This window comes from Schistocerca cancellata, chromosome 3, assembly GCF_023864275.1.
Source record: "Schistocerca cancellata isolate TAMUIC-IGC-003103 chromosome 3, iqSchCanc2.1, whole genome shotgun sequence".
Classification (NCBI taxonomy): domain Eukaryota; kingdom Metazoa; phylum Arthropoda; class Insecta; order Orthoptera; family Acrididae; genus Schistocerca; species Schistocerca cancellata.
Window position 1 is genome coordinate 585,736,698 of NC_064628.1, and position 144,179 is coordinate 585,880,876.

Sequence of the window (144,179 nt, forward strand, 5' to 3'; positions counted from 1 at the left end):
TGATATGAAACTTCCTGGCAGATTAAAACTGTGTATCGGACAGAGACTCGAACTCGGGACCCTTGATTTTCGCGGGAAAATGCTCTACCATTCTTCGCAGAAGAGCTTCTGTGAAGTTTGGAAGGTAGGAGACGAGGTACTGGCAGAAGTAAAGCTGTGACGACGAGTCATGAGTCGTGCTTGGATAGCTCAGATGGTCGAACACTTGCCCGCGAAAGGCACAGATCCCGAGTTCGAGTCTCGGTCCGGCGCACAGTTTTTAATCTGCCAGGAAGTTTCAATGTTTACATTAATTATGGATACATATCCTCTAAACTGACTCGATCCACACACTTCTTGTGCAAAATGTTTGCAAGACTGTGAGCTATAAACCGTACGGTGTTTATTTTTTGCTTTTATGATTCTTTTGTGTGAATTTTAAGCCTGGAGGCTGTCATATCTTTACAGGGATAACATAAATCATAAAGACGTCCAGTGCGCATCATGCAGAAAATTATATTGTTGTATTATTTAACATCAATGGTTTACATCTCTTGCAAAGAAAGTGCGATCGCAATATTATGTGAATTGAAATGTATCCTTTCCGTTTTTCTCTGGCTTATATACCAATATTGTGAATTCTTATGTTGCCAATGCTACTGCTTAGTGCCTAACCAGGAGCTGTTCCTTTCTTCTGTGAACGGACGGTACCCAACAAATTACTAATGTGTGATGGAAGAACATTAATTATATCGACAGCATATTACCTCGGATGTCAGGTGCCCAATTTACATATCTGCTGTCGTTAATTCACCAGTCACAGCAGTGACGAGGGTTCTATTCTTCTGTGCGCTCCCTGCTGACAGGTTTAAATGACAGAGGCTGTATCACGTACAATGTTAGATCATTTGGAGGTGAGATAGGTGCCAGCATTAGTCAGGCGAGTGTCACTTCAGATTTTTATGACAGCGCTTTACAAATTATGCGATGGAACGAGCATAGGTTTTTAAATTAGTATTTTCTCGTGCGCTTAGTGCACGTATTGCATGCTTCATATTTTCTGTTACAAGTTATACCTTGCAACGCCAAAATAGTAAGAAAAATATCTGTCGCGTAAGAAAGTAGCTAAACTAATCTTGCACTACATTGAATTCACAAAGCGAAAAAAGTGGTACAACTAAAACATTCATATTTCTTTACGTACTACACGAATATGTAATAAGAAATTGGGTTCCTATTAAAAAAATGCAGTTGTTATCCGTTTGACAAATGGCAGCGACATCTAGCTGGCCAACCATAGCGCCATCTGGCTTCCCCCTTCAAGCTAGACAAGTTTCGTTCTTTGTAGTTTTTTCGTTTGACGCTTATTTCGTGAGATATTTGGCCCGGTCACGATCAATGGACCACCCTGTATACATACATACACACATGACAGCTCCGCCAATGCACTGCCCTTTTTCACAGATCAAAAAAAGTTTTGCATCTCCCCGGTTCCCAGAATCCTGAAGATATACGTTGACTGTGGATATTGTATCACAGACACAGTCCCTTTGACTGATCAGAGGTGTCACTAAACCCTCCCAAAGATGTAGCAGCGCCTATTAGACGAAGGGGATCCGACATCCGATCAGTTCCAATCATTCCACCAGCCAGGAGGTACACGACACGTGTTGTCTGTAGTTCAACCATGCGTAGACGGTCAATGCCGCGGTTCGATCGCGTCCGCATTGTTACTTTGTGCGAGGAAGGGCTCTCAGCAATGGACGTGTCCAGGCGTCTCGCAGTGAACCAAAGCGATGTCTGATACAGAGAGACAGGAACTGTCGATGACATGCCTCGCTCACGGCGCCCAAGGGCTACTACTGCATTGGATGACCGCTACCCACGAATTATGGCTCGGAGGAATCCTGGCAGCAACCCACCATGTTGAATAATGTTTTTCGTGCAGCCACAGGACGTCGTGTTACGACTCAAACTGTGCATGATGCGCAACTTCACTTCCGACGTCCATGGCGAGGTCCATATTTGCAATCGCGACACATTCAACGCTATACAGATGGGCCCAATAACATGCCGAATGGACCGCTCAGGATTGGCATCGCATTCTCTTAACCGATGAGTGTCGCATATGCTTTCAACCAGACGAACGTCGGAGATTTGTATGGAGTCAACCGGGTCAGGCTGAACGCCTTAGACACACTGTCCAGCGAGTGCGGCAATGTGGAGTTTCCGTGCTGTTTTGGGGTGGCATTATGTGGGGCCGACGCACGCCGCTGGTGGTCATAGAAGGCGCCGTAAAGGCTGGACGATACGTGAATGCCACACTCTGACCGACGTGCAACCATATCGGCAGCATATTGGCGAGGCATTCGTCTTCATGGACGACAATTCGCACTCCCATCGTGCACATCTTGCGAATGATTTCCTTCAGGATAACGGCATTGCTCGACTAGAGTGGCCATCATGTTCTCCAGACATGAATCTTATCGAACATGCCTGGGATAGATTGAAAAGGGCTGTTTATGAACCTACCAACCACTCTGAGGAATCTACGCCGAATCACCGTTGAAGAGTGGGACAATCTGGACCCACAGTGTCTTGATGAACTTGTTGATAGTGTGGCATGACGAATAAAGACATGCCTCAATGCAAGAGGTCGTGCTACTGGGAATTAGGTGTGGACAGCAATCTGGACCATCACCTATGAAGGTCTCGGAGTATGGTGGTACTATATGCATTGTGTGGTTTTCATGAGCAATAAAAAAGGATGTTATGTTGATCTCTATTCCTATTTTCTGTACAGGTTCCAGATCTCTCGGAACCGAGGTGATGCAAAACTTTTTTTTTATGTGTGTATATCTTGGGGTACGCGGTATTACCGCTATCCTTGTATGTGCATATTGTTATTCCATGACTTTTGTCACATACATTTAGGAACTTCAAGGGTTATCCTCTAATTCAGTGGATGTCGTTTCAAGATTGCTTTGCCGATCTTCAAGCGCTCGCGCATAGAAAGATGGCGGTAATAACGCCTATTCCAACATATAAAAGGGCAGTGCATTGGCGGAGCTGTCTTTTGCATTGAGGTGATTCAGGTGAAAAGGTTTTCGACGTGATTATGGCCCCACAACGGGAATCAACAGACTTTGAATGCGGAATGGTAGTTGGAGGTAGACGAATTTCGGAAATTTTAAGGGTATTCAATATAGAGGAGAAGAGAGTTTCGTCGTCACGACGAATATTTTCCGGCGTGTCCTTCTACGACGTCGTGACGTGGCTGGGGCGCCTGTGGGCTGCCGTTCGCTGGCAGGTGGTCCCGCAGTGCGCTGTCCGGCCGCAGATGCCGGCGCCGCCGGCGGCCATCGCCCGCTCCACTAACCGGGTATTTATGCCCGGAAACATTAATTCGTCGCCATATACGAGCGCGCCGCCGCTGCGCCTCGCCTCGCGCTGGTTCCGGCGGTCGGACCTGCTGGTTTCTCCGCAGCTGGCCGCTGCAGCCCGCCGACATCTGCCGCCCTCGTAAGAGCGCACTCGTAACTCGCCTTCTCCTAGCCTTGTTAAAATGTGTCAGTCAATAACACCACTTAAGGCTACCATTTGTGCAATTACATCTATATACATACTCTGTAAACCACCGTACAGTCCATCGCGGAGGCTATCACGTTCCACCATTAATGATTTCCTTTCCTGTTCCACTCGCAAACAGAGCGTGGGAAAACGGCGCTCTACATGCCCCCGTACGACAAAAAATGGCTCTGAGCACTATGGGACTCAACTGCTGTGGTCATACGTCCCCTAGAACTTAGAACTACTTAAACCTAACGAACCTAAGGACATCACACACATCCATGCCCGAGGCAGGATTCGAACCTGTGACCGTAGCGGTCGTGCGGTTCCAGACTGTAACGCCTTTAACCGCTCGGCCACTCCGGCCGGCCCCCCGTACGAGCCCTAGTTTCTCTTGTCTTACGTTCGTGGTCCATAGGTGACATGTGTGCTGGCGGCAATAAGATCGCTCTGCAGTCGGCCTCAAATGCCGATTCTCTAAATTCCGCAGTAGTTCTGCTCGGAAAGAGCATCTTCTTCTCTTCAGTGATACCCATTTGAGTTCCCGAAGCATCTACGTAATAAGTGCGTGTTGTTCGAACACAACGGTAACAAATTTGGCAGCACACCTCTGAATTTCTTAGCAGCCTTTCTTTAATCCGACCTGGTGACGATCCGAAACAGTCGAACAGTTCTCAAAAATGGGTCGCACTGGTATTCTACGTACCGTCTCCTTTGTGAATGAGCTACACTTTCCCAAAATACTCTCAATGAAACGAAGTCGAGCGTTTGCCTTGCCTACTACCAACCTAACGTACTCATTCCATTTCATATCGCTTTCCAACGTTACGCCTAGACACTTAATCGATCTGACAGTGTCAAGCAGCATCTTGCTAATGGAGTATTCGAACGTTCCTACTCAGCTGCATTAACTTATATTTTTATTCCTTTAGAGCAAACTGTTATTCATTACGCAAATTAGAAGCTTTGTCATCTTGTAGACTCCTACAGTCACTCAGCGGCGACACCTTCCCGCACACCATAACGTCATCAGCAAGTAGTAGTAAATTGGTGCTCACCCTGTCCATCATATCGTTGACGTATGTGCAGAAAAGAGCGGTCCCATCACATTTCGCTTTTGGCCCTCCTGACGATACCATTGTCGCTAATGAACACTCGTTGTCTAGGAGAACGCACTGGATTCTATTACATTAGAAGCCTTCGAGGCACTCACATTTCTGGGAATCTAGACCTTACGCTCGGACCTGCGTCAGCAGTCTACCGTCAGGCGCTTTGCGAAGTTTAGGCATATGGACTCTGTTTGCTGTCACGTCTTCGTATGAAGCATTTGTATAACGATTGGAATTCGCCATATCCAGTGTTTATGGCTCTATGCGATAAGTTCATTTATTTGGGTAAAAGCATATGGCGCCTGAAACTGGCAAAATGATTGGTCGAAACTGGTTGATTTCAGATTAAAGTAAAGTATCTTAAAGTATACGGCTGTAGGTGAAGTGCAGTGACGTTGAAAAGTACTTACCAGCCGTTGTCTCCTGGCCATGATGGATCAACAGACAAACTTTCATATGTCGTCAACCATATGTCTGGAACCTGTCCATGCATGCATGTCCGAAGGAGCTCTGCATCGTAATTGGGAAAATGTCTCGTGAGTAAGAGAATACAAATAATGCGTGTAGGAGTACAGGCTCTAGACACATAGACGACGATACGTGGAAGTCTGGATTTGGCTGTGAGTTGTGCACGAATAGCGAAATGGTAAGGCGACCGCTAGCGATAAGCTGGAAATTTGGGTTCGAGTCCCGATCCGGCACAAATTTTCATTGTCGTCATGCAGCTGATGGTTGTCCATATTCGCAACTGCGAATACATTTCATATATTTCGTAACGCATCGTAATTCCGAGTAACATACGAGTAGGCACTGCAATAACGAAACCATTATTTGTGAACAGACTATTCAACTCAGAGGAAAACTAAAAACCGCTCTAGAAAGCTGAGGAAATTTAAAATTAAATTTGCAGTTTTAAGTATGTTTCAGAAGTAGGAAGTGTGTGAGTTTGAGTCATATGAATGCGAGGGTTTAAGTAACAGCGGCCATTTTTGGCAAGGCTCTTTGGTTTTTCCCATTCGTCTGGCAGTCACAGCTGAGATCTAGAGCAGACAATAAGTATGTACGGCAGTAGGTCACCTCGCGAGCGAATCGGAGTATTTGGTGGTAGACTTGTGACATTCACGTGTGTCGATAGTCAACACTTCAAAATCTTTCCAGCTAGGGGACTTAGAAGATTTCGTGTGAGGCAAACTGATTGTGTGTCGCTGGTGAATGCTCTAAAACATTTTTAACGTTTGGATTTCGAATATTTCACCTTAGACGATTTAGTCTCAAGTTTAAAAACTTTCTGCGGTTAATTCTGAGAGCGATCTGCATTCGCAACTTAGTTAGTTCGCAAATGTGGAACTTTAACTTTAGATTTGCTTTTTCGTACGCTTACGCAAGCTTGGAAACTGTTCTATTTCATTTGAGTTCTCACTCAGGCCGTCATTATTGCTGTGGAGAGCAGTTGGACTCGAACTACATGAATGACGAAAATTGAAACGTGCAACTGTATTGTTATCCAACGTCGTTTATTTATAACAAACTACCCGTTTCGACGCCAAAAAGCATTGTCTTCAGGCCCCAAGCGTAATCTACCATCAGCGTACGAACCACAAACACAAAGACCAACGGAGCTGTCATCTGACCATTGGCGGGCTTGTTACTGCAACGATGATACGGAATCCAGTTGGCTTCGACCTCTCTGCACTCGACTTCGTTGGTTGCACATGCTGGCGTAACATGCTTGATAACTTGTACTGTTTCCAGATTTGAAGACTCCGTTGGTATTTGTCTTTGTGGTTTGTACGTTGATGGCAGATTACGCTTGAGGCCTGAAGACGACGCTCTTTTGGCGTAGAAACTGGTAGCTGTTTTGAATAAACGACGTTGGTTTACAAGACAGCTGTTGGTTTCAGATCATTATTTCGATGATGAACGATTATTAACTGTGCTAACTGTTGCTGTACTCGAAATAAACACAGTTTTATAAAATTTAAAACACTTTACTACCGTAAATTCATGCCTACGTTTATTTGAACTTGTGGTTGAATTTTCTTAGGGTTAGTATGAGAGTTGCGTTGGTTAACCCCTAGACTGTAGTTTAACCCACACTGAAGAATGCAGCCACGCGTTTCGGCGGCCGTATAAACTTCTTTACTTACAAGATATACAGTTTATTATTCATGCAGGTGCAGATGGAGCTCACGAATTACTGAATGAACAGTGCTTTGGTGGAAGCAACAAATTTTAGCTCCTCCATTCGTTAACTATTTATTCGTTAAGTCGCATGTTTTGGTCTCGTCCGGGAACAACAACAGTTAACAAAGAAGACAATTTTTTATCCATATATTCCAAAATGAGCTTTGCTTGAATGACGTTTCTGATTCTATTTGTAACTGATTAGCCCCGTAGCCAAGGGAGGCGTTTCGTGTAGTGTACAGCTTCATAATTTTCTACGTTAAGAGTTAGTTGCCAGTCTCTGCTCCAGGTTGATATTTTTGTGGCTATCTAACCACACTTCACTACTATTTTTGTCGGATAACACTTCGCATTATCTCCGAAAACTATCGGAGGTTAAGTAAATGAAACGGAAATGAACAATAATGGTTTCATTACACTTCCTTGAGGTGTACGAGACGTCACTTGCATGTCTGTAGCTGACACCCATCAAAGACAACGTATTACGTCAACCTTTGGAATAGCGATTGTGCGTGACATGATTTCCGCGAGGCCTTGGTGGTTTCCCGGAGGTATGTGACGCCAGATGTCTGCGCACAACTCATGCAATTCCCCTAAGTTACGGGCCGGTACTGTGTCATTGCCGGGCTGGCGCCAGGTAGTTTCCTACCGGGTTCAGTTCAAGCGAATCTGGCCTGCAATACATCACCCACTGCAGCACGACTCTAGTCTTGTAACATGTGTAGTTATCCCATCTACATCTACATCTACATCCATACTCCGCAAGCCACCTGACGGTGTGTGGCGGAGGGTACCTTCAGTACCTCTATCGGTTCTCCCTTCTATTCCAGTCTCGTATTGTTCGTGGAAAGAAGGATTGTCGGTATGCCTCTGTGTGGGCTCTAATGTCTCTGATTTTATCCTCATGGTCTCTTCGCGAGATATACGTAGGAGGGAGCAATATACTGTTTGACTCTTCGGTGAAGGTATGTTCTCGAAACTTTGACAAAAGCCCGTACCGAGCTACTGAGCGTCTCTCCTGCAGAGTCTTCCACTGGAGTTTATCTATCATCTCCGTAACGCTTTCGCGATTACTAAATGATCCTGTAACGAAGCGCGCTGCTCTCCGTTGGATCTTCTCTATGTCTTGTATCAACCCTATCTGGTACGGATCCCACACTGCTGAGCAGTATTCAAGCAGTGGGCGAACAAGCGTACTGTACCCTACTTCCTTCGTTTTCGGATTGCATTTCCTTAGGATTCTTCCAATGAATCTCAGTCTGGCATCTGCTTTACCGACGATCAACATTATATGATCATTCCATTTTAAATCACTCCTAATGCGTACTCCCAGATAATTTATGGTATTAACTGCTTCCAGTTGCTGACCTGCTATTTTGTAGCTAAATGATAAAGGATCTATCTTTCTGTGTATTCGCAGCACATTACGCTTGTCTACATTGAGATTCAATTGCCATTCCCTGCACCATGCGTCAATTCGCTGCAGATCCTCCTGCATTTCAGTACAATTTTCCATTGTTACAACCTCTCGATACACCACAGCATCATCTGCAAAAAGCCTCAGTGAACTTCCCATTGGAAGATGACTTCGTCATTGGCGAAGACATCAAACATGTAGGGATATAGGTCATCGGCAATAATGTTCATGTAGTCCTTAGACGTCATGGTGGCTTCGATTACCGTCAAAGGTGTCATCATGAAAGCAGAGGCAAATGCACTCCGTGGAATAACACAGCTCCCACCGGAGCCTGTGTCAGTGGCGCTGTGATTGTTTCGAGCAGAAGTTCACCTGGATGTTGACATACCCGACAGAACGTCGACTTAGTGTAGCAAGAAATGTGATTCAACCATCCAGGTGACACTTTTCCACCGATCGATGGTCAAATCTCAATGATCCGTTGCCCACTGATGTCGTAACTGACAACGTTTTTGAGTGAACACAGGAACGTGAAGGGGGTCATGTGCTACAACGGCCCATGTCACACAATGTATGCTAAGTGGTCAGTTACGAAACACTTACGGCTTTAGCAGCATTATAAGTACTTTGTAATCCGATCTGCCATGGACCGCCGACCATCCTGCTTCATACAGCAGACAAGCGTCCTACCTGCACGTTTTATAAGCGCGTGTGGATGTCCAACTCCTTGTTGGCCTTTTAGTGGATTCGCCGTCCTTTAACCACTTTGCACAGATGCTTACGACAGTAGCACGCAAATAGCCGATTCCGAGTTGCGTTTCCCCGGTGCAGGGCGATAGCAGTCTTCCATTTTTCAAAGTCGCTTATATCAGTGTATTATCTTTTTGGGGCCTTGTATATTAGCTAGGATGGCAGACAATGTTTTAAGATCTCTGAGGCCGTTTGCAGACGATGCTGGTGTAGACAGGTATTGTTACGAAATGCTGGAGCACGTGTAGATGATAAGCGCTTTGTCTAAAGGCTGGCACGTAAACAAAGAGACTCGATATCGCCTTACTACGCAGTCGGCGCTGCGTTACCAGGAGTGAAGCACTCTGAAGTATGTGTACAGAGCGATTTAAGCTGGAATGCTCACGGAAACTAGCTTTGACAAAGGCAGGGACCTCATTGACACCTGTCAGAATAATACAAAATGGCGTCTAGTAAGTGGGTTACGTAGTGTTTGAAACTATAGAGTAATCGATGGACACACAGTCTATTAAATACATCTAGAGCGATTTCTGGTGCTAACAGGGTACCTGATTTATTTTGATTAGCTCTCTGCTTCTGCAATCACGCGTCTATAGACAGTAGGACAAAGGATCCCAATCTGTTGGGGTGCTATAGTATGCACACACTATTCTCTGTGCTTCACAACAGGAAAAAAGAAAGGAAAGGGTTTTGTTCTTGCCATTCGATCGTACAAAAGCAGCGGAAAATAAATAAAAAAGAAAACGACTAAGAGATGGCACATAAATTTTATACCTAAATAATTGAAGTTAAAAAGCTGCGAACTAATCATCAGTCCTCTACGTCCGCAGCTCGTGGTCACACGGTGGCGTTCCCTCTCCCGAGCACGGGGTCCCGCGTTCGATTCCCGGCGGGGTTAGGGATTTTGACCTGCCTCGAGATGAGTGGGTGTTTGTGCTGTCCTCATCATTTCATCATCATTCATGAAAGTGGCGAGACTGGACTGAGCAAAGGTACTGAATTTGCCCCACAAACCAAATTTCATCATCATCATCATCAGGCCTCTATAATACAAACTTGACAGCTTGGCAGTTCACTAAGTCAGCGTTATCCCGATATCATGTTTCAGCAGGACTGAGGGCCACCCTGCTGGTCTATTTCGAACAATACCTGTAATGGAACCCTTCTAAATTTATTACGTTCTGGCTCTGAGCACTGTGGGACTTAATTTCTGAGGTCATCAGTCCCCTAGAACTTAGAGCTTCTTAAACCTAACTAACCTAAGGACATCACACACATCCATCCCCGAGGCAGGATTCGAACTTGCGACCGTAGCGGTCGCGCGGTTCCAGACTGTAGCGCCTAGAACCGCTCGGCCACACCGGCCAGCTTTTATTACGTTCTGTTCCGCACGCTGACAGAACAGGCTGAACACAGGACGATAAACGTGTGTTTCGTCTGAGAGTTGTTTTAATATTCTGTTTTTCGTGTTGTATATTTTGGTGATTGCATGTTACAGGGTTATTCACTATTGTGAAATTTTTTCGCAGAAATAAAGATAAGAGGGGTAAGAAACAGGATAAATCCTAATCACATTATTAGTCTGGTTCCTTACACTAAAATACTCCAAAAATACCCCTCAAAGAATTCTCACATCTTATCACTGGAGTTGGATTTCACCCTTTGTACCTTACCATCCACCAGAGGTGTGCAGGTGGAGACGTTGTGAATGTGTTGCGCAAAAGTCTCGCTTATCGATCGAGGGCGTGCTGAACAGCAGTGCACCGGGATTTTTTATGTGAAATCTCGTCCATAATTTTTAAATAAAACAAACATACACTCCTGGAAATTGAAATAAGAACACCGTGAATTCATTGTCCCAGGAAGGGGAAACTTTATTGACACATTCCTGGGGTCAGATACATCACATGATCACACTGACAGAACCACAGGCACATAGACACAGGCAACAGAGCATGCACAATGTCGGCACTAGTACAGTGTATATCCACCTTTCGCAGCAATGCAGGCTGCTATTCTCCCATGGAGACGATCGTAGAGATGCTGGATGTAGTCCTGTGGAACGGCTTGCCATGCCATTTCCACCTGGCGCCTCAGTTGGACCAGCGTTCGTGCTGGACGTGCAGACCGCGTGAGACGACGCTTCATCCAGTCCCAAACATGCTCATTGGGGGACAGATCCGGAGATCTTGCTGGCCAGGGTAGTTGACTTACACCTTCTAGAGCACGTTGGGAGGCACGGGATACATGCGGACGTGCACTGTCCTGTTGGAACAGCAAGTTCCCTTGCCGGTCTAGGAATGGTAGAACGATGGGTTCGATGACGGTTTGGATGTACCGTGCACTATTCAGTGTCCCCTCGACGATCACTAGTGGTGTACGGCCAGTGTAGGAGATCGCTCCCCACACCATGATGCCGGGTGTTGGCCCTGTGTGCCTCGGTCGTATGCAGTCCTGATTGTGGCGCTCACCTGCACGGCGCCAAAAACGCATACGACCATCATTGGCACCAAGGCAGAAGCGACTCTCATCTCTGAAGACGACACGTCTCCATTCGTCCCTCCATTCACGCCTGTCGCGACACCACTGGAGGCGGGCTGCACGATGTTGGGGCGTGAGCGGAAGACGGCCTAACGGTGTGCGGGACCGTAGCCCTGCTTCATGGAGACGGTTGCGAATGGTCCTCGCCGATACCCCAGGAGCAACAGTGTCCCTAATTTGCTGGGAAGTGGCGGTGCGGTCCCCTACGGCACTGCGTAGGATCCTACGGTCTTGGCGTGCATCCGTGCGTCGCTGCGGTCCGGTCCCAGGTCGACGGGCACGTGCACCTTCCGCCGACCACTGGCGACAACATCGATGTACTGTGGAGACCTCACGCCCCACGTGTTGAGCAATTCGGCGGTACGTCCACCCGGCCTCCCGCATGCCCACTATACGCCCTCGCTCAAAGTCCGTCAACTGCACATACGGTTCACGTCCACACTGTCGCGGCATGCTACCAGTGTTAAAGACTGCGATGGAGCTCCGTATGCCACGGCAAACTGGCTGACACTGACGGCGGCGGTGCACAAATGCTGCGCAGCTAGCGCCATTCGACGGCCAACACCGCGGTTCCTGGTGTGTCCGCTGTGCCGTGCGTGTGATCATCGCTCGTACAGCCCTCTCGCAGTGTCCGGAGCAAGTATAGTGGGTCTGACACACCGGTGTCAATGTGTTCTTTTTTTCCATTTCCAGGAGTGTATTAACATTTGATATCTTTATTCGTCATGTCTACATGTTTGCAACCCTCGCCCCCTTGAGGGCTTCGAACAGTAGCGTGTAACATAGCAGTGTCGTTGTGTAAGAAACAGCCTGCTGTAAACGAATTTCGAATTAAAAAAGTTCGTTCACACATGGACTACCGTATACTTCTGCATGACAACGCCAGAACACACACATGCCTGGCAACATCTACAACAATCCGTCGCCTTGGGTTCACTATGATCGACCATTCTCCATACAGTCCCGACTTGGTCCCATTCGATTTTCATCTATTTCTGAAACTTAAAGGGCAACTTCGAGCACTTCACTTAGATAGCTATGAAGCGGTGCAAGCACAAATGAGGTTGCGGCTTCGTCAACAAAGTGAAACATTCTACAGTGACTGTATCAACAAACTGGTCTCTCGTCGGGACACATGTGTTCGTCGCCAGGGTGACTACGTTCAGAAAAAAAATATGTAGACATGAAGAATAAAGATGTGGAAAGTTAACAGAGTTTATTTATTTAAAAACTTTTAAGAGTTTTCACATAAAAAATTCGGAGGCATTATTTTTCAGCACGCCCTAGTATATGATTTACCAATGAAATGTCTGTTTTCCCCGTCATTGTTCACATTTTACCGAGAGAGACACTTTTACGCATTATTTGTGGAGAGTCTATATAATAAAGACGGAGAGAGGTAGCGAGGTGGTTAGGACACTGGACTTACGCATTCGAAGGACGGCACTTCAAATCTACGTCCGGCCATCCAAATTTAAATTTTCGGAGGATTTCTTCAAGTCGTTTAAGGAAAATGCCAGGATAGTCCCTTTGAAAGAGAACGGCTGATTTCTTTTCCCATCGTTAAATCAGTGCGAGCTTGTGCTCCATCTCTAACGGCCTCGTTGTCGATAGGACGTAAAACACTAATCTTCCTTTCTTCATTTTTTACGTAAGAAAGAAAGAGTGTTTGTGTTGGGAACGTAGGTCATTTGGTAATAATCCTTGATGTGGTCAGTACTTATATAGTACACTCCATCCCCGTCCTCCGTCCCACTGCCTGTGTGGGAGGGATGGAAGATGACAGTTTGGTTATGATTTGGCGAAACTAGCGAATGTGAAGGTGAAAGACTACCTGAACAGTCCTGGACTATGCAGTAATGTCAAAACATATCCGCATAAATATCACATTTCACAACTGTTACAAACTTTTCTGGGATCATCACTGACGATTACAATATCTATGTTTATGCAGTGACTGTATCTTCACATTACACTGTATAAACAGACATTGTAACCTTCAGTGATGCATCCAAGCCTCTACGGGCTAAAATGACGGTATAATATTTGTCTCTCCTGTGTGCATAATGAATTGTGCGAGCATAACGGATGTGATTACGTGAGATGTGGAAGTTTGGATCGATGCTAGAGGCTTCTTGGGATAGCAGAAGTGGTCAAGGCGACCGCTCGTGTTAAGCGGAAAATCCCAGTTCGACACAAATTTTCATGTGCCACAAACAGCTAACGTCAATGCGCAGTCTCAGAATGCGACTTTATTTCGTAATAATCTGGGATCACTCGCAAGGCTTCTAACATTCTGCGTGGTGTCTGTTTGTTCTAAGTCGTGTCTCCCTACCACATTCGCGCAACGACGCTCTGAGCGTGTTTTTTAGGGAATTGACTAGTTTGAACCTGGGACCTGTTGCTGGTAAGGTGACGCCAGACCACACATGACATGTAGAGTTCAGTGAGACTAGCGATGATATAATCAAATACTTAATGATTTCAGCGTCAGCTCCACTGCACTCCCTGTAAAAGAATCTTAATACTATCTAAATTTAGTGGAAGGGGTTCAAGGCTTTCCTATTTTTAGTTAGCTGGTAAAATAACGTCGAAAAAGCAGTTAAGTTTATTACTGGAAATTTTATTCTACTCACAAAACATTGTTTATAAATTGCACTATTGATAAAAGGAAATACCAACTGCATTCAACAAAAATGTGAACGAATATTCCCTGAATGGGTTTCCAAGTTCTATAATGGATCGAAGGGTGATCTATGCCATATAACATCTATAATCTAGGTTTAAATTAAGTTTCATAAAGGAGAAAACTATCAAAAATGGTCTACAGTGACCCTCAATTATCTTTAATTACTTATTTAACTTGTCATAAATTACAGTGGCTGATGTGGCTTCTCAATAATTATATAGCAGAAGTTTAATTGACGATCGATACTAGTATTACGTAAAAAGGGGGTGTAACAGATGAGACTTCTGCAGTTCTGAGTGAAGCTTTATGTGGCATCGCATGCGTTCATTACCTTGTCGTTGGTTAGGCAGCGTCAGGGGGTGGCGGGCGGCGCAGCTCCAGACACCTCGCCGTCTCGCAAGCAACTCTCTCTAACTTTTCCTTACTACCATTTACCGGAGTTGGTTTAAGAAAAGCTATCTGGCTGTGTTTTCAATTGGCCAATCAGGGTCTCAATGTTAACCTTAAGCTCCGCCTACAAAATTTCTGCCTATCCAATGAGAAACGTTATACTTTTCGTGGTGGGGCAATGTTTTTAATGTTTGCTACGTAACAGAGACGCGTATATTCTCACGCTATAACTTGCAGCTGGTGTGGCACTTTTAGTGTAATCGAAATATCTATACTGTTCTTCTGAAGGGCTCTATCTTTTAACATGGACTGGGGGTGGTCACGGCGCTCGGCTGGCGATGTGGGTGTCCGTCCCTTATCGTAGGGCCTTCTATCTTAACACGGTTCTGCTCTCGGCTTCTGTTCTCGTTTCTCCCCTCGGAACTGCGTCTATTTCACGGTGGGAAGGCATGACATGCATTTAGGCGTTCTTGTGTTAGTCTGTGGTATTCCATTTGCTCACTCGTTGATCTTATTACTGCCGGCCGTAGTGGCCGAGCGGTTAAAGGCGCTACAGTCTGGAACCGCGCGACCGCTACGGTCGCAGGTTCGAATCCTGCCTCGGGCATGGATGTGTGTGATGTCCTTAGGTTAGTTAGGTTTACGTAGTTCTAAGTTCTAGGGGACTTATGACCACAGCAGTTGAGTCCCATAGTGCTCAGAGCCATTTGAACCATTTTTGATCTTATTACTTTGGTTAATTTAATGTCAGGATTTATTTGGAACTATGTGACATACTGTCGGATTTGCTATCATGTCAGGGTTTTCATGGAAGGTGTTGGATTTGCCTGACACCTTACAGGATGACGAGGGAATAGTCGAATCCGACATGTCAAAACCTACACTGAAATTTTTCTGACGGGAAGAGAACACAAAAAGAAATATACTGCCAGAATTTTATTTGCTAAGGTGCATTGCAAATATTTTTGAAAAAATGTTGAAGTCACTCATTTTTCCCGCACGAAGAACCGCTTGCAACAATAGTTTGTAGTGACCTTCCTGCCTGACGTGAGAGGCGGCGAATAAGTAGACGCAGACGTGACAAGAGAACGTACCGCCGCATAGCGCGAAGTCCAACGTGCAAACCCGCAAATTTTAAACTCGTAAACCATACCAAGAAGTCGCAAACCATCGATTTTTTTTAATAATTTGCAGATCACTCGTCAGCTAAGCTGTTGCAGATGTAATTGTCACACAAGTCACAGGTATTGTCTGATGTTCCAATTACAGACGATATCCATCAATCAGGACTGTAATCGGTTGAAATGAAATATTTATACCAGTTCCTATAGTACAGTTCGTAAGATAATTTTTGTGTAACGTATATTTTACTACCTATAAAACAGTTCCTTGTTTGTTCCCTACAGTCGTCACAAAACGCGATGTATCTACTGGGTGACGAAAAAAACATTTTCCTTACATCAGGCACAACTGATAACAGAAAAATTAATGCATTCAGGCACGCCAGTGTAAATATTACTTTTATTTAGGTATAACTGAGATGCAATAAGAAATGCTGATGGCTGTTCTGCGTGTACTGCTGCGTATCAGGCATACTGGTTCAAATCCATAACGCGTATCGATGCACGCTGACAATGCACAAATGACTGAAGTTTAACAGTATTATCGGAAATTATATTTGTCCGACAATTTTATAAAAGAGTTATTTATACTGTGCAAACTATTCTTTACCGACAAGCTGAATTGCAGTACTATTTCCGGGTGGAATCCGAATTATATTTTCAGTCTTATCGTCACCCATGTAAAGACAAAGGTGAAGTTATGCCCAGACCTAGAGTCCAACAAAAGCAAATGAATTAATTTCTACTTCCAGTAAGAAGACGGTTCGACTGTAATACTGCAAATTATGCCATCCCATTTTCCAGAGTTTGCTACGTCGATTACAAACTTCTGCAACTAAACAGCCCTTTTCAAAATTTTTAGTCCTAATGTGCCTTGATTCGTGAAGATAGATATAAAGCTGCGGAAACATTAACCCACTGATACATGTCACTGGTATTGTGGTATACGAATGTGTCATAGCATTCATCGACCGCACGAGCGACTCTGCGTTTTTTTCGATCGAAATATTAAAGTGCGGTTTGCGCGTTGTTTTTGCTCGAAACCTGTCTGATTACCTTTATAGACAAAATTTCAAGAGACAAAAGGAAGCTTTGTCTTCACCCCGACTGCAAATTTCTCTTTAGTGTTACCTATTAATGACATCTCCTCTGCCGGCCGTTGTGGCCGAGCGGTTCTAGGTGCATCAGTCCGGAACCGCACTGCTGCTACGTTCGCAGGTTCGAATCCTGCCTCGGGCATGGATGTGTGTGATGTCCTTAGGTTAGTTAGGTTTACGTAGTTCTAAGTTCTAGGGGACTGATGACCTAAGATGTTAAGTCCCATAGTGCTCAGAGCCATTTTTTGAACATCTTCTCTACCTTAAGTAATTTCAGTAATTTTGCGATTTCCTCTTCCGTATAATTTCCTGCATCTGTGTAAACAGAGGGCACAGCCTCGTAGGTCTCCCTTGGTAGCGGTGCATTGACTGTCACCAGTAGTTCTAAATCATTCTAATACTTCTTCTTTCACGCTTTTGCGAGTTTCATTTTGAGGCATATTTCATACTTCGTATAAATTTTTCTTCAATTTTTACTACTTAAATTTAGATTTTACGGAACGAAACCAGCTTTGCACACTGCTTAACTTTAAGCGCTTTGCCGGCTGGAGTGGTCGAGCGGTTCTAGGCGCTACAGTCTGGAACCGCGCGACCGCTACGGTCGCAGGTTCGAATCCTGCCTCGGGCATGGATGTGTGTGATGTCCTTAGGTTAGTTAGGTTTAAGTAGTTCTAAGTTCTAGGGAACTGATGACCTCAGCAGTAAAGTCCCATAGTGCTCAGAGCCATTTGAACCATTTTAAGCGCTTTCTCTCTCCTCCGTTTAACCAAAAAATTCACAGCATTTTATATTCCGCAGAAAGCTGTTACGCTACGCGTTTTCTTTGGGCTTAGAAGATATATTATTTTTTGTGGACATTAATTAGCACAATAATCGTCGTTCGAACCACAATCCACATTATTGTGCGAGGTATTACTGTTTCTTGTAATGTTTACGTAATTTGTATCGAAATGACGACATCGTTCGAATGAATTTCCAAGAAATTAACTACTAAATAACACATATGTAACTCTTCAGGAGAAATGGTTCAAATGGCTCTGAGCACTATGTGACTTAACATCATCAGTCCCTTAGAACTACTTAAACCTAACGAACCTAAGGACATCACACACATCCATTCCCGAGGCAGGATACGAACCTGCGACCGTAGCGATCGCGTGGTTCCAGATTGAAGCGCCTAGAACCACTCGGCCACACCGGCCGTCTTCTTCAGGAGAAATAGGTGCTTTCGATTGCATACTATGTTCTTCTCATTTCATCTTCGCAAGGTTTAAAAGATTATTAGATTTCACATTACTGTGAAATTCCGGAACCTGCAGAAAGACAGATGCTATCAGCAAGCGTATGCGAAAAATTCACAAAGACAATTAATTCAGTTTCATCTCCATTGTTAAGCTTAGTGAAACCGCAAAGGGAACTGCTAATTATTGTGGATTTGAATGATTTGCGAATTTTGTTGATAGTTGTGACAGAGAAACTATCAACGGAAACTGAAATACGCTTTACGAATTACGATCAGACCGTACCGTGTTATCTGTTGAGCAATGTGCCGACAACCAAGGATATGCGCTTGCAGTGTTGCGCATGCGCTGTCTGCTACAATTATGGTAGGAGTGTACTTTTGTCCAACCGCCTGGTGAACTACGAATTTGGCGATTTTCAATATTAGAAAGAAAGATAAAAAAATACTTGCAGTATGTCTTAGCAGCTAAAATTTTTACGTTGTGTTTCTTTCGGTGTAATCTTCCTGTATAAAAAATTTCAGGGCAGGTTTCGACACCTCGGACTGGACCATTCCCTTGTGAGATATTTTCCTAATCGTAGCTGAGATGGCAAATGTCTCGATCGGCAGGACAGGAATAGCCATCAGCCGCTGAGCCTTTTGTTTTGCAAGTGGATCTCAGTGTCGTCGCTGAAACCGGCAACTGGCTGAGCCAGCCTGATGAAATAGCGACATAAATACCGAATAATATCCGGACGGCGGGCCCGCCCGTAGGCGACTGGTGCGCCCGCCGCATTCCGCCGCCGCCGCCGCCGCCGCATTTCTTCCCCCGGAACGCGCGCCCGCCTCCCGATCGGATAAAACACCCCGCCCAGCCCGCTCCTGCGAGGTTTTATTAGCAGCGGAGGAATTCATTCCATTTGCTCGGATTACGCCTGCTCCTCCCCCTCCCTCGGAAATAGCAGGTATATTGGTTCAAGACGGCCCTTCCTATCACGGACTCATTTAAAATATTCGAGAACGCGGTGTATCTTTCTTATTTATTTTTTTTCTTTCGTATCAAGAAGCGCCTTACAGTTGACTGCCGTTACTGGCCCTATGTCACTGCAGTCAGAATCATCTGTGCCACTACCTGATACAGTTGTTTTCTAGTTTGCATATTGCTCGTTTTCCCTACCCTCCTTTCTTATGTTACTTGAAGCTTTCTCTTTTCTTTTCCTTAAGTGCAATGTCTCGGTAAGAATACACGATCTTATGACTGGCACCAAATTACTATTACCAGTACTGTCTTCTTTAAGATGCGTATTGCCGGCCGAAGTGGCCGTGCGGTTAAAGGCGCTGCAGTCTGGAACCGCAGGACCGCTACGGTCGCAGGTTCGAATCCTGCCTCGGGCATGGATGTTTGTGATGTCCTTAGGTTAGTTAGGTTTAACTAGTTCTAAGTTCTAGGGGACTAATGACCTCAGCAGTTGAGTCCCATAGTGCTCAGAGCCATTTTAAGATGCGTATTCACACAAGTCGCTTCCTCCGCTTTGACAGCAGAGCGGGCGGAATGGAAGAATTATTTAAATAAAAATAAATTTAGACTTCCTTAATGCTTTATAAACAGTTCAAGATACCAAATGAAGTTTTCCGGAAAGTATTCTCTACTTCTCCAATGCTGATTCGTGGCATCGTGGAAAACCTTCTGACTTGAGCGAGGTTCGGCTGTTTGCAGGACATATTTGTGATATTTTCTAGCAGATGGTATGATCGTCTTCCTGTTTCCGAGACAATGAGAGAGGAAAGGGGGCAGAGGGTGGCGCGGGGGTGAGGGGGGGGGGGGTAAGGCCAGTGCCTCGCGCATAGCCTTCTCCTAGCCGAACTTAATACCCCTGCACAAAGAATTGCTCACCATCAACGGCAGTACATGTTTTCACTCACTCTATAATACGCTAAGGAAAAGTTTGCATTTAAGCCAGCCGGCCGTTGTGGCCGAGCGGTTCTAAACGCTTCCGTCTGGAACTGCGCTGCTGCTACTGTCGCAGGTTCGAATCGTGCCTCGGACATGGATATTTGTGATGTCCTTAGGTTAGTTAGGTTTAAGTAGTCGTAAGTCTAGTGGACTGATGATCTCAGATGTTAAGTCCCATAGCGCTTAGAGCCATCTGAACCATTTTCACTTAAGCGAAAACACTGGTGCACTGTCATTTGTGTACCGTCACATCTGGGAAAGGACCTCCAGCCCTAAGGATTCGAACCCGCTACCTCCGGATCGAACGATGACACTCTGGAAAGCGAATATTTGTTTCAATTATACATACGAGACTTTTGAAGACGTAGTGTTGGAAGACGAAAATGGGAGCATTTTACTGTTTAGTTAATAATTTTTTTAATACTGTAAAAGACATAAGAGGCGATTAAAAAGTTTCCGTTCGAAGGCCGTACAGGGGAGAATCGATGCCAATCCGGTAAAATCACCGTGAACACTGACGCAATACCCCACCGGCTCACCAGGTTGAAGATAACCGTTTGGTACAACACTGTGTCCTGCTACGTGAAGAAATCAGTAATTGCCTGCTGCACATTGTCGTCCGACAGGAATCGTCGATCCTTCAAAGCCGTTGTTACGGTACCGAATGCGTGATAAATGGATGGTGAGAGATCAGGAGTATACGGCGGGTCTTCGAGTGCCTCCCATTTGACTTACCGTAACTCCTTCTTTACGACTATGCTATATGGAGACATTCATTATCATGAAAAAACGAAACCACTTGTCGCTATTTTCACGAACGTTTCGCCTTAATAGCACGCCGTAGTTTCTCCAGCGTTACACAGTGCCGTTCCCCAGTGATAAAGATACCAGGATTCTTGAAATCAATAAGGAATGGGTCCTGTAGTCAATGAATAAGGTGAGCATCACCTTGGATCTTGAACCTCTTGGAACGAAGGGACGATGTGTGATACTAGTGCATCATCGACGCTTTCGATTCCGGTTCCGAATGGTGGCACCGGCTTTCGCGATGTGGCTGGCCCCTCAGATCGGTCGGTATCTTGTGGTGAATCGCGACCAGCACGGAAATTTTTGTTCCATTCCACAATGTCACATACATATTCATCATTCGCCGGTGGATGTCTACTGGTGTTAGTCCTTCGGCAACCAAGAAAAGAATAACAGCACATTGGTTCTGTTTGGAAGCGTTTTGTAATAACGTCTCAATAGTTCACATTTCCCCATTTACTGGACGAACGTCGGAACGACTCGAATGCCACACTAACGTCTTGGCTACATGTCGGTGCTTATATATTCCATATACTCTGCAGCATGCCCTCAAACGAAAACTTTTTCATCGCCCTTTATATTAAGCTAACTGGACAAAATTTTAGAGACTCACTCAAAAGAGCACATTAGTCGCATTGGAAAACCTTAGTGAGGGAGTGGGGGGGGGGGGGCTAGACTAGATGGTACCAAGAGGTCATTTTGACCCTCCGTGCCTGATGTAAGTCTTTGTACCGAAGTGATGTCGATATGCCAGTCGGTTGTATAGGATCAACACAGTAAGTTGGAGACGTAACACGGTGTCGGAAAGACGTATCCCGTGTGGAACTGCCCATGACAACACCGAGAATGGAGCTACCCAGTTTGTTGGACTGTCTTAACGTTGCCACAACGAATGGTTTACGATTCGCAGCCATGTAACACAGAACCATGGTCGTAAAAATGTCCTAACCGACAGGGTCAGGATGCGAATATCACTCCTTATCAGCAACAATCTTTTTGAAACACGCAACGAATGGCTGCTGTCAGATTAGATGAGATTAGATGTAGTTTGCAACAGATCCTTTGAGAGGAGATGCTCCAGGATGTAGAACATGTGAGAAAATAAGGATACACAGTAAATATTGACTAAAAAAAGAAACATCCTAATGTACCTTCCACAGATTCCAAGTGAAATGGTCCCCATGGATGTGGAGTAAGTCAAAGAATCTTAAACATATGTGAATTTAGGTCATCTGAACCAGTTTTCAAGTGAACGCTGTGACGGGAATTGCATCAGTGGATGTTTGCGATCGGGTACCTCACAAAAGGCCATTGCACACAGCGGCACATCTTCAGTGGGCCAACGAACACAGAAAGGGGATAGTAGCTGAATTGAGCCGGTGTAGTGACGTCGGATGAGTCGTGGTTTTACGTTTTTTCAAATGACTCAGAGCGTTGAGTCCATGTTGTTGTTGTTGTTGTTGTGGTGTTCAGTCCTGAGACTGGTTTGATGCAGCTCTCCATGCTACCCAATCCTGTGCAAGCTTCTTCATCTCCCAGTACTTACTACAACCTACATCCTTCTGAATCTGCTTAGTGTATTCATCGCTTGGTCTCTCTCTACGATTTTTACCCTCCACGCTGCCCTCCAATGCTAAATTTGTGATGCCGTGATGCCTCAGAACACGTCCTACCAACCGATCCCTTCTTCTTGTCAAGTTGTGCCACAAACTCCTCTTCTCCCCAATTCTATTCAATACCTCCACATTAGTTATGTGATCTACCCATCTAATCTTTAGCATTCTTCTGTAGCAACACATTTCGAAAGCTTCTATTCTCTTCTTGTCTAAAGTATTTATCGTCCATGTTTCACTTCCATACATGGCCACACTCCACACAAACACTTTCAGAAACGTCTTCCTGACACTTAAATCTATACTCGGCGTTAACAAATTTCTCTTCTTCAGGTTGAGTCTATAGACGTCCCAAACATTGTATGGTGGTTCGGGCTGGAGAAGGTTCTGTGATGTGTTTAGAGGCCCATGATTTCGGTCCATACATTCAGATTACAGTTATCATGAGCCCCGTTGTTTTGTGTTTTTTTGTATGTTTTATTTTTATTACATACTGATTCTTTCAATTTTGTTCCCCTTGCCAGTGTACCTTATTTATGTAATTGTACTTTCTACGTCTAATCTCATATTATCGGAACATTCACTTTCCTCCTTCATCAAGTTTCTCATCAGGTTTTTAATAATTTTTAATAATTCCAATTAGCCTTATTTTTAGAAATTTTATAATTATGACATTATTGGTGTTTCAGCAAAATAATTTTACCTTAGCAGTACTTACAATATCTGCAGCAGTTTTATCAATTTACTTTCAACGATTTTGTTGCTATATTACCTCTGCGGTATTTCTTTTAAGTATACATTTCTGTCTACGTAATAAATCCCAAACTTCGCTTTATCAACGTACTGGTCTGACTTGCTCCCACTTTCGCGCCCTCTATCGGCACAGTTCACTACTTTTCATTTGCCTTCTCGCGGCGCATTGCTCAGCATCAAATTTCCTCTACCATTGGTCGTGTCTGTACCTCATCCGACGGTACGACCTTCCTGCCACAGGCCCAGCCGTTGTCACTACATGTGGCTTCTTGCTGTTTCCACCGGTTTTGCAGGACTGGTTAGCTATCACTGCCTTACTTTAACGAAAGTTAGTTTCCCCACATGTTTCGACTGTTTTATGCTGTGTCCTCATTTAGGTCTATAAACGCGACTTGGAGCGTTCAGTGCAAGGCCTGCAACCACGAATTTCTTTCTGGATTACTCTTCACCCATTTTAACTGGCAAATCTAAAGTCAAGTAGCATAAAAATTGGGGGGGGGGGGAGGGAGGCTGTTTTAGTGGCTTAATGCAAAATTAGTTATGTTAGTATTTCATTTCCTCTTTTTAATGTTCGCTTTCCTCACATTTTGGTATTCTCAGTACAGCCCTAATCCACACTGTATGTTTTTGTAGATTTTTTTCACCTGATAATGGGATTACAATATTGCGAAACCGGTCGTGTATGATCTTGGAATTCAGTTTTTTGTACAACTCATGCGGCTTCCAGAAGTTTTTTTTAGAAGATTTTAACAAAATTCTATAAATTACTTCATTCATCATTGTCGGTTCCCAAGACTTGCCCTTTCCTCTACATGCAGTGACGGGGAAAAATCGCAACAGTAAAAAATAGTTAATGTAGACTAATGAAATTTCGCCGGTCGGTGTGGCCGAGCGGTTCTAGGCGCATTAGTCTGGAACCGCGCAACCGCTACGGTCGCAGGTTCGAATCCTGCCTCGGGCATGGATGTGTGTGATGTCCTTAGGTTAATTAGGTTTAAGTAGTTCTAAGTTCTAGGGGACCGATGACCTCATATGTTAAGTCCCATGGTGCTCAGAGCCATTTGAATCAATGAAATTTCGGAATACATTCGTCTAGGTAAGGTGTTTGAGTGATTAACACTGCAAGATCACAGGTTAATGTACGCCCGAGATAAGCCAATGCAAATGTGAAATGCTGGTATATTAATAGTGGTGTAACAGCCAGAATGTTGAATGCAAGCATGCAATCGTGCTTGCTTTGCGTTGTACGGATGATGGATGCCAGCTTGTGGAATGGAGTTGCACCGCTGTTGCAGTACAGGGATGGTTAACCCTGCTTGTGGATGGCGCTGGAGCTGTCGTCCGATGATGTCCCATATGTGCTGGATTGGAGACAGATTTGATGATCGAGCAGACCAAGGGAAAGTGTCGATACTCTATAGAGGATTTTGGTTTTAAAAAGTGGTGGAGAGCGTTGAAACACGCCCCCTGGAATGCTGTCCGTCATTGGCAACCAAACAAGAGGAATCACCACACTGACGTTCAGTGTGTGTGGGGTCACCAGGAGAGTGTTCCTGGTGTCATACGAAATGGTATCCCAGGCCATGACTCCAGGTGTACATCCAGTGTGTCCAGCACGCAGACAGGCCCTCAGCTGGCCTCCTCCTGACGAACACATGCCCATCACCAGCACCGAGGCAGGACCATCTTTCATCATAAAACACAACAGATCTCCACGTGGCCTTGCAGTGGGCTTAACTCCACTGAAGTCACAAATGGCGGTAGTTCGGGGTCAGTGGAATTCACGCTACAGGGCATCTGACTCGGAGCTGCCATTGAATTAACCGATTTCGAACAGCTCCTTGTCTCACTGTGGTGCCAACTGCTGGTCAAATTCCTGCTACAGATGTATTCCAATCCGCTAGAGCCAAACGGCAAACACGATGGTCTTTCCTCTCAGTAGTGCCTCGTGGCCGTCCTGAGCCCAGTTCTTTTGAGACCGTACTACCTCACGACCACCTCCGCCAACAGTGATGTGCAGTGGCTACGTTCTTCCCAAGTCCTTGTGCAATATCGCAGAAGGAACATCGAGCTTTCGTAACTCTTTTCAAACTCAGTGAGGTTCTGGTAATGGCGTGTTTGTGGCTTTAAGGCATTTTTGACTAACATCAGTCCACCACGGCCAGTCTCGAAGCTAACCAACCCAAACGGTCGTTTAAGCGTCTATTTAAAGCAAACTTGATATCCATCCTGATAGCAGCGCTACTAACGCCACTCTTTTGAGGCTGGCGCGAAATTTTAGAAAGGCATCATCTTGCAAATGTGGGTTGACTGCCACTAACTTTCGTTTAATTCGCATTACTCTTTTTGGTGTTGCCACTTTCTTCCCATCAGTGTGTGTATTTATTTCGACAGTCGTGTCTTCCGCGATGACAACTATTGTGTTCACAGGGTGCCCTTTATATGTGTCTATCCCACCTCGACCGGGCCGCTAAACAACGTGATCTTGATCCTACAGAAAATAATATCTAGGACTATTTGGAGTAGCGGTGAAACGTACAGTACTGGCCATTAAAATTGCTACACCAAGAAGAAATGCAGATCAGAAACGGGTATTCATTGGACAAATATATGATACCAGAACTGACGTGTGATTACATTTTCACGCAATTTGGGTGCATAGACCCAGAGCAACCACATCTGGCCGTAATAACGGCCTTGATACGCCTGGGCATTGAGTCAAAAAGAGGTTGGATGCCGTGTACAGGTACAGCTGCCCATGCAGCTTCAACACGATACGACAGTTCATCAAGAGTAGTGACTGGCGTACTGTGACGAGCCACTCGCTCGGCCACCATTGACCAGACTTTTTGTGTGTCCAGAAAGGCCCGTACAGGACCTGCAACATGCGGTCGTGCATTGTCCTGCTGAAATGTAGGGTTTCACAGGGATCGAATGAAGGATAGAACACGGGTCGTTACACATCTGAAATGTAACGTCCACTGTTCAAAGTGCCGTCAATGTGAACTGCGAACAAGAGGTGACCGAGACGTGTAACCAATGGCACCCCATACCATCACGAAGGGTGATACGCCAGTATGGCGATGACGAATACACGCTTCCAATGTGCGTTCACCGTGATGTCGCCAAACACGGATACGACCATCACGATGCTGTAAACAGAACTTGGATTCATCCGAAACAATGACGTTTTGCCATTCGTGCACCCAGGTTCGTCGTTGAGTACACCATCGCAGGCGCTCCTGTCTGTGATGCAGCGTCAAGGGTAACCGCAGCCGTGGTCTCCGAGCTGATAGCCCATGCTGCTGCAAACGTCGTCGAACTGTTCGTGCAGATGGTTGGTGTCTTGCAAACGTCCCCATCTGTTGACTCAGAGATCGAGACGTGGCTGCACGATCCGTTACAGCCATGTGCATAAGATGCATGTCATCTCGACTGCTACTTATACGAGGCCGTTGGGATCCAGCACGTCTTTCCGCTTTACCCTCCTGAACCCCCTGATTCCATATTCCGCTAACAGTCACTGGATCTCAACCAACGCGAGCAGCAATGTCGCGATACGATAAACCCCAAGCGCGATAGGCTACAATCCGACCTTTATCAAAGTCGGAAACGTGATGGTACGCATTTCTATTTCTCCTCCTTACACGAGGCATCACAAAAACGTTTCAGCAAGCAACGCAGGTCAACTGCTGTTTGTGTGTGTGAGATATCGGTTGGAAACTTCCCTCATGTCAGCAGGTTGTAGGTGGCGCCATCGGCGCCAACCTTGTGTGAATGCCCTGAAAAGCTAATCATTTGCATATCACAGCATCTTCTTCCTGTCGGTTAAATTTCGCGTCTGTAGCACGTCATCTTCGTGGTGTAGCAATTTTAATGGCCAGTAGCGTAGCATCCATACGTCACAGCAGTTTGGTACCTTTAAGCGATCTGATGATCAGTGAGTGGGTTGCGTGTGACATATCTGAAAGAAAAGTCTTGCGGGCTCTCATTCCCGCCATTATCAAGGCTAGTGGCGATATTACACGGTGTCGTCATGACGTCTCGCAGGGATGTCCAGTTGTTTTTCAGCCTGGTTGCTTATATGCAGCATTAGGGGGTAATATTTTAACGTTTCTGGTGTTCGGTGTCGCCAGGACGGACGCAGCACGGGCACCGGCGTTGCGCGCGTATTTGCGCAGCCGGCGCGTCGCCGAGTGCGCTCGTCCCCGTAGCGAGCGGGCGGGCGGGCGCGCGGTTCGTGCCGCCGACGTCACTGCCGCTGCCGCTGACGCAGCGATTCCCGCGCGATAACCCTTCGGCTCGGCCGTCGCCCACTCTGCTCTCCGTCAAGCCGCACTCTCTGCACGGCACTCCACATTATGCAGACGAGCCATACCGCCGAGGTCAGAAGTCGTTAAGCCCCCCCGTCATTAAAAATGCAAGATGAGCAGCTCGGCAGCCGCCAGACACATGCTGCCAACAACACCGAATCCATGTCATTCCCAAAAGGGACAGTGAAACATGTTCATTGTGTTAAATTCAGAAAATAAGTATACAAATGGAAACATCTCTTTTACTTCCTGAAAGCAGAGTACTAGGTACTGCAGCTCGCAATTTCTATAAATTGTGGAATCAGGAGTCTCGACTAGTCTGTCCTGACCCATACTCGAAGTTATTACCTTTTCTATGGCTTTTCCGGCATATTTCACCTAAATTAATTTTATGTAAATTGACGTTATCATTCCTCTACGACCCTTATGGATGATGTGAAAAAGCCGATGAACTATTATTGTCACATATCATGGCGTGGGTGGCAACATAGTGAAAGAACTGGAAGCGAGGTGTAGCAAAGCTAATGCAGTGAGCGCTCAGCTACGATCTACTCTCTTCTGCAAGAAGGAAGTCAGTACCAAGACTAAGTTATCTGTGCACCGTTCAATCTTTCGACCAACTTTGTTGTATGGGAGCGAAAGCTGGGTGGATTCAGGTTACCTTATCAACAAGGTTGAGGCTACGGATATGAAAGTAGCTAGGATGATTGCAGGTACTAGTAGATGGGAACAATGGCAGGAGGGTGTCCACAATGAGGAAATCAAAGAAAAACTGGGAAGGAACTCTATAGATGTAGCAGTCAGGGCGAACACGCTTAGATGGTGGGGTCATGTTACACGCATGGGAGAAGCAAGGTTACCCAAGAGACTCATGGATTCAGCAGTAGAGGGTAGGAGGAGTCGGGGCAGACCTAGGAGAAGGTACCTGGGTTCGGTTAAGAATGATTTTGAAGTAATAGGTTTAACATCAGAAGAATCACCAATGTTAGCACTGAATAGGGGATCATGGAGGAACTGTATAAGGGGGGCTATGCTCCAGACTGAACGCTGAAAGGCATAATCAGTCTTAAATGATGATGATGATGATCATGGTGTGGTCGTCTATCTTTAACTTTGTTTTTCTTTTTGTGGCATCAGTCTTCTGATTGGCTTGATACGGGTCGCCATGAATTTCTCTTCTGTGACAACTTGTAAATGTGTGAGAAACACTTGCACTCAGCGTCCCCAATTACTATAGCACTCCGTGTGCAGGCCACAAGTGGCCCATCGGGACCATCCGACCACCGTGTCATCCTCAGATGAGGATGCGCATAGGAGGGGCGTGTGGTCAGCACACTGCTCTCCCGGTCGTTACGATGGTTTTCTTTGACCGGAGCCGCTACTATTCGGTCGAGTAGCTGCTCAATTGGCATCACGAGGCTGAGTGCACCCCGAAAAATGGCAACAGCGCTTGGTGACCCGGATGGTCACCCATCCAAGTGCCGGCCACGCCCGACAGCGCTTATCTTTTCTGATCTGACGGAAACCAGTGTATCCACTGCGGCATTATTATAACCAGCAATAAATAAACCAGCAGCTGTATTTTCGTCTCTGATTTATTCCAGAAGCTGTGTTGGTTTATTTATTGCTGGTTTACATTTATCAAAATCGACTCACACTAGAATCCTCCAGCGAACATGACTGACTTTCTAATCTGCCTTACTTTTAGTCTGTTAATGTCAATAGGTATTGTTCCATTTAAAAAAGTGTATGTTTGTATGTATGCAAAATATACACTTTCTAAGTATTACTGCAATATGTTTATTGGCTAACAGTACGAGCCGTAGACTACCAATCCATTCAGTGAAAACCGCACATCAATGAAAGAGCTATTGAGGTATATGGCGTGGAAGATATTCTTTGATGTATTACTTCTTCCCCTGTCGTTGTATCCCTCCTTCTCATCCTTTTTTTATGTAGTAAGTATGGTAACTTCAGTTGTATCTGTTGGTATTATTTTTCTTGCAACTGATTTCGGTGTTTCACTACATCATATTCAAGCCGCGCCATTGATCTCGGGATTCTAAATGCTCCGGAGAGTGTGTGTGACGGAGAGTAGCTTCTGACCACGGTCGCCTCCCCTTTTTCGTGTTCAAGTTGTGTACAGTACGCGGGGAGAACGATCGCCGGTAAGCCTCCGTGTTGACTCGAATCTTTCTATTATCTCCCTGGGCTTTTCGCAACATACACGTAACAGGAAGCAACATATTTGTTGACTCTACTAGGAATTTACCTCTCGGAACTCTGCGAACAAACGACACCGTGATGTAAAACGCATTGTACATCTTATGGATGTACACTGTACTGAACATAATCTGTCCGATGTGCTGCCGACACACTACAAAGAGGACGCAGGTTCATTATAGCAGGTAATGATTTCTTATACCGTGATACCTTAAACCAGATGATCACTAGGTATATTGCAGCGCCCTGAAGATGGTGCAATGGAACTCCGAAATCGACTACAATCAAAATAATGCCTGTAAATACAGCTGAAGGTGTCATCCTTACTACATAGAAACATAGTAAAAGCTGTCATCTCACGATCCATCGCGAGATGGATGTCAGTGTTTTCCATATGTTCCTCTCCTTGACGATTTTCCTGAAAACCACCTCGTTTCTTATATTGTCAGACCAAGTACTTTGCAAAATCCTTCCATAGCAGCACATCTCAAAGGTTTCGATTCTCTTCTTTTCCGGTTTCCCAGTAGTCCAGTATCCACTTCTCTACAATGCTGTGCTCCAGATGAATATTCTCCGAAATTTCTTCCACAAGTGGTCCCCCGTGTTTGATACTAGTAGACTTCTTTTGAGTAGGAATCCCCTCTTTGCACGTTCTGGTCTGCTTTTCATCCTCCTTGCTTCATCCATGATGTATCATTTTGCTTCCACGGTAGCAGAATTCCTTCACTTCTTCTATTTCGAGGATATTAAATTTATCGCTAAACTAGTTTCCCCTACTCCTCGTTACTGTCCTCTTTCCATGGCAATCTTCCGTTCAACAGGTCTTGTAATTCGTCCTCACTTTCACTGAAGATAGCAATGTTACCAGTGGATCATATCATCGATTAATTTTAATCCTATTCCTGAACCTTCCTTTTATTTCCGTCATTGCTCCCTGGATGTATAGACTGAACAGTAGGGGCGAAAGACCACATCCCTGTCTTACAAGCCGGCCGGCGTGGCCGTGCGGTTCTAGGCGCTCCAGTCTGGAACCGAGCGACCGCTACGGTCACAGGTTCGAATCCTGCCTCGGGCATGGATGTGTGTGATGTCCTTAGGTTAGTTATGTTTAAGTAGTTCTAAGTTATAGGGGACTGGTGACCTCAGATGTTAAGTCCCATAGTGCTCAGAGCCATTTGAACCTGTCTTACACTCTCTTCAATGCGAGGACTTCATGGTCTACCACCGTAAATTGTGGATGTGCATTATGAAGCTGTTGTCGCACGAGAATCCGTATTCACAGCTTAAAGGTTAGCGTGGCTGACTGCTACGCAGAGGAGCTGTGTGTAATCCAGATTACTGTTAGCGATTATTCCTTGGCAGGAGGACTCGAGAGGAGTGCTCTCAGCCTCGTGAGGGCAACTACCAAACTAGTTGAATGGGAAGTAGCGGCTCCAAGGTCTGGAAGCTGTAACGGCCAGAAGAGCGATGTGAGGGCGCCGTGCCCCTCCATACAGCATACAAATGACGCCTTGTGACAGAAGATTGCGCGCCGACCGTCAGGCATTGCACAGGGAACAGTTGTGAGGTTGACTAAAGGAAGTACTTCAGCCTTTCCTTAAATGTGACAGACCGTTGAATTCTGCGCAGAGTGCATTGCAACTTATTCCAGAGGCGAACAACAGCAACAGAGAAGAAGTTGGCAGTCGCTTTTGCTTTACTGACGAGTGCAGCTAGATGAGCGAGACGTTGTGTTGCGATTGGGACGACGTAACGGACAGTTTCTCAGTGATGCAAAGCACTGCGGTGCTTGCGCACTGCTGAGCCGGAGAACTAGACACAACATATAGTAGTAATGTAACTAGCAACAACCCAAGGGAGATGGCGTTATATGTGCCGAACACAAACGTGAGTTGGAAGCTTGTCCTCCATTATGGGGAGTCTTACAAGGGATACTCCGCATCGCACTCCCCTGACATTTAGTGGTAAGGTGTCCCTGTGGGTAGCCTGTCAACAACTAAACGTACATCGCGCATGAAAACAGTAAGAAGATGTACTACTGAACTGTGAAAGAAGAAGCAAAATTTAAACAGTGAACGGCCCAAGCTGAAGATGTGGAACATCGCAACATCGACCGCACCGGAAGAAGCACGGCACAGGATTGCGTGGTCACGGTATTGGAATGCAAATCGGGAGATCCGTATTCAGATGTCTGTCGTCCACAATCATTTTTCACAAAATTATGAATTGTCCGTCCGATCATTGGCGTGTCTGCTCTCCCTCTGTACTCATGGCAATTGTCATACCATAGACTGGATACAGAATATGAGTCATGTCATAAGAATATATTACCGCCGCAAGTAAATGTGATGAATAGTGAGATCTCTCACAGAAATGAAAACAACAAATAAACGGGTGTGAACTGTGTTACGACCAAGGAATTCAGGAATCAAAACTTCCAAAACGGAATGCAAGAGTCATAACATGGGGTACTTATGCAGAACAAGTAGGAGGGACGTACGCTTGTAGGTTCCTTCCTTACACCTCGTTGTTGGAAACGGACGTTACATAGCGACACAGACATAAATTTGAATACAGCGAGCGAACAAACATGTCAATGATCGGACGGACAGTTCATAATTTTGTGAAAAGAAAGGCGCACGAGAGAAATCTATTTTGCTTTTTTGTCACAGTTCATTAAACCTTCTTCCTGTTTTCATGCGCGATCTGTGTTCAGTTTTTGACGGTATACCCGCTGTGCCATCATACCACTAAGTGTGAGGGGGTGCGATGTGGAGTTCCCCTTGTTAGAAGACTGTTTCTTCGTTTCTTGTGTTAAACCTACCGTCTTGGCAATAATGCATTGAACTGATAGTCAATTCTGAGTATGTACTGTTAACAATATATTTTCGTGGATAAATAATTATTAGGCAGTTGAAAACTTTTTTTTCTTTGCGCCAGTTCTCAGTCGTCGAGCATGGTGTACATCGTGGCAAAACAGCCGAACGTTCTGGTGAGATCTAAGAGCACCACTGTAGTACGAACACTTCAAGACTCACAAATATGGCTGGGGTAGGCTTTACTCTTTAGCCGATAGGGCGTCTCCCTATATTCTAACTTCCTTGCAACAACCCCAATCTTTTTCGCTCACGGCAAAAGAATCACGGAGGGATTTGCAATCGCAGCGGTGGTTCTGAACCTTTGCCACATAGGATCCAACGTGGTGGCGGTCTTTCCTCTCTGTCTACAGGATTCAACGTAGCGACGATCTTTCCTCTTTGGCTACTGACACGAGATACGTATGAGCACCCAGTGGATGTTCCTTCGTGTTCTCTTTCCCACGGAGTAAGCAAACGGGAGTTACTTGTTGCGTTACTCTTGTATACAAAGCAAATTATAAACCTAGGAAAATAATCTTACTGCTAAGTACTGTCTGTAGCTTCGTATCAAGTCGTCCTTTTATGGTTGCATCTGCTGACGGCAGACTTCCATAGTCTACCCGGAACACAACGCTGGCGTTTTTTCGTCAAGTGATTCAGCTGTGGTACACCGCTGGCCATGAAAATTGCAACATCAAATAACGAAATTGTAGTTACTGTGCGCAGAAAGTACAATAGAAAAAATGATTAAATTTGTATGTGATGTCAGTACATACAGGGAGCGAAATTTTGTTCTGCCACCTAAGACAACAAAAATGATCGAATGGAGCCTAAGTGACAAATACGACTACGTCATTGCAAGCTGCTTCAACTCTTTACCAGAGATCACCAACCGTAGTGGCTGATGATTGGTGGCGTGCCAGTCTCTTGACATACCATGACCAAATACTTTCAAAGGCTGAAATATCTGGAGAACTGGCTGTCCAGGAGAAAAAGCAGTCTTGCGTTATCTTGTTGAAAGATAACATAACTGAGACATTGAAGATACGGCACAGCCACTGGTGTTAACACGTCATAAATATAAAGGCTGCTGTTGTATAGCCAAATGCACCACGAAACGTCACGTGACAGACCTGTGTGACCAAGATGAATGCAATCTCGAAACGTCCATTTTCCTCGGAGCCCCCACGTATGGTTAAGCCCATCGCGAGACTGTATGCAGAACCAGAACTCACTGTTGTTGAGCGGGCACACCACTGTAGCACCAGCTCTCTTCGCTGCCTCGTCGAAAGAAGACGCAAAAATAGCCGCCAAGCTGTCCGTGAAAAAAAAAAGGCACCTGTTTTCTAATCCAGCGTGAGTGGCGTGCCGGTACGGTCCTGTACTGATGAGCTGACAACGTGTTTGTTCTCTCGGGTGTTGGTCGGGTGGACCTTATCAAATCCTGCGCGTTGTGGGCCGGGTGTGCGAGCCACAGCGTTGATCGGTCCTTCTCGGAGCTACTCGCTACAGAGCGACATTTCATTTACTACTGAGGTAAGGCATTTTTCGGTCAGTACAAATCTCTTCATTTTGGGCAGAATGTGGAAATTTGTGGTAAGATCGTATTGGAGCAAACTGCTGAGGTCATCAATCCCCTAAGCTCACACACTACTTAATCTAACTTAAACTAACTTACGCTAAGGACAACACACACACCCATGGTCGAGGAAGGACTCGAACCTCCGACGGGGGAAGCCGCGCGAACCGTGACAACGCGTCAAAGACCGCCCGGCTACCCCGCGCGGCCTACCCTTCACTGTTTGTTCATCCTGTGAAGGAACTTCACAGATGTAGGGACTGTTTTAAGTGGTAGAAACGATCTAGTGATATACCGTTATAAGCATTTAAAATTAAACAAAAGAGAGGGATGAGAATTCTCAATTCCCATTACGCAGTCGCATGAGCTACAGATAATGAAAATTTGCTATGTAACGGTATTACAGTACTTTGCAGATAATTGACAATGAAAAAGAAAGGATTACAACGAACTCTAGAAGGGTTTCATTGCTCTGCACATCAAGAAGCACTTTGAACTGAATTTTCGGGCGTGAAGCACGCGAAAAATTGGTGATAACGAATAGTAAAATTTCTGAAGTCGTACGTATTACTCCAATGTCAGTTACTACAGTAGTCTATTTATTTGAACGAAGAGTATGGAACTTTATCTGTACCTACTGAGAAACCAAAGAAATTATACACCTGCTAATATCGTGTAGAGCCCCCGCAACCAGGCAGAAGTGCCGCAACACGACGTGGCATGGACTCGATTAATATCTGAAGTAGTGCTGGAGCGAACTGACACCATGAAACCTGCAGAGCTGCCCATAAATCTGTAAGAGTACGACGGGTTGGATATGTCTTCTGACCAGCATGTTGCAAGCCACCCCAGATTTGCTCAGAAAGCTTCATGTGTGGGAAGTTTGGTAGCCAGCGGAAATATTTAAAGTCATAAGAGTGTTCCTAGAGTTAATCTGAAGAAATTCTGGACGTGTTGGGTGTCGCGTTGTCCTGTTGGAATTGCCGACGTCCGTCGGCATGCGCCATGGACATGAATGAATGCATGTGATCAGACAGGATGCTTACGTACGCGTCAACTGTCAGAGTTGAATCTAGACGTATCAGGGATCCCATATCACTCCAACTGCACGCGCTCCATACCATTACAGAGCCTCCACCAGCTTGAACACTTCTCTGTTGACATGCAGGGTCCATGGATTGTCTCCATACCCAATTTGAAACGAGACTCGTCCGACCAGGCAACATGTTTCCATTTATCAACTGTCCAAAGTCGGTGTAGAGACCCCGGGCGAGGCGTAGATCTTTGTGTCGTGCAGTCATCAAAGATTCACAAGTGGGCCTTCGACTCCGAAAGCCCATATCGATAATGTTTCGTTGAATGCTTCGCACACTGACACTTGTTGATGATCCTGAGTTGAAATCTGAAGCAATTTGCGGAAGGGTTGCACTTCTGTCACGTTGAACGATTCTCTTCAGTCGTCGTTGGTCCAGTTCTTGCTTGATCTTTTTCCGGCCGCAGCGATGTCGGAGATTTGATGTTTTATCGTATTCCTGATATTCACGGTACATTCGATATTCACGGTACACTCGTGAAATGGTCATAGGGGAAAATCATCTCTTCATTGCTACCTCGGAGATGGCGTGTCCCATCGCTCGTGCGTGGATTATAACACAACGTGTTCAAATTCACTTAAATACTGTTAACCTGCCATTATAGCAGAATATCCCGATAGAAAAACTGCGGCAGACACTTTTTGTCTTATATAGGTGTTGCCGACCGCAGTGCCGTATTCTACCTGTATACATATCTCCGTATTTGGATACGCATGGCCGCGCGGGATTAGCCGAGCGGTCTAGGGCGCTGCAGTCATGGACTGTGCGGGTAGTCCCGGCGGAGGTTCGAGTCCTCCCTCGGGCATGAGTGTTCAAAAAAAATGGTTCAAATGGCTCTGAGCACTATGGGACATCTAAGGTCATCAGTCCCCTAGAACTTAGAACTACTTAAACCCAACTAACCTAAGGACAGCACACATATCCATGCCCGAGGCAGGATTCGAACCTGCGACCGTAGCGGTCGCGCGGCTCCAGACTGAAGCGCCTAGAAAGGCTCGGCCACCTCGGCCGGCAGTGGGGGAAGTGTGCAGCTAAGCTGAGTGGTATGGCATTCGTACCAGGGCTCGTCCGCAGCTCGTGGTCGTGCGGTAGCGTTCTCGCTTCCCACGCCCGGGTTCCCGGGTTCGATTCCCGGCGGGGTCAGGGATTTTCTCTGCCTCGTGATGACTGGGTGTTGTTTGATGTCCTTAGGTTAGTTAGGTTTAAGTAGTTCTCAGTTCTAGGGGACTGATGACCACAGATGTCAAGTCCCATAGTGCCCAGAGCCATTTGAACCATTTTTGTACCAGGGCTCGGCTCGCGGGCCAAATTTTTGGCCGCCCCTGATGTTGCGTATGGCTCTCCGGAAGCCGTCGAATCCATGTTCTCGTGTCAGTCTAGCATCCGCGCCAACACAAGAGACAGTATCACGGATTGAGATTTTCACTCTGCAGCGGAGTGTGCGCTGATATGAAACTTCCTGGCAGATTAAAACTGTGTGCCCGACCGAGACTCGAACTCGGGACCTGTTGCCTTTCGCGGGCAAGTGCTCTACCAACTGAGCTACCGAAGCACGACTCACGCCCGGTACTCACAGCTTTACTTCTGCCAGTACCTCGTCTCCTACCTTCCAAACTTTACAGAAGCTCTCCTGCGAACCATGCAGAACTAGCACTCCTGAAAGAAAGGATATTGCGGAGACATGGCTTAGCCACAGCCTGGGGGATGTTTCCAGAATTCATTCTGGAAACATCCCCCAGGCTGTGGCTAAGCCATGTCTCCGCAATATCCTTTCTTTCAGGAGTGCTAGTTCTGCATGGTTCGCAGGAGAGCTTCTGTAAAGTTTGGAAGGTAGGAGACGAGGTACTGGCAGAAGTAAAGCTGTGAGTACCGGGCGTGAGTCGTGCTTCGGTAGCTCAGTTGGTAGAGCACTTGCCCGCGAAAGGCAACAGGTCCCGAGTTCGAGTCTCGGTCGGGCACAAAGTTTTAATCTGCCAGGACGTTTCAGTATCACGGATTGATCAACAGCATTCTGGGTACGCCACGATGCTGCCGCTGTCAATTTTCGACAAATGTTGCTAGACGTTTCTATTTATTGCACCAGGAGTGACGTGATCTTGTCACAAACAAAATGCAAATGCGATTTCCGAATGACAAGCACTGTGTAGCAATACTCCTACTTTCTTTGTGCGGCTGCACTGAAATGCTAATCATTTTCGTACTCCATGCTAATTTGTTGCATCGCCCTTCATGGTTTGCAGTTTTAATGGCAGTATTTTCAGAAACAAAGTAGACAATATACACTGTGGCATACTTTTGTTTCTAGCAGGTCGATTCAGCGGAGGCGTTCAAGAACTATAACGACCCGACATCCGAAACACGTCCCACGGTGGGAAGATGCAAGCGGGTGTTGGTCACGCGGTGATTACGGGAGGCGTGTGCTGGTGCACGTGAAGACGTTGATTGGTGGCAGGTCGTAAAGAACAGCAAAGAGACAAAGAGCTGGCTGCCGCTGTCAGGGTGTGGCCTCTTGAAAGCCGTCCAAGTGTCCGGAGGCTCGGCGCTGACCTTGGAGAGCGCCGCCTGCCCACCACTGTCGGCAGAGACACCTGCCGCTGGTGCTCGCCTATGCGGCGCACGTCGTCACCATTCGCGTCACCACACCACACACCGGCCACTCACTTCCAAATCTCCTCCTCTGCTGAGATCATCCTAGGTGACACATCTTCATTTTCCGGTACAACCCTGTTACAATGACGTAGCGACTGACGCTCGTCTCCCCGTTTTGCTCAGCATGTCGGCTGATAAAGTTTACGAAATCTTTTCACTTACGACATGGGAAGCACCCGTGTGGGCCAATCTGAATAGTACCGGCGAGACTGGATTGGATACTTCTATGAAGTGGGTCTCCTATTTTGGGTTACGAGTAGAAAGCCACTGGACTCGCACTTGTGGCGACACTGATTCAGATCCTTTCCGACCACAGAGGTTTTTCTTGTCTTACCTAAATCTCTAAAGATGAATTAACCAGTAGGTCCGTTGAATAAACACAGGACTTATGCAGATGTGGAGGGGCATATAGTCAGCACACCGCTCTCCCGGCCGTATTGTCAGTTTACGAGACCGGAGCCGCTGCTTCTCAATCAAGTAGCTCCTCAGTTTGCCTCACAAGGGCTGAGTGCACCCCGCTTGCCAAAAGCGCGCGGCAGACTGGATGGTCACCCATCCAAGTGCTAGCCCTGTCCGACAGCGCTTAACTCCGGTGATCTCACGCAGACACGAACTCCTCAATTCAGAAACTTCTGAAGAAGGATTCCACATTTTCCTACTTACTTCCAAGTTGTTTATTAGTTGCAGGTGAAGACCGTTGTACCAGGTACAATTTCGTCACATAATGACACAAACAAGATATTTGTCTGATGTGATTACAAAATGTAAAGTACAATTGTAACTTTCCTCTTCTGTGCCAAGCTCTTCATTTCAGAGTGGCAAGTGCACCTAACGCCCTCAATCATTTGTTGTATACAGGGTGGTCCATTGATCGTGACCGGGCCAAATATCTCACGAAATAAGCGTCAAACGAAAAACTACAAAGAACGAAACTTGTCTAGCTTGAAGGGGGAAACCAGATGGCGCTATGGTTGGCCCTCTAGATGGCGCTGCCATAGGTCAAACGGATATCGACTGCGTTTTTTTTAAATAGGAACCCCCATTTTTTATTACATGTTACAATCAATGGACCACCCTGTATATTCACAATCTCTGTCTTCCCCTGTAATTATTATCCTAAAGTTCTCTCTAGTACCCTGAAACTTACTACTTGATCTCTTGAAATATATACTATTAACCTGTCCCTTCTTCTTCTGAATGCTTTCCACGCGTTTCTCTACCCTTAGAATCTGTGAAGACATTCCTTAGCAGTCTGCCTAATTATTCAACATCCTTCCATAGCATCACATCTCAAACGTTCCGATTCTCTGCTTTTCTGGTTTTCCCACAGTCCACGATTCACAACCATATAATGCTGTGCTCCATACCTACATCACCAGAAATTTCTTCTCAAATTAAGGCCAGTGTTTGATACTAATACACTCGTTTTAGCGAGAAATGCCCACTTTACCCGTGCTAGTCTGCTTTCTGTGTCCCCCTTGGTTCTTCCGTCATACGTAAGAAAGTTACTGAAATAACAAGTTACTGTAAAGTGATGAGACTTATGCTCTCTGGATTACTGCCTGTGCGAGGTGCTCGTGTTATGTAGCCAATAGTATCCCATACCACGACGCTACCTTCTGGGCCAGTATCACGATGATGAATGCAGTCCTCTTCTCTCACCCCTTTTTTGTGGCTCCGTACACAAGTAAGTCCAAAATGGTTGAAATGGCTCTGAGCACTATGCGACTTAACTTCTGAGGTCATCAGTCGTCTAGAACTTAGAACTAATTAAACCTAACTAACCTAAGGACACCACACACATCCATGCCCGAGGCAGGATTCGAACCTGCGATCGTAGCGGTCGCTCGGCTCCAGACTGTAGCGCCTAGAACCGCACGTCCACTCCGGCCGGCCAAGTAAGTCCATCGTGATGCTCTGCGCAGAACCGGAACTCGTCTGAAAGAAATACTTGGTGTCGCTCCTGTGCATACTGTTTCCGTTAGTCGCACCGCAGAAGGCGCCCTTGTCTGCCTTTTGCCGCAACAGCGGTATCTGTGCTAATCGTCATGTCACTGACGTCGTCGCACTGTCTGCATGGGTAAATGTCTTCCTGCGAATAAGATCAGTTACGTGCCATGCACGGCTGCGCAAATAATATATCTATCCTCTCGCATGCTAATCGCGGGGGCGCTGAAATCCTACGTGGGGTTGATTAAGACACTTCTGAACAAACATTCAGATGCGATTTCTGAATGAAGAAACACCAGAGTAATCTTTCCTCACATACAGGATTTAGATGCCATCACTTCTACCTATTTCGTGTGGTTACTCTGAAATGCTGATCGTTTGCAAGTCCAGAAATGTACAGGTTGAGCCAGAAGTCACGATCGAAATGTTTAATGTTATGTTATTATTTGACATTCTCAGATAGGGAGAGAGGCGATCTGTTATGTTACAAATGAGGGAAAAAAAACCAGACCCAAGATCTTAAATGTCCTAGTTTTAGCATATTGACAAGTCATCTTCACATAAATAAAATTATTATACAGTAGTATCACCTTCGTGGAAAACAGAACACGATCACTCCGTATTTTATGGAGTGACACCTCCATTGTTGTAACTTGAGTGACCTCTGCCAAAATTCACGGCATGGAACATTATTTTCGATGAACAAACAATACATTACCAGATCCACGTAACCGTGAAACTATATTTTAAGGTACATGAATACGAATTAATGTTTCTTGTATGCCGCCTTCTTGACGCTGAAGTTGTCTTGGCCAGCAGTGAATATTCCATAAGCCACCCCAGCGGAGTATGGCGGAGCCAACTTTCATGTAAAGGTAGCCACTCAATCCTTTTTTCTATGTCTTTTTATTTTTAATTGTTTCAGGAAAGACCCATTTCACGAGATACAATAATGTAACTTAATGATACATACAGCACATTTCTCATAAAACACGGTTAGATGTAATTAATTTGCAAAGTACACTAGTCCGACTAATTTCAGTAACAGGCCACACATTTGTCATATAAAATCCAGTTACTTTTTCCTATTCGATTCGTGAATGGCGTGGGAGGAGCGACTTCGGGAAACACCTCCCTAAGCTCGAATTTGATTTCACGGTTTGGTCTTCAAGGAACGGTAAACCTCTGTGTGGCGGACGGTAGCTCTCTCGAAACGTCAGCTTCTAGAGTTTGGTGAATATGTCCGAGACGCTCTCGTCCTTTCTAAAAGAACTTGTAAAGCAGGTTACGCTTCATTGGGTGTCCTTGCCTCTCCATTAACGCCACCAGGTCCGAGACTGCACGGCATGAAGAATCGGACAAACGAGAGTTTTGTAAGCTACCTGACTCGTGCGTGGATTCAGTTTCTTTTTTTAAATTCTTCCATGTCTCTCATTCGGTATGTGACTTTTCCACAATTAGTTTTATTTGATCGTTTCACTTTAAATACTCCGAACTTGTAGATTTTTGCTGTTGTCGCTGTTTTCAGTGATGGATCACATGTCGGGTAGTTAACAGTAATGGACATTCCAGCCTACTTATGCGCAGTGCGTTTCATTTATTTATGTTGGTATCCATCTGCCATTCCCTGTGCCAAGTGCTGATTCCTTGAAGTTCTCCTGCATTTTTCTGGCTTCGCGAATTTCCTTTATACCACAGCAACTTCCGCAAACAGCTCCTAAGGAGCTTCTGACATTACACACTACATCATTTATATTTAGCGACAGCAATAACGGCTCAAAAACACTCCCCTGCCCCTAAATGCTTTGGCATTTGACGATCTCGCCCTATTAAGAACCTGTTGCCCTCAATCTGCTAGGAAGTTCTGAGTCTAATCACTGAGCTGGTTGATATTTATGAGGGCATGCTGAAAAGTAATGCCTCCAAAATCTTTCGTGGAAACCCTACAAAGCAAACGGTACTAACATTCTACACCTTTATTCTCCATATCTTCATATTTGCATCGCTTTGCCGCTAGAGGGCTCCGATTTTGTAGCGCGTAACATGCGGGTGCGTAACGTAACTATGTCGTTGCATGAGAAACAGGGTGTTGCTATCGAGTTTCGAATTTGAAGAGCTTAGCCTCAATAATTGAACTCTTTCAGTTTGCCCTACTAAGCCTCGTTTTGTGGAGAAGAAAGTATTACCTTTGTACTAGTATTCTTAACCATTATTTTCAAATTCACGGCGTACTTCAGTTACGTATTGTGTTGGGTAACTTGCCTACAATACAGCAATGTTACAAAGAATTACACTGAAGGGCCAAAGAAACTGGTAAAGGCATTCGTATTCAAATACAGAGATACGTAAACGGGAACAATACGGAACTGCGGTCGGCAGCGCCTGTACAACACAAGCGTCTGGCGCAGTTGTTAGATCGGTTACTGCTGGTACAATGCCAGGTTATCGAGATTTAAGTGAGTCTGAACATGTTGTTATAGTCGGCGCACTAGCGATGGGACACAGCATCTCCAAGGTAGCCATGAAGTGGGCATTTTTCCTTACGACATTTCACGAGTGTACCGTGAATGCCGAGGTCCGTTAAAACATCAAGTCTCCGACATCTCTGCGGCCTGAAAATGATCCTGCAGAGAAGGAACCAATGACGACTCAAGACAATCGTTCAACGTGACAGAAGTGTAACGCATCTGCAGACTGCTGCATATTTCAATGCTGGGCCATCAACAAGTGTCAGCGTGGGAACCATTCAACGGAACACCATCGATATGGGCTTTCGGAGTCGAAGGCCAATTCGTATACCCTTCATGACTGCACGACACAAGGCTTTACGCCTCGCCTGGGCCCGTCACACCGACATTGGACTGTTGATGACTGGAAACATGTTGCCTCGTCGGACTAGTCTCGTTTCAAATTGTATCGAGTGGAGGGACATGTACAACCTGACGAATCCATGGACCCTGCTTGTCAGCAGAGTATGTTCAAGCCGGTGGAGTCTCAGTAATTGTGTGAGGTGTGTGCAGTTGGCGTGATATGGAACCCCTGATGCGTCTAGATACGACTCTGACAAATGACACGTACGTGAGCATCCTGTCTGATGACCTGCATCCATTCATGTCCATTGCGCATTACGACGGACCTGGGCAATTCCAGCAGGACAATGTGACACCTCACGCGTCCATAATTGCTAAAGTGTGGCTCCAGAAACGCTCTTCTGCGTTTAAACACTTCCGCTGGCCACCAAGCTCCACAGACATGAACATTATTGGGCGTATCTTCGATGCCTTGCAACACGTGGTTCAGAAAATATCTCCATCCCTTCGTACTCTTACTGATTTATGGATATCCCTGCAGGTTTCATGGTGTCAGTTTCCTCCAGCACCACTTCAATCATTAGTCCAGCCCATGCCACGTAGGTGCACCAGTTTCTTTGGCTTTTCAGTGTATTTCAACTGCTTTTATTACGCAGTCATTCATTTTTTCCTTGTTTATCTCAGATGGTACAAACACACACACTCCGGGGCCTTACCCCATTTTGCGCAGCAACCCCTCCCCCCCCCCCCCTTTAGCTAAAACATAAATTTCTCTAAAACTAACAGACAGGGCTAGATTTTAGATGCATTATATGTAATAACCCCACCGATGACTCAATTTGTAGTAGCGGGAAGATCTATCCCTCGTTGACAACAATATTAGAAAAACTGAAAATTGCGGGGACTAATCTCCACCTACCCTAAGTTATTATTTCTTGTTCGATCTGCCAGATACATTTTACAAAGAACAGATAAGATTAATATAAATCACAATAAACGTTTGGAACTTACAATGTGGAAAGAAATTATATCAGTTATTACCTTACAAGTATGTCAGTGAAACTACATTATTACATTAGATGGAACAAACATCACACAAATTGAAGACAATTAATTAGACAGTAACATTAAGATTATGGAGCCATTTCCTGGCATTGTCCGTTAAATTGTGGAGCGACATCAGAGAGCCGTCTCTGAAACCACGAATGTTACAAACCAGAGGATGGTCCATTGTTTGTACCTCGTCACAGTCAGAACACGAATCGTCTGTATAACCCCATTTGGTTGTTTGCTGTCTGCATCGTCCAACTCCCGTGCGAAACCTGTTTAGAGCCGACCAGTGTTTCCTGTTGAGATTGAAGCCTTCAACCCTTGTGGTTGGGTCGTAGATTAGGTGATGGCTTTCCACGACGCCTCTTCTCAGACCCTGCCATGCATTCTTCCATTCAGCATCGAGACCCTCTGAGCCCAATGTTCTGCTCCAGTCGGTAGGTTTCCTCGACTTGAGTCTCGTGGGTCCTCCCATGTCGGCATGTATGGGTAGCCTTGGGTTTGCTTCAATTTTTTCTACTATGTTCTGGGTTGCTTTGTCTCTACGTATGGAAGCAGGAGCGATGTTTGCCAGCACCGGAAGCCACTCGACGGGGGTTGGCCTGAGAGTGCCGGCGACGGTTCTCAGAGTGGCATTCAGTTGTACATCCACTTTTTTGGCGTGCGGGCTTCTGCTCCAGACTGGGCCACAGTATTCTACCCTAAGTAAAATTTCGTTACTTGCTACCCTTATTTCAGGTTGAGTAGCCGGCGGTGTATTTGTCTGCTGGGTCTGTGGGTGTGCTGACTGACTGCTGGGCCTGCTAGGAAACGGCTGCCGCGGCCCGGCGCCCGCCTCTTCCCTGTAAGGCTCTGCAAACGGCACGTCGTGTGCGTCCGCCAGCTGTTGGCAGGTGCGGCTGACTCGGGATGCGGAACGCGATAGCGGAGCGGCGCTGAGCCGAGCCGGGGGCAAACACGGCCGCGGCCACGTTTCGCGGAAAGCGCTCGGCCGGCCGTGCTTTGTTCGCCTTTTGCGCCGAGCGCGCCTTCTGTGAACACGGCCTGGCCCGAGCGGGTCGCCGCTCCCGCTTGTGCCCCAGAATCGCGGGCACGCCGCTTTCTACGCGTGCTCTGACGCCGGGCTTCTCCCCATTTCTTGTTCTCGCAAGGGAACCTCCCCATCGCACCCCCCTCAGATTTAGTTATAAGTTGACACAGTGGATAGGCCTTGAAAAACTGAACACATATCAATCGAGAAAACAGGAAAAAGTTGTGTGGAACTATGAAAAAAAAAGCAAAATATACAAACTGAGTAGTCCATGCGCAAAATAGGCAACATCAAGGAGTGTGTGAGGTTAGGGGCGCCGTGGTCCCGTGGTTAGCGTGAGCAGCTGCGGAGCGAGCGATTCTAGAAGTTTAATTTTTTGTTTTCACACAGTTATTATCTGTCCGTCCGTCCGTGAAATACTTTGTGAAAAGATTCTATGATTTTGCGATGCTGCACAGGTACACAGAGCAGTATTGTTTACGTGATCGTGTGTCAATTATCAAAGTTCAGGCACTCACACATAATCAACTTCGCTCTCCAAAATTCCAGGAATTTTCTCCGATTTTCACCTGTTTCCAAATTCTGACGAATACCTTCGAGAATTTCTTTGACAGTGATGAAGCGGTGCAAGCAGTGATAAGGTTGTGGCTCCCTCTATATTCTCTAGAGACGGCATCAGCTAACTGGTCTCTCATTATGAGAGCCGACCGCTGTGGCCGAGCGGTTCTAGGCGCTTCAGTCTGGAACCGCGCTGCTGCAACGGTCGCAAGTGCGAATCCTCCTACTGGCAGGGATATGTGTGATGTCCTGAGGTTAGTTAGGTTTCAGTAGTTCTAAGTCGAGGGGACTGGTGACCTCAGATGTTAAGTCCCATAGTGCTTAGGGCCATTTGAACCATTTGAGCCACCTCATTTGGAGATGGAGATATTTGTTCGTCGCCAGGGTGACTATGATGAGAAATAAATAGCTACAAATGAACAATAGAAGTGTAGAATTTTAATAACGTTTGTTTCATTTAAAAAGATTTAAGAGTTTTCCCATAAATATGAGGAAGCATTACTTTTCAGCACTCCTCGGTTCGCGGCATATTTGTTCTACGGTTGTAGAAAAAAAGAAAAAAAAGCGGACTATCACTTCATTAATGCTTTTTTAATGTACTAATGTAACTTTCTCGCCTTAAATTAGGTTCACCGTAATTTTCAACTCCTATCTCGATTACTATTTTCTACTGTTTGAGTTGAAATATGGTTAATGCGGAACAACGGGTCAGCGTTAATGTAACGACAGTCCTATTGCGGGGAGGAATGTTATAACACAAGGCGTCTGTGAAATTTATGGAAATTGCCTAAAGAAGCTATGCGAACGTTCGCCCCATATTTCTCTTTTGGCTGGTACATTCATGATTTTTTGGTCATGTTCATGACTTCGTCATGGATTCTTGTTCTTTACGTTTTCCACAGGCGCGCAACCTGCCGTACATTTCCTTCTTTGGACACATTTGTGATGGCTTGTTGCATGCTGCGCTAGTTGAACTGTGTCAACGTCGACGTTACAACAAACGACTGTATCGTTGCGGAGATTGAAACGACTTAGTCCCCAGTAAAATGGTTCAAATGGCTCTGAGCACTATGGGACTTAACATCTGTGGTCATCTGTCCCCTAGAACTTAAAACTACTTAAACCTAACTAACCTAAGGACATCACACACATCCATGCCCGAGGCAGGATTCGAACCTGCGACCGTAGCGGGCACGCGGTTTCAGATTGAAGCGCCTAGAACCGCACGGCCACACCGGCTGGCTTAGCCCCCCAGTAACACCGTAGTCCGCTAAATGGTCAGCGTCATCGGCAGTTGCCGTGACCCCGGTGGGAGCGAACTCCCACGCGACGCTGGTAAACGCGACCCTACACACCTTTGCTTTTAACTGTTGTCGCTCGGGTAGCCCCTATGCCGGCAACCAGCCACTCTCCTCCGTCAAGGACGTCACTCTGTTGGAACGCTTGGTGTCAAAAGCCACAGTTCCATTACATTTCCTGGGCGGCGAGCACGGCGATTTCTTCACTGACGCTTACTGCGAGGGGTGTATGTGGTTGCATAGTGAGTTATACAGGATGTTAAGAAGGGTGTCCTATTTTCTTACAGGAGCCAATAGATCAGAAAAAAAAATCCTGTAAACATATATCCGGAGACATGCATTTGTAGAGACGTGCGCCATTTTACTTGTGTCAATATTGAGTGGTGTAACCTGTCTTGCTTTTGTTCGTTGCTGGGCTGTCTATCACCAGTTCCGTGTGACTAATTACAGGATCTGTTGGAGACCGTTTTCTCGTATATGGTTTCTGCACGATAGGATGGCATCCCATTTTCTTTATCCCATGCGGCAAAAAACTGGCTTTGAGCACTACGGGACTTAACATCTGTGGTCATCAGTCCCCTAGAACTTAGAAGTACTTAAACCTAACTAACCTAAGGACATCACACACATCCATGCTCGAGGCAGGATTCGAACCTGCGGCCGCAGCGGTCGCGCGGCTCCAGACTGTAGCGCCTAGAACCGCTCGGCCACACCGGCCGGCCTCATGCGGCAGTACTTAACATGAACAGTTAATGAGCGGTGGATTGTTCGCAGAGGCTCAGTAGCATTTTCTCCACGTTCACATAGATTTAATAGCGTAGGTTTCTGGCTATGGGACATATAAAGTCATTGGCATATTTGAAACGGCAGGAAGCGTGGTAGTAGGGTAGTGAATGATTCTGGTGGTTCTACTGGACAAATTTCAGTTCATCACATTTTAATAAGAGACCAAATCTAAACATTACACATAATTATAAGACCGACTTCACGCTGGTTAATCACAACAGTTTGATCTCAAAGTGCCCTGTATCACATTTGACCATAAGACAAGAAACGTTAACAACACAGCTACAAGACGAAATATATTTAATAAGTTTTGGTTCTTGCGTGTGTGTGTGTGTGTGTGTGTGTGTGTGTGTGTGTGTGTGTGGTGGGGGGGGGGTTCAACGCCCTCGACATGTTTTAAGAAAGAAAACATGGTCTTAACACGCTGTAACATATGTATTGCCCAAGTTACTATCTAATAATGACTAATTCTCGAAATTAGCAAATGACACGAACAGTAAATATAGTACAGCCTGTTTGGACCATGTTTTCTGTTTTAATACTTAATGACATTTAACCAACAAAAAATAAATATTTGGCCATACAACTGGCAGCAAAACATGCGTGGCTGTAGTGACTCATTCACATAGCAAACCTCGGACAAAGATTCTCCAAAGGTGATGACGAAACTGAATGAAAACAAAGAATATCACGACAAATAATGAAATTCTAAGTTACTGCAGCTTCGCAACCAGTGATACTTTCTGCTAGTGAATCGTGAAAGGCATGTACAAGCAATCGCAAAATTCTTTAGAATAAATTTTCACGGTAAAGCTATACAGAATAAACCCATACATAACCCATAAACATCAATTAGATTAACCGTAGCGCATCTGGCGCACTAAACTTTATAGAATCAGGGAGTGACACATCCATACGCAGACAACAAGTTCTTTAAAATAAATACCCAACAGAAAACTGGAGAAGGAACATAAACACCGAGAAGACAAAAATCACGTGACATCTTCTATTACCGTGTCGGACCTTCTTTTTCCCGGTGTATTGCAGCAACTCGACGTGGCAAGGATTCAACAAGTCGTTGGAAGTCCCGTGCAGAAATACTGAGCGATGCTGGGTTTATAGCTGTCCATACTTGGCGAAAGTGTTACTGGTGCGGGATAATGTGCACGAACTGAACCATTGATTACGTCTCATAAGTGTTCGGTGGGGTTCATGTGGGGCAGTCTGTGTGGCCAAATCATTCGTTCAAATTGTCCAGACTGTTCTTCAAACCAATCGCGAAAAGCTTCAGTAACATGGCGCATTGTTATCTATATATATTCCATCGTTGTTTAGTAATATGAAGTGTGTAATGGCTGCAAATGGTCTCCAGGTAGCCGAAGTTAACAATTTTTAGTCAAAGTCCAAGGAAACACAGTCCACACCATTATGGGGTGACACCAACCTGCACAGTGCCTTGTCGACATCTTGGCTGTATGGCTTCGTGCAGTCTGCGGTACGCTCGAACATTGCCATCAGCTCTTACCACCTAAAATCGGGACTCATCCGTCTAGGCCACAGTTTTCCAGTCGTCTGTGTCCCAACTGATATGGTCACGAGCCCAGGACAGTGGCTGCAGGCGATGTCGTGCTTTTAGCAAAGGCACTCGCAAAGGTCGTCTGCTGCCATAATCCATTAACACCAAATTTCGCCGCACTGTCTGAATGGATACGTTAGACGTACGTCTCACATTTATTTCTGCCGTTATTTCACGCAGTGTTGCTTGTATTCTAGCACTGACAGCTGTACGCAAATGTCGCTGCTCTCGTCCGCATCTCGTGGTCGTGCGGTAGCGTTCTCGCTTCCCACGCCCGGGTTCCCGGGTTCGATTCCCGGCGGGGTCAGGGATTTTCTCTGCCTCGTGATGACTGGGTGTTGTGTGCTGTCCTTAGGTTAGTTAGGGGTAAGTAGTTCTAAGTTCTAGGGGACTGATGACCATAGATGTTACGTCCCATAGTGCTCAGAGACATTTGAACTCGCTGCTCTCGGTCGGTAAGTGAAAGCCGTCGGACACTGCGATGTCCCTGGTGAGAGATAATGCCTAAAATCTGGTACTCTTGGCACACGTTTGACATGTTAATTTCGGAAATATTGAGTTCTCCAACGATTTCCGAAATGAAATGTCCCAAGCGAGTAGCTCCGACTACCATGCCGCGTTCAACGTTTGTTCATTCCCGTCGTGCTGCCATAATCACGTCGGAAACCTTTTCACATGAGTCACCTGTGTACAAACGACAGTTCCACCAATACACTGCTCTTTACGTACTTTGTGTACGCGACACTACTGCCATCTGTATATCTGCACATCTCTATCCCATGACTTCTGTCACCTCAGTTTATGACATGTACATCAATTAGCTTAACGCACATCGAAGCCCTCGCTTAGCCTTGGAGCAACTAACGCTTTAAACCATACAGAATCGAACGGTAGTCACCCGAGATCAGTTGCTTCTCATATTTGGAGCCATCTAACAAAGAGGCTCAGCGCTATCAGCGCGATAAATATTCAACGATATTGGAATTGCGTGAAGCTTCGCAGTTTAACCTCTTAATAAAACATGAGTTTCCTTTGTAGCACATAAAAACACATGGAAACGGACACAGGTTGGCACATAACAAATCAGGCCAAAGACTAAATTCAGCCAACAGGGGCAAAGAGAAGAAAGTTTCACACTCGAAAACAGGCTACTCACTTGCAGCAGAGCCGACAGATGCGTGGCAGCTAACACAACTCGATAACTAGACAAACACGACGTCAGCGACACCAGAAAGAAACACAACGCCATACGAAACAGAGTGGGCGACAAAACAACGTCGGTCCCACACATGATCGACTTCTTGTAGTTGCAGCTTAGCACCATTCTAATGTTCCCCAGCCGGCCGGTGTGGCCGAGCGGTTCTAGGCGCTACAGTCTGGAACCGCGCGACAGCTACGGTCGCAGGTTCGAATCTTGCATCGGGCATGGATGTGCTTGATGTCCTTAGGTTAGTTAGGTTTAAGTAGTTCTAAGTTCTGGGGGACTGATGACCTTAGAAGTTAAGTCCCATAGTGCTCAGAGCCATTTGAGCCAATGTCCCCCAGGCACCGTTCTCCAGACACGCATAATAGCGATAAGATGGCAAGCCGACAGCTTACACGCACTGCTAGTAAATGCACAGTGTACATCTGGACGCCGTATTCGATACAGTGCACCGAGGTAATGACAGGCCGACAGCCTATACATGATGCCGGTTACTCCGCAACATCCATGCGACCCCCATGCTCTGTGGATGACACCGAGAAGTGACAGACGAAGACACAGCCTGCAGTCGTTGCGTACAACTCAGGAATTCCACCTGTGCTCAGTGGTTGCGGGTACAATATATAGGCCGGACGATACCCAAGGCAGTGCATCAGACCCTGTGATCTCTTCCTTGTTCATAGATTGACTCCAGACTTAGAGATTGCACCAGCCAACGCTACTGCATTTTGCTTTGGCCACATGCCGCGCAGTACACACGCTGCAAGGCTATCACATACTGATACCCAGAGACGTTCTGATACGGATAAATTTCCTTATGCCAATCGACGACTTTCACACCTTGTGGGATAGTGTATCCCATGCATGTGATCAAATATGAAGGCAGTCACATGCGTTCGATTGAGTTCATGATTCTTTGAGAAATAGTGCTGAAGCTTGTGTAAGAATGATTGGTAAACACGTCTAGCATCTCCCATGTGTCAACAGACAGATGGTTATCATAGAGCTTTTTAAATAAGCACTCCGTCTTCAGGCCACGAGTGGCCTACCGGGACTATACGACCGCTGTGTCATCCTCAGTGGAGGATGCGGATAGAAGGGGCGTGGGGTCAGCACACCGCTCTCCCGGTCGTTATGATGGTATTCTTGACCGAAGCCGCAACTATTCGGTCGAGTAGCTCCTCAATTGGCATCACGAGGCTGAGTGCACCCCGAAAAATGGCAACAGCGCACGGCGGTTGGATGGTCACACATCCAAGTGCCGGCCACGCCCAACAGCGCTTAACTTCGGTGATCACGGGAACCGGTTTTTTAAATAAAACAAATGTTATTAACATTATACATCTGTGTTTTTCATGTCTACATATTCGCAGCCGTCTGTCGCTGGAGGGCTCCGAATTGCAGCCTGTAACACGTGGGTGTGTAACGTATCCATGTAGTTTCGTCACAAACAACGTGATGTAATCGAGTTTGTAATTGGAACTGTTCGTCCACATTCTGAGGACCATTCCTTCAGCATGACAATGCCAGACCACACACGAGCTCTGCAGGATCTGCAATAATCCTACGCCTTGGCTTCACCGTCATTGATCATCCTCCTTACATTCCCGACTTGGCCCATCGGTTTTTCATCTGTTTCCAGAACTTAAAGAACACCTCCGAAGGATTCACTTTGATTAGGTGGAAAGTGATGAAGCGGTGCAAGCAGAGGTGAGGTTGTGGCTCCGTCAACGAAGCCAAGCATTCTACAGCGACGGTATCAACAAACTGATTCCTCTTTGGGAGAAACGTATTCGTCGCCAGGGTGACTACGTTGAGAATTAAATATGTAGACATGAAGAATAAAGATGCAGAATGTTAACAACGTTTGCTTAATTCAAAAAGCTTTAAGAGTTTTCATATAAAAAGTTCAAGGCGTTACATTTCAGCACGCCCTCGTATTCGTTTCCGGCCATATTGGTCTAGGAACTTCTTCTCTAGTTTTCGTCAGTTTAATTTCCTTGAAAACAACGCGTTGGTCCGTGGTTAAGAGTGCACGTCTGCTGTCCCTGTAACTGGCTGGGTAAGTCACCTCGAAGATCGAAGAGAGACATTGGCATTGCACCCCGATAGGACCTCTCTTACATCGTACCAGGGTTTCACATACACAGTATACTTTTTACGTCATAGTTACATAGTTCATCTACACTCTGTAAGCCGCCTTAAGGTGTGTAGTGGAGGATACCTCCCCCTTCACACCCATCCCCCGCCCCGTTCAGTGTGACATTCGCCAACACCGCGTTGGATGAACACCTGTGTCTGAGCTCTCTGATTCTCTCTACGTGATCATTTTGCAAGCCATATGCATAGAATTAAATACGAGGGCATGCTGAAAAGTAATACCTCCGACGTTTTGATGTGAAAACTCTTAAAGCTTTTAAAAAATAAAACAAACTCTGTTAACATTCCACATCTTTGTTCTTCATGTCTACATATTTATTTATTTATTTATTTATTGTTCCGTGGGACCAAATTAAGGAGAAGTCTCCATGAGTCTCCATGGTCATGGAACGAGTCAATACATGAAATTATAACACGATATTAGAAACAGATAAAATGAAATATAAAAAAAAAACATATTCAGGTGACAAGTCGTAAGTTTAAATGAAGACAATCAACAATGTAACACTGGAATTTGCTTAATTTTTTAGCTCTTCCAGGAGCTCCTCGACAGAATAGAAGGAGTGAGCCATGAGGAAACTCTTCAGTTTGGACTTAAAAGAGTTTGGGCTACTGCTAAGATTTTTGAGTTCTTGTGGTAGCTTATTGAAAATGGATGCAGCAGAATACTGCACTCCTTTCTGCACAAGAGTCAAGGAAGTGCATATTTCTTGACTTAGTCACCCTTGTGACGAACATATTTCTCCCAGCGACGCGTCAGTTTGTTGATACCGTCACGTCGCACTTAACTGATGTGGATGCAGTCAATCTTCTGTGGATTTCAATTGGAGGAACGTTATCGGCAGTTAAAAATCGGTTGATTTGTTCCTCGTGCACCGACATACCAGCTCTACCGGTATGAAATGAGCGTTTTTCTTTGTAAAAATGAATCGCTAATTTTGAATTGAAAAGTAAAAACATTTTATTCAAAGTACTGACCATTGCTTTCTATACATTTCGACCACCTTTCTGGCAATTTTTGGACACCACGCCAATAGAAATGTTCGTCTTTTGAAGTAAACCAATCAGACACCCAATTTTAGACTTCTTCGTAGGAATCGAAGTGTTCCTCAGCCAATGCGTGTCCCATTGATGAAAACAAATGGTAGTTGGAAGGGGCCAAGTCTGGTGAATACGGCGGGTGGGGTAGCAGCTCCCAGCCAAGTGTTTTGATTGTATCATGAACCAGTTTTGCTTTGTGTGCAGGTGCATTGTCGTGTAAAAAAATTACTTTGTCATGTCTTCTGGCCCATTCTGGTCTCTTTTCGATCAATGCATAGTTCAAATTGATCATTTGTTGCCGGCCGGTGTGGCCGTGCGGTTCTAGGCGCTTCAGTCTGGAACCGTGTGACCGCTACGGTCGCAGGTTCGAATCCTGCCTCGGGAATGGATGTGTGTGATGTCCGTAGGTTAGTTAGGTTTAAGTAGTTCTAAGTTCTAGGGGACTGATGACCTGAGAAGTTAAGTCCCATAGTGCTCAGAGCCATTTTGAACCGGATTAATCCATGATTTTTCCCGTTTAGGATTGTTAAAATAAATCCATTTTTATCGCCAGTAACAATTCGATGCAAAATTGATTTCTTTCATGTCTTTGAAGCAAAATTTGACAAATGGTTTTTCGGTTTTCCATCTGTCTTTCGTTCAATTCATGTGGTACCCATTTTCCACACTTTTGGATCTTTCCCATAGCTTTCAAACTGTCAGAAATTGTTTGTTGTGTAACATTTAGCATTACTGCCATTTGCTTCTGACTCAAAGTATCATCTTCATCCAATATTGCTTGCAATTCGGCGTCTTCGAACTTTTTTGGTGGTCTTCCACGTTCTTCATTTCTTACATCGAAATCATTATTTCTGAACCGTTGAAACCATCTTTCGCATGTTGCTTCTGATAGAGCATGATCACCATATGCCTCGACAAGCATTCGATGCAACTCTGCAGCACTTTTTTCAAATGAAAACAAAAAATTAATGCTTTCTGCAAGTCATCACTTCCTGGTACAAAATTCGACATTGTTAACACGATGAAAACATATGACGTTGTTTGTTCCATGACTTGATGTATACTAAATATCTTTGACAGATGTCATACCAACCAAACAAAAAAAAATTAAGGCTCGTTCACAACAAATGTTCCCTATCGACACATTTGTATCTTAACGCTTATTTCATACCGGTACACCTGGTAGCTACGCTAGGCACAATTCGGAGGCATCTAGCAGCTGAGGTTTGCAACTTGCGTCAGCGAATAGGGTAAGGTGACCAATTAATACACGTGACATGTAATATCTCAACCAATATTGAGAACAGAATAAAAGGTTCAGGGGAAATACTTTCTAGCATGCCCTCGTGTATTGTTCGCTCGAAATTTCAACAGTAAAGCTCCTCGTGATTCACAACGCCTCAGCAATTCCCATTGACCGTAGTCCCTACCAGTGCCATTTCGTTCGGACGACCAAACTCAGTCTGTCTTCTGGCAGATACTATAGTGAGATGCGACGCGCTCATATTGCGACGAGGGAATCACGACTTTCTCTTGAGTTTCGACGGTTCACTTGTAGTTGATTTGCTGAAAGTTACTAGGAGGGCCTTCACGCAGTCAGCGAGCAAAGGAACGTGCGTGTGGCTGGAGCGACACTTATTGATTGGGCAGTGCCCTCTGTGGGCGACCCGTTGTAAAGGAGTGCCTGTCAGCGAGAGCGCCTTCTGTCGGGGAATCGCGATGACAGGGCGTGGGAGGGGCGGGGCGGGGGAAGCCCCGGAGCGGCCATTGTGGCGCGGCCTTTTGTCCCCAGACGCGGTCCCAGACCTTTGTCAGCCGGCCTTGCTGACGGGGGGTCGCGCAACCTGTCGCCCACGACCGACGCAATCGCCGTTAATTCACGTCCACTACGGCTACCGCAACCGCATGATGAAGATCGAGGCGCTCACACACACACACACACACACACACACACACACTCGCGCGCGCTAGTGTGGCTTGATCTAGATCTAAGACTAAACTCCTCAACCCGGCTATATGAAAACTCTACGCAGTCAAATCTGCACCCGTACAGTAGTATTCCAGTATAGCTGGAAACTACCATCTCACTAAAGGCGCCCATTCACAAGCGGACTGGTCGATCCGTCAATGGGTTTTCTGTATGTCCGTCTTCCTACAGATGGTTGCTGGGCCTTGGCTGTTCAATACAGAATATCAGATCAAAACCCCTTTCAGCCGTCTAAATTTCCAGATTGATATTTTATCGAGCTACCAGTTTCGGCGATATATTACGCCAAGCCCTCTGACCGACGTGACGAAGATTCCCATCGCTGGGTGGGGGGGGGGGGGCAAATAGAGGCCAGTATTCAATGACTGATATTCGTAGGTTTTTGAGACAACGATCACTTCAGTCATCACCGGCCAATTAGGCAAAATAGATGGTGTAATGTAACGGGTGATCAAAAAGTCAGTATAAATTTGAAAACTGAATAAATCACGGAATAATGTATAAAAGAGAGGTACAAATTGACACACATGCCTGGAATGACATGGAGTTTTATTAGAACTAAAAAATACAAAAGTTCAAAAAATGTCCGAGAGATGGCGCTTCATCTGATCAGAATAGTAATAATTAGCATTACAAAGTAAGACAAAGCAAAGATGATGTTCTTTAGAGGAAATGCTCAATATATCAACCATCATTCCTCAACAACAGCTGTAGTCGAGGAATAATGTTGTGAACAGAACTGTAAAGCATGGCCGGCGTTACGGTGAGGCATTGGCGTCGGATTTTGTCTTTCAGCATACCTAGAGATGTCGATCGATCACGATACACTTGCGACTTCAGGTAACCCCAAAGCCAATAATCGCACGGACTGAGGTCTGGGGACCTGGGAGGCCAAGCATGACGAAATTGGCGGCTGAACACACGATCATCACCAAAATACGCGCGCAAGAGATCTTTCACGCGTCTAGCAATATGGAGTGGAGCGCCATCCTGAATTTTGGTTCTAATAAAACCCCATGTCATTCACGCATGTATGTCAATTTTTACCTCTCTATCTACATTATTCCGTGGTTTATTAAGTTTTCAAATTTATATTGACTTTTTGATCACTCGGTCTCGCCAAAACTGGTAAAACAGTAAAATAATAATTTGGAAATTTAGACGGCTGAAAGATGTTCTGTTTTGGCATTCTGCATCACTGGGGTGTAGCTGGGTTATACTGATCACGTCACGCGGAGCAAGTCTACGGACGCCAGTTTTGGTTCCATTGTGTGGCATGTGTACAGTGGGCTGTAGGACCACTATTTGCCAATATAGAGGCCTCATGTCGGTCCAGTGGACCGCCGAAATAAATAGATACAGAGACACAGCTGATGCTGTTGTCATTACTTCTCGTATATTTATCAACTGTTGTCATACTATCCATCTGACGTTGAGGTTGGAAATACAAAAATTGTCTGTTGTTGACAGTTATTTGCTCAGTCTTCCACCGTAGTTTCTGCGTCGACTTCGGTTATACGCAAGGAATAAAATTAATCTTTAACTTTTTTGCCCTGCTGTGTTGAGTTATAGTATGGTTCGTCCTGAAAAGAAAACACCATACAAATATATTCTCTGTGTTCAGGTGCTTCTAAGGCATATATAAGGGGCGATCAAAAAATTTACGTGGAAAGACCGCGCAGTGCAGAGTCTGTATGCCAATCGGGTAAAATCGCTGTGAACAGAGGGGCAATCGTCCCACCAATGCACCAAGTTGAAGATACCCGTTTGGTAAAACACTGTTCCCCGCTCCGTGAAGAATTCCATAACTGCCTGCTGCACATCGTCGTCCGACAGGAACCGTCGATCTTTAAAGACCTTTTTTACGGGACCAAAGGTTTGATAACGACATTGGAAGAGTTCAAGACCAAAGGGTGGATGCTCGAGCGTCTCCCACTTAAGTTGACATTACAACATTTACGATGTGGGAACGTGTGTTATCATGAAGCTGAAACACCCAGAAGGTAACTCGGCGCACAATTACACAATGGTGGTTTTCGGCAAATACACAGTGTTCACTCTCCGATGGATATCTACCGGTGCTTGTCATTCGGCAGCCAAGGAAAGAATAACAGCACATTGATACTGTCTTGACGCATTTGGTAACAACGTCGCCATAGTTCACGTTTCTGCATTTACTGCACACACTTCGGAAGGACACGAATGCCACACTACTTCCTTGCGTACGAGTCGATACTTATATACTGGCATCGGAGTCGCACTGCATTGCATATACTCTTCAGCAACTCCCTCAAACGCAAACTTTTTGATCTCTCTCTTTATATTTTTGGACGTCAGATAATTACATGTGGCATTTTAATGTCCGTAATGCAATACATCTCATTAAATGTGCGAGCGCCATCTTGAATACATTTTGCGACTTATAAATACAATGTAGCAAAAGATATTTTACAAGTCAGTGCTGGTATCTACAGTCTGTAGAGTGCGCAAGAGAGACCTCGCTCGCTGTGCAGCATCACAGGTGTGCCACGTGGAATTCCAAGGACGGATTTCAAAACAGTTCTGTCCCAGTGTTAGAAAGGTATGTGCAAGGACCCCACCCTACTGTAAACACTTGGCAGTCATTGTTCCCAACACGCTTCCCACGAACTACTCTGGCAACAGTTTCTATACAGTCATCATTGCCAACAGCTTCCAAACGGTAGCTGTCGACCCTGATGAACAGTTTTCATTAGACACATGCAGTGAGTAGCACTCCCAGCGCTCATTGCGTCGAATCGTGGGATGGACTCCATGAGACACAGAGACGTCGGAAGTTTTGGGACGCCGTGGGTGATAACGTATTACGTGTGTGACTTTCTGCATAAAGAAGAACACAGAATGGCGATAATGACATACACTCCTGGAAATGGAAAAAAGAACACATTGACACCGGTGTGTCAGACCCACCATACTTGCTGCGGACACTGCGAGAGGGCTGTACAAGCAATGATCACACGCACGGCACAGCGGACACACCAGGAACCGCGGTGTTGGCCGTCGAATGGCGCTAGCTGCGCAGCATTTGTGCACCGCCGCCGTCAGTGTCAGCCAGTTTGCCGTGGCATACGGAGCTCCATCGCAGTCTTTAACACTGGTAGCATGCCGCGACAGCGTGGACGTGAGCCGTATGTGCAGTTGACGGACTTTGAGCGAGGGCGTATAGTGGGCATGCGGGAGGCCGGGTGGACGTACCGCCGAATTGCTCAACACGTCGGCCGTGAGGTCTCCACAGTACATCGATGTTGTCGCCAGTGGTCGGCGGAAGGTGGATGTGCCCGTCGACTTGGGACCGGACCGCAGCGACGCACGGATGCACGCCAAGACCGTAGGATCCTACGCAGTGCCGTAGGGGACCGCACCGCCACTTCCAGCAAATTAGGGACACTGTTGCTCCTGGGGTATCGGCGAGGACCATTCGCAACCGTCTCCATGAAGCTGGGCTACGGTCCCGCACACCGTTAGGCCGTCTTCCGCTCACGGCCCAACATCGTGCAGCCCGCCTCCAGTGGTGTCGCGACAGGCGTGAATGGAGGGACGAATGGAGACGTGTCGTCTTCAGCGATGAGAGTCGCTTCTGCCTTGGTGCCAATGATGGTCGTATGCGTGTTTGGCGCCGTGCAGGTGAGCGCCACAATCAGGACTGCATACGACCGAGGCACACAGGGCCAACACCCGGCATCATGGTGTGGGGAGCGATCTCCTACACTGGCCGTACACCACTGGTGATCGTCGAGGGGACACTGAATAGTGCACGGTACATCCAAACCGTCATCGAACCCATCGTTCTACCATTCCTAGACCGGCAAGGGAACTTGCTGTTCCAACAGGACAATGCACGTCCGCATGTATCCCGTGCCACCCAACGTGCTCTAGAAGGTGTTAGTCAACTACCCTGGCCAGCAAGATCTCCGGATCTGTCCCCCATTGAGCATGTTTGGGACTGGATGAAGCGTCGTCTCACGCGGTCTGCACGTCCAGCACGAACGCTGGTCCAACTGAGGCGCCAGGTGGAAATGGCATGGCAAGCCGTTCCACAGGACTACATCCAGCATCTCTACGATCGTCTCCATGGGAGAATAGCAGCCTGCATTGCTGCGAAAGGTGGATATACACTATACTAGTGCCGACATTGTGCATGCTCTGTTGCCTGTGTCTATGTGCCTGTGGTTCTGTCAGTGTGATCATGTGGTGTATCTGACCCCAGGAATGTGTCAATAAAGTTTCCCCTTCCTGGGACAATGAATTCACGGCGTTCTTATTTCAGTTTCCAGGAGTGTATACAAATGGTACTATTTTATAACATCAGCATCTGAAATTGCAAGATTTATATTTTCCGGTCTTACCAATTGCAAAAGGACCATAAAAAGACAGCTGCGAGGAAAGAAAGGCATAACAACGCGGACATCACGTACGGTATTCGCGTAAACTCTCACAGCATTTGAAACATTGTGAAATGCGCCCTTAAACGCATGAGAAAACGTAACTGGTGCCCTGTTTCATTCCTTAAATCGTTATTGACGGAGATTAAGGCTTTCGAAAAAACCTCGTTTTTGACGGATGACTCGAAGTAGACATGAAATCCATATCCCTAAACGGCTAACCCTGTGCACGATGCTTAGTGCACTGTTTCAGTTGCAGGTTGCCTATCTAACGGCTTCCAGGGCCAAAAAAGCTCAATTGTCAGTGTTTCATATAAGTATTGACTGAATTTAAAATTTTAAACTACTGTCATGATCACTCATTCTCATTAAGAGGTATAATAGTGCGTGAAAACTCTAACAGAGTAAGACAAGTATTGCAGTTAGAAACCGTGTACACGCCTCGAGGCAGCGTAACGCAACGGACTGCAGATTGCCCAGACTTTTTTTACCCAGTACTTCAGACTGAGAGCACTTGTCGGTCTCCAGTAAAGTTGACACACAATTTTAAACCCGTACGAAATTTTTTTCTCGCGTACACTCCCTACAAACGATGTAAGGAAAAAAGTTCATAGATTTCGCGCTTCATGGAGCAAAACTTCAGCACGAGGTTTGAAGTATTAATTTAGCACTTCTGTACTACTAACTCTGCCAACGACCTTGACGTTATGGCAACACCAGATCCGTTATATCGCCGACGTTAAGCGTTGTCGAGCAGGGCTAGCATTTGGATGGGTGACCATCTGGGCTGCCAAACGTTACTGGAAAACGGGGTGCTCTCAATCCCTGTGAGGCCAGATGAGGAGGTGCATGACTGAAAAGTAGCTGCTCAGGTCACGAAAACTGACAACGGCTCGGAGAGCAGTGGGCGGACTACGTGCTGCTCCATACCCGCATCCAGTAACGTCTATCGCTTGAGGACGACACAGGGGCTGGTCAGTACTGTTTGGCCGTCCGAGACCTTTTCGGACGGAGTTTAGCTTAATTCAGTACTAACTCCGTTCGCAACACATTTTGGAGGCAGTATCCACACACCCCACTGAACGTACTTGCACAAACATGTCACTGTACGAAACTTAGAGATATGACATCATAAACATTGAGATGTGTGAAAAATTAGCCGTTGCTTAAAAGGAAGCGCAAATTAAACAGACTATTCTCATACATTGTTTGGTAATGAGAGTACTCAGCGACATTCAACATACTTTAAACATTATTTCAAACCTTTTCTAAATTTGTTCTCTCTTACCTGCTTATCGTTAAATATTTAACGCGTTAACTCACTTGTGATGTGATCAGATGTTTGAATCTTTTTTTTTTTTTTTTTTTTGTAAATAACTCTTAGTGAAGACGTGGAATGGAAACTTCAAACAAAGCAGCATACGCCGACGACGGCGGGAGAGATGACGAAGATAAAGAAGAAGACTGGTTATGATGACGATAATAAAAAAAGCCGGGTATGGTTTTGTGACTCATTGGTAAAGTGACAGACAACTGATCCAAAAATTCGATTCTCGTTAAGTCCTAGACAGTGTCAGTTATCAGAGTGGCAATGCTTATAAATGTGAAAAGTCCGAGCTGCACCGTGGTTTCGAAACACACGTTGAAATCTGCTTCCCCTATTTTTTTTAGGGGAAACAGATAGGGCTGGATGAGCTAGTTCAAAGGTCTGAGGGAGGTAAGGTCACACCACCGCACGCTTACTAAAGAACTAACCTTCGAGACGATGGCAGTTTCCTTACTAATCAACAACTTGTGCAATTCCCTGTTACATAATGGTAGCATTATGTACGTTAAAAAGCGAATTTTTCTAAGAACAAAGAAGCAAAGTAAAGGAAATATTCATCGAGTGTTTTGGTTTGAATTAACTCAAGATGTAAACTTTGACGTCATCTCTGGATAACAAGAAAAAGGAAAGAATATCACGATTTAATCTTCCGTCAAGTATGTGGTCATCAGAGGTGGAGCTCAATCTCGGCATGACAGCCAGGGGAAAGGAAATCGGAAATCCCACCATGATTTAGGGGAATAGTGGCACAACCACTGCGCCACCGTTCTCGGCCTCAGGAGGTTTGCAGCCCAATTTCTAAGCAAACGAACAGGTTAAAATTGACTGCGTATGAGTCATCTGTTAAGTTAATCTGTTATCGATTATAATTTTTTACATTTTACAGGTTGTGAGGCATATATTAGTTCACCTGCGTGTTACCACTCGTCGTCACATATCTAAATCGTGTCGTCATCCTTCTGCATTCATGGCGTCTTGACTACTGCCTGTTTCGCAGTTGACACTTACAATGCGTTCCGCATCATCTCCGTATCATGAGGCCTACCTTTAAGCTTTAATAAACACATTACAGCTATGGCGGAATAACAGCAGTCTCAAAACGTATTATGAACAAACCTATTTCGGACTGTTTTCCAGGGATGCATAGTTCCGAAGTACGTATTACACTGAAGCGCCAAAGAAACTGGTACAGGCATATGTATTCAGATACAGAGATATGTAAACAGGCACAATACGCCGCTGCGGTCGGTCGGCAATGCCTATGACACAACAAGTGTCTGGCGCAGTTGTTAGATGGGTTATTGCTCCTACAGTGGTAAGCTATCATGATTTAAGTGGGTTTGTACGTCCGAGGTAGCGGTGAAGTCGGGATTTTCCCGTACGACCATTTCACGAGTGTACTCTGAATAACAGGAATCCGGTAAAACATCAAATTTCCAACGTCCCTGCGGCCGGAGAAGATCCTGCAAGAACGCGACCAACGACGACTGAAGAGAATCGTTCAACGTGACAGAACTGGAACCCTTTCTCAAATTGCTGCAGATTTCAATGCTGGGCCGTCAGCAAGTGTCAGCGTGCGAACCATTCAACGAAACGTCATCGATATGGGCTTTCGGGGCCGAAGGCTCACTTGTGTTCCCGTTATGACTTCACGACACAAAGCTTTACCCCCTGCCCTGGTCCGTCAACACCGACATTGGATTGTTGAACATTGGAAACATGTTGCCTGGTCGGACGGGTCTCGCAAATTGTATCGAGCGGATGGACGCGTACGGGTTGGTAGAGAGACAGCTTCATGAAACCATGGACCCTACATGGGGCGCGTGTAGTGGCGTCATATAGGACCCCTAATGCGCCTAGATACGACTCTGACAGGTGACACGTACGTAAGCGTCTTGTCTGATCATCTGCATCCATTCATGTCCATTGTGCGTTACAACGGACTTGGGCAATTCCAGCAGGACAATGTGACACTCCACACCTCCATAATTGTTATAGAGTGGCTCCAGGAACACTCTTCTGAGTGTAGACACTTGCGCTAGCCACCAAATTCCCCACACGGGAACATTATTGAGCATATCTGGGATGCCTTGCAACGTGCTGTTTCAGAAGAGATCTCCACCCTGTTGTACTCTTACGGATTTATGGACAGCCCTGCAGGATTCACGGTGTTAGTTCCCTGCAGCACTACTTCAGACATTAGTCGATTCCGTGCGGCAATTTTGCGTGCTCGCGGGGGCCCTAACAGTATTAGGCAGGTGTACCAATTTCTTTGGCTCTTCAGTGTGTATTTCTTTCAAAAACTGATTCCTCAGAATGATATATCTGAACTGTAACCAGTCATGGAAAATAAAACTATAAAGAAAGCAATAAACAGCTTAAACAGTTTATAAATCACTGACGACTTTGAACACCGCCATTTATGGAAGCAAATATTAGCACGACTGCAAGTGGAATTGAAAACTCAAAGGAAACAGAGCAGCCAACAGACTTTTCTTTTTTATAAAAGAAACTTGATCTTCAGTCGAGTTTCTCTGTTTTGTTGTTAGAATTTCGCTTAATGAGAGTGTACAGGCAAATAACTCGTGTCTACATTTCGCCTCTCGTTACTCAGTCATCGTGCGTGTGCTAACGTGACGAAACAACAAATTAAATTCACGCCAACCGCACCACATTAGACAAAAACTGTTGCGTGAGTCACAGACGACACGTGCGAACTTTTAATTAATGAAGTGGGGGAAGCGCCAGTTGCCCGACGACGGCAGCTAACTTCCTTCGTGAGCTGCGTCGCCATTTATAGCCGTGACGTCAACCAACAGTTTCTCGTAGAATTCCTGTTCAAAGTCAAGGCCAGTTTGCACTCTCTCCGTGCATGCATCTGCTACTGCCCATTGTTGGAGATGTCCGTTTGCTTTCGTGTTGCTCTGTAATAGCGTTGGTTTGAATGCAGACATTACAGGTTAGGTTGTCTGAACGGCAGTTGGTAAACGAACGAGCTACATCTATCAACTTTATCGTTTATATATTCCCCGACAGATAACGTCTGTTGAGCGTAGGTGATGATATATCGTTGTGTGAGGAGTTATAATGGAATCATTACTTCGTTATGTTTTTTCCCATAAGATTAAGAATTTCTGTTATTCATGCTGTGTTCAATGAACTGACACATTCTGCTGACCCCTAAAGTGTTGTGTTTTGTTCTTAGTGATTTTTTCGGACTATGTTTCGTATTTTTCCTTACAAAGTGTTTTGTTGGTCACTCTCTTTTTGAGAAAACGGCGACACAGTTCACTTTTGAACGATTCATTTGGCCACTTAATTTTGTGCTTATGGAATGTTATTTTGAACAACAGATTTTCAGAACTTGTGTACGAGTATGATGTAGCATTCTCAATTCTTCTATGATTCATGATGTAACCTATCCATATCTCCTTTTTAGCTTTCGTAAGATTCTACTTCTCTTCATTTCGACACAAACCAGAAGCCACAGGAGTATTGACATGCTTATTGTAACGAAGGTCAGAGTCAACAAATATGGTTCAAATGGCTCTGAGCACTATGGGACTCAACTGCTGAGGTCATTAGTCCCCTAGAACTTAGAACTAGTTAAACCTAACTAACCTAAGGACATCACACACATCCATGCCCGAGGCAGGATTCCAACCTGCGACCGTAGCGGTCAACAAATATGAATAGACATCTTTTTACCTAGAAATTAAGACCCACCATCACAATTTTATGGCCCAATGTGTGCACAACATACCGACCTTACAACACTATAACACTGGACTTGCGTTCTGAAGGGTGCAGGCTGAAAGTCAAGTCCAGTTATACTGATTTCGCTTTTTCCGCGGTTTCCTTAAATTACTTCGGCAAACACTGGGGTGGTTCCTTTGAAAACGACGAGCCTGATACCGTTGTGTGATTTTTCAATTTCACCTGGCGTAATAGTTCACAGGTGAACAGACGTATGTTAGCGTCCAACGGGCTGGACTTGCGTTCTGAAGGGTGCAGGCTGAAAGTCAAGTCCACTTATACTGATTTCGCTTTTTCCGCGGTTTCCTTAAATCACTTACGGCAAACACTGGGGTGGTTCCTTTGAAAACGACGAGCCTGATACCGTTGTGTGATTTTTCAATTTCACCTGGCGTAATAGTTCACAGGTGAACATTCGTATGTTAGCGTCCGACGGGCACGATATTTCGGCAAGCGGACGCTGACATCCGGCCGTTCACCAGTGAACTATTCCGTCAGAACCGATATAATTTCCAGTCAGAGACACAGATAAATTTCGTAATTTATATTACTGATCAATTTTCCAAATCTGCTCCAATTTATGGCTAAGCGATGTAATATAAATAATGCGAAATGACTGACATAAAAAAATGGCTCTGAGCATTATGGGACTTAACATCTGAGGTCATCAGTCCCCTATAACTTAGACGTGAGTATACCTAACTAACCTAAGGACACCACACACATCCACGCCCGAGGCAGGATTCGAACCTGCGACCGTAGCGGTCGCGCGGTGCCAAACTGTAGCGCCTAGAACCGCTCGGCCACCATGACCGGCTGACTAACATCATCTACGTACCAAACGCTAGAAGAAAGACTAGAAGACAATTCTTTCAAAGATGATCTACAATGGTGTGCAACCCCAGTGGAAATACAAGTTACGAGATCACAGCTGTTTAGCTTTATAGCCCCTAATAAGCCGAAGCAATTAGCAATATCACTGTATGTACTGCGTCCGGTGCGTCTGAGTGATGGTTCTCGTACACGTCTGCGACGATGGAAGAACTCCAGCCACAAAATAAAAACTCTTTCAAACACTAGGACGGCAGAAGACGGTCCTCTGACTAGTATGATCTAATACTGTCTTCTCCTCTCTGTGTTCTACAGACAAGAAACGCGAGCTCCCAGCCACAAGGGCGGAATTGAGATAACGTCTCTACGTGGCCGGCCGGTTGTGGACGAGCGGTTCTAAGCGCTTCAGTCTGGAACCGCGCGACCGCTACGGCCTACGGTGGCAGGTTCGAATCCTGCCTCGGGCATGGATGTGTGTGATGTCCTTAGGTTAGTTAGGTATAAGTAGTTCTAAGTTCTAGGGGACTGATGACCCCAGATGTTAAGTCCCATAGTGCTCAGAGCCATTTGAACCAGTCATTTTGTCTCTACGTGAGTATAGACAGAGGAAGTGCTCTCAATCACTGAACGCGCATACTCAATGACGTCTCCCTACCCGGAGGCGAAGTCCAGAATTGTGCAAGTTCGCAACAGTACAGTGCCTAACCGTTCTAACTATAAAATCTCCTGAGAGCAAAGACAGCAAGTCCGTCTGTACCAAAAAAAGCTGATACTAAGCGACCGTCAAACACGGGCGGTCACAACGGAAGACCTCCGTCTGTCAACCGCTGGCTTCCCAGCAAAGCTTGGCTCCCCTCCACGGCAGACGCGAATCATATTCTCGAAACCACGGAATATTCTCCCTCTCTACAGATTCTTCTGAACGCCGACCAACCATATTTTAGTCTTTTGTCGTCCAGCGCGGAAAGTTTGCGGGGAAATACCTTTCTACGTTAATTAGGAATTCATACAATGGTACGCAGCTCAGAATAAAAATCCTTGGAAATAACCCAGCCTGCGTAGTTTCCGAGGTAACGCTTCTTTGTTCCTCTCTGATGCGTCCAAGATTTTCAGAGTTTCTGGTTATCCTTCCGGCCTAGCTACAAAACCGGCCAGCCGCCACTATATTGTGCTTCAGCGCTTAGGTACCCCGACCGTCGGTGTTGGGCTACTTCCTGTTTTTAGCAGAACCAACACACCTGTGCGGGATTTTCCACCCAGTGCCTGAGTTACGCCTGCCTTTTCATTTCCACTGGCATTCCAACCTTTGCAAGTATAGGCAATCACTCATTACGCCGTTTTGATAGTAATGACAATCCATAACCTTTCATGCAGTAAGCGTTGGCAACTATTTACAAGGTGTACGTGACAATGTCAGTCTTCTTTAAATATTCATATATACGATGCACAACCTATCAAACGATACCTAATTCCGGTTTTAAATCACGGCAAGGTATGTAGATGAGTGCTTGTAAGGTGCGAAATTATAGCCACCGTACAACATGAATGGTCACAGGTCCCATTATATATTCTCCAAATGATGTTTTATATTTGAAAATGACGACATAGTTCGTTGAAACCGGTAATGTAACCGCTTTTTTTAAAAGAAAGATTTTATGTAGTGTGACTAAGGTTTCACTATTGTAGTGTCAAATAAATATTTAACTTATGTTACAGTCACACTCCTTACCGACAATTATGTCGGAATATAGAATTTTCCTTCATTGCTAAATTCTGTGGTGGCGACAGATTAAAACTGACGCTCACATAACAAGAAGACTACGTCGCTGAGGCGGACGTGACCGGCATGCGAGGTATCCCAATTTATACATTTCCTGCAGTGCGCCCAAAGATCTTGAAGGTCACCGTGGGAGTCATACCTTTTAAAATGAGGCCAGAAACGGAGAAAGAGGAGTTCAGACGTCTTGGTTTTGTGGCCAATTCAGTTGCAAGAATGAAGATGCCAGGCACGCAACGGCTTGTCCCGCTTCTAACAACCCTACCACAACAAAGATCAAAATTTAATAATGATTGTGGTGTTGCTCACGCTGCTAAATACTGCATTTTCGGGCAACAACAAAGTTATTATGTGGCAGGTGTCAACAGAGCACAGTTAATAGAGTCATTTCATGTAATAATAAATAAACTAGGCACTCATCTTTTCGTATTTCCCACGCTGGTCTCGTTGTAAAATCATGGCTCAATCGTCGAAAATCTAGGTGGTGGTGATTCCAAGCTCGGATGCAAAGAGGCCCAGATTTTATTCTGCTATATTCAAAAGTTTTATAGATGGGCTTCACAAACCATTCTTGAGGATTAAACCTTTCAAAGTTAGCACAATGGTGATGTAAAAAAAAATAATCAGCACTCCGAATTTAAGTTACACTTCCTTTTTATTGCTTTTGTTGCAATATCACGTAACACGCAAAACATCACTTCACAACACAATACATACTTGAAAACATCTTCCTCACTGTTAAAGTTCACATTTTATAAGCTAACGACAATACGCGTCTTTCCAACATGACGTCAAGACTTGACTTTCTCAAGGTCCGACTCTCTAACAACTAATAATCGCTTACGCGCCCAAAAATCAAGAGTTACAAGCACGTCAAAGATCATACTGACAAAAGAAAGAATACACATAAGAATAATATCATTGCAATATAAACATATCGATGTATCAAAGTACCTCTACATTAATGAAATCAAATCTGAATGTTGTCTCAGAAATATGTTAACTACTTTACAGAAATACAGTAGCATATTGCTGGTATCGAGAGGTTCAGGTGGCCGTAATGGTTACGTAATTCAAGAACCATTACACGCTGTTGGTGGTGATCCTCAGTGGTACGCCAGATCGTCGGTAAAACTGTCAGATTACGAGATTTTACGACTTATCCGTCACAGTGGAAAAGTTAAGAGCGCAAAGAGGGCCAGTCCATTGTTACAGTTGCCAAGTGCCAGGACATCGTCTCCCGATGCCGACACTTTGAGTCAAGTGTGGGGAGAGTCATGAAGTCGGCAGTGCAGTGTGCCAGCCGGCCGTTGTGGCCGAGCGGTTCTAGGCGCTTCAGTCTGGAACCGCGCGACCGCTACAAGCGCAGGTTCGAATCCTGCCTCGGGCGTGGATGTGTGTGATGTCCTTAGGTTAGGTTAAAGTAGTTCTAAGTTCCAGAGGACTGATGACCTCAGAAGTTAAGTCCCATAGTGCTCAGGGCCATTTGAACCATTTTTTTGCTCTCTGCCACGGAAGGAACCAGCAGAATGTGCACTCTTCCAGCAAGCGCATTCAGCCAGTGCATGTCGTCGTTAGCGTGGTCTCCCACCACTCCGACAGTCAACGAGAAATGCAGCACCAAACTGCCGCAGAGCTGAGGTGCCACCCCGGCCGGCCGCCATCTGCAGAAACTGCTCGGCTGCCGGGCACAGCGCCGTCTTCGAACAGTAAGGGACAACCAGCGATATTCCGATGTTCTTCTCGGACGGGAGCCACCGCCACGAGTGGTACGCAGTACCCGTGTCAGGCTGTCTGTGCTAGGAAGCACAGGGCCAAAGGTAGACTGAACATCATTCGTGTCGCAACCTTTCTCTTTATTTTAACAGAACGCACCAACTTCGGTTTATTAAACATCTATTGGAAAAACACATCAAGTGGTAACGACTAATAAGAAACAGAATAATTTACAGTCATGAAACTGTACCAGACTGCTTAACAGCAAACAGATTAAATACAATAATAAGAACTGGAACAGTACAATAAAAGAGTTAAAAATTCTTTCGAAAAAAACTAAGATTTACAATCCAAAATAGAAGTATAGCCCGCACATAAGCACTATGTGGAAAATTACTATATCGCCGGATAGCGGAGGTGCGCAAGACACGCAAGAAAAATAACCAGAGAAATTAAATAATGCGCCCTGCGAGGTATAAGTAGTCATTGAGACCCTTCTTGATATTAACAGATCTTAAATGTTCTAGTGTTTGGTCAGTTCAAAAACCAACAGTGCATCCAAGGAGTAAGTTTAACAACCATTCAGTTAGTTGAGCTGCACTTGCATAAACACTTTGAAGTAAATAAATCTAGTAATTACTCAATTGGCAAATTAGCCGATTAACAATATAACAATTTACGTGAGCTAGAAATAAAAAAATTAAAAGGACAGCTGCAGTAGGAGTGCAGTGATTAAGACACAAATAAATACATCGACATGCTACACAAGCGTGTCTTGGCAAGGCACAATGGACTCTGAAAGATTAAGTGGTGCGGGACCACCTGCACCCGGCTGGCCGTTCGCTCAGGGGCAGGTTTGGCTCCTGTTTTGGGCGCTGCGGTTGCTCTATCAACCAGGCAGATTTCACCCAAGTACACCAAAAGAAAGGCAGATGGTAGCCCAATTAACAGAGAAATACAGAATTTAGGACAGCATTGAGTCAGGCCTCTACTTTAGACCGAACGCCGCCGCACGACAGTCAAGATTACAGCAACAACAAAAACAAGTAAGTAATTTTTCAATGAACTAACGGAGTCAAATCAACGAAACTTACAAGGCGGCCAACATCTAAGTACAGTTACCGAGTAGGAAATTCGACTGTTAACCACAGACTGTACCAAACTCGCACCACATGGTCGAGGGGTAAACAGATAACCACCACGTAAAACGGAGTCTCGAACCCCAATCTAACCCATTCGGTTGGCTAACGAGCTCCTGACTAACAGCACATAGAACATAACCTTTTGAATAACATTACAGCCACGTATAATATAGTAGTAACAAACGCAAGACAAAGTCCTCATGAGAGAGAGACTTAATAATGAAGATGCCTCACCCTTACAGACAATTAAAAACAAAACAAAAAAACCTAGTCAAACTGGGTAGTATAAACACTCAATAAGACAACAGATGAACTTGCGCGCTCCAGTAATAGTACATGTAGTACGTGGCACAGGAAGTGAACCCACTTAGTATATAAATGCACGGCCCCATAAATCCGACGCCTTACAGCCGCCATATAGGAAGCTGTGACCGAAGCTGGCAAATAAAATTCGAATTGGAGTGCACACACAACTTTCCTGCCTAGGAGACACGAGCAAGTTCAATAACCAGAAGTCTGATATGAAACCAGATGTGAGCTTTGAACTAACGAAGAAAGAAATACTGAACTAAACAGTCACAGTACTGGTACAGAAAATGGCAATTATAGCTGTGGTTACTACCGATGTTCGTCTCACCCGCATCCGATAAACCAAATAGGAAGCTCACCGAACGTATCCCTGCAATGATCGAGGAGCGACAGCATGGAGTCGACACACAACTTCAACACAGCGGCGGTCCGCCGTCCGCCTCCAATACCGGTCGGTCACTGAAGTATACAACGCGCTCCTTCCCTCGACACGCGCCCCACACGTCCAAAGGTTTGCAGCTGGCCGCAACCGAAGTAATAATGGTTCGCCATCCAGGAACCCGCCTGAGTGTCGCTTGTACCGCTGCTACGCTCAGAGCCGGTGACTGTTAACGTGTACCAGCCATCAACTGCCGGCACAGTACACACCTAACCGCCAGGTTCCAACTCGATCGCCGGACCCCAAGCGAACTATTTCATCTTCCTGCTCTCACTGTCACCTCCCTAGCCTCCAATCCCCGCGAACCACGCTCTCCTAAGGAAAAGACGTTCTGCTAGAGACCGTCACGCGACCTATCCATCGCGCAACAGTTCAACGACATACTGCAGCTACTGCTCCACAACAAGACAGAAATCTCGACCAGAGACCAGCTCACTCTTCGCACATGACGGAAATCGCTACTTTACTCGAGGAAGTCCAGGCCACATTCTCAATGTTAGCAACTAAGAGTACATTGGCACATCTCCCCGCCACCATCGTCGAAGCTGCCCACGCTCCCCCAGAGACGCACCAGCAGTGCAACCAGAACATCCATCAACCCAACATGGCTCACACTAGACGAGTTTCTCATCAACATCGTTTGGTCGCAGATGACAAGCTACCTGCAGTAATTAACATACAAGTGATCCAGAAATTTCATGCATACCAAATGTAAAGATATTTGCAAAAAGAATCGATCTGTTGTTTGAACTGAAAATGCATATAATTTTATAATCATTTAACAAAAATGTTCACATTGCAGAATAAATAAAAACGAAAACCCATTGATGATGGCACAGTGGTGCCGAAACATGTTTGGGTACTGAGGAAAACGGTGTTTTGTGTAACTGCCGGACCTCACATCCAACAATTTTTAATTACAAACACGGCCAATACAAGGAGCTGCAAATTAAAATGATGGAGAGTTCCCAATCTTCTAACAGCGACTTGGAAAGCTAATGGCATTTATCCTTCGTTACTGGTTTTCAACACTTCGTTCATGCACATAATATCGACGTTTGTCTCGTAAGTGAACCGCACTTTAAGCCAAGTTGAGAAGCCAGTGTACCTAACTTCACATGTTACAGACATGGTAGTCTGACGGCGGGTGGAGGGATAGCCAGATTTGTGAAAAACAAATGTCCCATTACAGTGTCCCCTCACCTCAGTTCGATGCTGCTGAATCTACATCCGTAGCAGTTGAAACAACTCAGACGGCTATTAAATTCGTCACAGCTTACCAGCCTCCCAAAGGACAACTCAGTGACAAGGATGCAGAAAGACTGCTACAAATGTAATACAAAATATTTATCGCCGATGATCTAAACGCAAAGAGCCCCGTTTGGAATTAAAACAGGACAAACACCGGAAGAGGCGGCCACTGCACGCCGCAGAAAGGGCTCATCCTTTTGTTTACGACCCTCGTAAATCGGCCAGCTATCCGTTTCGAGGAAGTCAAGCAGATGTACTCGACGTCGTCATCGTCAAGAGGGTTACCTGGTTTACAGCCACGGAGGAGCTCCATGAAGTGTCGTCAGACCATCTGCCGGTGCTATTTAGACTAAGGCCAACTGAGATCTGTTTCTGGTTCCGCAATAATTAGTCGCCCAGTTTACAGTAGCTCCGCCAGCCGACACACTCAATGTCAACTAAGCTGTTAAGACACGGACAGAGGCAATCACCGCTGCCCTCACTGCCCCTACGCCGCCTGCACGCGACGCTCACAAAGTAGTGCCAGCACACGTGCAGGACATCCAGGCCAAGACACAGATTAAACCGAAAATAGCAAGAAATTCACCAACCCCACACCAAAAGACGAGTGAACCAACTTACCAAGGAAATAAAGACCACTCCAGCTACACACAGAATTCAACAGTGGGAGGAGAAGCTGGCGCTATCGACCTAGTCACACCCTTACTCTTCAGCGATCACGCCACGTGGACTGGCCTACATTCCAGGGAAAGAAGCCAGTGCACTTGCACAGTGTCCGAGGGCAATTTCCAATCGCTGTAGCGCCCTGTCAACCAGCAACATTCTCAATTAGTTCAAAAAAGACTCAGGGTCATCTACGACAGAAAAGACGAAGACGAGATCATTCCGCCCACGACACCACAAGAAGTGACTATCTCTGGCAACTACCGGCAAATAAGACACCAGAAGATGATAACATCGATGACGGAACACTCCGGCATCTACCGAGCGAAGGTGTACTATACTTTGTACGACTATTTAATAACATCCTCAAGAAGCGACAGTACCCAGACTCATGGAAACATGCAATCGTGATGGCAGAGCCAAAAGCAGGAGTGATCCCGCAAATTATCGTCCTATCAGCCTGCTCCCGACTATCAGCAAGCTCTTTGAAAGGATCCTACTCTCACGACTAAATCGTCAGCTACAGATGGGCATTGTCATCCCACAGGAGCAATTCGGCTGTAAGCCAGAGCACTCCACCACTCAGCAATTGCTCCGAGTAGTAGAAGAAATCTCTCCTGCCTTTAAGAGCAAAGAGTGCTGCGGGATTATTTTCCTCGGTGTGTCTAAGGCTTTCGACAGTGTTTGGCATAGGGGCCTACTGTACAAACTTGAGGCCTTCCGACATGCTTCATCCGACTGCTGGAGAGTTACCTGAAAGGACGGACTCTCACTGTGAGTGTTGCAAATGAACTGTCAACCAAAGGAGCTGTACGTGCCTGGGTTCCCCAGGGAAGTGTAATTGGTCCCAACTTGTACACAACATACACCGCCGATTCCCAAAAGTCTCAAAGGGTTATTCGGTCAATGTAGGCTGATGACACAGCTCTCATCACTGGAAGTCCGATGTACTGAAGCTGTACACCGGCGATACCAACAAGCATGTCACGACGTCGAACAAGGGGCAGCTGACTGGAGGATTGGATCGAATGTGGCGAATTCACAGGAATCAGTGCTCTCTAGGACACGTCCTCCAAACGTCCTCAACATTATCCTCTTTGGACAGCACATTGATTGGACCAACACTGCAAAATATCTTGCTGTCATTAGTAACAAAAAGCTCATATGGAAGGAGCAAGCCACGCACATCCACCAGACATCTCAGCGCGCTGGTGCCCTCTACCCACTGCTGAATCAAAGTTCGTCCCTAGCTGTGGCCACTGAATTTCGACTATATTGCTCCTGCATACCCCCAATCATGGACTTCACGTGTGAAGTCTGAGGCAGTGCAGCCCAGACCAATATCAAGAGACTGAAAAGTTTGCAGAACAAAATCTGAATCTCAGAACAAAAACTGAGTCTTTCATTTGTCGCCCGACTTTCCGCATTGTTGTCTTCAAGAAGCTGCGCAAGAAAGCGAGGGCCGCGAGAGGTTTCCAGCGAGCAGCACAAGCATTTTACGCCCTTTCCAGCGAATCAACAAACCCACCCATCAGTCAGCTTGGGAGACCAAATGAACCTGTTGCTGCCATAGGCGGCCAGTTGCCCTGTTGGAATAGGCAACTGGAAAACTCAGATGATATTTTAAAAGTACATAATTTCTAAACCCGATGACACAAAACCCTTCCTTCATTTCCTTCTGAATTAGTAGACCAAGCAATCACTGGTTAATACTACAAATCAAAACAATCTTGTGCCCTGAGACAAGGTCAGAAGAAGAAGGGATGCGGGGCCAGGACCAGAAGTTTCTCTCCCTCCGTGACAGGACCGCAAGTTTTTGAAATTATCCTCTTCTAAGGTTAACTCCTCACTTTTTAGAAAACTCAGTGTGGAAAGGAAACTCAGTGCTACTGCCAACGTGACCACCGAAACGTTGCTTTATTTACGCGAGTATAGAGTATTCCTGCAGAAACGTTCCATTCTTTGCTTAGAGAACGGATCTTAATGTGCAGGAGATTGGTATCGGCTGCTAACCAAGTTCCACGCATTGGTCGATGCCTTTGGACCGAGGCACTGTCGCTGATGAGACAGTATCCGAAATTTAGGGCTATCAGTTTTCTCATGGTGACCAAGCACTGTTGCAGCCGCTCTTTCTTAGATTTTCCTACAAAGAGGTGAATCCGTCACGCTCAATATTACACTAGGGACTATCAGTAACATACTTGGGACTGCCAGCGTCTTAGCAGCAGACTGCCTTCGAAGGAGAGAACCGCATTTTCTGACCAGGCGCGGAGCAGTGGATTACCCCATCCGACTTCTGCAAACTGCAGTGCCTTGGGGAACAATGTGTAAGTAGGCTGTTTATGTTTTCTTATTGGTAACGCCACGTAGCGCTCTGTATGAAAATCACTGGCTGTGTTGTGTGCAGTCTGTGGCTAGTTTGCATTGTTGTCTGCCATTGTAGTGTTGGGCAGCGGCAGCTGGATGTGAACAGCGCGTAGCGTTGCGCAGTTGGAGGTGAGCCGCCAGCAGTGGTGGATGTGGGGAGAGAGATGGCGGAGTTTTGAAATTTGTAAAACTGGATGTCATGAACTACTATATGTATTATGATGTTAAGGTAAATACATTGTTTGTTCTCTATTAACATCTTTCAATTGCTAACTACGCCTATCAGTAGTTAGTGCCTTCTGTAGTTTGAATCTTGTATTTAGCTGGCAGTAGTGGCGCTCGCTGTATTGCAGTAGCTTGAGTAACGAAGATTTTTGTGAGGTAAGTGATTTGTGAAAGGTACAGGTTAATGTTAGTCAGGGCCATTCCTTTGTAGGGATATCTGAAAGTCAGATTGCGTTGTGCTAATAAAATATTGTTTGTCAGTTTAAGCACAGTCATGAATAATTCTCTAAAGCCTCTGTGACTAACCTCCAGTGGTTACACCAGACCACTGGACTAACACCTGGGTCCGACCGTTTCTGAGAAGACACTATGAAGCCTTCTCCCTGAGTCAGCAATCCTTTTACTATCCTCAAAAAGAGCCGAGAAACGAGCAGAAAAGTAATCAAATATCGCACAGCGCTATGTGGCTGTCGTGCCACAATTGTTACCTCGCTGTGCGAGGACAAAGAATGCTTCGCGGACAGACGCAACGGCGTGCTGTTAGCGTCATTAAATTTATTGATGATTAAAAGGAGGAATGAATGTCAGTGCTGACAGAAAAGCTGAGAGAATGTGCAAGTAAAATGTTCAGTTAATATGCAATCTATAGCAGGAGGGGCATGATCCTGAATAGAGGAGTGGGCTTCAAGTTTCTGCCACAAAGAAGAAGAAGAAGAAGAAGAAGAAAAGGAGGCAAATGGCACACAATAAATATCCCACCGATGATATGTTGGACTAATGCTTATACATACTTATATTGGAATATGTGTTGTTATAATTACGTTGAGCCTACATGACTACCAATAACGCGCTGATGATAGCTACACTGTTAGCATAAATCTACATGTGCAGTAAAAAAAGACGGATGTTACAACCGATGCTGACCTTCTTTAAGTCTTGGATTACATCACGTCGCGGGGGACAGTCATTCCCACGGAGTCGAATATTATGTTGTAATTTTGTTATTAGGCAGCAATTTCTGGGATAGTACGAACAATACAGAGATATAGGAAACTTTGCGGAAACTTCACAGCTTCTATCGCATAGAACTGAACCTAAAGACTAACAAGGAAAATTGGGAGAAAAACTGCGCTGAACATGCGTTTCTGTGTCAAAAGTTACGTTACCTGGATAAACAAGTCTTGACGTGTGAACGAGACGACATAGTTTCAAAAAATGAGCACTACATTGAAATGTATAGAAAAAAAAATGAAGCGTCAACCGTAAATAACTTATTCACATGAAGCGTGGGTTCATACTCTTTATACTGTAGATATATTTAACAGAGAATGGTGCCTCTCCGTGCTTAATTGTTGTGTTCCGCAGTGCATTAGGTTATAGACATGTGGTGGGCGGCAGCGCTCAACTAGTATTCTGTTACTAACTCCACTGCTTTTTTTGTTTTTGAAGGGGCGCGGAGGCGGGCCATGAATCCCTCGCAACAAATATTTCTCAAATATTTGGAGAATGGTTTTTTTAATGATATATCTCTCCGAATTACAATTCCTTGTAAGTTACCCTAAAACGATGTACTAAGCACTGATGTAAACAAATTATATTAAAATATTTTGTTTACTTTGAACCCCTCCCCCCCCCCCTCCCCCGGCCCAGATTTAATTCTGGTTGCACACCTGATGAAGCTAGGTAATAACTGCGAACTGCCTTTGTAATGGCAGTGTGTTGCATTTCTCCTTCTTCTTTTTGTAGTTTTTCTGTCACGCGTTAGGCCAGTTGAAGCTACATTTGGTAATTCCATCATTCAATCAATCTTCTACTTCCTGGAACATATTGGCAAAAATTTGCAATTAATCTTGACTCCTCCATTCGCAAGAGATGGGATATCCAATTTTGCCTATTTTCCTCAACCTTTCCGCATATGCAAGGTAATTTCAGTTGCTTCATAACAGCTATATTTCTTTTACAATCCATCTTTTTGTATCCTCCTTCGTTCTTCATAAATTTCGTTTCGTTGGCCTGTAATCTTATTTTATCTTTTTTTCTGTTATCAGAGATTCACACAAGTATAGCAATGTTGGTACCGACAAGTCTCTGTAAAATGTATAAGTCTCTGTTCTTATTTTGTTTGGAAGAGATTCAAATGATTCAAATGGCTCTGAGCACTATGGGACGGAACTGCTGTGGTCATCAGTCCCCTAGAACTTAGAACTACTTAAACCTAACTAACCTAAGGACATCACACACATCCATGCCCGAGGCAGGATTCGAACCTGCGACCGTAGCAGTCGCGCGGTTCCGGAATGCGCGCCTAGAACCGCGAGACCACCGCGGCCGGCGTTTGGAAGAGAACTCCTGAAGTACCGTTTAGGTGACTGAATTTCTCGAACTTGCCTTTGACATCTAGGTCTCCTCTGTACGTTAAATGTAACTAATTTTTGCATGACTTTGTTTTCTTTTGCTGTTTTTGTCCTTATTGGATATTTCCCACAGAAATCCGCGTAATTTTAGTTTTGTGTTGATATTTACATGTTATATAGCTGACATTTAGTGTAGTTCATAGGTACGTCTCTGTACCCATTTTCACTGTTCGAGATTAAAACTTGATCATCTGTAAATAGCGTCGTCATTATATAGTCTTGTTGGTAAATACGCATGTGTAATTCTGTAGTTTCATTTTCCATTGCTGCACGATGTCTTCTGTGTACATATCAAAAGGCAATGGCGAAAGGCTGCAGCGTTGTGGAACTCTTAAGTTAATACCATGTATTTTATTCTCAAATCTCCAATTATTTCAATTCTTGTATCATTATAGACCTTCTGAATTACGTGTGTAAGGTAAAATGGTATGCCTCTTCTTCTTAATATGTCCCACAATAATTGTCTACTTACTTCGTCTATAGTGTTTTATACGAGAGGAGGCGTTGAATAAGTAAAAATGGTTCAAATGGCTCTGAGCACTATGGGACTCAACATCTGATGTCATCAGTCCCCTAGAACTTAGAACTACTTAAACATAACTAACCGAAGGACATCACACAATCCATGCCCGAGGCAGGATTCGAACCTGCGACCGTAGCGGTCGCACGGTTCCAGTCTGTAGCGCCTAGAACCGCTCGGCCACCACGGCCGGCTGAATAAGTAAAGCAATCCTTTTTTTTGGGGGGGGGGGCAGTTTCATTTGAAAAATGCTGAATTTGTTATGGAACATCATGGAATATTTCACCTTCAGCCCGCGTAGTTTCATGAAGTTCCGATAAGTGTCGGCGTCATACGTAGCCTTCAAAACGGTGTCTGTAACGAAGGTGCGTTCCAAGCAGAGAGCCGTCATTTCTTTTGGTGGAAAACCAGAGCATTGCAGCTATTCATAGGCGCTTACTAAATGTCTACGGAGACAAGTCAGTGAACAAAATGACGTTGAATCGTTGTGCGAGGCGTCTGTCATCATCACAACATGGTCGAAAAACCTTTCCGGTCTCCCTAGTGTCAGCTGGCCGCACACAGCTGTGATTCCTGTGATGTTAGAACGCCCAGACACTCTCGTTTGAGGTGATCGACGCATGACAAACAAACACATCGCTGCACAACTAGACTTCTCTGTTGGTAATGCTGACATCCCCTCCACCAGTTTGGGCGACCGCTGGCTTCCTCGCCACCTAACAGACCATAAAGAGGAGCGAAGGACCATCTGTGCGGGATTGCTTGTGCGTTATGAGGCTAATCGCGGCATTTATGCGAATGTTGTATATTAACCGGGGACCTAGAAACGACGGAGACGCTCCGTCCCCGCCGCAGTCGCAGTGGTCCACAACCCCACCACAACTACCGCAGTCCACTTCACCCCTCCGCCGCCGCATACAGGACCCAGTATCATCGTGCGGTTCGGCCCCCGATACCCCTCACCCCAGGGAACGTGTAAGCCCTATGTTTGCGTGGTAGGGTAATGGTGGTGTACCTGTACGTGGAGAACTTGTTTGCGCAGCAATCGCCGACATAGTGTAGCTGAGGCAGAATAAGGGAAACCAGCCCGCATTCACCGAGGCAGATGGAAAACCGCCTAAAAACAATCCACAGACTGGGCGGTTCACCGGACCTCGACACAAGTCCGCCGGGCGGATTCGTGCCGGGGACCAGACGCTCCTTTCCGCTCCGGAAAGCCGTGCGTTAGACCGCACGGCTAATCGGGTGGACTATGATGCGGACGCTACTGATTCAGGAAGACGTTGGCTCCGACGTCGACTAGTAGAGTGGTATCGTGCGAGCAACAGGCTCTCCCAGTAAGGTAGCCTAAGGCTGTCGCACTGAATAGAGATTATGTTGGAAAATACTGTTTTGTGGCCAGAAGAGTGGGGAATAGTCTGGTGTATTTGAATCATGAATAAAACAAATCTGGTTTAAGAAATTTAAAAAAATGTTGCATTACCTACTGAACGCCTCTCGTATTACGACCGAAACGAAACTATGGCGCAGGGTGAAACGCGGTGGCAGAAAATAACCTAACTCTTTCAGTTTCACAAATGAGGTAACAACTTTCGGGATTCGAACCGGCTTCGTCCCGGTCCAGATCCTCCACGTCAATTCCGTTTCTAATGACCTCGACTAAGACGCTGCAGTCATGGACTGTGCGGCTGGTCCCGGCGGAGGTTCGAGTCCTCCCTCGGGCATGGGTGTGTGTGTTTGTCCTTAGGATAATTTAGGTTAAGTAGTGTGTAAGCTTAGGGACTGATGACCTTAAGTCCCATAAGATTTCACACACATTTGAACATTTGAATGACCTGGATGTCGACGGAACATTCAACCCTAATCTTGTATCCAAGGTTCTCGGGTGTCCAGCCGGATCCGATCGTCGAAGTTCCACGATGTTCCGGGGTACGACTCGGGACCCCGCGGACATAAATACCACGGACACAGCGTAGACAGATCATTCCATCAGCACCACCTGATGATGGCGGAACGGTTATTCGCCGAAATATCGTGGGACTTCGACGATCGGATCCGGCTGGACACCGGAGAAACTTGGATACAGCACATTCACCGGGAAAGCCTCAGATCACAAACCCTAGTCTTCCTTCCTTCCACGTGAAGTTAACGGCATAAATCTGAAAGCGCGGTGCCCATTTAAAGAGAAGACTCCGGTGACCAGTGGTGTGGCGGTGCCACCTGGTCAGCCTAGCGCCCAGTGCCTGTTGCCCAGAGCCTGGGTGCAGCGAGCGGCAGGGCAGTGCGTTGCATTCCTGCGCGCGCCAGCCGCTGCAGCTCGCTTCCTGCCGGCCAGGCCGGCCGCCGGCTCCCCACACCGCGACTACTAATCACTCAGCATTGTATGGAAATGCGGCTCGGTGTGCAGTATGAATAATCTATCATGACTTTTGTCGCCGGCCCAGGGTCGCGTATGGGTGGAGCCGGCCGGCGCGGCGTCTGCACGCCGACTGCGGACGCGTCGCGCCGCGCCGCGCCACGCCACCCTGCACGTGGACGCACGCGCTCCTTGTGACGTCACGGGACGCGCAAAGTGCCGCCCGCCAGTCGCTGCTGCCTTGCCCGTGGCGTACACACGCGCTGATTCCGTGATCATGTTACAAACTTCCAGGGATGATGGAGGAGTAGAAACGTAGCAATTTGAGGCAAGGGACCGTAGTCCAGAAATGACCGGGTCGAAAGCTATAAATGAAACTCGTTGTAGCACCTCTAACAGTGGAATACACGCACCAGTACCGCTGTTTCTGAGACTGTGCGCTAGACAGCTTTCAGAGGTGACAGTACGGGCCAAAACAAGGAAAAAATATCCAGTAAAAATGGGCTCTGAAGTGAATACCTTAAGACCTATTTGCACTTGTTTATCTTTGCTACTCAAAAAATATTCAAATGTGTATGAGATCTTATGGGACTCAACTGCTAAGGTCTTCAGTCCCTAAGCTTACACACTACTTAGCCTAAATTATCCTACGGACAAATACATACACCCATGCCCGAGGGAGGACTCGAACCTCCGCCGGGACCAGCCGCACAGTCCATGACTGCACCGCCATAGACCGCTCGGCTAATCCCGTGCGGCTATCTTTGCTACTGTGAAACACATTCCTCCTACTGAACAAGTTCTTAAGATACGCATTTTAGAGTCCATGTTTTGGTCCACACTACCACCTCTGAAAGATTCCTACCACCTCTGAAAGTTGCCTACTCTACAATCCCAGCGACAACTTTACCAGAATAGGTATTGCACTGTCAGAGGTATGAGAACCGTTTTCGCTTATAAGTTTCGACTCGATCATTTCCTTACTTCGAATTGATACATCATCCCTAAAAGTTTGCAACATCATGGCGAAATCATCCTGTATTTTCTAGCTAACCGTATATAGTCTCCAGCAATTAATTTCGAAGGCTACAGTGTTCTGATATCTGGGAAAAATTATTAATCTACGACCACGTACCTACATACACACTCCGCAATTCATTGCAATTGCATGGCAGAGGGTAGTTCGCATCTTATTGATTGGTTCACATTGTAGAGCATGCTAGGATTTATTCCCGTTCCAATCCTGTATGAAGCGCGGATACACCAACTGCTGAAATGCCTCTGTGCGCACTGTAATTGGTGTTATGTATTCACGGTCCCTGCGGGAGCGATACGTCGTTGATTGAAGAATATCCCGGAAGTATTAACTAAAAAAACACCTTCAGTCACAACTTTTCGTGTTTTATTAAGTTAACGATGCATTTCGGACCCTGTGGGTCCATCATCGAATGTAATTTGTCTTAATTCATGCTTTATTTTTTCTCTTGAGTCAGGTGAAATGCGTGTTCCTGTGATGAAAAGGTTTGATGTTAGGTTATGAATTTTTTAAGTCAAACGCGAAAAATATGTGCGAAATAGTGGAAAAGATGAACAGTGTAAGCTTACCACATAATCTAAAAAAAGCATTTTTAACGTTTTGCCACCAGAATTCTTTCTTTTCTCCATCATTTTCGCACACATGAACCTCAGACCTTAGGTTGATAGCCTCCTACTAGTCGATTGAGCCACCGTGACCTGAGATTTATATGTTACATGCGTTAGGTTGTGCTCTAAGGCACGTTTCTGTGTCAAAATTTTCGTCTCCTAGCGCTGGACACTTCCTCAGAGGCTATAAAATCCAAGTTAGTTAATTTTCAAACTTAAACGAGCTCAGCAGGCTGAACTGTTTATTGTAATAGTGCAACAGTTGCAGGGTGATGACAACGGTGAATCGTTCTGTCTTGTGTCGTGGAGTTTGTAGAGGGGAAGAGTTGGTGCCATTTCCTTTATTTAGCTATAATGCCTACTTTACTCCTAAAGTTCTTTTTGAGGGTGTTTATAAATTTCTATGGCATCTCTGTACACCATATGGCAGTAATAATTTGAACTTGCTAACACTACAGTAGCGGAGAATCTAATTTGGGTGGTGCCCTGATGCCAAGCTACTGTCAGTTTATGCTCGTTGTCCAGACGACAGTTGCTACTGTGTTCTTTAAGCCAGGTGTTGACGCTTCTTTTAGACGTTCCTCCGTAGACTTGACCGCAACTGCAAGGGATTACATATACTCCTAGCGCGGTAAGCGGTAGGCGTTAAGTCCTTTGCATTATTCAAATATTCACACACCTTTCTTGCCAGTATAAACAGTGCGTCAATACGGTGTCTCCTCGGTTCTCTGCTGATGCGATGTGTGACTGTTTTTACGAATGGGCTCGTGAATATTTGAATACCACAAAGGAGCTGCGCCCAGCGCTTGCTACGGCTCACTCCGCCACGTTTCTTCACTGCTCAACCATGCAGGAGAAGACCGAAATCTATTTCTTTCTTCTTGAATATAGACTTCTCTATTCTATGATTTGGAATCAGTTGTATTTAACGCGTAGTTTTTACTTTATTACACTACACAGCGCTGTATACATGCAGCAAATTTCATGTACATTGTTTTCCCTTTCCCCCCGTAAAGCTGTAATCCTGAAAACGTATTGAAAACAAATCGGCCGCTCGTAGTTTTTATTTGAACTATGTAGTCTGCACTGTAATCTCAGGGTGTACGTGTTTCCCTTCCGTGGAAATAATCTGAACAAACACTATGTGCAAGCTGCATTAAGTTATATCTGCTCTCTGAGAGATTTTTCTGTTAAACTGTGCTTTTGTGTCACCATTGTGTCACTAACGATCGTTCAGCCTCGTGCAGTACAGTGCTTTGAGGAGGATATAAGCCCTGGTGAGACACTGTAAGTAGGCTGTTTATGTTTTCTTATTGGCAACGTTACGTAGCGCTCTGTACGAAAATCACTGGCTGTGCTGTGTGCAGTCTGTGGCTAGTTTGCATTGTTGTCTGCCATTGTAGTGTTGGGCAGCTGGACGTTAACAGCGCGTAGCGTTGCGCAGTTGGAGGTGAGCCGCCAGCAGTGGTGAATGTGAGGAGAGAGATGGCGGAGTTTTGAAATTTGTAATACTGGATATCATGAACTGCTATATACATTATGACTATTAAGGTGGATACATTGTTTGTTCTCTATTAAAATCTTTCATTTGCTAACCATCGCTATCAGTAGTTAGTGCCTTCCGTAGTTTGAATCTTTTATTTAACTGGCAGTAGTGGCGCTCGCTGTATTGCAGTAGTTCGAGTAATGAAGATTTTTGTGAGGTAAGTGATTTGTGAAAGGTATAGGTTAATGTTAGTCAGGGCCATTCTTTTGTAGGGATTTTTGAATGTCATATTGCGTTGCGCTAAAAATATTGTGTGTCAGTTTAAGCACAGTCGTATATAATTTTTCAAAGGGGACGTTTCAACACTTAAGACTGTTCCAGGAAAGGTTTCCTTAACAAATTATTGCGGGATTCCACCTACAGCCAACTCACGACATACATGGTGATTATAAAATTAAACTTTCGCTACTTAAGCCAACGTAGAGAAAAAATTATTTACCTTATAGGTACCCAACTGCGTAGTGATGCTGATCAGACTGCGCGCTGAAACATTGGCGTTGTTTAATGGGGTTAATCTCACGAAAACATTGGTTACAGAATATGAGTCATGTGGTAAGAATATATTACGGTCGTAAGTAAATGTGATGAATAGTGAGATCTCTCACAGAGACGAAAACAACAAAAAAAAAAAAAAAAAACGGGTGTGAACTGCGAGGAGGTACGTACGCTTGTAGGTCCCTTCTTTACACCTCGTTTTTGGCAACGGACATTATATAAGGATGCCGACCGCGGTGGCCGATCGGTTCTAGGCGCTTCAGTCCGGAACCGCGCGGCTGTTACGGTCGCAGGTTCGAATCCCGCCTCGGGCATGGATGTGTGTGATGTCCTAGTACGTCTAAGTTATAGGGGACCGATGACCTCAGATTTTAAGTCCCATAGTGCTCAGAGCCATTTGAACCATTTTTGACATATGCATTCAGAGCGACAAAGAGAACTTTCTATACATTAAGTAACTTGGCCGGCCGGAGTGGCCGAGCGGTTAAGGGCGCTACAGTCTGGAACCGCACGACCGCTACGGTCGCAGGTTCGAATCCTGCCTCGGGCATGGATGTGTGTGATGTCCTTAGGTTAGTTAGGTTTACGTAGTTCTAAGTTCTAGGGGACTTATGACCACAGCAGTTGAGTCCCATAGTGCTCAGAGCCATTTGAACCATTTTTTTAAGTAACTTGTTGTTTGTCAGATAAATACGGATTCAAAACGATTCACATTATGACAAGGGGAAGCCATGACGTTGGGATCACGGATTTACTTCAAAGTTTTTTGAATATCACAGAATTTACACTTGTAATACAAAATTCATATACGTTCGTCTCACGTTGCTTGAACGTTGGCCACTTCACCACCATGAACTGCAACGTCCGGCACTTATGCACTGATACATCACTTACGTAATAGACGAGTAAAACTTCCGATTTTCTCGGAATTGCCAGAGTAGTACATCTTACTGCTTGCAGATAATGTTGTTTTAATGGCCTACTGAAAGTGTACAAAGTTTGAAGTAAATCTGTGATCCCAATGTCGTGGCCTTCTTTTGAGTATAAAGTGGCAAGTAGGGGAGCAAAAAAATGTTATCTACTACATAGTAGTATTAAGTAAGGTGTTCGTTAAGTCGAAGAATTACCGCGACTGTTTATCTACGGAAACAGTGCTATGAATAGCTTCGACAGAAAGGAATATCGTGTGGAAAGAAAAAAAAAGGAACACTTGTCTCCGTATTATACCCTACATCTGTTGCAAAAGGTGTCACAGGGAAGAATGGTTAGAGCATGACTACTGCTCGATGGGAATTCCGACACCATTCCCATTTAGGGAGTAATTGCCGCTCTGCATCTTGCCACGTCATCAAGACAGAGTCAGCTCTAGTAAAGAATGTGCCAGGACGTCAACGCGCTCCATGATCCCCAGAAAGTGCTGCAGCACTTCGGGCGTCCTCAGGGAGGAGCCCACGGCCACCGGCAGGAAAACACGCGGCAGAATTTATGCAAATGAAGCAAATGCGAAATAATGTTCGTTGGAATCTCTACAGTGAACAGAAGTTTCGCTTTTGCAAAATTCAAGTTGCTCAGCTATTGAAACCATGAGACCACATGGCGCGACAACACTTCTGTGAAAAAATACTGGTGAAGATCAATAGCCGGCCGCAGTGGCCGAGCGGTTCTAGGCGCTTCAGTGTGGAACCGCGTGACCACTACGGTCGCAGGTTCGAATCCTGCCTCGGGCATGGATGTGTGTGATGTCCTTAGGTTAGTTGGGTTTAAGTAGTTCTAAGTTCTAGGGGACTGATGACCCCAGAAGTTGAGTCCCATAGTGCTCAGAGCCATTTGAACCATTTTGAAGATCAATAACGACTCTAATGTTGTTGACAATCTTGTCATATCGGGCGTGGCTCAATTTCGTATCAGCAGACAGACAAACAAGCGGAATTTCATGTGCTGGGCCCATGAGAACTGTCTCAATTGCACGAACGACAGTTAGACAGCATGTAGGTTACACATAGATGTGCCATACAAACTTGAGGTGTGTGTGGCCTTCCTTCTTTCAGGATGTAAGAAGAAATGCAGTGACAGTAAGGTCTGAAAGATATCTGGAGGCCTCGAGACGTTTGTAACAGAACAATTTCAAAAATTTCCTACTCGTCCCTGTCCTTGGTCTTAGCTGGATGGAACAATGGGCATTTCTTCCAGAGCTTCATTGACAGTCATTTGACAGTTCTTTGGCGACCACGTACTTTCATGGTTTGGCGATGTTCATTGGTCTCAAGGTTTACCAGATATATCGGGGTGCGATTTCTTTAATTGTGTTGGCACTTCAGTAAGAAAATTGTACAACACTCGCCGAATGACAATTACTGACGAGGATACCACACGTCAATCGGATTTTTGTAATTTTTTTTATATTTATAGTACTTAAGATTCAGAACTCAAATATCAATCCGAGACACCTTCCCCATGCAACTCTCAAAAATCCTCGAGAAAATTGTCTTTGAAGTTTTTCCGAACCTCTTTAATACTCTGAAGCTAGACAGAATTTTCGACAGGCAGTATGGCGCTGCCGTTGAATACTTGTCCTCCCTGTGGGCGACTTCGTTTCTAACCCTGGCTGTGGCAAATTTTTAAATAAAGGTGCAGGTTCTACATGCACTTCCGTTAAAGAGTAAAATACACAATGGTGAAAAAAAATTTAATTTGTAAGGTTTTTCCTTATGTGAATCGAACTTTATTAATATAATCTTTTATAAAAGTTTAGTAATTAAGAATATTTGCAATGAGAACTGGATTTTTGTGTGCAACAGGTAATTAGGAATAAATGGACGGGCATTTTTCGTAAAAAAGACAGAGTTGTGTTAACTTGCATAAATTTGTTGAATATTATATTTAAGTTGAACTGTACGGAAAAAAGCGGCTAAAAGACAGAAAAAGGTACTCGAACCAGTGATCACCAGTCTGGAGCGTTACCTACTTGTTTCTGTCTTCACGGAAATGCTTATAGGACTTGACACTTAGTTTAAAAATTTACATCAGCCGGGAATCGAACCCAGACCGCCCTCTTTATAGACGACCAGTCTGCCGCAGAGCCGTACTGGCCGTTAAAGAATATGTTGTGGACGTCCATTTTGATGAAAACCTCGCTGCAGCTGAAACAGACCAATAAAAGTGTCCTGGTAGGACGGACGCGCGGTTTCAAGTGCAGCACACATACTAACACACAATGAAAGTAACACAGTCTAGTGAACAGTGAAATACATTACTCAATTTTCGTAACGCTGGTCACAGCAGTTGCAGAATGCGGGTCTAGTCTATCTGTTTTGCATTGACTAGAGTTCCGTGGACACAAACTAAATAACGTTATCTGAACTAAAGCCAGAAAAAAATATTCTGTTTTGTGTCGAATAACAGTTCCAAACTAGTAGTTAAATTTCTACGCAGGCTGTCTCTGTCCATACACCATAATTCTATTCACCGTTTTGTTTCTACCGAAGATCAAACAAATGGTTCAAATGGCTCTGAGCAGTATGGGACTCAACTGCTGTGGTCATAAGTCCCCTAGAACATAGAACTACTTAAACCTAACTAACCTAAGTACATCACACACATCCATGCCCGAGGCAGGATTCGAACCCGCGACCGTAGCGGTTGTGCGGTTCCAGACTGTAGCGCCTTTAACCGCTCGGCCACTCAGGCCGGCTGAAGATCAAACACTGTCTACCTGTCGGCCACTGTCTCTCTCTCACTCGATGAAGACTTGAAGACGTTCTGGAGGATCACCCTAGCAGGACTCCGACTGACTTGCAACTCACAACTTCAGGTAGCTAGTGCACGGTTACTTAAGGGCGCTTCTCTGCTTCTGTCTTCCTGGTGGCGCTGCCGCTACAGGGGGCGTGGTTGCTTTGAGCGCAGCGATGTTCTTGCTGCGGTCAGCCGTCCATGGTACTTCTGCTAACAAAACTTCAAAGTCCGTTTTCTCGAGAATTTTCCAAAGTTGCGTCTAGCAGCTTCTTGTGATTGGTATTTGAGTTCTGAACTTTGCCTACCATAAATGTAATAAATATAAAAAATCCAATTGCCGGGTGGTCTCCTTGCGAATTGAAAACTATTATCGAAGAGGAAGCGCTGCAATTCCTACGGAAGTGATTCAAAGCGCCATGGAAAACTTCTGCACTCCCATCCAGGGAAGAATACGGTTGAATCGCCATCATCTTACGGACCCTATATTTAGAAATACACTGAAGAGCCAAGAAACTGGTACCCCCGCCCCCCTCCCCGAGCACGCAGAACTGCCGCAACACGACGTGGAATGGACTCGACAGATGTCTGAAGTAGTGCTGGAGGGAATTGACCCTATGAATCTTGCAGGGCTGTCCATAAATCCGTAAGAGTACGAGGAGGTGGAGGCCTCTTCTGAACAACACGTTGCAAGGCATCCCACATACGCTCAATAATATTCTTGTCTGGGGAGTTTGGTGGCAATTGGAAGTGTTTAAACTTAGAAGAGTGTTCCTGGAGCTACTCTGAAGCAATTCTGGACGTGTGGGGTGTCGCATTGTCCTGATGGAATTGCCCAAGTCCGTCGGAAAACACGATGGACATGAATGGATGCTGGTAATCAGGCAGGATGCTTATGTACGTTTCACCTGTCAGAGTGGTATCTAGATGTATCAGGGGTCCCATTTCACTCAAACTGTACACGCTCCACACCATTACAGAGCCTCCAGCGTATTGAACAGTCCCCTGCTAACTTTCAGGGTCCATGGATTCATGAGGGTGTCTCCATACCTGTACACGTCCATCCGCTCGATACAATTTGAAACGAGACTCGTCCGACCAGGCAACATCCCTCCAGTCATAAACAGTCCAATGTCGGTATTGACGGGCCCAGGCGAAGCGTAAAGCTTAGTGTCGTGCAGTCACCAAGGGTACACAAGTGGGCCTTCGACTCCGAAAGCTCATATCGATGATGTTTCGTTGAATGGTTCGCACTCTGACACTTACTGATGGCCTAGCGCTGAAACCCGCAGCAAATTGCGGAAGAATTGCAGTTATCTCACGTTGAGCGATTCTTTTCAGTCGACGTTGGTCCCATTCTTGCAGGATCTTTTTCCGGCCGCTGCGATGTTGGAGATTCGATGTTTCGACGAATTCCTGATGGCCGCGCGGGATTAGCCGAGCGGTCTCAGGCGCTGCAGTCATGGACTGTGCGGCTGGTCCCGGCGGAGGTTCGAGTCCTCCCTCGGGCATGGGTGTGTGTGTGTGTGTTTGTCCTTAGGATAATTTAGGTTAAGTGGTGTGTGAGCTTAGGGACTGATGGCCTTAGCAGTTAAGTCCCATAAGATTTCACACACATTTGAACAGTTCCTGATATTCACGATACACACGTACGGGAAAATCCGCACTTCATCGCTACCTCGGAGATGCTGCGTCCCATCGCTCGTCCGCCGACTATAACACCACGTTCAAACTCAGTTAAATCTTGATAACCTGCCAGTGTAGCCGCATATCCGATGTAACAACTATGCTAGACACTTTTTGTCTTATACAGGCGTTGTCGACTGCAGCGCCGTATTCTGCCTGTTTACACATATCTGTACTTGAATACGCGTGCCTGTATTATTTTCTTCGGCGCTACAGTGTAGATTTTTTTTGGTTTCGTTTCTCCTTGTTTTATTGCGATACTTAATGGGAGGGAAATTTGCTTTGAACAATAAAACTTGCAGATCCGTTTTCTGTACTTTTGTAAAAGCTACTTCATTGTTCCCCGCTTCGTTATTACCGTTGTGCACTAGACATGCTCAGTAGCTACACGGCTATCGGACAAGGCGCGCATGGAAGAGTCGTCGCGGTCGTACCCGTGTGGGGAACCGGTCGGTGCCTGGCGGCTGGTCCAGGAAACGACCGCTCTGTGCCGTGTTTACGACCGCTGCCGCTGCCGCCGCCGCCGTGCGGCGTGAGCGACCCGTCCCGGTTGCGACACCTCAGCCTGACCTTCACAGGCGTCCTCGTACCCCGTAGCAGTCTCCCGGCAATGCCTGTAACACGCGGCTGTTCCCGGCCACAGCGTTTCTACTCTTCCCCGAAACGTCGCAGATATCGATTCTTCTGAACGACAGTTTAGCCACCTGGACGTACCATTTCTGGGCCTATATCTACGGGGTTTTTATAGCAATGTAGATTTTAATTTCAACAATAGTTACAAGTATTTAGAGTGCGATAACAGAGACTGCTGCAGTCTGAGATGTATTTCCTTGTCACTGTTGGCATTTCCGTAGACTATTCACGGTTTTGAAAACTCTCTATGTGGCAAACATATCCATTGTCAAAACACACACACACGGCCTTGCCGCAGTGGCTACACCGGTTCCCGTGAGATCACCGAAGTTAAGCCCTGTTGGGCGTGCCCGGCACTTGGATGGGTGACCATCCACGCCGCCATGCGCTGTTGCCATTTTTCGGGGTGTACTCAGCCTCGTGATGCCAATTGAGAAGCTACTCGACCGAATAGTGGTGGCTTCGGTCATGAATATCATCATAACGACCGGGAGAGCGGTGTGCTGACCCCATGCCCCTCCTATCCGCATCCTCCTCAGAGGATGACACGGCGGTCGGATGGTCCCGGTAGACCACTCGTGGCCTGAAGACGGAGTGCTATTGTTAAAACACACACACACATTTTGACGAACCAAAACATTGTGTTTTATAATGTGATGATCCCTACCTCGAATACAGTATAACACAGGTTCTCCGTAGCAAGGATTCGAAACGACCTTGATAGGATTCAGAGGCATGTCGCACCAGATGTTTGTGTGCAAGTCACGTTATTCATAAATTACGGGCCGGCTGGTTGTGGGCGCGGAAATGTGGTACACCAGGTCCACATCAGACGAATTAAAATGGCCAAAAGATCAAGGTGAGTTCACTACCATGTTCCTAAAACCACTGTAGCACGATTTTAGCCTTGCGACACGGACAGTTGTCCTGCTGCAACATGCCATGAGACATGGTTCAAAATGGCTCTGAGCACTATGGAACTTAACTTCTGAGGTTATCAGTCCCCTAAAACTTAGAACTACTTAAACCTAACTAACCTAAGGACATCACAAACATCCATGCCCGAGGCAGGATTCGAACCTGCGACCGCAGCGGTCGCGCGGTTCCAGACTGTAGCGCCTAGAACCCATATGATGTGCATCATATTCACGTAGTCCACAGCTGTCGCGATGCTTCAGTTATTACCACATGTCCCGCGTAACCCCAGACAAATGTCCCCCATAGCATAACATTGCCTCCACCGGCCTGCGTAGGTGGCGTGGTGCATGTTTCGAGCAGCCTTTTGCCTGGGTGAAGACGTATCCGGCCTCCGTCATCGACTTGGTTTAATAAGAAACATGATTCTTGCTACCGGGCGACACGTTTCCATTGATTCACGGTCCAATTTCGTTGAATCTGTTCCCACTGAAATTGTAAATGACAATGTCGTAGGACTAACATTTGAACGTGCAGGGGTCATCTACAGCAGAGTCCCATGATCAACAACGTGCGCTAAAAGGTGTGCTCCGAAACAATTTTGCCGGCGCCAGCGTAACACTCTGTCGTTAGATCTACCACTTATCGCCGCCTATCCTGCAGTATAGAGCGGGGAACCCCCGATGTCAACGTTTGGTGAAGTGTGGTTTTCAACCGACTTGTCGCTTACTCTTGGTTTCGTCGTTCTTCAAGCACTTTCAGTAGACACTCACGACTGCAGCACGCGAACGGTCCACCGTCTTCTCCGTTTCCGAGGTGGTCGTTCCCAGTCTTCCGACCATATAATCTGCCCTTTGTCAAAGTCGCTTATGTCAGTGCATTGCTCCATTTGCGGCCCTTATCGTCGCTAGAATATTCCTCATTTGTCTCTGCACCGTTTATATACTTTCCTCACCGCGTCATGTGTTGGCAACGACACCAGGCGGTATTCAGTCGGGCTGTGGCCAATGTTTTGGCTCATCAGTGTAAACTTAGCGTTGGGGGGCGAACTTCCCGTGATGCCGGCATCAATGAACTTCTTAATGCTCACTGAGAGCTTTTACCAGAGTTTCTGAACAACTGAACAAGCCTAATATGCTGAGGGTTTTCCATGAAATGAAGTAAAGTGACCATTAGAAATGTAAATAACAGTATGAATTTTGAAATAATTCATTAAAATTGAATAAGCCGGCCGCTGTGACCGAGCGGTTCTAGGCGCTTCAGTCCGGAACCGCGCAGCTGCTACGGTCGCAGGTTCGAATCCTGCTTCGGGCATGGATGTGTGTGATGCCCTTACGTTAGGTAGGTTTAAGTAGTTCTAAGTCTAAAGGACTGATGAGCTCAGAAGTTAAGTCCCATAGCGCTCAGAGCCATATGGACCATTTGAAGTACAAATAAACCATCTTAATCGCATATAATGTTCATTTGTTCCATAGCCAGTTTCAAGATAATGTTTTGTTTATAGGTGGATGCAACACACTATATAAAGTCAGAAATACAGTTTCCATTACTTATCCAGCGTTGTTACTGTACAACGTTCGAAGTTAAAACCAAAACGATAACATTCGACAGGAGTTGGTAACGCCATTTCACAAATTCTACAACATGACGGTTCAAATCCCACTACACCATCCAGTGTAGGTTTTCCTTGGTTTCCGTAAATCGCTTAAGGCAAATGCTGAAATGGTTCCTTTGAAAATGGCAGGGCCTATTTCTGTTCAATAAGAGTTGTACTCCGTCTCTAATCAATTCGTTGTCGACAGGAATTTAAATCCTAATATTTCTTCTTCTAGTTCAAAAATTCGTACAAGAAGTTAAGTTATGTTCTGCACACGGAGCCCCTTTGTTTTTGTGTGTGTTTTTTTTTTTTTTTTTTTTTTTTTGTAATACAATGTATTAGGTATATAACGAAACTGGATACACTCGCTATACAGACGCGCTTTGAAATTAAATTATGCCTAAAGTCGGAAGTAGAATAAATAGCTGAGGTGGCATATTAAAGTTTTGGCAATTAGTAAATAGTCTGAGTGGCTCTGACAGAATCAACACCAGAGAAAGGAGGGGCAGTACCGAAAGAAGTAGTACAAACAATGATGAATCTCATTACTGGAGATAAAGCCAATCAATGTATAACATGGCTTAAATCGCGGAGGATAAGTTTAAGCGGTACCACAGCAAGCAGAATGTGATCATTATTTTCTGAAGGTGGAAGTTGTGGTCCGTAGGGATCAGCAAAGTAGTGTTTAAAGTATGAAGAGTAATCCCAAAATTTCATTTACATTTGCTTTCGCTAGCTGTTATCCATATTTCAAAGTTTGGAAGGCGAGTATGTCGTGATGCAGCCCAAACAGCTGCCATTCGCCGGCAGCCTTTTCAGATTATGAGGCTAGCAGGTAGCTAAGGGAAGGGTTGGTCAAAGGAACCTACCTGGCGAGGTTGGTTGAAGTGGAATCACGTCTTTCGTCCTTGTGCTCCGGATGTCGAGTCTAGCCCTGTCCACTCGACAGGAGAATATGCTTTTCCCGTGTGGTACCTATTCTGCCACTCGAAACATGTTGATATTGCTGCACCAAACTTGCCGCCAAGCGACAGGATGCTTGACATCAACACCAGTAGAGAAGATCCAGGTTATGGCAGGAATAGCTGCAACCGATATCAGGCGGATAGTAACAGTGAAATCCGAAAGGAGAAGACTAAACACTTATGAGAGACACCCGCTTCATGGTTATGCATCTGTTGTTGGACATCTTTTCTTGAATAATTCGAAAACTACGGCCTCTAGCGAAAATGCGGCACAGTACAAATTTAGCTAACTTAAATTTCCTACAAAAAGGTCCTGCTCATTTTTTTCTGTATCACTAATAGTTTGCGTGTAGGGAGTGAGAGAGTATGAAAATCTTGTACGTTGTATTTGAAGGCTTTGCGGGTTGCGTAATACCCAGCTGAATATCATTACATGTATATTGAGATGCGAGTGTGTAAGTAGGCTGTTTAGGTTTTTTTAATGGTAACGCCACGTAGTGCTCTGTATGAAAATCACTGGCAGTCTGTGGCTGGGTGGCATTGTTGGAATTTGCCATTGTCGTGTTGGGCAGCTGGATGTTAACAGCGCGTAGCGTGCGCAGTTGGAGGTGAGCCGCCAGCAGTTGTGGATGTGGGGAGTGAGATGGCGGAGCTTGGAGAGAGACAGTAAATTTGTAAGACTGGATGCCATGAACTGATATATATATATATATATAATGATTTTTCAACACTATTAAGGTAAATACATTGTTTGTTCTCTATCAAAATCTTTCATTTGCTAACTATGCCTATAAGTAGTTAGTGCCTTCAGTAGTTTGAATCTTTTATTTAGCTGGCAGTAGTGGTGCTCGCTGTATTGCAGTAGTTCAAGTAACGAAGATTTTTGTGAGGTAAGTGATTTGTGAAAGGTATAGGTTAATGTTACTCAGGGCCATTCTTTTGTAGGGATTATTGAAAGTCAGATTGCTTTGCGCTAAAAATATTGTGTGTCAGTTTAGTGTTGATGAGAATAGGTAAAGAGTACGTTCAGTTTTGCTCAGCTGTTTGAAAATCAAATAATGTAAGAGGTTTATCAGCACAGTAATTCATAAATTTTTCTAAGGGGACTTTTCATAAGTGTTATCAGTGATAAGATCCGCTGATGACGTCGCTATCCTCAGTGAAAGAGAACAAAAATTATAGGATGTCTCGAAAGAAATGAGCCCTCTAATGTGTACAGATGAGGGTAAATCGAAGAAAGACGAAATAACAGAAGTGGAAAAAAATGGTTCAAATGGCTCTAAGCACTATGGGACTTAACATCTGAGGTTATCAGCCCCTAGACTTAGAACTACTTAAACCTAACTAACCTAAGGGCATCACACACTTCCACTCCCGAGGCAGGATTCAAACCTGCGACCGTAGCAGCAGCGCGGTTCCGGGCTGAAGCGCCTAGAACCGGTCGGTCACAGCGGCCGGCATGGAAGTAGAAGAAATGAGAATTGTGGGAAACTTAACATCAAAATTGAGGATCACAAAGTAGACGAATTTAAGATATTCTGCTACCTAGGCGCTAAAATAATCCATGATGGATGGAGCAAGGAGGACATAAAAAGCAGACTAGCACCGACAAAAAGGACATTCCTGGCCCAGAGAAGTCTACTACTACCAAACAGAGGCCTTAACTTATGGAAGATATTTCCGAGAATGTCTGCATAGAGCAAAGTATTGTATGGCAGTGAAACGTGGACTCTGGAAAAATTGAAGCAGAAGAGAATCGAAGCACTTGAGATGTGGTGCTACAGACGAATGTTGAAAATCAGATAGACTGGTAAGGAAGGAATGAGGTAGTTCTCCGCAAAGTCGGCGAGGTTAGGAATACATGTAAAATACTAACAATTAGGAGGGTTAGGATGATAGGACATCTGTTAAGACGTCAGGAAATAACTTCCATGTGTATGTGGAGATTGAAAATAATGGAATGGAGATGATGACAGGTTGACACTTTGAGTCGACCCATGAGGCGTAGCCCTCTACCTCAATCGCAACTGCGCTTCCACCAAAGGCAAGGTATCTGGATTCGAGTCCTGGTCTGGGGCGTAGTGTTTACTTGTCACAAACGTTGTATCCAACGTACACCCCAAAACAGAGAAAGAAAAAAAGTCAGCTGTCTTTCGGTTCCGAGAACGTAGTGGATCAGTGTTGTCATGTAATGAGCTTTTTTCGGTTTTTCTTGTAACTCATTTATTTAATTTCCCTTAAATTCTTCCGGGTTCTATCCTCTTAACAAAATGACAGCCTACAACCCAGAAGACTTTCGTAGAAACAATTTCCGATAGTGAAAAATCTACGAACATATACCATTTATTTAAGTTTACATAGTTTAAATATGTATAGTAACTGAAGAAACTACACTAATGGTGTGCCAAAGACCGACTGTCCGAGACGCTTTTCTCTAAAACTAGACACACGAATCATTTCGTGTGAAAATCGTTTTAGGTCAACCACTAGTAACGAATTCAGTGGTAAATCTCACGTTGCCTGGTACATGCTGCAAATTTAGGTAACGTGATCAGCTCTTCATTATCAAATGGGAATGGATACAAAATTATTACACTAGAACAGAACTACCAAAACAGCACATTTAATGTTAAAAGGTTTTTGATAAGTAGCCTCGATTCGGTGATCACCATCAAAACAGTCTTCCTGGCACTGATGAGTTAGAAAATGCTTAAGCTGAGAAAATTCCGTTTATATTGTCGTGGTAATAAAAAAATACTTTTCACACTCAATATTTCAAACAAAATCACTTTTAGCTTTTTTAAAATGTGTTTTTCGTCGTTTTCAACTGTAAATAATCTTCTTGCATGGAAATTATGACAAGAAACTCACTTGCCTGTCTGTATTTCGCTATAACCAGTACTTAAAATTCCTTGCAACTTGTTCTAATTATGTTCATGTCCTGTCTTTATCCTGATTAGGTTGCTCAGGTACGTTTGTTTGCAAGTCGTAGTCGTCAGAAAGCTACACGGTTTCATTCTACAATTTCATGTTTAGTTGTAAGTTGCTGGTGGTGCGATTTGTCTTTCATATGTCCCCGCAGAAGAGTCAGCACCAGTTAGACAAATGTGTGGCACCCTTTCCCAGTCCACCAATGAAGAAAGGGTGTTTTTAAAATGCAGCTGTCACGAAAGGACACACATCTGTGCACACCATATGGGCAAAAGTGTACTTTCCTAGAAATTTCAAAGCAAAAGGATTAGTTCCAGCTGAAAAATGATAAACCTTCGACTGTAAAAATATTCAAACACCGTTTATTTAAAATGTCTAGTAAAACTGTTTTCATCGTTCCAATGTTAAGCATGTGTTTATAAGTAAATCAAATACTCAATAAAATTTGTATTTCTTGACCTTGTTCATCATGTCAATGCCAGGAAATTTGTTTCGATGATACTATCGAATGGGAACAACAGTGTGAAAAACTTCCTAAATATAAAATGTATACGAACTTAGTGATTTCTTACCGTTTCTCATTTACCGTTCTGAGCTGATCCGATAAACAAAAATATTAAGGAAAAATGTTGTCAGTGCCCCTTAAGACTACTCACGATGTATTATTCTTCCACTATCTGAAAATTTCACTTTGGTTATTTGTTCACATTACTGATGATGAAGGCGTTAGTGTTAAGATTTATTAGAATAAAATTATTCATATTTCTCGAATACAACCTGAATTTCTACGTTCTCTGTGTCGCCAATCTAACAGAAAGGTCTTTGAATGCGTTTATCCTTCCCTAAACGTTTTTTAAGCAATGACTCATCTCTTACTCTCAGATGAATTCTTACTTTTGTTCTCCCACTGTCTTCACACGTTTCACCTGTCAATTCACTAAGTCTTCAATCTTTCTCTTGTCGCTCACTAGAATCATTTATTACAAAAGTATATTTCGATACTGTCTGCACCGCTAATGCCGAAGTTGCGCACTCGAGACAAAGTCCCATGTGTTTTCTCAACGTGCCTCTATTTGTCTTTGCTGTCTACTTTTTCCTGGGAAATTCACTGCCAGCAATTTATATCGCGTCCCGTATTCAATCTCATGAAGGACGTGTAACTGCCATGCATGCCTTTTGAACCAACCGCCCTGCCGTTCTTTTTTTAAGCAATGCTGCTTAAGTACTTGGACACGAAAGAAAAACAAAAACCTCGTTACTTGCGTGCCGTTTACAAGTCTACAAGGCATTTAGCTCTAACGTGTGCTTAAGCGCGTACAGCAAATGTATTCTTTCAAAGTCTGCAGTATAAGGTATTCATAAAACGAAATTAATCCCCTACAGGTGAAAAATGTTATTTAGCTACCCACTTATCTCTTAACAAGGTTTATACGCTTCAGCTGTTTGAAAACATAAAGTAACTAAATTCTTCATACCAATTTACGCGTTACAACCTTGATGAACGAGGCTGCATGTACGTAAGCAATAAATCACTGACATATAAGCAGAAAGTCAGTATCGTTTTCTTCTCTCTACCCTTTGAGCCTGATACATATTTTCTGAAAAACGTTTTCTTTGGTAGTTGTCTTTTCGTTGATTAGCACCTAGTGAGAAAATAAAGTAATTCGTTAAAATAAGTTCGTTTACGAGCTCGAGCCCTCACTGGCACACTGAAAGTCTGGGTTCGATTTCCGGCGCCGCCTGTAAAGTTTACGTGGTGGTACTGCAGGAAAGGATTCACTCTTCTCGTGAGGATAACTTGAGTCGCTGGCAAGGGGGAGTAACATCTTTGATTTCTAGTGCCGATTTTGCTGGTCGGGAGAGCGGTCTGGGGACCATACACTCTTGCTAACCGATATCGCATTAGCCTGAGGATGAGCCAGGTTTCGACCACAATACTAATGCCTTACAAGTACACTCACTTCATGAAGTTACAGTCATGTGCTTTGTCAACAGTCCCATAATATGACGACAAGTTATAAACTGTACAAATTCCGAATTTTCTTTCTGGAAAATATATGGTCAAAGACTAAGGATTAGCCGGCCGGAGTGGCCGAGCGGTTCTAGGCGCTACAGTCTGGAACCGCGCGACCGCTACGGTCGCAGTTTCGAATCCTGCCTCTGGCTTGGTTGTGTGTGATGTACTTAGGTTAGTTAGGCTTACGTAGTTCTAAGTTCTAGGAGCTACGGGACTGATGACCTCAGAAGTTAAGTCCCATAGTGTTCAGAGCCATTTGAACCACTTTTTTTTTTCTAAGGATTAGTTAACAGTTGCGTTCCATTTCACTCTTTATTTACAGGTACTATTGCGGTAAGGCTTCATATTCATCAGTACAAACATCTCTCTCAACAGACCGTGCAGATCACATACTGTCCTTCGTGAATGGACACACACGATTCGTGCCGTAGTAGTCTATCTTGTCACTCCATAAACCTCTGCCGTAAACTAGAGGGAAGTAATGGTATGCAGTGCGCCTTACGTACATAACGCTTTACTGAGTAGGCCGTTCTACGACATAATACCCTTTGAGACAAAATGAACGACGCACCACGGAGGAATTATCCGAATGGGACCGAAAGCTGCGGATGTGATATACATATACAGACAAACAAATGATTACACTATCAGGAAAAACGGGATGATTTATTAAAGAGAAAGAGCTTCACAAATTCAGCAGTTGGTCCATCTCTGGCTCTTATGCAAGCAGTTATTCGGCTCTACATTGCTTGATAGAATTGTTGGATGTCCTCGTAAGGGATATCGTGCCATATTCTGTCTAACTGGAGAGTTAGATCGTCAAAATCCCGAACTGATAGGAGGGCTCCGCCCATAAAGCTCCAAACTTTCTCAATTGAGATGAGACCTTGCGACCCAGATAGGTATGGAATGCACAGTGGAAATCCTCGCCGTGTGCAGGTGGGCAGTATACTGCTGGAATGTAGGCCCAGAAGGGCTTGCCATTAACGACAACAAAAAGGGGCGTAGATTGATGTCAGCCTACCACTGTGCAGTAAGGGCGCCGTGGTTGACAACCAAAGGAGTCCTGTTGTGAAAAGAAACGGTACACCAGGCCATCACTCTCGGTCGTCGGGCAGCATGGCGGGCAACAATCAAACTGGCATCCCACAGCTATCCGTGTGCCTCCAGACACGTCTTCGGCCTGGAATCTCATTGACGGGAGTAGAATTGTATGCAGTAATGACTTACGCTTCGAAATGAGCCCCGATGACCAGCAAAGGCGTGTCTGGCGACGCCCCAGACAGTGGTGGGATACCAACCTGACTGCCGCCGGCCACACGGTCCGACAACCAGGAGTGGTTGTCAATTATTTTCATGGCAGGACCCCTTTGGTTGTCATTCGCCACAGCCTTACAGCACAGCAGTACGTCTACGATATTTTACGCCCAGTTTAGTTACCATCCTGGGCTTACATTTCAGCAAGATAACGGCCACCTGCACACGGTGAGAGTTTCTACTGCTGGTCTTCGTGCTTGACAATCGCTACCTTGGCCAGCAACGTCGCCGGATCGCTCCCCAGTTGTGAGCGGCTGGTGCGCTATGGGCATGGCCCTGCAACCAGCTCGGGACTTTGACGATCTAACGCGCCAATTGGACAGAATTTGGCACGATATCCCTCAGGCGGCTATCCAACAAGTCTACCAATCAATGCCAAGCCGAGTAAGTGCTTGCACGAAGGCCGGAGGTGGAGCAACGCGTTGCTCACTTGCCCAGTTTTGTGAACCTCTTTCTCTTGAATAAATCATCCAATTGCTCTGAAAGTAGTATCCTTTATTTTTCTTTTTTCCTCTTTAGAGTGTAATTATCATAAGAGGAACTTGGTCACTGTTGATCACCATGTCACCGGCCCAATAAAGCGGTTTATTTCCATGCAAATGATTAGAGGGAACTGCATTCCCTCAGTCAGCTACAGCTGGACACTTTAGGGGTCGAGCAGACGTTGACATACAGGATATTTGATTCAGAGCTAATGTGTGGCCTATTGGTGCCGTTTCTGGGTGTTTCTCACAGTCTTCATTAATTCACTTAGTGGTTCTCAGATTCAATTTCCATTCCTCTACATTTTATATTGTTTTAAAATAGCTTGAAACATACTAGCATCCCGGATGGAGCTGGAACCCAACCAGTTAATCTCATTCTATTTTATAGTCGAATACACAATGTGAGCCGGCCGCGGTGGCCGAGCGGTTCTAGGCGCTTCAGTCCGAACCGCGCGACTGCTAGGGTCGCAGGTTCGAATCCTGCCTCGGGCATGGATATTGTGGTATCCTTAGGCTAGTTAGGTTTAAGTAGTTATATGTTATAGGGGACTGATGACCTCAGATGTTAAGTCCCATAGTGCTCAGAGCCATTTGTACCATACACAATATGACACACAGTTCTGAGTTGAAATGTTTGCCCCGTTAAACAGTTTGAACTCTCAGGAAATTTTACTGATGAATCAGTTGCATTCATAAAAGTTCTAAATCTGTCGTTCGTAACGTTTTCTCCACGAGACACAAGAAACGTGCTTGAAATCTGGACGGTCCCTTTTCGCATTCGGTAGACATCGACTGTACATGAGACCCAAAATAGGTGGTGTAGTGATCGGGAAAGTGCACTCTTCTGCGGAAACAGTGGGATTTAAATCCTTGTCCAATCAACACGATAACTTCTCCCTAAACCATATGAGGACACGACTGTGACGTTCACGTCCACGGACAATTTACTCCCTTATCTGTGGTCCGCATCTGTGCACATCGCTGCTGATGGAAAGATAAATTGTATCCTTACTTTCTTTTTCACATTTCTGTCACTTTAGAGTTGTCTACTTTGCAACAGAACGTAGTTATGGAAAAACTTTGATGATTTCTATCAATCCTCATACTGTACAGAAGGATGTAATGCCATTTCAATTCCAGTGCCATTTTAATCCCTAAAAAGTTCATTCGGTTTCCAGTTAATACGAGTACTATATTCGGTCCGGTTAGTGTAGTCTTTCCTAGTTTGTGATCAAATTACAGTTAGATTTCCAAGCCACGGGCCGAACTTAATCATAAAAATTGAAAGAAATGTAAACTGATCTAAAGTATGATCTTTCACAAATGTTGTTGGCCAGTCGGTAGTTTAGGCAGCTACTTAGCTACATCGCGCTTTCTATCATATTTTGAAAGCTTATTTTACAGTTGATCGCCTCAATATATTTTTGTTAGACATCAAATTTACAGCCCTCACACAGACCTCCACAACCATGCCAAAGCTGATGCTCGAACTTGTGATCTCATCGTCAAGACGCAATGATGCTACGTTGATACATAGCATTATATTGGGGCTTCATACTTTCATCATTTACAACATAATTTTGGTAAAAATTACGATGTAATGAATGAAAAATTTAATTCGAATAGTGACATGTTATTCTTGTGTAAGTTATTTGTCTACTGTAAGTTTCAAAAATCTGATACCTTTGTGTTGCTGAAAAGACAGACCTAGTATTTATTTGGAGTAGAGTTCAAGTTCATATTTTCGTCTTTCAAATTAAATTTGTAAAAAGTATGTCTGTGATTAGTGATTACGTACTAAATCCGTCAGAAGATCAGCAAATTCCTTCTCTTCATTTTCTGGCCTATTTTCTACGTCAGCATCCATTGAACAGCCAAATGTACGGAAAGCGAACTGGTTGTTTTATTAGTAAGGAAACTTTGCATCAGAATGTTTTCCTAACTCCCTCAAATCACAAAACATACTTTATGAGTTGCTGCAGGAGGAAAATAACTCACTTTTCACCAACACTGTTTTACGACAAAAAGGTATGACATATCCAACCACTTTATGAACCACTTGCTTTTATTTCTGCAATTTAAGAGTCAGTTCGTTTAAATATCCATTAACACCTACTGAAAATTACACACTCACACCGAATCTTTTACTTGGCTAGTTATATTTCTTTTCAGTATAGTTAGGATCCGCAATTTCTTCTCTCAGAACGCAAAATCGTTTAAACATTTCACATCATCCCTACTACCTAACAATCTATGTTAACTATTTGCATATAGCTCTGTCGAATAATCCTTGAATTAGTGACTTAATAAAATCAGTGTTAATAGTTTCAACTCTCACAAGATTGTGAAGCTAGTCGACTTTAAACAAAAATGTTGTCAGTAGATATTGCTCTGAAAATCTGTAACACTTTCTTCCTATAGCTCTTTCATTAATTATTCAAATTCTTTCCGTGACTGTCTAAGGGGCTTGGTGGTTACCCATATGTGTCTCGTGTAGTCTCTACCACTAGAATTCAAGAGGCGTGGAGCTAGAACAGAAAACAAATTTAGAGAAATTTGTAGTCATAAAACCCGCAATAAGACGAAAGACGTCGGACCCCTCCCGCTAGAAGGTAATCGCACTTTAATCGCCAGAGAAATTCCATACTATTAATGAAGAGCCAACGAGAAACGAGTCCACTGCTAACTGACTGTCAAGCATGAAGCGTAGTTGCGTTGTAAGACAGAAGTTATGGAGTCTCGACTTCGTTTTTTCTTTTTTTCCCTGCATCGGTTACACGATTTGAGGCTAGCCGCTCTCCATTGCAGCAAGATGTTAATCGTTCGCTGCTACCAACGGCTGTGGTTCCCTTGGCATAGTTAGAGAACGCAGGGCGTGTCTCGGTGCATTCGGCAGGTGGAAGAGGCGGGAGAGAGCCGAAGCTGGCCGCCACCTTCTGACCCTGCTGTGGGAACTCGCTGCAAGTTCTTGAGCATCTGAGCTCCAAGGTGTTCCAGGGAGCCACAGCGGAGAGACACCTAAGTGCTACACTAGACACTATATAAAATCGTGAAAATTTTCGTTTCCTCATCGTGATCCATCTTCATACTCTATAAAACACCGCGAAGTACACGACAGAGGGTAGTTCCCGTTGTAGCAGTCATTAGTCCTCCTCCCCGTTCCTTTCACACGTGGAACTCGGGAAAAATGGCTATTTAAATTCCTCTGCGCTTGTTTGTAATTAATTTAATCTTGTCATCAATAACTCACCGGAGGCGTGGTATATTGCCAGAATCATCATTTAAAGCTGGTTCTTGAAACTTCGTAAATAGGCTTTCCCGGAATAGTTGTCGTCCACCTTCAAGTGTGGGCCAGTTGAATTTCTTCAGCATCTCTGTGACACTGCACACGTCAAACTATCATGTGGCTTCTCTGTATCCGTTAAATATCCCCTGTTAGTCCTATTTGGTTCAGATCCCTCAGACTTCAGCAGTTTTCTGGGATGACATGCACGAGTGATTTGTAAGCAATCTCCTACGCAGACTGATTACATTTTTCTAGTATTCTACCAACGAAACGAAGTCTGCCACTAGCTTTACATACGACTGTGCCTATTTGGTCATTTCATTTCATATCCTTCACGAAGATATTTATATGAGCTGAGCGATTGCAAATGTAACTCGTTGAAACTGTAGTCATGGATTATTCATCATCTGGATTCGCAGCTCATGTATCTTTCGTGTTTGCAGCTAACATTTTTGGATGTAAGGTTCGCCAGTTATGCAAAACACCGTTTTTTCAAAGTTCCCAAACATGTTTCAGCACCTCTGTGCCATCGTCAGTGGGTTTCGGTGAGCATTTTTTTAAATAAATGATTACAAAATTCCGGAAATATTTAGTTCAAACAAGTATTTGTGTCTGGTAGTTAATACCTTTACACTCGGTTTGCATGGTTTTGCAGGACCATTTGCGTATAATTTCGTAGTGGTAGCTTGTCATCTGCAACCAAAAGATGTTGATGAGAAATTTTATTTGCGAGTTAACCTATCATTTTATGCTTTAAACGAAATTTAGTTTGTTTCTGAATCCATGGTGGTTGGCGTGGAAGAGGTCACTGTGTTCGTGATACCTCATCATGTTTGAGTACAGCATATGTTCTAAAATCCTGTTGCTCAACTTTCAACTTAAGTCCAAGCCAGTGCTTAATTTGTAAAAATTTAAGGAGACGGAAGGCTCTTCCGTACAGTCCTCCCCCCTACCCCCCCCCCTCCACCCCCTCCAAAGACATAAAAATCGATTTTGAAAACATGTGATCAAACTTGCAATGATACACGGTTTTTTACAAAATACTGTTCTGAAATTCAGGTTTTTACCATCGTGTCCATAGTAGTGTACTTTGGTCCCTAGTCAACTAGTCAACGCATATGTACTGATCATAACTTCCGAATGAATCTCAACTTGACTTAGGTATACTGTAAACACACACACACACATACACACACACACACACACACATTACCTTGTGCTACCACCTGACCGCCGCATCACTTTGGTCACCCACTGTCACGTTCATTCGTGCAGGTGCAGCGCAAATTATAGGTATTTTGCGATTTAATGCATGTGTACTATTTTAAATCTAAGGTGCCGACTTGTTCCAGAACAATTCAAATGGCTCTGAGCACTATGCGACTTAACTTCTGAGGTCATCAGTCGCCTACTAACTTAGAACTAATTAAACCTAACTAACCTAAGAACATCACACACATCCATGCCCGAGGCAGGATTCGAACCTGCGACCGTAGCGGACGCTCGGTTCCAGACTGTAGCGGCTAGAACCGCTCGGCCACTCCGGCCGGCCAGAACAATTCCTTGGGTGTCGGAACGCCGCTCCGGCGCGTTCTGCCGGAACTCAAGCCCTCGTCGCAGCTTCTGATGTGTCTTGCTGACTGCCTTTGGAGTTGCGTGTACTCTTACTCTGTCTCAGTAGTAGCACACGTAATACGACAGTTTCTAAAATGTCTGCTTTCAAAAGGATTGCAGGCTTCTATCCTTTTTATCCCTGTTTATATGGTGCTGCACATTATCTTTGCAGAACTCCATCACGAGTGGAGCCGAAAACCAGCAAGACACTTTAGCCAGAGACGAACGCGCCACGCAGCAGGCGGCTTTTGCTGTGACACGCCGCTACGTCTTTTGAACAACTAATAAATTTTGCTCGGCTCGACAGCGTCGAATATGAAATTTGGAGGCAAGCAGCGGCGGAGAACCCTCGTGTTTAAGACGAGAGCCGGCGATAGCCTAATAACGCGCCAAGTGCGCCAGCTTGTTAGCGGGGAGCCCCTTCCGCCTTTCTCTCTCCTCTCCTCTCCTCTCCTCTCCTCTCCTCTCCTCTCCGGCGCCACACTGTCCCTCGGCCGGCGGCCGGCGCGGCGACAGAAAAGTCTGCGGCTCGTTTGGCGCAGTTATCTCGACTCGCACGCCGTCCCTTTGTGCGCGCCGAGCAGTTGCGCTCTGCCGGGCGAAAAAGCGGCTCACGTGCCGTTGTCGAGAAGGCGCTTATCTCCCACTTCCGACTGAAAGCTGCCGGGGTTTCGGCGGCAAATGCAGCGCCGCCGCGCCGCCTTCGCGCCTGTGAGCGTCTCTTACTCAGCGAACAACAGCAGGGGACGACGTCAGCCCGAACGGCGATTATAAACGTAAAGCCACACGCGGCGCACACGGTCTTCTCAGGACGGACTGACGTGCAGTTCTTTCTGTTGCGTGGGACTGTTGCCCTAATTACATAGCTGTCACCTCTCGTGCAAGGAAGACTTCCGCTTCCCTCTATACCCTCTAAAAATTTCAACCAAAATATCGTGAACACATGTAGTCGAATTAACGGGTGATGCTGCGGGAATTAGATTAGGAAACGAGACACTTAAAGTAGTGAAGGAGTTTTGCTATTTGGGGAGCAAAATAACTGATGATGGTCGAAGTAAAGAGGATATAAAATGTAGACTGGAAATGGCAAGGAAAGCGTTTCTGAAGAAGAGAAATTTGTTAACATCGAGTATTGATTTAAGTGTCGGGAAGTCATTTCTGAAAGTATTTGTATGGAGTGTAGCCATGTATGGAAGTGAAACATGGACGATAAATAGTTTGGACAAGAAGAGAATAGAAGCTTTCGAAATGTGGTACTACAGAAGAATGCTGAAGATTACAAGGGTAGATCACATAACTAATGAGGAGGTATTGAATAGAATTCAGGAGAAAAGGAATTTGTGGCACAACTTGACTAGAAGAAGGGACCGGGTGGTAGGACATGTTCTGAGGCATCAAAGGATCACCAATTTAGTACTGGAGGGCAGCGTGGAGGGTAAAATTCGTAGAGGGAGACCAAGAGATGAATACACTAAGCAGATTCAGAAGGATGTAGGCTGCAGTAGGTACTGGGAGATGAAGAGGCTTGAACAGGATAGAGTAGCATGGAGAGCTGCATCAAACCAGTCTCAGGACTGAAGACCCTGCGGTAGCGTTCTCGCTTCCCACGCCCGGGTTCCCGGGTTCGATTCCCGGCGGAGTCAGGGATTTTCTCTGCCTCGTGATGGCTGGGTGTTGTGTGCTGTCCTTAGGTTAGTTAGGTTTAAGTAGTTCTAAGTTCTAGGGGACTTATGACCACAGCAGTTGAGTCCCATAGTGCTCAGAGCCATTTGAACCATTTTTTGACTGAAGACCACCACCACAACAACAACAACAACAACAACATGTCAAATAGGGTGTCGGTCCACTTTGGAAAACAATATTGATTTGACAGATCTTAATACAGGTCCGAAGATAACTGAACTGTATTAAATAAAATCGTTATAAATTCTGAACGGTTTGCGCGCGCGTGTGTGTCAATTCCCAAAGGGTCAAACTGCTGAGGTCATTGGTCCCTTGACTTACACACTATTTAAACGAAATTACGCTAAGGATAACACGCACACCCGTGCCCGAGGGCTGACTTGAGCCGACCGCGGTGGTCTAGCGGTTCTGGCGCTGCAGTCCGGAACCGCGGGACTGCTACGGTCGCAGGTTCGAATCCTGCCTCGGGCATGGGTGTGTGTGATGTCCTTAGGTTAGTTAGGTTTAAGTAGTTCTCAGTTCTAGGGGACTTATGACCTAAGATGTTGAGTCCCATAGTGCTCAGAGCCATTTGAACCATTTTTGGCTGACTTGAACCTCCGGCAGGAGGAGCCGCGCAATTCGTGACATGGCGCCTCTAACCGCGCCGCCACTCCGCGCCGCACGGTTTGCGTTAGGACGTTCAAAATGCACAGTTGGCCGCGGTGCACGATGGGAATTGCATGCGCTGTATGGTATGATTAGCCCACTTTATTTGGATGGGTTTGTCAATAAGCAAAACTGGCGCTTTTGGGGGACTGAGAATCAGTATTTCGCGATCGAGAAGTATCTTCACCCTAAACGGGTTGACTGTGTGGCGTGCAATGTCCAGTCGCGGAATAATCGGTGCGATTCCTTAATGACACGGTCACTACCGAACGGTATGTGAAGGTTTTGGAAGATTTTTTCATATTATTCAGAGGGACCCAGATTTCGACATGATGAGCTTCGTACAAGACGGAGCTCGACCCCATCGAAGCAGGAGTATGTTTGATGCTCTGGAGGGGAACTTTTGGGGACCGCATTCTGGCTCTGGAGTACGCAGGGGCCACTGGCATTCAGGTTTTTAAAGCATTATTTGTTACACTCAAACCAATAAAACCACAAGATTTAATACAAAGAACATATGCTACCGTCTGTGATCATAGCAGTGTACTTTGCTTCCTAGTTCTACTCGATTCAAAAGAATCAACACGAAGGTTACTGACATGTACCGACCACAACTACGGAACAAAACATATAGAGGGTGTTACGAAAAGGTATGGCCAAACTTTCAGGAAACATTCCTCACACACAAAGAAAGAAAATATGTTATGTTGACATGTGTCCGGAAAAGAGAAAAAAAATTGTTCAAATGGCTCTGAGCACTATGGGACTTAACATCTGAGGTCATCAATCCCCTAGAACTTAGAACTACTTAAACCTAACTAACCTAAGAACATCACACACAACCAATCCGAGGCAGGATTCGAACCTGCGACCGTAGCGGTCGCACGGTTCCAGACTGAAGCGCCTAGAACCGCTTGGCCACACCGGCCGACCGGAAACGCTTACTTTCCATGTTAGAGCTCATTGTATTACTTCTCTTCAAATCACATTAATCATGGAATGGAAACACACAGCAACAGAACATGCCAGCGTGACTTCAAACACTTTGTTACAGGAAATGTTCAAAATGTCCTCCGTTAGCGAGGATACATGCATCCACCCTCCGTCGCATGGAATCCCTGATGCGCTGATGCAGCCCTGGAAAACGGCGTATTGTATCACAGCCGTCCACAATACGAGCATGAAGAGTCCCTACATTTGGTACCGGGGTTGCGTAGACAAGAGCTTTCAAATGCCCCCATAAATGAAAGTAAAGAGGGTTGAGGTCAGGAGAGCGTGGAGGCCATGGAATTGGTCCGCCTCTACCAATCCATCGATCACCGAATCTGTTGTTGAGAAGCATACGATCACTTCGACTGAAATGTGCAAGAGCTCCATCGTGCATGAACCACATGTTGTGTCGTACTTGAAAGGCACATGTTCTAGTAGCACAGGTCGAGTATCCCGTACGAAATCATGATAACGTGCTCCATTGAGCGTAGGTGGAAGAGCATGGGGCCCAATCAAGACATCAGCAATAATGCCTGCCCAAACGTTCACAGAAAATCTGTGTTGATGACGTGATTGCACAATTGCGTGCGGATTCTCGTCAGCCCACACACGTTGGTTGTGAAAATTTACAATTTGATCACGTTGGAATGAAGCCTCATCCGTAAAGAGAACATTTGCACTGAAATGAGGATTGACACATTGTTGGATGAACCATTCGCAGAAGTGTATCCGTGGAGGCCAATCAGTTGCTGATAGTGCCTGCACACGCTGTATATGGTACGGAAACAACTGGTTCTCCCGCAGCACTCTCCATACAGTGACGTGGTCAACGTTACCTTGTGCAGGACCAACTTCTCTGACACAGACATTAGGGTTATCGTCAACTGCACGAAGAATTGCCTCGTCCATTGCAGGTGTACTCGTCGTTCTAGGTCTTCCCCAGTCCCGAGTCATAGGCTGGAATGTTCCGTGCTCCCTAAGACACCGATCAATTGCTACGAACGTCTTCCTGTCGGGACACCTTCGTTCTGGAAATCTGTCTCGATACAAACGTACCGCGCGACGGCTATTGCCCCGTGCTAATCCATACATCATATGGGCATCTGCCAACTCCGCATTTGTAAACATTGCACTGACTGCAAATCCACGTTCGTGATGAACACTAACATGTTGATGCTACGTATGATGTGCTTGATGCTAGTACTGTAGAGCAATGAGTCGCATGTCAACACAAGCACCGAAGTCAACGTTACCATCCTTCAATTGGGCCAACTGGCGGTGAATCGAGGAAGTACAGTACATACTGACGAAACTAAAATGAGCTGTAACATGGAAATTAAGCGTTTCCGGACACATCTCCACGTAACATCTTTTCTTTATTTGTGTGTGAGGAATGTTTCCTGAAAGTTTGGCCGTACCTTTTTGTAACACCCTGTATATAAAATCATGAAAGAATTACTCATCACTATAACGTGGGTATGATGGCCCACGCATTTAACCCAGGGGTCACATTTTTGCTAAAAATTTTGGTGCAATGAGTAAAGGCACAAAGTACGTCATGGGTAATCTTTTCCACGTTGTTTCAAAGGTCCTGTCCAAATCGTACGGTTTATCACTCCCGTTACCTTACTGAGTAGGGACCCAAAGAATGGACGTATTTTTAGAGTTTGTACTTCTTAAACTGAGCCTTATCTGAATGAGACCGTTTCTTGATATTACTAACAAGGCGACCACACCTACTCGTCGACACCGATTTCATCCAGAATTGTGGTACATGAACGGCTTGACCAGAAAGAAAGTGAGAGAAGTGGAAGCTCCAGATGACCAAATGTCTAAATGTCTCTAAAAAAAATAGAATTTCTGGCGCTGGCCTGGAGAAGTATCAACCATTTATGTTAGCGTCAGATTCAGACACAGATTGGCGCAGCGGAAAGTTTGCAGCGCGCTAATAACATGGTTCGCAGTTCCTATGTTGAAAACCTTTTTAATTTAGTTTTTTTGTTATTTAAATTGTAAATAAACCAAAATCATCCCCATTGTATTGTATTAATATTTTCATAAAAGGCGTGAAAAGCAAAGGCAAATAAATTTCTGCGTCCACGAGGATTCTGCGAATAACATTCCAAGAAGGGATGTTAATTGAAGCGTACAGGACTTCATGTTCCGTGGTAGGAATATCCATACGTGGGAATGATTCCAGAAGTCCTTCGTTGGTCCCAGGAGGTATGTGGCGCCAAATGTCTAAGTACAGGTTGCGTAAATTACTGGGCAGAGGTTTGTGGGCGCGGAGCTGGTGTCCAGTAGAGTCCCATCAGGTTCAGACGGGTTGAACCTGCTGATCAAGATGTCGACGTGGGTTCACTATCATGCTCCTCAAACCGCTGTTGCACGGTTGTGGCCTTGTCAGACGCACAGCTGTCCTCTTGCAAGATGCCATCGCCGTTGCGAAAGATGTAACTCATGAAGGAATGCACGTGGTCCACAGTAATGTTCCGGTAGTCCATAGTCGTTTGTAGCTTCAGATACTACCACCAGTCGATGACAGTGTGCGCACTGCGGTCATAACTGACTATGTCGTTGGGTCAACGTCGGGATCATCACAGCTGCAGAGCCCATTGTACTGCAAAACGCCGAGCGATGTGCCTGCACCACCATTGTACAAACAGATGTGCCTGCACCACCGTTGTATTCTCTCGTCAGATCTGCCACGGATTACCGCCTATCCTGCGTTAGAGAGCGGGGAAATCGCCGACATTCATGCTCTGTGATGGGGCGTGGCCGTCCAACACCTTGTTACCTCATCGTTGTTTCACCGTCCTACTACCACTCAGGACGGTAGCACGCGCATTCTAGAGGACGACGGTTCAATCCCGTCTCCAGCCATCCTGATTTAGGTTTTCCGTGATTTCCCTAAATCGTTTCAGGCAAATGCCGGGATGGTTCCTTTGAAAGGGCACGGCCGATTTCCTTCCCTAACCCGAGCTTGCGCTCCGTCTCTAATGACCTCGTTGTCGACGGGACGCTAAACACTAACCACCACCACCACCACCACGACCACCACCGGTAGCACGCGAACAAGCGAGTAACTTCGCCGTTTACGTGTTGTTGATTTCCAGACATCGCGGGCCATAACAATCTGTCCTTTGTCAGAGTCACTTACGTCAATGGATTTCCCCATCTCTGGCCCGCAACATTGCTCGAATGATACCACATTCGTCTGTGCTCCGCTTAAATAGCCACATCAAAAAAAGTTTTGCATCACTCTAGTTTCCAGATCCCCTGAAGATAGACGTTGACTGTGGAGATTGTATCAGAGACACAGCCCCTTTGACTGTTCAGAGATGTCACTAAACCCGACCAAAAATGTAAACAGCCATGCATGAGCAGCACCTGTTAGACGGAGAGGGTCCGACAGCCAACAGTTCCAGTCATTCCACCCGGAAGGAGGTACACAGCTCGTGGTGTCTGTAGTTCAACCATGCCTACACGCTCAGTACCGCTGTTCGATCCTGTCCGCATTGTTACTTTGTGGCAGGAAGGGCTCTCAACGAGGGAAGTTTCCAGATGTCTCGGAATGAACCAAAGCGATGTTGTTCGGACATGGAAGAGATACAGAGAAACATGAACTGTCGATGACATGCCTCTCTCAGGCCGCCCAAGGGCTACTACTGCAGTGGATGACCGCTACCTAAGGATTATAGCTAGGAGGAACGCTGACAGCAGCGACACCGTATTGAATCATGCTTTTCGTGCAGCCTCTGGATGTCGTGTTACGACTCAAACTGTGCGCAATAGAGTGCATGATGCGCAACTTCACTCTCGGTTTCCACTGCGAGGTCTATCTTTGCAACGACGACACCATGCAGCGCGGTACAGATGGGCCCAACAACATGCCGAATGGACCGCTCAAGACTGGCATCACGTTATCTTCACCGATGAGTGTCGCATATGCCTTCAACCAGACAGTCGTCGGAGACGTGTTAGGAGGCAACATGGTCAGGCTGAACGCCTCAGACACACTGTCCAGCGAGTGCAGCAAGGTGGAGGTTCCCTGCTGTTTTGGGGTGGCATTATGTGGGGCCGACGTACGGCGCTGATGGTCATGGAAGTCGCCGTAACGGCTGTACGATACGTGAATGCCATCCTCCGACCGACAGCATATTGACGACGCATTCTTCATGGACGACAATTCGCGCACCCATCCTGCACATCTTGTGAATGACTTCCTTCAGCACAACGACGTCGCTCGACTAGAGTGGCCAGCATGTTCTCCAGACATGAATCCTGTCGAACATGCCTGGGGCCGATTGAAAAGTGCTGTGTATGGACGACGTGACCCACCAACCACTCTGAGGGATCTACGCCGTTGAGGAGTGGGACAATCTGGACCAACGGTGCCTTGATGAAGTTGTGGATAGTATGCCACGACGAATACAGGCATTCATCAATGCAAGAGGACGTGCGACTGGGTATTAGAGATACCGGTGTGTACAGCAATCGGGACCACCACCTGTGAAGGCCTTGCTGTGTGGTGGTACAACATGCAATGTGTGGTTTTCATGAGCAATAAGAAGCGCGGAAATGATGTTTATGTTGATCTCTGTTCCAGTTTCCTGTGTATGTTCCGGAACTCTCGGAACCGAGGTGATGCAAAACTTATTTTGATGTGTGTATTTTCCTAGTGCGTCGCGTGCCCGCAACGCCATCAGGTGCATTCAGTTCCACGGTGGGTAGTGGTCACAGAGTTTGGTTCATGAGTGCATTTCCACAGAATGTCAAACGTACACTTGTGCTGTGACCCGTTCTGCCGAACTCCATTATTACGACCAAAAAGTTCATATGGCTCTGAGAACTATTGGACTTAACATCTTAGGTCATCAGTCCCCTAGAACTTAGAACTACTTAAACCTAACTAACCTAAGGACATCATACACATCCATGCCCGAGGCAGGATTCGAACCTGCGACCGTAGCAGTGGCGCGGTTCAGGACTGAAGCGCCTAGAACCGCTCGGCCACCGCGGCCGGCGACAAAAAGTCACAAGCTGTGAAAACTCTACACTGTTCGAACTAAGTACGAGTTCTTGTGTGTGCTACGTCTGCAATATCGGTCTGCTTGACCGTGTTAAAGCTTCATAAGCCGAATTTTGATGGTTGCGGCCAAACAACTTACTTGAGCTTCACTAAATATAGTATGTAATTACAAAACCCTATGTCTACTTCATCAGCTTCTCACATTGCGTGCACATTACTCACATTAGAGATCAAGCACGTATTGTTGTTGTTGTTGTTATGGTCTTCAGTCCTGAGACTGGTTTGATGCAGCTATCCATGCTACTCTATCCAGTGCAAGCTTCTTCATCTCCCAGTACCTACTGCAACCTACATCCTTCTGAATCTGCTTAGTGTATTCATCTCTTGGTCTCCCCCTACGATTTTTACCCTCCACGCTGCCCTCCAATACTAAATTGGTGATCCCTTGATGCCTCAGAACATGTCCTACCAACCGATCCCTTCTTCTGGTCAAGTTGTGCCACAAACTTCTCTTCTCCCCAATCCTATTCAATACTTTCTCATTAGTTATGTGAGCTACCCATCTAATCTTCAGCATTCTTCTGTAGCACCACATTTCAAAAGCTTCTATTCTCTTCTTGTCCAAACTATTTACCGTCCATGTTTCACTTCCATACGTGGCTACACTCCATACAAATACTTTCAGAAATGACTTCCTGACACTTAAATCTATACTCGATGTTAACAAATTTCTCTTCTTCAAAAACGCTTTCCTTGCCATTGCCAGTCTACATTTGATATCCTCTCTACTTCGACCATCATCAGTTATTTTGCTCCCCAAATAGCAAAACCCATTTACTACTTGAAGTGTCTCATTTCCTAATCTAATACCCTCAACATCACCCGACTTAATTCGACTACATTCCATTATCCTCGTTTTGCTTTTGTTGATGTTCATCTTATATCCTCCCTTCAAGACACCATCCATTCCGTTCAACTGCTCTTCCAAGTCCTTTGCTGTCTCTGACAGAATTACAATGTCATCGGCGAACCTCAACGTTTTTATTTCTTCTCCATGGATTTTAATACCTACTCCGAATTTTTCTTTTGTTTCCTTTACTGCTTGCTCAATATACAGATTGAATAACATCGGGGATACGCTACAACCCTGTCTTACTCCCTTCTTAACCACTGCTTCCCTTTCATGTCCCTCGACTCTTATAACTGCCATCTGGTTTCTGTACAAATTGTAAATAGCCTTTCGCTCCCTGTATTTTACCCTTGCCACCTTTAGAATTTGAAAGAGAGTATTCCAGTCAACATTGTCAAAAGCGCTCTCTAAGTCTACAAATGCTAGAAACGTAGGTTTGCCTTTCCTTAATCTTTCTTCTAAGATAAGTCGTAAGGTCAGTATTGCCTCACGTGTTCCAGTATTTCTACGGAATCCAAACTGATCTTCCCCGAGGTCGGCTTCTACCAGTTTTTCCATTCTTCTGTAAAGAATTCGTGTTAGTATTTTGCAGCTGTGCACGTATTATCTCATCATAATCGCAACACAAGTTCTCACTTATCTAGCATCCTAGCTGTGCCCTCGCTTGGAACAACGTTCGCGAAGTATTCTGCTGCTGCTGTCCTTCACTGGAACAAGTTACTCTCACACGGCACCCAATTCAATGCCCTCTTGCGTTTGAGATCAAGCTGAAGCACTTTCTTTTGTCATTCTCTTAACTTCTTCCAAATAAAAATTAACGCGTATGACCAGTTTCCTCCACTAAACAATAAAGCAGTTACTTTCGTTTTCTCACTGTTATTCTTCTTTTCCTTTTAGTTTCTCAATCAGTCATGCCACTTTCTCTGCTCCATCTTAATTACTTGTGTTTCAGCACGTTTTTCTTTCACACCATGTTAACCCCCCCCCCCCCCTCATACTACCATCGCTGCCAGTGCCCTCAGTTTAAATTCATTTTTTCATTTTACTCTAGTCTTTGCTGCCTCAGCTGCTACTGTTTTCCACTAAATTATGTAATACCAAATTCTGAGTATTGTATCCCTGACTAAATGTGAGTCTTATTATAATTATGTGTCGTTATGAAGATAGAGTAGAGGGGGCACCCCAAAAAACAGTAACTATTTTTTAAATGCTATTTACAAAACTATTTACAAAAGAACCTTATCCCCTTCGAAATACCTTCCATTACAATAAATGTATTTGTCCTAACGCTGCTTCCATTGCTCAAATTATCTTTTGTAGTCATCTTTAGAAATGGCTGACAGCTCCTCCCTCTTGACTTCCTCAATGTTGTCAAATTGGTGTCCTTTAATGCCCCTTTTCACGCGTGGAAATAATAAAAAGTCCCACGGAGCCAAGTCAAGCCAGTAAGCTGCGTGGGCAACGGAATCATGCCACTTTCAGCCAAAAACTGTCTAACAGAGATGGCTGTGTGTGCAAGTGCGTTGTTGTGGTGGAAGAACCAGTCTGCTGTCTGCCAGAAATCGGGTCTTTTTTGACGAACACTGTTACGCAATCTTCTTGAAACTTCCAAATATAAGGTTTGATTGACGGTCTGACATGAGGAAACAAAATCTGAATGAACTACGCCCTTGGCATCAAAAAAGCAAATCAGCAGTTTTTTGATGTTTGATTTAGCTTGACAACTTTTTTTGGATGGGTTGACGATGACTTTTTGCATTAGCTTGACGGTTGCTTTCTTTCTGGCTCGTAACCATAGCACCATGACTCATCACGAGAAATGACCTTTGACAGAAAATCTGGATCAGTTTCAAGCTGTTGTTTCAAAGCAGGACACGTTTCAGACCGACGTTTCTTTTGATTATCAGTCAGAACCCGAGGAACAGACTTGGCAGAAACCCTTTTCATGCCCAAATCTTCCCTTAGAGTTCGCTCAACCGAGCTCCATGATAACTCAAATCTCTGACAATTGATCAGTTGGCTGTTGATGGTCGGTGAGCACAAGCTCTCGAATTTTTTCAGTATTTTCATCGATTCGGGCAGTTGATGGACGTCCAGAACGAGGTTTGTCATCAATCGACATGTCGTCATTTTTAAATCGAGCAAACCACTCGTGCACTTGAGTTTTTCCCATAGCGTCATGTTGATAAGTTGTTTTCATCATTAAAACAGTTTACCAGCATTTTTACTGAGTAGAAAACAAAATTTCACAGCTGCACGTTGTGCACTAAAACTTGTCATCATAAAAAATGAAACAAGAACAAAATAGCGCTAGCAAAATAAAAAAAATATAAAATCATTGCAGATTAACAGAACAAGCAATGACAACACAGGCGGCACTGAACTGGCAATGAATTGCACTATATACGCCTAGCGGCAGAAATGCATACTACACAAGCTCGGCCAAGCTTTTTTTCCCGGGTACCCTCTCGTATGTAAATTGCCCGGTTAGATTTAGCGGAGGCCCAGATGGTCCTAATCTAGCCAAGATAAAAAGATTAAAAATTTGGAAGAAAGAATTTAGAGGTGTTTCTCTGACTGACTACGTGTAAAGTGGCATGACATTTGAGCGTCATACAAAAAAAGTCACTGTCAACCAATCTGACAGCTTGAAGTACTCACTATGCTTACATGGCGCCTCCGAAACCGGATTTCGTAAACCGATCTCTCAAAACCACTTATGTGTAAACGTTCCAAAATCAATTCAGAAAATTTGGTTTTACATGCCAATTTTCCACTTCCACAGTCGATTTTCGCTCCCATGTGAACGCACAACCGGTTTTGAAGCGTGCTTAAGATGTTAAGTTACGTCTTGATTTTAAAAATTTTTGGGTAATATGGACGGAACGACTTTTTGTATAGTCAAGGAGAAGGATAAATATTAAACTGGGCATGAAGCTATCTACACGTCATATATTTGATTGATGAGAAATAGAGGTAGTCTAGACTAAATCAGAAACCAACATCTGTTTTCCAGACGCCATATTTGTTTGGTCTAGCAAATCCACTTTACATCCTAACATGTTAACACAATAAAAAAAAGGCTTTCTGAAATTCTGTTTTCGGCGTCCGGAAGTTGTGTCACATTTAAACGTAGTGATTGTTGCATTATCGGTTTTTTGTATGCTATCTTCCTCCACTCCTGCGTTCCGTACAGGAGGCGGTTTCGAGGAGGATTCAATTCCGAACGGCGGCGCTTCGTAGTGAGGTTCGTGAGATTTCTCACTATCTCAGATAAAATTATCGTATATAATCAAGCGCTGACATACAGAGCCAACAGTGAGAAAAAAAATCACATCGCTATGCTTTGATCTCGGAAAGCATCCACCACGGCATGATTGTCTCTGTAGAAGAAGCGAAGTTACCACCTTGTGAGGTGGTACCATAAGTAACGTACTGGATTGATGTTATAGGCTGAAATCCCTATTAGCCATCAAAAAAATGGTTCAAATGGCTCTGACCACTTTGGTACTCAACATCTGTGGTCATCAGTCCCCTAGAACTTAGAACTACTTAAACCTAACTTACCTAAGGACATCACACACATCCATGCCCGAGGCAGGATTCGAACCTGCGACCGTAGCGGTCACGCGGTTTCAGACTGAAGCGCCTAGAACCGCTCGGCCACATCGGCCGACTCGTTAGCCATCCTAATTTAGGTTAACTGACCTCGTCTTTAGTCACGTGAGGCGACTGTCTGGGCGGCGCCTTTGTTAAGGAAACCCAGTTCCTTCCACTACCTTTGTCTAATGTAGAGAGAGCTCCATCTCTTATGACACTACTGTTAACGAGCCATTAAACTGAAACTTCTCTTTCTTCGAAGTAGCTCTGAATCGATTTCAGTTTATGATAACACACGAGTTAATACACCCCACGTAAAAATAAAGTACGAGGGTTGAATGAAAAGTAATGCCTCCACCTTCGTTAATTGGGTATGGGTGGGAATATTTTAATAAATCAAACGCAGAAATAATCCTTAGAATGTGATCTTTAGTTACCAATATTCACTTTTCCACATAATCACCAGCCAATTGGATAAATTTCTTCCAATGATGGACACGTTTTCTGAAGCCGTCACAGAAGAAGTTGATACTCTAGTTCCGCATCCACAGACCCACAGTTCTCTCAATGTCTTCATCAGAAGCATAATGATGTCCCCGCAGATCGTCTTTCATTATCGGGAACAGATGGAAGTCAGTCGGTGCTAAGTCTGGACTGTATGGAGGATGCCGTGCGGAGGTGAGATTCTGTGGATTGTGCTTGCAGTTTCTCCTTGAGTGATACGACGATCGTCCTGAATCAATCTGTCAACATTTTGCTGTCACAGGACGTCCAACTCTTTGTTTGTGAAGGAGGCCAGATGTTCCCGCCTCGACATCTTTAAACTTACTTATCCCACGACACACAGTACTCACATCAACACAATCACCATAAACTGCTTTCATTCTCTTATGAATCTCCTTTCGGGTGGCACCTTCTGCTGTCAAGAATTCAATGACTGCACGTTGCTTAAACCACATTGACCGACCGACTGCGCAGGGTTCCACACTTTACACTGTAACAACACAACCGTTCAATGCTAAGGCTTATCGCCAACTGGACTTGTAGAGGAGAGGCTACGGAAGAAGCCAGTACCTGCCGCATACTAAATACTGCCAATTGTTGAAGAGTTACGAAGTTGGAGGCATTACTTTTCAGTCAACCCTCGTAAAACGAATTAATGTTGCTCTGTAAGCCTGATTAGGTTCGAAATGCTCCTGGTTCAGATCTCAATATTCAGGATATCTTCAGTATTTTCGCACAGGCAGGCGTAGTTCCCTCTTTCTTCCGTCTTTATGAACAACGTTTGACTGGATTGTCCTGGACGATGCAAATATATGTCTCCATACAAACTCTAAGGCATAAAAAGCACCGTGAAGGAAATGTCCGAATGCTACGGAAATCGAACGATGTGATGTCCGTGTACGGACGAACATACGATCGTAATTCCAGAAAAATTTGACCATTTCCTCAACAGAAAGAGCTTCACAAATTCAGCACGTCAGTAACACCTTGGTCCACCTCTGGCCTTTATGCAAGCAGTTATTCGGTTTGTCATTGATTGACAGGATTGTTGGATGTCCTCAGAATGGCTCTTTGCCAACTTCTGTCAAAATGCTGCGTTAAATCGTCAGAATCCCGAGGTGGTTGCAGCACACTGCCTATAATGCTCCATACGTTGCCAATGTGGGGAGAGATCGATGATCTTGCTGGCCAAGGTAGGATTTGGCATGCACGAAGACAAGCAGTAAAACTCTCGCCGTGTGCGGGTGAGAATTAGCTTGCAGATAAGTTAAGTCCAGGATGGCTTGCTATGAGGAGCAATGAGAATCCAGGCCGAAGATGTGTCTGGAGACGCCCCAGAGAGCAGTTGGATAGCAACCTGACTGTCGACCCCATACGGCCCTACAAATAGGAGTGATGGTCTGGGGTGCCATTTCTTTCATAGTCTTTGGTCGTCGTCTGCAGCGCTCTTACAGGACAGCGGTACGTCGACGATATTCTACAACCCCTTTTGTTGCTCTTCATAGTAAACCATCGTGGGTTTATATTTCAGTAAAATAATACCCGCCCGCACAAGGCGACAGTTCCTACTGCTTGCCTTCGTGCTTGTCAAACCTTACCTTGGCCAGCGAGGTCGTCGATCTCTCCCCACACTGAGAACGTTTGAAACACTATGGGCAGGGCACTCCAACCACATCGGCATTTCGACTGTCCAACGCGGCCAAGTGGACAGAACTTGGAATGATATCACTCAGGAGGACATCCAACAACTTTGCCAGTCAATGTCAAGCCGAATAACTACTTGCATATGGGCCAGAGGTGGACCAAGGCGTTATTGACTCGCTGACATTGTGAAGCTCTTTCTGTTGATTAAATAATCCAATTTTTCTGGAACTGTGATAGTTTATCTGTACATACACATCACATCTATAGATTTTCGTTCCATTCCGATAATTCCTTCATGGTGCGTTTGTTTCCTTAGAGCACATACACTACTGGCCATCAAAATTGCTAAACCACGATGATGACGTGCTACAGATGCGAAATTTAACCGACAGGAAGATGATGCTGTGATATGCAAATGATTAGCTTTTCAGAGCATTCACACAAGGTTAGCGCCGGTGACGACACTTACAAAGTGCTGACATGAGGAAAGTTTCTCCGGGCGCTGATAACCACGCAGTTGAGCGCCCCACAAACCAAACATCATCATCATGAGGAAAGTTTGCAACCGATTTCTCATACACAAACAGCAGTTGACCGGCGTTGCCTGGTGAAACGTTGTTGTGAAACCTCGTGTAAGGATGAGAAATGTGTACCATCACGTTTCCGACTTTGAGAAAGGTCGGATTGTAGCCTATCGCGACTGCGGTTTATCGTATCGCGACATTGCTGCTCGCGTTGGTCGAGATCCAATGACTGTTAGCAGAATAGGGAACCGGTGGGTTGAGGAGGGTAGTACGGAACGCCGTGCTGGATCCCAACGGCCTCGTATCACTAGCGGTCGAGATGACAGGCATCTTATCCGCATGGCTGAAATGGATCGTGCAGCCACGTCTCGATCCCTGAGTCAACAGATGGGGACGTTTACAAGACAACAACCATCTGCACGAACAGTTCGACGACGTTTGCAGCAGCATGGACTATCCGCTCGGAGACCATGGCGGCGGTTACCCTTGACGCTGCATAACAGACAGGAACGCCTGCGATGGTGTACTCAACGGCGAACCTGGGTGCACGAATGGCAAAACGTCTTTTTTTCGGACGAATCCAGGTTCTGTTTACAGCATTATGATGGTCACATCCGTGTTTGGCAATATCGCTGTGAACGCACATTGGAAGCGTGTATTCGTCATCGCCTTACTGGCGTATCACCCGGCGTGATGGTATGGGGTGCCATTGGTTACACGTCTCGGTCACCTCTTGTTCGCATTGACGGCACTTTGAACACTGGACGTTACATTTCAGATGTGTTACGACCCGTGGCTCTACCCTTCATTCGATCCCTGCGACACCCTACATTTCAAGAGGATAATGCACGACCGGATGTTGCAGGTCCTGTACGGGCCTTTCTGGACACAGAAAATGTTCGACTGCTGCCCTGGCCAGCACATTCTCCAGATCTCTCAGCAATTGAAAACGTGTGGTCAATGTTGGCCGAATAACTGGCTTGTCACTATACGCCAGTCACTACTCTCGATGAACTGTGGAATCGTGTTGAAGCTGCATGATCAGCTGTACCTGTACACGCCATCCAAGCTCTGTTTGACTCAATGCCCAGGCGTATCAAATGGTTCAAATGGCTCCGAGCACTATGGGACTTAACATCTGTGGTCATCAGTCCCCTAGAACTGAGAACTACTTAAACCTAACTAACCTAAGGACATCACACACATCCATGCCCGTGGCAGGATTCGAACCTGCGACCGTAGTGGTCATGCGGTTCCAGGCTGAAGCGCCTAGAACCGCACGGCCACGTCGGCCGGCCCAGGCGTATCACGGCCGTTATTACGGCCAGAGGTGGTTGTTCTGGGTACTGATTTCGCAGGATCTATGCACCCAAATTGCGTGAAAATGTAATCACATGTAGTATAATGTATTTGTCCCATGAATACCCGTTTATCATCTGCATTTCGTCTTGGTGCCAATTTTAATGGCCAGTAGTGTAATTCCAGGTACTGGAGTCGTCTACGTTTCTTAGACTAATACATTACAACAGGTCCATTATGATCATGTAATTAGTGTGAACGTCTCTTATTTGTAGACACATCGTTACTTGATTAGAAACAGCCGAAAGAAACTGTGTTGGAGCACAACTGCAGGCATCGCGGCTCTGTAACACGTGGTCGAACGTAACACGTGCACTATCACGCACTTGAAACCTAAGGGTGTATTTGTGGCGCTCCAGCTGCCCACTTGGCATTTCACATTCATCTTCACGGACATGTGAAGACATACGCAAGCAGCTTTTAAGGGCCAGCGGAAGACGAATGGCCGCCTCGTTGCGGATCGACACGTCACATTGTATGCAGAAATTCCAGGCGCACGGCCCGGCAATTTCTGTCAGAAACCGGTCAGCGATTTCGATGCAGGCAAAGTATCTGATGTTCCGAGTTCCGCAGTTACAACTTGATGTAGTCAGAGCGTCAGGAACCGAAAGCACCATTCCCGACTTCAAAACGAATACGCGCGATTCTCCTGACATTTGCACTTTTAAGCAGCAATTACTATGGCAACAATAACATGCCTGATTGTGCTGCTGCTTTTCTTCGCAAGTGCGCGTCCATCTTTGTCTCCTTCGCTAGTTGGCATCTCAAGGTGAAAGGCGGTATTGAGAGCACTTCATTCCTGTCCAACGTAAGAATCCTTCCAATGTGGTTGCGACAAAGGAAATGTTACTTCAGTTCCTGTATTATGATTCTGCTTCTAATATTTAGTTAAACTCATTGACATTTACACACACACACACTGCCATCGAATTCACAGACACTATTTTTTAATACATGTAGAGTAGCAGTCGTAAATTACAAGAAGGGCACAAATGACTTATACACTCCGCCAGTCACAATATGGTTATTTAGGATAACAGTTCCGTTGCTAGCACCTCTATTCCTTTTCAGTTTTCGTGTGAAGCAAGTGAAATCTGACACACTGTCTATACGTTTCTGAAAACATTATGACCTATTCAAGAAATGGGATAGCAGGCAAGAGCTATGTCGTCATCTGGAAAGATTGTAGGACATGGAGAGAAAAATTTGTGTATCTACGAATCCGACGCTGGAGGGGTAAAGAGGTGCTCAATTAAGATGAAGCAAAGAAGATGCAAAGAAGTGCTTCGCATTTCTTTATAGTTGCGTCTAGTAAGTGGGAAAACGTCACGTCGCTGCTGAGTCAACTCTAGTGGCAGACGTTACAAGAAAAGCGTTCTCCACCATGGTGTGGTTTGCAGTTAAAACTCCGAGAGCGTGCGTCCATGGAGGTTTCAACCATTGTAGTGTTTCCCGCTACGTATGTCTCGAGAAATGATCTTGGACATAAAATATGAGAGATTCGAGCTCAAGCGAAATCATACCTCAATCGTTCTTCTCACCAACTTTTCACGACTGGAAGAAGGAAGATGGGAAGTGGCTGTGATATCCTGGACCACACGCTGTAAGATAGCTTAGATGTAGGTGTAGGTGCTTAAGGAAAAGGAGGGTTTAATGACCCTTTGACAGCAAACCGTTAGAGATGGAGAACATGCTCCAACGGATTTAAGGATGGGGAAAGAAATCGACTGTGCCCTTTCAAAGGAACCATCCCGGCATTTGCATGGAGCGATTTAGGGAAATCGTGGAAAACCAGAATATGGATGGTCGGACGCGCATCTGAGCCGTTGTCGTCTCGAATGCGATTCCATTGTGGGAACAACTGCGTCACCTCGCTCGCTTGTAGATGTAGTTGTTGATTCCTAAGCACTGATTATGATATGGCCACTCCTGGCCGGGACATAAATATTTTCCCTTAGTTTCGCGGTTCATGTGATTATTATTACTATTATTATCGTTATTATTATTATTATTATTTGGCCCACTCAGCACCACGTGAAACAGCTGACTCATGACATTAGGTTGTTTTCTTTTTTCTGGTTTCCGTGTACTGTGTTGTTGTCTTCTTTTATCTTTCCATGTCCCTACTCTCTTGCCGGCTGGTGTGGCCGTGCGGTTCTAGGCGCTTCAGTCTAGAACTGCGTGACCGCTACGGTCGCAGGTTCGAATTCTGCCTCGGGTATGGATGTGTGTGATCTCCTTAGGTTAGTTAGGTTTAAGTAGTTCTAAGTTCTAGGGCACTGATGGCCACAGATGTTAAGTCCCATAGTGCTCAAAGCCATTTTTGAACCTCCTCTCTTCTTTTGTGTTTCCTTCTAGAAACGAATGACTTTTTGTAGCTTTTCCCTGAATTCATATCTGTTTTCTGTCTCTTTGTTTGTTATTCCCAACTCCTGTAGAGCTTTCTTAACCATATAGAACATGAAATTTGGTTTACTGGAATTTTGTCAAATAATCTGAATATTTTTTGTCAACTTATTGTCACCCATTCGTTTTAAGTGGCCATAAAACATAATCTTCTGCTTTTTCATTTCACCTGTTATACTTTTAGTTGTGTCATATACTACCTTTTTGCTTCTGTTTTCAAATCCCACTTTCATACTTCAAACCCAACGTTTTTCGACTTATTCTTCTTTCTGTTATCTTCGCGTTATTTAATTTTTGGGCTGTGTTTATGATGTGGGACTGTGAAGCATAGCGACACGGTTTTAATCACCACATTGTGTTTGGAATTGGTTTATAACAGTTTCCCCAAAGATAATTTTAAATAGCTCATACATGTGGTTATTATTTAATTATTTGGATTCTAATATGTTTTTGCTATTGATCAGAGAAGTATATTTGTGCCAACATCGCTGTTGCTCATTCCACTACGAGCTGTCACAATGAATGTGAAAGCTGACAATTCAAACAAGAAATATTTTAACATATTTGTACGAAAGTAGTTTTATTGGCTACATCATATAGTCTATTTTAAAGACTTTTCCTCAGATGTTATAGAATTCTCATGTTGGAACTATCGAACGACATTTACCTCAATATGTGTATGAAGGAGTACATGTATGTAGCCAAGTAGTCGACGAGCGACAATTCAGAGAAACGTAATCTTGAAAGTTTTTCATATTATCGAATGAATTTTGACAGTAGGACTTGAATTTTATGCATTTTGTTAATCTATGTAAACTTCGTTGTTCACTTAAAATGACTTGCGAGAGTCAACTGTTTTGGGACTGGTGAACATTAAATTGTAGGAAGGGCCGAATAATAAGAATTCTGTTGAGTGGCCTGCAGAAGAATCACGAAGCGGGCGGCGGTATTACAAGATCTTCGATAAAAGTTCTTGTCACTCCGACAGTACGTGGAATGCACGGTCAATCAGCCCTGTCGTTTTTTCCCCTTGGACTGTTCTCGGAATATCTGGCTTGTTAGCCATAAATCTTGACGATTGCGATTATATTCCTGGCACGTAGTTGATGGTACATGTTATCCTGAAGCCCCACTTAAATAAACAACATAATCTTCTAATCTTGATGTATCTTCCTCGTTCTTAACAGGAACTGTTGGCAGTCAGGAGCTGAACAATTGCTGACGACTAAAATACTCAGGAAATACACAAATTCTTTTACAGTGGTCTTTTTACCTCTTCGTCAAAATTTTCTGCGTTTCTTCTCTCATTTTGTTCGACATTCCGCACTGAGTGCGGACATCGAGACGTGTTTGAGGGTCAAATTTCACGGATATTCCGGTTGACTACTGTATATCATCACTGATTAAAAAATATGATCGGTGTTCAGCCGGAGTGATCAGGTTTCTTGAATGCCAAGACTGTGTTGGGCACTCTGAATTTTCTTACAGTAGGGGTACTTTCACACCATAACATTATCTGCTCTCACTACAGTAAATTTGTATACCTTATGCAACGTCCCTTTACTTTGGGTGAGAAGTACCAGTGGGGTGGACAAGAATTGGTTACGAGGTTGGATTTATAAGAGAGACAGAGAACACTCAACAAAAGGAACTGGAATGTTGTGAGCCAACAGCACTACCTGGTCGGCGAGAGCCACACTGGAGCGAAGCCAATGGCGCATGTGGCTCGTAAGCTGCTTTGTGGTTACTCCTGATATACAGAGATTTGTGTTGTAGATTACTGGGACTGAGATCAGTCGCGACACTAGGTGTTGTGACGTCATTCCATGTTCGTCGCATTGCAAGTCGTTTAACTGACCGCTTTCGCACAAGTACAAGACGAAACATGTTTTTGACAGTAAGCATTTAATTTTTTGACGTTTCTTCAGCAATAACGTATCAAATGGTTTATAGTGCCTTTATGAAGAATGACATCCGTTTATGTCCGTAATTTCCGGTTTTTACACAAAATAAATCTTCATGATTTATGAGTCTTATTTAATTGCGCATTTTTTTCGTTTTTAAAACAACTTTACTTATTGAACGAAATATTACTTCCTTTCACATACAATAACTGATCCAAAGTATCCACGGATCTGTTGGGGGGGGGATGTCCGCCCTTCGCCTTTACGATGTTTTAAACTCTACTGTGGACACTTTCAAGTACGTGTCTGAATGTCTGTGGAAGAATGGCAGCCCATCCGTTCGCAAGAGCCGAAACCAGCGAAAGTAGTGATGTTAAACGCTGGGGACTGTGAAGCGCAAGCCGTTTGTTTTATTTTGCCTCTTGAGTGGATGGAGTTCTTTAATCGGATACCTTAATTAAATAAATGAATTTGACTCGGCAATATTTGATACAAGTGAATTATCACTCATGGAATCAGTGATTAAGGTCTGCATCTGATTACTAAATCAAATGATGACCGCAATGAGCTCAGTTTATTATTCTCAAGTAATCAGATTTCAGAAGGAATGCATTTAATAATAAATAAAATCAATAACCTAATGCCTTGGCTAACTTGGAAAAAGGATATGCGATGATAATTCAAAGCTAATACATACCTGAATAAAACATTTATTTTCACAGAGGTCGTGCTGTGACTGCCATATGTTTGTATATACACTCCTGGAAATTGAAATAAGAACACCGTGAATTCATTGTCCCAGGAAGGGGAAACTTTATTGACACATTCCTGGGGTCAGATACATCACATGATCACACTGACAGAACCACAGGCACATAGACACAGGCAACAGAGAATGCACAATGTCGGCACTAGTACAGTGTATATCCACCTTTCGCAGCAATGCAGGCTGCTATTCTCCCATGGAGACGATCGTAGAGATGCTGGAAGTAGTCCTGTGGAACGGCTTGCCATGCCATTTCCACCTGGCGCCTCAGTTGGACCAGCGTTCGTGCTGGACGTGCAGACCGCGTGAGACGACGCTTCATCCAGTCCCAAACATGCTCAATGGGGGACAGATCCGGAGATCTTGCTGGCCAGGGTAGTTGACTTACACCTTCTAGAGCACGTTGTGTGGCACGGGATACATGCGGACGTGCATTGTCCTGTTGGAGCAGCAAGTTCCCTTGCCGGTCTAGGAATGGTAGAACGATGGTTTCGATGACGGTTTGGATGTACCGTGCACTATTCAGTGTCCCCTCGACGATCACCAGTGGTGTACGGCCAGTGTAGGAGATCGCTCCCCACACCATGATGCCGGGTGTTGGCCCTGTGTGCCTCGGTCGTATGCAGTCCTGATTGTGGCGCTCACCTGCACGGCGCCAAACACGCATACGACCATCATTGGCACGAAGGCAGAAGCGACTCTCATCGCTGAAGACGACACGTCTCCATTCGTCCCTCCATTCACGCCTGTCGCGACACCACTGGAGGCGGGCTGCACGATGTTGGGGCGTGAGCGGAAGACGGCCTAACGGTGTGCGGGACCGTAGCCCAGCTTCATGGAGACGGTTGCGAATGGTCCTCGCCGATACCCCAGGAGCAACAGTGTCCCTAATTTGCTGGGAAGTGGCGGTGCGGTCCCCTACGGCACTGCGTAGAATCCTACGGTCTTGGCGTGCATCCGTGCGTCGCTGCGGTCCGGTCACAGGTCGACGGGCACGTGCACCTTCCGCCGACCACTGGCGACAACATCGATGTACTGTGGAGACCTCACGCCCCACGTGTTGAGCAATTCGGCGGTACGTCCACCCGGCCTCCCGCATGCCCACTATACGCCCTCGCTCAAAGTCCGTCAACTGCACATACGGTTCACGTCCACGCTGTCGCGGCATGCTACCAGTGTTAAAGACCACGATGGAGCTCCGTATGCCACGGCAAACTGGCTGACACTGACGGCGGCGGTGCACAAATGCTGCGCAGCTAGCGCCATTCGACGGCCAACACCGCGGTTCCTGGTGTGTCCGCTGTGCCGTGCGTGTGATCATTGCTTGTACAGCCCTCTCGCAGTGTCCGGAGCAAGTATGGTGGGTCTGACACACCGGTGTCAATGTGTTCTTTTTTCCATTTCCAGAAGTGTAGATATCAAAAATACTATAGAAGGATATGCATGTACATATATAGCATGCAGAATTTCTAACTGCAAATAAGTCTTCGAAAATAAGATTGGAATTATCGAACATCGTTACGTAAACTTCGCCTTTCTTTATGGTCCGCTTTGCTGTGTTTCAACATACATACAATCTGCAGCTGGTTGTGGCGTTGGCTGCTGAACCAGTATTGGCTCGGTACCAACAACTCGTCTCTGCCTGTACCTAAGTTCAACTTCAGACCGAAGAGGGACACCCTCGCTCCTAATCAGCAGAAGTTTAGGTTAAGTCTGGAAGTGGAGGTCTGGCTTTGAAATCTAGAATTGAGGGTCTACATCCACATTTATACTCCGCAAGCCACCCAACGGTGTGTGGCGGAGGGCACTTTACGTGACACTGTCATTACCTCCCTTCTCTCTTCCAGTCGCATATGGTTCGCGGGAAGAACGACTGCCGGAAAGCCTCCGTGCGCGCTCGAATCTCTCTAATTTTACATTCGTGATCTCCTCGGGAGTTATAAGTAGGGGGAAGCAATATATTCGATACATCATCAAGAAACGCACCCTCTCGAAACCTGGATAGCAAGCTACACCGCGTTGCAGAGCGCCTCTCTTGCAGAGTCTGCCACTTGAGTTTGCTAAACATCTCCGTAACGCTATCACTCTTACCAAATAACCCTGTGACGAAACGCGCCGCTCTTCTTTGGATCTTCTCTATCTCCGCCGTCAACCCGATCTGGTACGAATCCCACACGGATGAGCAATACTCAAGTATAGGTCGAACGAGTGTTTTGTAAGCCACCTCCTTTGTTGATGGACTACATTTTCTAAGGACTCTCCCAATGAATCTCAACCTGGCACCCGCCTTACCAACCATTAATTTTATGTGACCATTCCACTTCAAATCGTTCCGTACGCATACTCCCAGGTATTTTACAGAAGTAACTGCTACCATTGTTTGTTCCGCTGTCCTATAATCATACAATAAAGGATCCTTCTTCCGCAATACATTACATTTGTCTATGTTAAGGGTCAGTTTCCACTCCCTGCACCAAGTGCCTATCCGCTGCAGATCTTCCTGCATTTCGCTACAATTTTCTAATGCTGCAACTTCTCTGTATATTACAGCATCATCCGCGAAAAGCCGCATGGAACTTCCGACACTATCCAGTAGGTCATTTATATATATTGTGAAAAGCAATGGTTTCATAACACTCCCTTGTGGCACGCCAGAGGTTACTTTAACGTCTGTAGACGTCTCTCCATTGAGAACAACATGCTGTGTTCTGTTTGCTAAAAACTCTTCAATCCAGCCACACAGCTGGTCTGATATTCCGTAGGCTCTTACTTTGTTTATCAGGTGACAGTGCGGAACTGTATCGAACGCCTTCCGGAAGTCAAGGAAAATAGCATCTACATGGGAGCCTGAATCTAATATTTTCTGGGTCTCATGAACAAATAAAGCGAGTTAGGTCTCACACGATCGCTGTTTCCGGAATCCATGTTGATTCCTACAGAGTAGATTCTGGGTTTCGAGAAACGACATGATACGCGAGCAAAAAACACGTTCTAAAATTCTACAACAGATCGAGGTCAGAGATATAGGTCTATAGTTTTGCGCATCTGCTCGACGACCCTTCTTGAAGACTGGGACTACCTGTGCTTTTTCCAATCGTTTGGAACCTTTCGTTCCTCTAGATACTTGTGGTACACAGCTGTTAGAATGGGGGCAAGTTCTTTCGCGTACTCTGTGTAGAATCGGATTGGTATCCCGTCAGGTCCAGTGGACTTTCCCCTGTTGAGTGATTCCAGTTGCTTTTCTATTCCTTGGACGCTTAAGTGACTACCTGCAGAGCACTGCCGGGCAAAACTTTGAGCTCTGTGTTTTTCGGTGTTCGGTAATTTTGATTAGTAGAATAGCGGTATTCCTTGAGAACGCCGACCGCTAAGACGTTGTCTTACAAGATACTGGCCGTCCTTCCTTACTCAAATTTCAGATCATTAACCAGTTAAAATACCTGACAGTGTCGGGGCTTCAAAATGTGTACGATTTAGTCCCTCCCTCTGCCATCCTACGTGGCTGTCCAAAACAGTTAGATCTCTGTAAGCATAGTTGCACTGTCTCCTCTCACTCATATATTACTTTTGTGAACCAATAGGAGCTGTCTTTACGTTTCTTTAAACATTCATTCAGTTTGGCATCATCCAGATAGGTGTCTTCATCTTATGCACGACAAAGGAGTCCCATATTCCTGTTGCCGTTCCACCCCCTAAGGTGTTACTGTAACAGCCCGAATTTTTCGGTGAAGTTCGCCTTCCGACTGTTCCTTGCAACACAAGTAGTTCTTCCAATACTCTGGCCATTAGGCGGCATGCATCCCGAGGTCATGGCTTGTTAAAAACAAACTCTGTTGTTGTCCTGCGCATTCCTGAGACGTACTCTGTTCTTTATTGTCAGACAGCCGACGCTCGGTGGGCGTCATCTGTGCCGGTGCTGCGTTTTTTTTTTTTTTTTTTTTTTTTTCTCTTCCTCAACAAAACACTGCTTCGGCAGATTTCAACAACCTCGCAGGGAGGTGAGCGGCGTCTCTGGGACTAGTGCAGGAAAAGATCTCCCAGGGATTTCATGAGTTACACCAAGTCCTTCTCATTTAGCTAGGCATGCAATTTAACGTTGGAATCCAAGTAGTTACCTGTTTGAAATCACTAGTACTGATTCAAATTTCATTATTTGGTGGGGATTGGTTTATTCCAATTTAAGTTGATTATCTCTTACTGGTTTTACAAAAGTTTCTTGGCTGTTTGGTTAAAATGGTCGCCTAATATCTGGTGTGATGTTGGCGTAAGCCATCCCAAAGATACTCCACTCGGTTCACGTCAGGACTAGGCACAGGCCAGTCCATTTTAGGAATGTTATTGTCCAGTAACCATTGCCTCACAATTGCTGATTTATGACAACTTTTTGAAGTGCAATAGGGGATCACGCCCTCTCCATGAGAAGTACCTCCATATCATAACACCATCTCCCCCATGGTTCATTGTTGGCATTACACATGCTTCTTGGCATTCAACAAACCCAAATACACTACTGGCCATTAAAATTGCTACACCATGAAGATGACGTGCTACAGACGCGAAATGTAACCAACAGGAAGAGGATGCTGTGATGTGCAAATGATTAGCTCTTCAGAGCATTCACACAAGGTTGGCGCCGGTGGCGACACCTACAACGTGTTGACATGAGGAAAGTTTCCAACTGATTTCTCATGCACAAACAGCAGTTGACCGGCGTTGCCTGGTGAAACGGTGTTGTGATGCCTCGTGTAAGGAGGAGAAATGCGTACCATCACGTTTCCGACTTTGATAAATGTCGGATTGTAGCCTATCGCGATTGCGGTTTATCGTATCGCGACATTGCTGCTCGTCGAGATCCAATGACTGTTAACAGAATATGGAATCGGTGGGTTCAGGAGCGTAATACGGAACGCCGTGTTGGATCCCAACGACCTCGTATCACTAGCAGTCGAGATGACAGCCATCTTATCCCGCATGGCTGCAACGGATCGTGCAGCCACTTCTCGATCCCTGAGTCAGCAGATGGGGATGTTAGCTGACAAAAACCATCTGCACGAACAGTTCGACGTCGTGTGCAGCAGCATGGACTTTCAGCTCGGAGACCGTGGCTACGGGTACCCTTGACGCTGCATCACAGACAGGAGCGTCTGCGATGGTGTACTCAACGACGAACCTGGGTGCGCGAATGGCAAAACGTCATTTTTTCGGATAAATCCAGGTTCTGTTTACAGCATCACGATGGTCACATCCGTGTTTGGCGACAACGCGGTGAACGCACATTGGAAGCGTGTATTCGTCATCGCCGTACTGGCGTTATCACCCAGCATGATGGTATGGGGTGCCATTGGTTACACGTCTCGGTCGCCTCTTGTTCGTATTGATGGCACTTAGAACAGTGGACGTTACATTTCAGATTTGTTACGACCCGTGGCTCTACCCTTTATTCGATCCCTGCGAAACCCTACATTTCAGCAGGATAATGCACGACCACATGTTGGAGGTCCTGTACGGTCCTTTCTGGATACAGAAAATGTTCGACTGCTGCCCTGGCCAGCACATTCTCCAGATCTCTCTCCAACTGAAAACGTCCGGTGAATGGTGGCCGTGCAACTGGCTCGTAACAATACGCCAGTCACTGCTCTTGGTGAACTGTGGTATCGTGTTGAAGCTGAATGGGCAGCTGTACCTGTACACGCCATACAAGGTCTGTTTGATTCAATGCCCAGGCGTATCAAGGCCGTTATTACGGCCAGAGGTAGTTGTTCTGGGTACTGATTTCTCAGGATCTATGCACCCAAATTGCTTGAAAATGTAGTCACATGTCAGTTCTAGTATAATATATTGGTCCAATGAATACCCGTTTATCATCTGCATTTCTTCTTGGTGTGTCAATTTTAATGGCCAATAGTGTACTTCCGTCGAATTGCCGCTGGAAATAGAGTGGTTTCTTCACACAATATTACTCCTTTCCAATTACCCTCTGACCAATGGCGTCGCTGTTTACACCACCTGAGGCATAGATTATCACTGACTACAGAAATGTGGAGCAGCTCACCACTGTAACACATTAAGTGTATATAACGCCCCACACATGGATGGTGCGCCAGCCCGACTGCTGGTGGCACATTGGAAATCAGGAGAGATTCATTGCACTGATTTAACACGCAATGATCGACGGTACCTGTCCGTCAGTTCATGACGTCTACCTGGTCTTAGTTTATCTGTGGCTGTTTTTCCGCATTTTCACTTCGCAGTCACCCCACCAACGGTCGACATGTGTAACTTTAAAACGGTTTGATGCCCCTGATGCATTGGTTACTTAGGTGACATCCAGTGACTAGTCCGCGTTCGAAGTTACTGAGATCTTCTGGCTGGTTCATTCTGTTGTGAGTGCACTTGTTACTTGCAGAGCAGTACTCCCCACCTCCTTTTAGACTGACAGGTCCGCCTCTTGTGACATCTAATGGTTAATTCCTCACTGCTTAGGGGTGTCCGGATGCTTTTTCAGATGGCTCTGAGCACTATGCGACTTAACTTCTGAGGTCATCAGTCGCCTAGAACTTAGAACTAATTCAACCTAACTAACCTAAGGACATCACACACATCCATGCCTGAGGGAGGATTCGAACCTGCGACCGTAGCGGTCGCTCGGCTCCAGACTGTAGCGCTTAGAACCGCATGGCCACTCCTGCCGGCCGCGGTTCCGGAATGAAGCGCCTAGAACCGCTGGGCCACCGCAAGAACCGCTGGGCCACCGCAGCCGCGGATGTTTTTTGATCAGATAGTGTTTCTATCGGTAGAATCAACATCTGCACAAGATTACACCATTGTAATAAAGGAACTTTTATTCAAAATACGACAGTAAAGTTCACTGAGGTGTCCTTAATCATGGGATAACGATATGCACATGTACAGATGGCAGGAGTATCGCGTACACAAGGTATAAAATGGCTGTGCGTTGGCGAGCTTTCGTTTGTACTCAAATGATTCATGCGAAAAGGTATCTGAGATGATTGTGGGCGCAGGGCGGGAATCAACAGACTTCGAATGCGGGGTGGTAGTTGGAGCTGGACGCATGGGACATTCCAATTCGGAAATCGTTAGCGAATTCAATATTACGAGACCCACGGTGTCAATAGTGTGCCGAGAATATTAAATTTCAGGCGTTACCTCTCACCACGGACAACGTAGTGGCCGACAGCCTTCACTAACGACCGAAAGCAACGACTTTTGCGTAGAGTTGTCAGTGCTAACAGACAAGAAATCAGTGTGGAACGTTCGCCGAACGTATCCGTTGGGACACTGAGGCGAAGTTTGGCATTAATGGTCTATGACAGCACAAGACCGACTCGAGTGCCTTTTATGACAGAACGACATCGTCTGCAGCGTTATTCGTGAGCTCGTGACCATATCGGTTGGATGCTAGACTCTTAGAAAACTGCGGCCTGGTCAGACGAGTCCCGATTTCAGACGGTAAGAGCCGATGGCAGGGTTTGAGTGTGGCACTGACCCCACGAAGCCATGGACCAAAGTTGTTAACAAGGCGCTGTCCAAGCTGGTGATGGCTCCGTAGTTCAAAAAATGGTGCAAATGGCTCTGAGCACTATGGGACTTAACATCTTAGGTCATCAGTCTGCTAGAACTTAGAACTACTTAAACCTAACTAACCTAAGGACATCACACACATCCATGCCCGAGGCAGGATTTGAACCTGCGACCGTAGCAGTCCCGTGGTTCCGTACTGCAGCGCCTAGAAGCGCACGCCACCGCGGCCGGCTGGCTCCGTAGTGATGCGGACTGTGTCTACATGGAGAGGACTGGATCCCACGAAGCCACAGACCCAAGTTAAAAAAAAAAAAAAAAAAATCTGTGCAATCTGGTTGTGACTCTGTGGAGTGGGCTGGGTCCTGGTTTTGTTAGATACATGGAGACCATTTTCAGCCATTCAGGGACGTTCACAAGAAATCATGGAATTTTTATGGATGAAAATGCGCCGTGTCACCGGGCAGAATTGTTAGCGATTGGTTTGAAGAACATTCTGGACAATTCGATCGAACGATTTGGTCACCCAACACGTTCGACATGAATCCATCGAACATTTATGGGACGTAATCGAGCGGACGGTGCGTGCACAAACTCCTGCATCGCCAGCATTTTCGCTGTTATGGACCTCCATGGCTCAACATCACTGCAGGGGACGTCCAACGACGTGTTGAGTCCACGCCACATCGAGATGCTGCATTAAGCCGGGAAAAAGGAGGTCCGACACTGCAAGGAGGTATTCCATGACTTTTGTCACCGCACTGTAAGTTGAACAGTATTCCAGAAGTCGCCTGTAAATTGAGTTCACCACTAGTCAGCTGATCGAGGTGCTGGTTTCAATGTAATGAGGTCATGCACTATCTGAATCAGCTGCGGTCCGAGGTAGTGTAGATGTGCAACGAGCCGTGCAGCAGGCAGGAGGCGGCAGGCGGTCGCGTCATGTCCGAGCGCGTCCAGTTTGGGTCCCGGGGGCGGAGGGCAGCGCCGCCCTAATTGAGGCGGTTTTTTGCGGCGACGGCGGCGTCGCTAACGAGGCGGCAGCGTCCGCGGCGCGCCGCCAGATAGCATCTGCCCGCAGCCCGCCGCCGCGGCACACAGGAAGCGCTACTTTAGCGGCCGGCTCCGCTTACCCGGGAATTGCCCTTGTCGCCAGGGGTCGTCCACTCGCTGTCACCGCTCTTGCTGCCAACTGGGCGCTCGCTGCTGCCACCTCTAACAAAAACATTCGCCTCCGTGCCGAACTCCCCTTAACACGGGCCACATGTCATCCTCTGGCTTCGGCGAGAAGTCACCAGCGTACTTGTGATTCCGATATTTATCTCCTTGTCTATAAAACACATCCTGGAGTGAAATGGACATTGACTTGAAAGGAACTACAAGTATTTCTGCTATGGACGTACAATAGGCTTCGTACAGTGACTGGCGTTAAGAAGTAAGGTACTGTGTTGTCACGAACGGTAGCCAAGCGAGAGGGGCTTTGTTCATCAGAATCTTTGCTGATAACACTTTTTTCATGGGCCATTTGTAAGTTTGTAAATTAACGAACATCGAAAATGATTTCTTCGCAGGTTAACTTCAAATGCTAACGTTTCAGTTAGGCCTTATTGTGACTGTTATTGACACTCAATAAAACATCACGTTTGTTGGTACCAGTCAAAGATTATTTATTTCCAAAACGCGTTTCGCAAATTTAAACTTCCATCAGGGAGATTTATATCAATTAATATGACATGTATGTGTTATATTACGACTTTCGGTAACAAATTCGGGGTAGTCCTTTGATAGTGACCGCTAGATGGCGCTGCCATAGGTCAAACGGATATCAACTGCGGTTTTTTTAAAAAAATAGGAACCCCCATTTTTTGTTACATATTCGTGTACTACGTAAAGAAATATGAATGTTTTAGTTGGACCACTTTTTTCGCTTCGTGATAGATGGCGCTGTAATAGTCACAAACGTATAAGTACGTGGTATCACGTAACATTCCGCCAGTTCTGGCGGTATTTCTTTCGTGATACATTACCCGTGTTTAAATGGACCGTTTACTAATTGCGGAAAAGGTCGATATCGTGTTGATGTATGGCTATTGTGATCAAACGGGCGTGTGCTATGTATTCTGCTCGGTATCCTGGACGACATCATCCAAGTGTCCGGACCGTTCGCCGGATAGTTACGTTATTTAAGAAAACGGGAACTGTTCAGCCACATGTGAAACGTCAACCACGACCTGCAACAAATGATGATGTCCAAGTAGGTGTTTTAGCTGCTGTCGCGGCTAATCCGGACATCAGTAGCACACGAATTGCGCGAGAATCGGGAATCTCAAAAACGTCGGTGTTGAGAATGCTACATCAACATCGGTTGCACCCGTACCATATTTCTATGCACCAGGAATTGCATGGCAACGACTTTGAACGTCGTGTACAATTATACCACTGAGCACCAGAGAAGTTACGGGACGATGACAGATTTTTTACACGCGTTCTATTTAGCGACGAAGCGTCATTCACCACCAGCGGTAACGTAAACCGACATAATATGCACTATTGGGCATCGAAAACTCCATGATGGCTGCGACAAGTGGAACATCAGCGAATTTGGCGGATTAATGTATGCTGCGGCATTGTGGCAGGAAGGATAATTGGCCCCCATTTTGTCGATGGCAGTCTAAATGGTGCAATGTATGCTGATTTCCTAGCAGGCCGCGGTGGTCTCGCGGTTCTAGGCGCGCAGTCTGGAACCGTGTGACTGCTACGGTCGCAGGTTCGAATCCTGCCTCGGGCATGGATGTGTGTGATGTCCTTAGGTTAGTTAGGTTTAAGTAGTTCTAAGTTCTCGGGGACTGATGACCACATAAGTTGAGTCCCATAGTACTCAGAGCCATTTGAACCATTTCTGATTTCCTACGTAATGTTCTACCGATGTTACTACAAAATGTTCCACTGCGTGACAGAGTGGCGATGTACTTCCAACCTGACGGATGTCTGACACATAGCTCGCGTGCGGTTGAAGCGGTGTTGAATAGCATATTTCATGACAGGTGGATTGATCGTCGAAGCACCGTACCATGGCCCGCACGTTCATCGGATCTGACGTTCCTGGATTTCTTTCTGTGGGGAAAGCTGAAGAATATTTGCTATCGTGATCCACTGACAACGCCTGACAACATGCGTCAGTGCATTGTCAATGCATGTGGGAACGTTACGGAAGGCGAACTACTCGCTGTTCAGAGGAATGTCGGTACACGTATTGCCAAATGCATTGAGGTTGACGGCCATCATTTTGTGCATTTGTTGCATTAATGTGGTATTTACAGGTAATCACACTGTAACAGCATGCATTCTCAGAAATGATAAGTTCACAAAGGTACATGTATCACATTGGAACAACCGAAATAAAATGTTCAAACGTACCTACGTTCTGTATTTTAATTTAAAAAACCTACCTGTTACCAACTGTTCGTCTAAAATGGTGAGCCATATGTTTGTGACTATTACAGCGCTATCTATCACAAAGCGAAAAAACTGGTCCAACTAAAACATTCATATTTCTTTACGTACTACACGAATATGTAATAAAAAATGGGGGTTCCTATTTTTAAAAAACGCAGTTGATATCCGTTTGACCTATGGCAGCGCCATCTAGCGGGCCAACCATAGCGCCATGTGGTTCCCCCCTTCAAGCTAGACGAGTTTCGTTCTTTGTAGTTTTTTCGTTTGATGCATATTTCGTGAGATATTTGGCCCGGTCACTATCAATGGACCACCCAGTATACAGGGTGTTACAAAAAGGTGCGGCCAAACTTTCAGGAAACATTCCTCACACACAAAGAAAGAGAATATGTTATGTGGACATGTGTCCGGAAACGCTTAATTTCCATGTTAGAGCTCATTTTATTACTTCTCTTCAAATCACATTAATCATGGAATGGAAACACACAGCAACAGAACGTACCAGCGTGACTTCAAACACGTTGTTACAGGAATTGTTCAAAATGTCCTCCGTTAGCGAGGATACATGCATCCACCCTCCATCGCCTGGAATCCCTGATGAGCTGATGCAGCCTTCGAGAATGGCGTATTGTATCACAGCCGTCCACAATACGAGCACGAATATTCTGTACATTTGGTAACGGGGTTGAGTAGACAAAAGCTTTCAAATGCCACCATAAATGAAAGTCAAGAGGGTTGAGGTCAGGAGAGCGTGGAGGCCATGGAATTGGTCGGCCTCTACCAATCCATCGGTCACCGAATCTGTTGTTGAGAAGCGTACGAACACTTCGACTGAAATGTGCAGGAGCTCCATCGTGCATGAACCACATGTTGTGTCGTACTTGTAAAGGCACATGTTCTAGCAGCAACGGTAGATTATCCCGTATGATAACGTGCTCCATTGAACGTAGGTGGAAGAACATGGGGCCCAATCAAGCCATCACCAACAATGACTGCCCAAACGTTCACAGAAAATTCTGTGTTGATGACGTGATTGCACAATTGCGTGCGGATTCTCGTCAGCTCACACATGTTGATTGTGAAAATTTACAATTTGATCACGTTGGAATGAAGCCTCATCCGTAAAGAGAACATTTGCACTGAAATGAGGATTGACACATTGTTGGATGAACCATTCGCAGAAGTGTATCCGTGGAGGCCAATCAGTTGCTGATAGTGCCTGCACACGGTGTACATGGTACGGAAACAACTGGTTCTCCAGCAGCACTCTCCATACAGTGACGTGGTCAACGTTACCTTGTGCAGGACCAACTTCTCTGACACAGGCATTAGGGTTATCGTCAACTGCACGAAGAATTGCCTCGTCCATTGCAGGTGTCCTAGTCGTTCTAGGTCTTCCCCAGTCGCGAGTCATAGGCTGGAATGTTCCGTGCTCCCTAAGACGCCGATCAATTGCTTCGAACGTCTTCCTGTCGGGACATCTTCGTTCTGGAAATCTGTCTCGATGCAAACGTACCGCGCGACGGCTATTGCCCCGTGCTAACCCATACATCAAATGGGCATCTGCCAACTCCGCATTTGTAAACATTGCACTGACTGCAAAACCACGTTCGTGATGAACACTAACCTGTTGGTGCTACGTACTGATGTGCTTGATGCTAGTACTGTAGAGCAATGAGTCGCATGTCAACACAAGCACCGAAGTCAACATTACCTTCCTTCAATTGGGCCAACTGGCGGTGAATCGAAGAAGTACAGTACATACTGACGAAACTAAAATGAGCTCTAACATGGAAATTAAGCGTTTCCGGACACATGTCTACATAACATCTTTTCTTTATTTGTGTGTGAGGAATGTTTCCTGAAAGTTTGGCCGTACCTTTTTGTAACATCCTGTATTAGAAGAAGACAGAAGCAAAACACTTTTTCAGTCCATGGCTCAGAGTTTTGTGGAGGTCATCGGAAGGATGAAAAAAAAATTGTAAAAGCAGTACACGCAACCTCCTTTTTCTGTTGTATACACCATTGCATTTCGTAAGCACTGAAGGGATCAAAGGTGGCGTCAATAATTTAATAAGTGAAAAGAACATATACACTCCTGGAAATTGAAATAAGAACACCGTGAATTCATTGTCCCAGGGTGGGGAAACTTTATTGACACATTCCTGGGGTCAGATACATCACATGATCACACTGACAGAACCACAGGCACATAGACACAGGCAACAGAGCATGCACAATGTCGGCACTAGTACAGTGTATATCCACCTTTCGCAGCAATGCAGGCTGCTATTCTCCCATGGAGACGATCGTAGAGATGCTGGATGTAGTCCTGTGGAACGGCTTGCCATGCTATTTCCACCTGGCGCCTCAATTGGACCAGCGTTCGTGCTGGACGTGCAGACCGCGTGAGACGACGCTTCATCCAGTCCCAAACATGCTCAATGGGGGACAGATCCGGAGATCTTGCTGGCCAGGGTAGTTGACTTACACCTTCTAGAGCACGTTGGGTGGCACGGGATACATGCGGACGTGCATTGTGCTATTGGAACAGCAAGTTCCCTTGCTGGTCTAGGAATGGTAGAACGATGGGTTCGATGACGGTTTGGATGTACCGTGCACTATTCAGTGTCCCCTCGACGATCACCAGTGGTGTACGGCCAGTGTAGGAGATCGCTCCCCACACCATGATGCCGGGTGTTGGCCCTGTGTGCCTCGGTCGTATGCAGTCCTGATTGTGGCGCTCACCTGCACGGCGCCAAACACGCATACGACCATCATTGGCACCAAGGCAGAAGCGACTCTCACCGCTGAAGACGACACGTCTCCATTCGTCCCTCCATTCACGCCTGTCGCGACACCACTGGAGGCGGGCTGCACGATGTTGGGGCGTGAGCGGAAGACGGCCTAACGGTGTGCGGGACCGTAGCCCAGCTTCATGGAGACGGTTGCGAATGGTCCTCGCAGATACCCCAGGAGCAACAGTGTCCCTAATTTGCTGGGAAGTGGCGGTGCGGTCCCCTACGGCACTGCGTAGGATCCTACGGTCTTGGCGTGCATCCGTGCGTCGCTGCGGTCCGGTCCCAGGTCGACGGGCACGTGCACCTTCCACCGACCACTGGCGACAACATCGATGTACTGTGGAGACCTCACGCCCCACGTGTTGAGCAATTCGGCGGTACGTCCACCCGGCCTCCCGCATGCCCACTATACGCCCTCGCTCAAAGTCCGTCAACTGCACATACGGTTCACGTCCACGCTGTCGCGGCATGCTACCAGTGTTAAAGACTGCGATGGAGCTCCGTATGCCACGGCAAACTGGCTGACACTGACGGCGGCGGTGCACAAATGCTGCGCAGGTAGCGCCATTCGACGGCCAACACCGCGGTTCCTGGTGTGTCCGCTGTGCCGTGCGTGTGATCGTTGCTTGTACAGCCCTCTCGCAGTGTCCGGAGCAAGTATGGTGGGTCTGACACACCGGTGTCAATGTGTTCTTTTTTCCATTTCCAGGGGTGTAACAATGCTAGATGTAGTTTTGGAACAAGACTCAAAGCTTTGTGGCTTAATGGTAAAAAGGGTTGATATCAATGAATTAACCTATTCTTCAAGAGCATCCACGGAAATTTAAAGTTCCAGTTCAGTACCAAATAGATGAAAGCATAAACTCTGACATAGCATTCGCTGCAGAAGAAGAGGTGCTACTCACCGAAGGACACAACATTCCGTTTCCACTGGCCCAAAAGAACCGACGGGAACTCTTCGCCAGTTTCACACAAATTTCAACCATGATCTTTGACAAGAAAAATGACAGGATAGCAACCTGACACAAAATCTACGAAATTATAGAGAAGGAAACCACTTCCTGCATAAGAGAAAAAAAAACCCTCACACATAACATAAAGACTACTACAAATAACCTGATAACTGCAAATGCTGAAAAACGCAATACAGCTGAAATTAATATTGGCAACCACTGTTGTACAATCGCAACAAAGTCATGAGATGCTCAATTGACTCTTTTATTAGAACATGTTACGCGTTTCGGGATTACACCCATCTTCAGACATCACTAACTTCAACTCGTTCCTAACCAACCAGGCGTACAGCCTTGACAACTTAAAGAAAGTTCGAATAACATATGACGGCGATACAAACAAACTGCTTCAACATGTTGGTAATAGAGAGGTATAGTCAAGAGCTTTGGACAGCCCGTGGAGTGGGGACCATTTGTATCTCCAACAGAAAGATAGTCTTAGTGTCACTGCTTTATACTACAGGGTCAAACTATGAATATTACAAACTTGTGCCTAATTAGACAAATGGATCAAGTCGGTTGGTTCGTTTTTGCGATTGATGTGGTCTATGGTGGGCCTTAAGGGGCATAAGGCGGCATTATTAGTTTATGGGCCGTTCCTTAGAAAAACAAAGAAAAAGGATTTTTACTATTCTTTGCAGCAAAAACGAGCCCCAGATTCCAACACGGCTATGCACAGCAAGCAGCTGAAACTTACAATGTATTCCGGATGTGGAACAAACTAGAATATTTTCTTCACGTCTTTATCCGTTTCCGAGACACAGAGTTTCAAAGTTACCCTACTTGCACGAGGGAAGTATGGACGTAAAACCCAATATGATGCGAAAACGCAGTTCATCAAGTGTAGCACTGAGAAATGTGCTGTAAAGTGTCTCCGTTTTCATCAGAAGCATTCTGGGAACCCAGTGTTGTAGTATTGTATTGTATGGAACTGTGGACCTAGAAACGACGGAGAGGCTTCGTCCCCGCAGTAGGCAGCAGTGGTACACAACCCCACAACAGGTCACAGCAGTCCACTCACCCCACCGCCGCCCCAGACCGAATCCAGGCTTATTGAGCGGTTCGGCCCCAGTGGATATCCCCCCCCAGCCCCGCGAACGTCTCACACCAGACGAGTGTAGCCCCAATGTTTGCTTGGTAGAGTAATTATGGCGTACGCGTACACGGAGAAAGTGTTTGCGCAGCATTCGCCGACATAGTGTTACTGAGGCGGAATTAGGGGAACCAGCCCGCATTCGCCGAGGCAGATGGAAAACCACCTTAAAAACCATCCACAGACTGGCCGGCACACCGGACCTCGACACTAATCCGCCGGGCGCAGTCGCGCCGGAACCGGCATGCCTTCCCGCCCGGAAAGCAGTGCGTTAGACCGCATGGCTAACCTGGCGAACAGTGTTATAGTACTAAAGCTAATTCGGAATTTGTGCACGTAAACCCGGGTCTGAGGAGTAAAATTAGTTCTGCATTATTTCAATTTCACCTACATAAATTATTAAAATTTTACTTACCCATGAAGTTCTTTTCGTGTGACGCGAAAAAGAGGAGAACCTGCGGACAAATGCTCCTATGCGAGCTCAAAAGAGGTTAATATGATCCTGTTTAAAGGACTCTGACTGAAATATGGGTTACGCGCTGCCTCATTCTGTCTTCCTCAGTATATTTAAAAC